Source organism: Cryptomeria japonica, chromosome 3 (assembly GCF_030272615.1).
Source record: "Cryptomeria japonica chromosome 3, Sugi_1.0, whole genome shotgun sequence".
Lineage (NCBI taxonomy): Eukaryota > Viridiplantae > Streptophyta > Pinopsida > Cupressales > Cupressaceae > Cryptomeria > Cryptomeria japonica.
The window spans coordinates 251,838,864-251,983,042 of record NC_081407.1 but is presented as its reverse complement, the minus strand read 5'-3'; the positions used below and the strand labels follow the sequence as shown (position 1 = coordinate 251,983,042).

General features: G+C 34.3%; 3 protein-coding genes and 2 pseudogenes across 3 annotated transcripts; 2 read left to right on the top strand and 3 right to left on the bottom strand.

Moving 5' to 3' along the window:
• Positions 1-44,454: 44,454 nt before the first annotated feature.
• On the bottom strand, positions 44,455-46,221 carry LOC131037445 (cationic peroxidase 1). Its single transcript, XM_057969586.2, has 4 exons — positions 45,934-46,221; positions 45,638-45,829; positions 45,279-45,444; positions 44,455-45,190 (listed from the first exon to the last, which is right to left on the bottom strand). Exons 1-4 carry the CDS (start codon positions 46,141-46,143, stop codon positions 44,805-44,807), a joined length of 954 nt encoding a protein of 317 aa, XP_057825569.1. The 5' UTR covers positions 46,144-46,221; the 3' UTR covers positions 44,455-44,804.
• On the top strand, positions 46,200-93,509 carry LOC131037427 (cationic peroxidase 1-like). Its single transcript, XM_057969570.2, has 6 exons — positions 46,200-46,350; positions 83,000-83,085; positions 83,846-84,011; positions 84,110-84,252; positions 88,437-88,440; positions 93,268-93,509. The coding sequence occupies exons 1-6, from the start codon at positions 46,200-46,202 to the stop codon at positions 93,507-93,509; spliced, it is 792 nt and encodes a 263-aa protein (XP_057825553.2).
• A 9,409-nt stretch (positions 93,510-102,918) lies between these two features.
• Positions 102,919-104,650, top strand: LOC131037440 (cationic peroxidase 1). Its single transcript, XM_057969581.2, has 4 exons — positions 102,919-103,158; positions 103,264-103,455; positions 103,829-103,994; positions 104,094-104,650. The coding sequence occupies exons 1-4, from the start codon at positions 102,952-102,954 to the stop codon at positions 104,477-104,479; spliced, it is 951 nt and encodes a 316-aa protein (XP_057825564.1). The 5' UTR covers positions 102,919-102,951; the 3' UTR covers positions 104,480-104,650.
• Positions 104,651-113,064: 8,414 nt separating this feature from the next.
• Positions 113,065-114,166, bottom strand: LOC131037428 (cationic peroxidase 1-like; annotated as a pseudogene).
• Positions 114,167-142,011: 27,845 nt separating this feature from the next.
• On the bottom strand, positions 142,012-144,037 carry LOC131037429 (peroxidase P7-like; annotated as a pseudogene).
• Positions 144,038-144,179: the final 142 nt, after the last annotated feature.

The window sequence follows — 144,179 nt, the reverse complement described above, 5'->3', positions numbered from 1 at the left end:
CACCTCTCATCAATTTGTGAAATCAAACATGTCTTCTCACCAGAATTCAAATGAAATATATTACCTTTTTCCTGAGTACTGGTTGCAATCTCCAATCCAAATCTATTAATGATTTTGCATTTTCTATCCTTGAATTGTAATTGAAATCCCTTATCCACTAATCATCCTACACTCAAAAGATTATGCCTTAAACCTTCAACATTATAAACATTATCAATATTGTGCTTACCATCTAATGATATAGTTCCTTTTCCCTTGATCATACATGCTTTGTCATCTCCTAATCTAACCAGACCGCCATAAAATTCTTCCAAAGATAGAAACTTCCTTTTATCTCCAGTCATATGATGTGAACATCCACTGTCAATTATGCATTCATCTTTATCTTTAATTTTAGCAGCAAGTGCCTTCTCTTCCAGTGCTGTAACATCTTCCATGATAGAGAGGAACATCCATTCCTTTCCATTTTTAGAACCACTAGAAGAGTCTTCTGTCGGTTCATCATCAGAATCAGTCATACCTTCCTCATCCACAATGTAGCATGATTTATCTTTGTTTTTCATGTACTTATGCTCGTTCTGATATCTAGGGTTAGGCTTAAAAGTTCTTCTAGCTCTTTCTACAAATCTTGAATCCCTTTCAGGTCTTCTAGATACAAAATGACCTATCTTATTACATGCAAAACATTTAAAAGGCTCTTTTCCTTCATACTTACTTCCTCTCGGTCCTTTAGGTAGTCTTCTAGCAAATAGGGCTTCAAGTTGCTAAAATTCTTCATCTTCTCTTTCCATATCATCCAATTCCTTTGCATACAAACCTTTCCAATCTTGCTTTCTAGTTGATGATAAAAATGCATGAAAAGCAGGTTCAGACTTCACAGCTCCAGAAGGTCAAATTTCTTCAAACTCAAAAGCATATAATTTCCCAACCAAGGTATCTTTATGTATAGAAGTATTAGCCATTGTTCTCAATTCATTAATTGCAGTAGCCTTCATCTTGTAAACCGCTGGCAAGGCTCTCAGAACTTAAGAAACTATTTCATCTTCAGTCAGAGTTCCAACACAACTTTGAATTCCCATAACAAGTTCATTTACCCATTCCATGAATGCCGTAATCCTTTCATCTTCTTCCATCTTTAAGTTTTCATATCTCACCCAGTAACCATCAAGTTTAGCAATCTTCATAATTGGGTCTCCTTCATTAAGAGTCTCCAACTTGTCCCATATAGCCTTTCCAGATTATTTGTTAGTTAATCCCATTATTTGTTGATCAGAAATAGCACACAAGAGGGCTTCTCTTTCTCTATAGTCATTCACAAGCTCCTTATCCAAGTTTGATAGAGGAGGATCACCAAATGTTGAATTATAAGGTGTCGTAGACACCTAAAAGTTGCACAATGAATTAAGTGAATTTTATTCATTTAATTATTCTTAAATCTTCTAATTAATTAAATTAATATTTAATTAATATACCATTCTTCTATCTAGGCTATTTAATTAAATTCACATTTAATTAAATCCCCCTTCTAACCCATTTAATTAAATTTACATTTAATTAAAATCCCCCTTCTAGCCCATTTAATTAAATTTACATTTAATGAGAATCCCCCCACATGCAAAAGCCTACAAATGCAAGTTGCAACCAAAATTGAAATAAATTAATTTTATTTTAATTAAATCCTATTATCCCCCATCCACTTGCAAAATCCTACATCTCCCACTTGCCTCTCTAAACCCCTTTCTAGATTCTTCTAATCACTTCTAAATTAGTCTAACCCATCTCCTAAATATTGTCACATCCCTAAGAAAAGGGAACTCACTTCTCAAACCCTCAAAGTCTTTGAAAACCATTAAAGGCTTTATGTCTTCAACAAGTTAACCTTGAAAGTCTTCATAACCATTAATGGTTAACTCAACCCTCTAGCATGATTAGAGAGTCTTTCTCTTAACTCATCCTTCATCTAACCCAAGGGTCTCATCAAGCATTCGTTGCTTTGACCATGGTTATTCCTTTAACCCTTGCACAAGAGTTTATCCTTTGGGTAAAATCTTTATCCAATGGATAACCTTAACCTAACCTTAACCCTTACCTCCTAGGCTAACCATGAGGCCTTCTCAAGCATTTAATGCTTCTTACATCTCCTCTCAAGCAGTCTCTTGTTGACAATTGTCACCATTTCATTGGTGAGAATTGTAAACATGGATTGATTAACTTTCAATCTTGGCCCTTGTTAAGATTATCAAATCTTGACCATCCATTGCCCTATTTTACCTATAAATAGAGCCCATTCCTTCTTTAAAAAAAAGGTCTTTGTGTATCAAACTTATAGTCTCATAATATTAAGCATATTATCTCTCTTTGATAGAATATCATGTTAGATCATTTTTATAGCATTCTAATCTTAGATATATCATGTTAGCTTCATCTTAGTATCATTTTCATACTATTTTAAGCTTCATATCAATATTTTGCATCCTATCATCATCTAGTTTCATATCTAAACCATCACTAGGATCTTGGTTGCATTCCATTTAGATCTTAGAATCATTTTAATCTCATTCTTTAGGTTGTCATCTTAAAGAATCAAGTGCTCTTCCAAGCTGAGAGCCACCTTGAATCTTGAAGATCCTTGGAGATAGAGAAGCATGGAACAATATTAAAGAGTTTAGATTCATTTAACTTGTTTTGATTGATTTCTAACCTCTAATGCAATGTTTCATGTGTGTGTTTGAATTGTTTTCTCCTCTTGCAAGTTGACACCACATTTTCAGCATACATTTCTGGTGCCCACTGTGGGACATGTCCCCAAAAATAACCTTGTTTTTCATGCAGGTAGAAGACAAAAATCATGCCAAGATATCACAATAGCACATCCAAAACTTTTTGTATCGTATATGTGCCAAACTTTAGCGCATCCATGGCACATATTAGAACATAGAAACCATCTTTCAGTGCATCTGATCTTGTTTTTGGCGCATCTCCTTTTCTACTTGCCAAACACATAGGGACACTATTTTAGCGCATTCGGGCCACATAATAGAGCATAGGTGCTTTTTATTAGTGCATAGACACCATTTCTTAGCTCATCTATGCAATACTTTAGCGCATAGATCTGACAGAGGCAAAAATTTGTAGCAGAGTCAAAAATTAGCCTTGTGGGAGGACAAATATATGAAATATAACATTTAAGTATAAGTGAGATTTCCTCTTCTCTTTTCTCTTTCTTATACTTTAAGTTATATTCCATATATATTGTTGGGATGTCTGAGAGGGGTTTCAAACCTCTAGGAGTTATAATGCAAAATCTAACTTTTGGAAGATCCTCCAAATTTCAGACTTAGTCAAATTTCAGGGCATTTCAAGATCAGGATTGTAAAATTTGTAACCAAGATCAAAATTTAGGCTTCTGTAAGCCCACACGAATATTTGATCACTAACTATGTGCAGGTTCTAATCTTTTTTGTGCAGGGGAAGGAGTTAGTTTAGAGGCTTCAAGTTTCTTTTTCTTAATTTCTTTCAACAAAATTTGGTTAAAAGGAACTCACTCTCCTTTTTGTAAAAGTTAAAATAAACCTCATCATTTCATTTGGATGCATGAAATGAACTTCATGCCCTCCTTTTTGGTGTTTTAAAATAAAAATTCATCTTTTCCTTATTGCATGGTAAAAAGAACAACAAAGCAAACCTTTCATTCCTGCAAGTTAGGAAAAAAACATTTCATTTGGGGCTCTAACAAGAACAAGCAAATTTACTTTCTGCAAAGCTTAAAATGAACCTCACCTTCTTTTGGTGTCTAAAAGGATCCATTTTATTTTGCAAAGGTAAAAGAATCTCATCTTTATTTTGTGCAAAGCAAAGAGGGAAATTCTTCCCCTCTCAACTTTAATTTTGTTGACCAAATCATGATTTTCATTTTGTTGACCAACATCACAATTTACTTTGTTGACAAGGCTTATATTTCAAAGTTTTTTGGAAATACACACTTTTCTATGAAGGGTTAAAAGGAACACCATGCTTTATGGAGCAACATCTCCAAGTAGAAGTTAGCAAATCATTGTCTTGAAGGCTAAAAAGAACCTTGTTTGCCTTGTATCAAAAGTGGAAGGTACATGCTCTCCTCTTAACTGGGTGATCAAAAAGCCAAACCACTCTTAAGCTTTCTGTACTTCAAGCATTTACATCGTTTAGCAGGCCTGCCTTCCCGAGGGGTTGAAAAAATCTTAAATCCATTCTTTGGCTGGTGTGAAGGGAACGACCTAAGTGGGAAACGACTTTGAAGCCAAGTGTTCCAACCCACTATAATCAAATGTGGAAAGTGACAAAAGTACTTTTCAATGATTGTGCAAAATGATTAGGCTTCCCCCAGTGTCCTTGAGATACATAAATCTTTTGTTCTAAAGGTTGGGAAGCCTCCTGAGGGAGTTTATCAGTGATGGCTAAACAAGAAGCCTGATTAAGAACCTTAGCATTAGAAACTTTGAACCGAGTCAGTCGCCAAACATTGGCAATATCATAGTGCAAGGGTGGGGAAGAATCCGCCCCCAAGATTACCTACCATATATCTTCCAAGATAACTACTCAATTGTGAAGCAATTCACTTTGAGTTAATTTCTAGCAAAAGGCAAAAAAATGGGCACCCCCTAGGGGGTGACAAGGCTAACAGAGTATCGAGACTAGTGGGCTATGATATTGTCCATGACCTTTGAATAAAGAGTCTATCTAATGTGTCTTTTGTTGTAAATCAAACCAGTGATAACATCAGGGATTTGAACACATCCTCAAAAGAATATACACTCAATGTTTAGCATTAGGATGACCATTGTCTTCATGTGTGCTATGTATTCCTGTCACAAATGTTAAAATATCTTGCAAAGTATCCAACAATCAAACTCAAAATTCAGTTCAAACAAGGAAAAACCATAAAGTGGAGAAGATTTCCATATCCAACAAAACATCTTTTGAGATGGTTATCCACATTTCAACTATCTTTAGGAAATACTTTCATCCAACAAGATTAGGGGAATACCAAACCAAGTGATCAAGACTTTATCTATTCAACTTAGTAAGCTTGAGTATCCAAAAAGAAATCATCCATCAAAATCACAAGTGTTAAAATTTCCAAAAATCACAGAAAAACAACCAAGTCAAAATATATTAGGCCAGTTTAGCACGTGAGAGAAACTTCTTAGAATGTGGGGACCATCTTTTAGCACATTAGACCTTCACCTTAGCGCATTAAGTCTTAACATTAGCGCTTCATAGAAATCCAATTCTAGCAGTTTCAAGTAGCACGTTTTGAAAACAGTTTAGCGCGTTAAAGCATCAGCTTGGCACGTAGAAGCCAAACTTTAGCACGTAGGGTTTAATAGTTAGTGCATTGGCATCCCATATTAGTGCGTGATCTTTTAAACCAAAGCTGAAACAAATTTAACCAGTGAAACCAGTTAGTGCGTATCAGGGGGTAGCGTAGCGCCTGGAGTCTTTTCTCTAGCCTGTTGAGCATTTTTTTTAGCACATCTAGTCTTTGGCTTAGTGCATGGTCAAAACTCAGAAAACCAGAGAGCAAAACAAACCTTTTTGGAATTTTTTTATCAAACTTCTTGAGTATCCTTTTAGGTCCAATATCAAACATGGTCATAAGAAATCAAATCAGCAACACCAAAGAAATCATTTCCAAATCAAACAAGTCAGTTTTAGAACAAAAATTGTCAAATCCAAAACTAGCTAAAGATAACACTTTTTTCTATCAAAATCAGGTTACATCATCACACTGATCAAAAGGTCCACCATCCAATAGATTATATCAAACAAACAACATACCAAGTTTAAACCTTAAGTTGTCAAATCAAGTTTCCATATCAGGAGACTTTATCCATATCATTTGACACACTTTGTCATGACAGGACATCTAAACCTCATTTGATAAAAGTAGACTTAAGTTTCTTAATGAAGTATCTCAATCCAAACATCGAAGAAAACCATTGATCATTCATATATGACCACTCCTCACATTTGGAGAAGAACAAGTCTTCATCACAAAACTAAGTTAAAGAAGAGACAACCTAGTCCTAGGGCCCTTATCAAAGGGAGTAAATTTCTCTACGTCAACCTATCAAAAACATCAACTTTGATCATTCATATGACCATTCACCATCAAACTAAGAAAAAGGAAACTCAGTTAAAAGAAATGATTCCTAGCATAAATCAAGATCAAGATATCATGACTTCCCAATCTTATCCCATCTTGGATCGAGATCCCACATGTCAAGAATCTTATGATGATCCCCTAATCTTTTGGTATTCCATCCATGATGATCCCCTTTCATCTCAAGAGAAGAGTCCCATTCAACATCCACCTCCTAAGCAAGAGCATTATATCTCATCCATCTGCTCCACTAGTCTAATTCCAAATCAAGAGGAAAGCACAAAGTCAAATGTTCCTACTCCAAGTCAAGATAAATATCAAGGAATCTCTTCATCCTCCAAATCTATCTTAGGTCCTTTCATTCCAAAGTCATTCTCTTTATCCTCTAAATCTATCTTAGGTCCTTTCATTCCAAAGTCAAACTTTTCATCCTCTAAATCTATCTGAGGTCCTTTCATTCCAAAGTCAAACTCTCCATCCCTTCCATCCATCTTGGGTCCTCACCTACCTCCATCCCTAATCCATCACTTCAAATGATCCATAAGCAAGATCAACAAAGGAACAAATCTTTGAACTTCTTTCAACCCTCTATCTAAACATCTTTCCAAAACTATTCTTCCATCATTTCCTCTATCTATTTTGGGTCCTTATGTCCCAAAATTTGATTTTCCTCTATCTCTTCATCACTTCTCGAGTTGTGTACCGAATCTCATCCTGAATACATTTCCATCTATCCTCACACAAATCTTCAAACATTCTATCTATTATCCAACACCTCTTTTCTATCCTTCAATCACTATCATTCAATCCTTTGCATAAATCTTTCATCTATAAAACAGGCATTTGTGTCATTGTGTCACATGCTTGGCCATGCTCAAATCTCATGGTCAATCATTTTCCTCAATATCTATTCATGAAATGCTTCAAAATCTGAGGTTGTTCCTCTTTAACATTTTCTTTTGGCTGGGATACACACTCAATCCAGAAAAGAACCACTTATCGTATCTTGGTACTGACATCTTTTGATTACTATATCTCATACACTTAATCGATTTCTCTAAAATTGTGATCTCTTAAATTGAAGACATCGCTAGTGAAAAATCTAAAATCTTGCTTCAGCGTCACTGTAATTATCAGACCCGTGTAAGTTTCATCACTTACAAGCCAATGCAAGAAAAATAAATATCAAAAGATCAAAAGCATGAGCAAGAAAAGAAATATCAAGAAAAAAAAAAGCAATATCAAAATGCTTGGCTATGGGAACATGCAAGTAACTCCATTGGGGCTATGGATGCCTAAATGGCAATGGAGGAATATTTGTGGGATTATAGCGATAGCCTCGTCAGGGCTATGGATGCTCCCTAGCAATGAGGCTCTATCCAGGATGCTTTTGAAGTCAAGATAACTCATGTAGCTAGCCATGTTGGATTCTGAGGATTACAATGATCATATGAGCCAGAATGAACTCACTTGCACACACATGGGTAATCAAAGACTAAGTACCTTGATCTAGTTTGGGTTTCTTCTTCCCTTTTGAGTTTGCTTCCTAGTTGCTAGAAATGTTCAGTTGAATTTTCCTGAGGTTCTAAGTGTGGATTGGGTCTCTATCTTTGAAAAGTTTAAGAACACTTATTCAGATGGTGCTAAATGATTTAACAATCTTACATATCACCTCTTTTCAAATGCAAACATCTATGCTTGGGGGCAAATTTCATCCACTCTATTCTTCCTACCATATCTCCCATTATCCTTCCTCCAATATCAATTACCCTATCTTCTATTATCCAGTTCTTTCTACAATCTTGCTTCACCTTATCCATATCCTCTAATCCATATCCTCTAATCCATATCCCCTATCCTATCTATTCATATCTTCTATCATCCAGTTCTTTCTACAATCTTGCTTCACCTTATCCATATCCTCTAATCCATATCCCTTATCCTATCTATTCATTTCTTCTACCATCGAGTGCTATCTGCAATCTTGCTTCACTTCATCCATATCCTCTAAATCCATACCATCTATCCTATCTATTCATTTCTTCCATCATCCAATGCTATCCATATCCTATCTTCATCCATATCCCCTTTTCCATCCTTGATCTTGATCAAAACTATGGACAAAAAAATCCATTTCCACCTCAATGGTTCATTCATCCATTCATAATGTTCCTTGTCTTTCTGTACATTGGGGCAACCAAATACATCTTTTTCCTAATCCAAAAAATCAAACAAAAAAGTCAAAATATCTAAAAACTCAAAAAAATCAAAATATCCAAAAAACTCAAAAAGAAAAATCAAAATATCGAAAAACTAAAAATTGACAAAATCGACAAAATCAACAAAATAAAAAAAATAAAAGCATTAACACGTGGACCATCCATCAAATCAATTCAACAATAGAAAAAAATCTCAAAGTCTACAATCAAACTGATCACATGTCTTGTTAATCAATTCATTACTCAAAATCAACACCAACATCAAACATGTCTTATATAGGGATAGGTACACTCGAAACCAGACAAATTGGTCTTATACAGGGTACTCACTCTCTAAAACCAGACATTCCTATCAATCATCAAGTCTTGATAATCAATCCATCTATCAACATCGACATCAACATGTCTTATACAAGAATAGGTACACTTGAAACCAGACATATCGGTCTTATACGGGGTACTCACTCTTTGAAACCAGACATTCCTATCAGTCATCGAACAAATCAAAACAATGACATAGATCAGTATGACAACTGGATTTTATTCTAGTTAGCCTTATCTTTATCAATTGATGGTAGTACATATCATATCCACCCATCTGAGACATCACCAAAAATTTGCAAATGCTTTTCAATCCTGGGCATACTTTGCATAGTCACTGTCCTTGATCAATTATCCAAATCATATCCCACCATGGCTTGGTGATTAGTGTACATATCCATATTGAAGTAGTATTAGTAGTAAGAGGCAAAATCCTGACCTCGCTGGGGGCATTTCACCTTCAGGGTTTTTAACATCAGACCAAACACATAGCAAGACAACAAGGATCAGAACAACCAACAAATGACAAACGACAATGCAAGAAGGCTAGACATCATAGACTTGAACTGATTTCAACCAAACAAAGATCTATTTGCAAGATGTTTTATTTGACAAGAATACAGTCCAAATAGCATGCATGCTTACTTATGGTTGTTAATTTTTGCTTATCATATCTCCTGAGCACCTCCAGGATGTCTTACAACTAGAGAAGTAAGGAAGGAATGTGATGTTTTATTTGTCTTCTATCTATGAGTGAAGTCTTTTATCATGCAAATTTGTCCTACGAAGCAATCAAGTGGCATATCGCTGAGGACATTTTGGATTTGTATAGGGCAAAGGTTAACTCTTGTCTATTTACGCAAGCAACACTTAGGTCATCTTGGTTCAACTATACCTCGATGCTTGTGTCGTCTTGCAATATCAAAATCCATGTAAGTTATACTCAGGTCATTATGGTTCAATTATACCATGATGCTTGTATCAACTTTCAACAAATCAAGGCTCGATGATGAAAGCAAAGGAAGCATTGGCACTTTGATCACAATAGATGGCAACATTGAGAACGAGAATGCATATTAAGCTTTGCATTAGCTGCACATCATTATCATATGAATCTTGCATTAGGTTGCATATCATTTTAATCTTGCATTAGTATCATTTCATTATCATTATCATTATCATATATCTCATTTTCAAGATACATCTCACATCTCATAAATCAAAGCAATGCATCATCACATTTTCATTCATCTTATCATGAATCATACATTCGCATCAAAATAGAAATCAAGAGCATTTATCTAAGAATCACATCATCCTCATAAAATATCATATCAAAACATAATGCATATCATTCATCATTGCATCCCTCACATGCATATCTATCGCATCATCATGGAATCTTTCTTCACTTTCATATCTTCATCATTCTTCCAAACTATCTTCTATCATTCTTCCAAACTATCATCTATCATGTCTTATACAGGATGTATCTTTCCTGAAACTAGATGTTTTGATCAGCTCTTATACAGGATGTATCTTTCCTAAAACTAGATGTTTTGATCAGCTCTTATACAGGATATATCGTTCCTGAAATCAAGCATTTTGATTGGTCTTATACAGGATATATCATTTCTAAAACCAAACGCTTGATCATCCATTCCTTATATAGGTGATATCATTCCTGAAACCAGATGCTCGATCATCCATGTCTTATACAGGTAATATCACTCCTGAAACCAGACACTCAATCATCCATGTCTTATATAGGAGGTGTCATACCTAAAACCAAACTTGATCTTAATCTAATCAACCTTAATCTCAATCCAATCAATCTAATCGGTCTTATCAAACCCATGCATATCATCACTATCCCTTCTTCTATCTTTCAAATAGCATTCTTCTTCTTTCGAGAGATCATTCATTCCTTTTGTACACGAATGATCTCCCAAGGGGGCATTATCATATCAAATCTTGGCATCAATTTTATATAAGTTTCATATCAAATCAATTCTTCATATCTGGAGCATCATCAATATCAACCATCAAATCCGGGGTATTATATCGACATTTCAACACACAACATCATATCAAGAAATTCCGATAGCATATCCAGCAAATTTTCTTTGAATCAACATGTAATCACATATTGACTCAAAGAGGGGCAAAATGTAGACACCTAAAAGTTACACAATGAATTAAGTGAATTTTATTCATTTAATTATTCTTAAATCTTCTAATTAATTAAATTAAGATTTAATTAATATACCATTCTTCTATCTAAGCCATTTAATTAAATTCACATTTAATTAAATCCCCCTTCTAACCCATTTAATTAAATTTACATTTAATCAAAATCCCCCTTCTAGCGCATTTAATTAAATTTACATTTAATTAAAATCCCCCCACTTGCAAAATCCTATAAATGGAAGTTGCAACCATAATTGAAATAAATTAATTTCATTTTAATTAAATCCTATTATCCCCCATCCACTTGCAAAATTCTACATCTCCCACTTGCCTCTCTAAACCCCCTTCTAGATTCTTCTAATCACTTCTAAATTAGCCTAACCCATCTCCTAATAATTGTCACATCCCTAAGCAAAGGGAAGTCACTTCTCAAACACTCAAAGTCTTTGAAAACCATTAAAGGCTTTATGTCTTCAACAAGTTAACCTTGAAAGTATTCATAACCATTAATGGTTAACTCAACCCTCTAGCATGATTAGAGACTTTTTCTCTTAACTTGACCTTCATCTAACCCAAGGGTCTCATCAAGCATTCATTGCTTTGAGCATGGTTATTCCTTTAACCCTTGAACAAGAGTTTATCCTTTGGGTAAAATCTTTATCCAATGGATAACCTTAACCTAACCTTAACCCTTACCTATTAGGGTAACCATGAGATCTTCTCAAGCATTTAATGCTTCTTACATCTCCTCTCAAGCAGTCTCTTGTTGACAATTGTCACCATTTCATTGGTGAGAATCATAAACATAGATTTATTAACTTTCAATCTTGGCCCTTGTTAAGATTATCCAATCTTGACCATCCATTGCCCTATTTTACCTATAAATAGAGCCCATTCCTTCTTCCAAAAACTCAAGTCTTTGTGCATCAAACTTATAGTCTCATAATATTAAGCATATTATCTCTCTTTGATAGAATAGCATGTTAGATCATTTTGATAGCATTCTAATCTTAGATATATCATGTTAGCTTCATCTTAGTATCATTTTCATACTAGTTTAAGCTTCATATCAATATTTTGCATCCTATCATCATCTAGTTTCATATCTAAATCATCACTAGGATGTTGGTTACATTCCATTTAGATCTTAGAATCATTTTAATCTCGTTCTTTAGGTTGTCATCTTAAAGAATCAAGTACTCTTCCAAGCTGAGAGCCACCTTGAATCTTGAAGATCCTTGGAGATAGAGGAGCATGGAATGATATTAAAGAGTTTAGATTCATTTAACTTGTTTTGATTGATTTCTAACCTCTAATGAAATATTTCATGTGTGTGTTTGAATTGTTTTCTCCTCTTGCAGGTTGATACCACATTTTCAGCATACATTTCTAAGCATCACATCATCCTCATAAAATCTCATATCGAAACATAATGCATATCATTCATCATTGCATCCCTCACATGCATATCTATCGCATCATCATGGAATCTTTGTTCACTTTCATATCTTCATCATTCTTCCAAACTATCTTCTATCATTCTTCCAAACTATCATCTATCATGTCTTATACAGGATGTATCTTTCCTAAAACCAGATATTTTGATCAGCTCTTATACAGGATGTATATTTCCTACAACCAGATGTTTTGATCAGTTCTTATATAGGATATATCGTTCCTTAAACCAGGCATTTTGATCGGTCTTATACAGGATATATCGTTCCTGAAACCAGACGCTCGATCATCCATGTCTTATATAGGTGGTATCATTCCTGAAACTAGATGCTCGATCATCCATGTCTTATACAGGCAATATCATTCCTGAAACCAGATGCTCAATCATGCATGTCTTATATAGGAGGTGTCATACCTGAAACCAGACTTGATCTTAATCTTATCAATCTTAATCTCAATCCAATCAATCCAATCAATCTTATCAAACCCATGCATGTCATCACTATCGACTCTTCTATCTTTCAAATAGCATTCTTCTTCTTTCGAGATATCATTCATGCCTTTTATGCATGAACGATCTCCCTAGGGGGCATTATCATATCAAATCTCGACATCAATTTCGTATCAGTTTCATATCAAATCAATTCTTCATATCTGGAGCATCATCAATATCAATCATCAAATCTAGGGCATTATATCGATATTTCAACACACAACATCATATCCACAAATTCCGGTAGCATATCCAGGAAATTTTCTTTGAATCAACATGTAATCACATATTGACTCAAAGAGGGGCAAAATATAGACACATAAAAGTTGCACAATGAATTAAGTGAATTTTATTCATTTAATTATTCTTAAATCTTCTAATTAATTAAATTAAGATTTAATTAATATACCATTCTTCTATCTAAGCCATTTAATTAAATTCACGTTTAATTAAATCCCCCTTCTAACCCATTTAATTAAATTTACATTTAATTAAAATCCCCCATTTAGCCCATTTATTTAAATTTACATTTAATCAAAATCCCCCCCACGTGCAAAATCCTACAAATGCAAGTTGCAACCAAATTGAAATAAAGCAATTTATTTTAATTAAATCCTATTATCCTCCATCAACTTGCAAGATCCTACATCTCCCACTTGCCTCTCTAAACCCCCTTCTAGATTCTTCTAATCACTTCTAAATTAGCCTAACCCATCTCCTAAATATTGTCACATCCCTAAGAAAAGGGAAGTCACTTCTCAAACCCTCAAGTCTTTGAAAACCATTAAAGGCTTTATGTCTTCAACAAGCTAACCTTGAAAGTCTTCCACACCATTAATGGTTAACTCAACCCTCTAGCATGATTAGAGACTTTTTCTCTTAACTCAACCTTCATCTAACCGAAGGGTCTCATCAAGCATTCATTGCTTTGACCATGGTTATTCCTTTCACCCTTGCACAAGAGTTTATCCTTTGGGTAAAATCTTTATCCAATGGATAACCTTAACCTAACCTTAACCCTTACCTATTAGGGTAACCATGAGATCTTCTCAAGCATTTAATGCTTCTTACATCTCCTCTCAAGCAGTCTCTTGTTGACAATTGTCACCATTTCATTGGTGAGAATCATAAACATAGATTTATTAACTTTCAATCTTGGCCCTTGTTAAGATTATCCAATCTTGACCATCCATTGCCCTATTTTACCTATAAATAGAGCCCATTCCTTCTTCCAAAAACTCAAGTCTTTGTGCATCAAACTTATAGTCTCATAATATTAAGCATATTATCTCTCTTTGATAGAATAGCATGTTAGATCATTTTGATAGCATTCTAATATTAGATATATCATGTTAGCTTCATCTTAGTATCATTTTCATACTAGTTTAAGCTTCATATCAATATTTTGCATCCTATCATCATCTAGTTTCATATCCAAATCATCACTAGGATCTTGGTTGCATTCCATTTAGATCTTAGAATCATTTTAATCTCGTTCTTTAGGTTGTCATCTTAAAGAATCAAGTGCTCTTCCAAGCTGAGAGCCACCTTGAATCTTAAAGATCCTTGGAGATAGAGGAACATGGAACGATATTAAAGAGTTTCGATTCATTTAACTTGTTTTGATTGATTTCTAACCTCTATTGCAATGTTTCATGCGTGTGTTTGAATTATTTTCTCCTCTTGTAGGTTGACACCACATTCTCAGCATACAGGTGTAACACCATTCTCTATGATTTCCTAAATTTCCTTGCTAATGCATCTCAGATGAGTCTCCATCTGAATCTTCAATACTTTGTAATTTGTTCCATCAAGGCTAGGAATATCTCTTCAAAAGATAGCAGTAGATGAACTTGAACTATTAGTCGCCATAGGATCTTCCTCAAGTGGTTAGCTTCTATAGTGAGGACTAGAGCTTTGATACTACTTGTTAGACAATTCAAATAACCAAAAGACAACTCAAGGGGGGGGGGGGGGGTGAATAAGTTGTCACCAGATTACCAGAACCTTAAGAAATTAAAACTTTAATACCAGAACCCAAAAGATCAATATCGGAATGCATAAAATAATTACCGATATTAAAAAATTAACCCATTTAGGCATAAACAACAATCAGAGAATAAATACCATCCACATGACACCAAGATTTGTACGTGGAAAACCTGGTAAAGGGAAAAACCATGCTGGAAAGCCTACCCATAGTCAGATAATACTTTTGTAGTAAGTATGTGATTACAAATGAGGGGCCTGCACTTGCAGGAAGGCCAACAACCTAGAGCACACTGCTCACCAAAAAAGGAGTCTTACTGAATATATAAAAATTCACACTACAATCCGAAAGAAGGAATGAACTGCAATGGTAGCATCTCCTATGCCTGAATACAGTTCTAGTTAAGCTCAATACTAGAGGACTAAATCCTCTTACATAAACCCAACTCGATCACCAATGATCGACCAAATCCTCTACATGAATGATTATTACATTATTCTCCCCTTACATATCCTTTTCATCCTCACATATATTCCATACCATGATCTAAAATGAGATCTTACATAATATATATACAAACCCTTGACCACAAACAATAAGGTCAATGACCAGATGATTAAAAAAATAATTACAAAACATGTCAGCCTGAGACCAAACAAATAATATCCAACCCATAAGACATCCTGGAAACACATCGAGAAGTCTAATCCACACGTTACATCAAGTCAGTCCATAACCTAGATAAACCAGGACCCAATTTAGGTCCACACAAGCTAAAGCAATGATCCCAGTCAACCATATCTCAAACATGATGACCATCACCATCCTGAATTTCCACTAGAAGTCGCACGAACACCACTTATGCATATCATAAAAGATCTTCAACAATGCTCTGTTGGTGAAACCCTTACCGGAACAACAAACCAAGCTTACTAGCATATAGGATAGCATCCAATCACCAGATCAAAACCAATTGACTAAACATGAATCTGAGTAGCATGAATAAGACAAATCCATAACCCAAACATACTAAAGCATAATGGATCATCATGATCTAATCCAACCAGAAACAAAACAACCTACCAAGACCAAAATGATAGCGGTAAACAACCAAAACAGCTAGTGTTGACATCAATGACAAAACCTCATTGCAACACACAATCAATTCCTCTAAATGGTGAACACAAAAGGTCAAGATATCAAAAGGGAAATTTATTTTTCTAGATTGAACTAAAAAGTGGGCTACAAGCAGAGGAAAACAGTGAACCATAAGAGGAAATTTTTGGTCAAAGGGGCAGAGCTGAATTTGACATGTGACTACAGAGATTTTCAAATCTCTTCTTATTTCTTTGGTAACCTGAAAGTGCAAATCAGAAGATAGAGACAATGGGGCTAAATATGGAAAAAAATTCAGAGCAAGAGGCAAGGGTGAATGTGACAAGTGACCGCTGCAAACTTTTTCTAGATTTTTGAAAAGTCACATTCACAATTAGAGTGCAGATTGAAGACCCATATTGGAGGAAGAAAACACAGATTTGAAATTGAAGATAAAGGAGATAGAGATATCTATCATTCTATGATTCATTATAGGGTTTCAATTAGGTTTTCTCTGTTGTCTATTTATTTCTTGTGTTCCTCATTTTTAAGGGTTCCAACCTTTATTTTTAGCTAAGGCAGACAATTTCATTATAAAAGGATTGTTAAGTGTTCTTAGTTAGGCCAGATATATGAAATTTAGTTCTAGTTGTGAATTCTTATGCTTTGAAATATGTTTCCTGGTTTTACTGTGTTAGATGATTGTCTCCATTTTGGGATGTAAGCTTCTTTGAGTAAAATAATCAAGTATTATTTTCAGCCTTCAAGCACATCTGTTGCTTTGAGTTGTATTTTATGTGTTTTTATCTATCTAAGAGATAGAGTAAATTCTTTCATGAATGAAATGGGATGTTTGTGTTTCAAAGGGATTATTAAGAATGATTATGTGATACTATTTTAGTGATCTTTTTATTACAAGTTAGTAACATTTAGAAGATCTTCAAAGCATATTTGGATGTAACAACATAGGTGGGTTTTCATGTGACTCTGTTGCCCTCTCTTTGGCACTGGTCAATGCTTTGCAAGTTCTAGTTTAGTTGGTCCCCAACCTTCTCAAAACCTTTTATTTTATATTTCATTTATGTTTTAGGAGTAGGAGTAGTGTCGAAAACTAAGTCCCAATGGTTGCATAGATGTTGATAAACTGAGGTTATAGCCAAAACTAGGAGTTTATCAGTCTTTCCTTGGTATATTTTCATTGGGATAATTTGTTGTGTTATGCAATGCCTGAGCATAAAGTTGTTGTAGGTCATTAAGACATTGCAAGGGAGACCCACCTTGGTTTTGTAGAGCCTAAAGTGTAAGAGACCTCAGTCTTATCACTGAGTCTCATTTAGTTGGCCAAATCCTTTCCCAAGTTTTTTGATGAGTTAATGGCAATTCCTCTAGGACTTGGAAACTATTGATATGGGAACTAGCATATTCCATTAGGTAAATTGAACCTACAAGTTGTAATTCTTGTGGGGTTGAAATTTATTTTGAATTGTTGACCTCAATGAAAATCAATGGTCTAAAAGCATGTTTTGGCCCCATGAGTGTTACAAATTGCTAGTACATTTTATCTCACAAAATATAAGGAGGGCTGTTAGATTATTTTAAATTAGCGATAGAAACTAAATAAATTATAGTCTATCCCTTAAACTCATTTAAGATTTTCATCTTCAGGCCTCTACTTTTCTATTAAAAAAAAATTAAATGAAAGGATTTGGAATAGTAATTAGTGCATACTCTTATTATTTTCCAATATTCTCCAATATTTTCTACCCAAAAAAATTGAAATAAAAAAAATTCACCAATAAAATTAATATTTGTTATTAAAAAAAGAAAAAGATTCCCCAATAAAAATTATTATTTTCTTTTACAAAAACTAAATATTCACCATGATTTTATACAAATTTTTGAGAGGGGGTTTCTTAAAGTTTCTAGTGATGATTACCTTTCTCATGGAGGACATGTTGATCAACATCTCCTTTCAAAAGAAAAACTATATTCAAATTTTTTTTTTCTCATCAAGCATGCCCCTCCTATTGTAGTTGTAGGCTCAAGTCCCTATAGGGTTTTTATCTTCCCAATTTAGTGAATCTTTAGATGCCAAAGACAATAACTCACCAATCCCAATTAGTATTATTATCTTCATGTCTAATTACAAAACTCTTTTATACATCAATATATGTTGTCACTATTTTTTATTGTATGGCCAAATTTGTTATTTTTCTTTAAGGTTTTCTATGCAACATCAACATAATTCCTTTTCTATTAAACTCAAGTAATCTTTCTAATGATATCAATATATTTATCATGTTTAATTTACTTCATTTAATTAACAAGAAGACTACATTTATTTCTCAATTTTTCACTAAAGGTGTACCTTTATATTAATATGCAATAGATTTATTCAAGAATAATAAAATTGATACTACTTTCCAATTAATGAGAATTAAACATTAGATTATTATGTCTCTAATATTTATTTATTATTTTGACTAAAAGGATAAAAAATTTATTGAAAATTAGACACAAGCATTACAAAGAGAACTAGAACCCCGAGGCCCTAGGGAAGAACTACCAACCCCACCACAAATCAACTAGCCTCAAAACCATCCATCTCCTCAATGAAAATCTTCTGCAGTTCCTGATAGTAATCCCCAAAGAGATGCTCCCAACCTTCAACTTTCTAATCACTATCATGTTCCGAGGCCCACTTGGCCAAATAGTCAGCCACTCCATTCCATTCTCAAGGAATATGGATGAAGGAAACCTGCTCCAATAAAGAGTTAAGTTGGACAATCTACTGAACAATCCCTACCAATTGCCACTGAATCCCACTCACCTTCTTCTTAGACAACAAGTTAACAACAATTTGTGAATCGGATTCACAAATCACCTTCCTACAACCCAACGCCAAAGCCCACTCAAGTACATAAAGAATCACAAAACCCCCCATAAAATTATTAGACTACCACCCTTTATGCACCGAAAAGAAGAAAACAACCTCTCCCCTACTATTCTTGCCAACACCACCTACTCTAGTAGGGCCTGGGTTACCCCTAGATGAGCCATTAGTGTTAATCTTGATAAACTCATCCTGAGAGGGTATCCACCTTCCCACCCTTTATACCTTCTTCATAGCCCGCCTACCTCTCCTAACACAAGCAGAGGCAAGAGACAACTCATGCAAGCCAAGCCTACTCACAATATCTACCTCATCTCTGCCCACCAGGATATTCACCTCAAATTTAGCTTCCATTGTCTCCTGAATCATAGAAGTGATCCTATTCTAAACTTGTTGAACAAACAGTTTGGTCTCACGAAAGATCCTCTTGTTCCTTTCGAGCCAGATATGCAATAGAATAAAGATGGGCCCAATATACTAGATAGTCTGGAGGAAGGAGGATGGGATAGGGGGTCTGCCCAAACTACTCCAAAACTCCACCAGAGAATCCGCATGGACACAAGGATGCTTCCACACCCCCCACCAATAGTGCTAGATAAGCACAGAGAAGGGGCATCTAAAGAATAGGTGTGAGGAATCTTCCTCTTCGTAACCACACAAAAAAAAATAGAAGGCCCCAAGAATCCCCGCTTGTAGATAATGTCCCAAGTTAGACATCTATTCCAAGCCAAATTCCAAGCAAAGCAATTACGCTTTGGCCAAGAAACATTATTCCACACTTGTTTCCACAAATTCACTTCTCTTCCCTCAAGTCTTCAGCTCAACAATTCCAAGTAACCACTAGCCAGAAAAAAATGCCCTTAGGATTTGGAGACCAAGCAAGCCCATCCCTACCCTTAAGGGAGCTACAGTGTCTATTCACCAAAATGCCTTGCAACTCAGCACACTCTTCCTCCATCCCAACAATCGGCCATTCATTAGGAGTCTTCCATCACTCCAAATCTAGCCGATCGCACCTATAGACAACCTTGAAGTCACTCACCCTTGACCATCTCACTTCTGAAAACCTCTGGTCCAGGTTTCCAAGGTTAGGAAACTTATCAAGGATGGGAGGGTATGCATCCCAAGAGTCATTCCAGAAAAGGACCTCTTCGCCCCTTCTGTAAATCCAAAAAAGCTCTGCCTTACTGAGAGAAGCCCCCCTCTTGAGAGTGTACCAGATCGATGAGCCCTTTTCTTCAAGCGCATATCTAGGGATTTCCTCCATTAGGATCCTCTGCATATATTTGTTGGCCAAAATCCTGGCCTAGCCTCAATCCTACTCAACACACCACCTCTAGTACAATTTAGCTGCAAGTGCTTCCCCAAAAAGAATAGACTGCCTTAAACCAAGCCTCTCCGACTGCTTCGGGATACACACCAGGTCCCAATTGACCAAACTCCATTTGGAAGAGGAGAGATTACCCTCCTATAAGAATTGCCTAGTCAGAGAGTCCAAACCCTTCAAGAACCACTTAGGAGCCACCTGAAGCATACATCAATAGATCGGAAGAGCCTGAACCATTGACTAAATCAGTTGAACCCTCCCTGCAAAGGATAACCATCTATGAGTCCAGTGATCAACCTTCGAGCAAAATTTATCCAAGATCCCTTGACACGACTCCCTAGGAGGGTTGCCAGGAGAAATAGGAATACCCAAATAAGTCAAGGGCAAGGAGCCAACTTGGAATCTCAAGATAAGAGAAATCCTCCTTTGAATAGAATCAGGAGTGTTGAAAAAGAGGATAGAAGATTTATCCTTATTGATCAACTAGCCAGAAGCTGCAAGATAAACATCCAAGGCCTTACACAAATTAGTAGCTTCGTTGATCCAAGCTAGCCCCATAAGGGTTGTATCATCCACAAAATGCAAGTGAGAATTCGGTTGCAAGTCATTAGCCCATCTCCAACCCTGAATAGTACCTAGGCCCACATTATGCTTAATCAGCCTCCCCAGACCCTCAGCAAGAAGAATGAATAAATAAGGGGAGAGGGGATCCCCCCTGACGGAGACCCCTAGAAGCACAAAACAACTCAGTATGGTCCCCATTGATAAGCACAGAGAAAGAGGTGGATGTAACACAACTCATAACCCACTAGATCCACTCATCAGCAAAGCCAAAAGCACTGAGAATCTTCTAAAGGAAGGACCACCGAACTCTATCATACACCTTATCCATATCTAGCTTGATAAACATAGCTTTTTCCTTGGAGGTTTCCATAGAATGAATGGTCTCCATAGCAATGACCACACCATCCAGAATTTGGCACCCTTCCACAAACCCACTCTGCTCCTCAGAAATAACATTCCCCAGGCACTTCTTCAATCTATCTGCTATCAGCTTAGAGATGATCTTATAAATCACATTGTAGAGAGAGATAGGGCGGAACTTGCCTAACCGGTTAGCCCCCTCACACTTGGGGATTAGGGCAATGAAGGTCATATTCAATGCCCTAAGCATTTGCTTATTCCTTTGGGACTCCTAGACCACTTCCAATAAATCCAGCTTAATGATATCCTAGAACTCTTGAAAGAATTCAATCAGGAACCCATCTGGTCCAGGAGTATTTCCTTTCCTCATGTGGAAGATAATCCTCTCAAGTTCTTCCATCAAAATAGGACACAAAAGCTGCTCATTCATCTCCGTCAAGACCAGAGAAGGGATGCAAGCCAGAACCAAATTCTCCTCCACTATTTCCCTTGAGAGTCCTCCCTAAAGAGGGACTAGAAAAACTGAAGAGACTCCCTAGACATCTCTTGCAAGGATAAGCACTTCTCCTTGCTTTCACAGAGTTGAAGAAGGAAGCAATGTTCTTGTCCCCCTCCTTCAATCAATCAATACGAGCTCTCTGCTTCCAATATATTTCTTCCCTAAGATCCCATTCCTCTACCACTTTGACAACCCTGCCCTCCTCTCTAAGAAATTCCTTAGACAACCCATGCTCTCTGATTTCACTGGTGATCTCATTCAGCACAATTTGAGCAACTTTCTTCTCATGAAAGATGTTCCCGAAACCTTGTCAGTTAAACAATTTAAGCTAAAGCTTAACAAATTGTAGCTGCTTGGCAAAAGAGTGCATGGCAGTACCAAAGGTCAGCCTCCCTTTCCTCCACCAGTTTGCAACCAGAACCTACAAAGAAGAGTCCCGAAGCCACATAAGTTGGAATTTGAAGGAAGGCAAACGGGCTACCTGAGCTGAAGATGAAACTAGCTTGATGGGCCAGTGATCCGACCCTCTCTAGTCAAGAATCTCAAAAATTGTGGACCACCCCCCGCCAACCCAAAAGCAAGAAACCATAAAACGATCCAACCGTTCAGCAATCCAATTCTCTCCCACCCTCCTGTTGTTCCAAGTGAACAATCCATTTCTAGGCTTGATGTCAACTAACTGTAGCAAGGATATACTATCCTGGAAAAGGAAAGAAGAAGGTTCCAACCGTATTACACCCCCCTTATTTTCACTCAACTCCAGGATGGCATTGAAGTCTCCTGCCATAATCTAAGGATGAAAAGGGGCCAACCTTCGCATACCAAAAACATGAGACCATAATTTTTGCTTACCCTAAAGATCAGTGGGAGCATAGATATTAAAAAATGAGATGAATTCCCCTATCTCAAGACTAGATAGAACCTCGAATAACGATGATCTAGAGGTAGCCCACCAGATAGGGCGGAACTTTAAAGGGTTCCAAAGACAGGTCACCCCTCCCGAGTAACTAGCTGCCCCAACACACTAACACTCACCTTGTCCCCATAGCTTTGGCACGAGACCCATCATACTCTCCACTGAAAGTTTATTTTCTTGCAAGAAAAGGACATCAGGTGAATGATTCCTAATCAAATCTCGAACAGCTTTTTGTCTAGGGCCGTTGTTCAGGCCCCTTACATTCCATGAGAGCACAATCATTTAGGAGGGTTGGAAAAGTGTGAATCCAAAGTCTTCACTGACCCTGACTCAACCAGATTCTCCCCCATCAATTTGATCTTATCCAGATCCTTTTTTTTGCCAACCTTTGAGCTCTTCTCTGAAGCACTTTTCTTAATATCTTTCTGATGTAGACCTAGGTGAATGGAGGACTTATTACTTTTAACCCCAGCCAGTTCCAATTTCAAAGAAATCGGAGAACCCTCCCCCTCAGCCAGATTCACCTCAATACTAGGAGCCAGGCCCAAATGAACCCCTACTGTCTAGTCCATCTCCATCTGTTGGCTTCCAGCCACTAGCAGGGCCTGGGTAGATTCCTCCATTACACTTTTTGGAACCCCTCGTGATGCACCCTAATCTAGAAGGGTTAACCTTAGATTTACTTCCTGATGGCTTAGGTCATCCAAGGCCTCAAATCTGTTAAAGGTATCTTCCTCATGTCTCTCCTATAAAGGCCTCTTTTTTCCTCTATTCCTATTCTTTGTCTTAACTGAAACAAAACCATCAGCACCCTCTACCATAGCTGACATAGCCGCTTTCCCTTTCTCAGCTCTATCAAGGCTCTGTTCTAACTATTGAGGTTGTCACACCACCGGTTTGTATCTAGGACACTTCCGCTGTAAGTGACCATACTCATGACACAGACGGTAGTGAAATGGTAAAGTCTCATAATCTAACTGTTGAACCCAAGAATAAGAGCCTACACACATATCTATAGCATCTGGTAAGGGTTTACTAAGATCTATTTCAACACAAATATGTGCAAAGGTCATTACCTTTCTCCCCAGAGTTTGCGACGAGGATCCCACTGGCCTCCCAAGCAGAGTGGTGAGCATCTGTAGCACATCCTCCTGACACCATTCCACTGGAAGACGTGGTAACCAAACCCACACTGGAACCCTATTTGGGAGCTCCTTTGAAGGATTAAACCGCACATGCCAAGGTTTGATGAATAATCCCACCTGGTTGTAAAAATATGGGCCTCCTTCAAAGACCCTATTGCGATCCTCCATGCAGTTGAAAATAACCATGAAGTAGTTATTTGCCAAAAGCATAATCTCCATTTCCCCTTTCAGTGCCGAAGTCCACTGTGCCTAGTTTTCCAAAAACTGCAAGGAAACCCTCATTCCCAAAAACTTGTAGTATAGTGAGTGATTTGAAAAATATTCAATGTCTTCAGCTATTATCTCAAGAGGGATGATCAGTTTCGGTCTCTCACTACATGTCTCCAGGCAACCATTAATCTTCACCATGCGAGAGTTACCAGCACTCCCAGATCTTGAATCAGAAGAGAAGAGATTATTGTTAAACATTTTCACATTCTGAAGTGGGGGTTTTAAGCCCACCACAGCACGAAAATCCATGGCTGGAGCAACCTGCGAGGCTTCCCCACCCAAACTCACCATTGAGGCACAAAAACTTAAAAAATAACAAAGACAAAATGGCCAAGGTCCCACACCCCAAAAGGCTCGACACCCAAGGCACCTCACCCCACCAACACCTCGAAAGAAAAGCCCACCGAAAAGCCCTGTCACACGGGATAGCTTCAGTCGCAGCAGGCTAAACCCACACCCCCACGCAGTCTCCCCACCTCCCTGTGACCACCCCCACACCCACAGCCGAGCCCTACCAGCCCCTTCCACCATCGTCTTCCCCCGACACCCTACACTTCCCACCCCCGCGTGAAACCGCACCAGAACCACCTACGAGCTAGGGCCGCAAAACCCTAGCTCGGCCTCCTGCACACCCCTGCACAAATGCCATCCCTCTCTATCATTTACCAATTATTAATTTTCCAACTTGATTGTTTTGTCTCTAGTGTTATTAATTACTAAATTTAACATTATTATTCTTTATTCATATATCTACTTATTTTAGTATTAAACTTTTAATTATTATGTGTCCTTACATCATTTTTTCTTATGCTTATGTCATATTTGTGTGTGGATCTTATATAATCATTACAACTTTTATATTATTTTTTTAATGTATTTGTTTCCCACTTTAGGGTACCTTTCATTTTGATTATTCCATGTTTATCTTCTTTTAATTCTAATATATCTTATCTCCTCTTTTTTAATTTTTAGTAGTCTTATTTCTTTGTTTTCCTTATTTTCTCTGTGATTCTATTTTTCATGTTATCATATTATTTTAATTTTTAGCAGTCTTATTTTAATGTTTTCCTTATTTTCTCTATGATTATACTTACACATAATTGTCATACCTACATTTTCTTCATGTTATCATATTATTTTAATGTTTATAAATTATTTTTCTTACATTTTATATGTTTATGACATTTACATATTTTCAAGAAATTGGCACATTCATAACTTATGATATAATGCTTATATTTACATATTTATCTTATGAACACTTACCTATATCTTACGGTCCCCATTATTATATCTTATAATACTTACACTTACTCCATTCTCATCCTATATTTATAGGTGTGCAATAACCAAGTTATTTTCCTTCATTGAGGGCAACATTTGGGGAGCCTTCCTTCCTATACTATTACAAATATTTTTAATTTTCTTGTACATATGTTCTTGTAGGCTTATCAAATAATCATAAATATGTTCACCATTATCTTCTATATTATGATCATATACTTTTATAAATCGCTTGCATTCTTTGTTTGCAACCAATACTGGGGGACATATTTGTTACTACCATTCCTTTTACAAATTATGTTTTTAAATTTATAGGATCATAACGATACCCATATTGAAAGGTACTTCATCAACCTTTCTTCATCTTCAAATATTGTTTATAGTCATTTTTTTTTCCTTATTTTTCATGTTTTTCCACATTCTATTTAAATGAAAGGTCCTACCCTTCTCTTTTTGAGTTTCACTATTTTTAAAATAATTTTCAAGAAAGTTGTAATTAGTGCTTATTTGAAAATTTGTGATAGATTCTATTCATTACATAATATTTCTATGTTGAAGGTTTGTTGTAGAGTTTATATTGTGGTGAGAGTACAAGAATCGTTGTTTATATATTTATTCTTTAATTTATTAAAAACATATTTTGATTGTCTACAAACTACATTTCTTTGACTTGCATCTTTATACCAGATTACATGTATAAAAAAGTAGCAATAAACAAGATGGAAAATTTTGAATGTACCAATATTTTTTTTTCCTTTTGTTTAGGACCCATTTGATTAGAGTCTTTCCTCTACAATAGAAATTCTACACGTGACACCATCTTGAATGAAATTTTTCTCTTAACATTGATGTTCAGTAGCGCGTCCTTTTGAGTCATTATGTTCGTCGAGTTGTCCAAGAGTATCGAGCCTTCGCAACACTGCAAAATCAAATTAGTATTTGAAAAATGTTTCGACTGAAGTTAAAATAAGCGCAGCCTTAGAGAGTTGAAAATTTTACGTAAAAAAAACAGTCGTGAAAGTGAAGACGGACTAAGGAGCGGCCCATCATTGCTTCGTTGGCGACTGTCGACGATAAATCTGGACACATAAACGTCGGACACATAATTCAAAACTAATAAAACAAATTCAATAAGTATAACCCATAAATTAAATTTCTCAGTCGAAATTGAAGAGCTTGGAGAGGTCTTGGTTTTCTTATAGCTGCCGAGTAGGATGATAGTTCATATTTTCACAAGTCGCCATGGAAAACGATTGATATTAACATGTGGGCTATAGTTCTAATATCACAGAGCATGTTCACAAGTCCAAATGGGGCGGCCCACACGTTTCTGCCACCGCCTAAACATTGTGTTAGACTACAGAATAATGTTAATATATCGCCCATCGTTGTAATATTCGAAATAGAGAGCTTGATGAACACGGCTCTTATTTCCTGATGACTGTAAGCTAGCCCTTCAATTTTGCAGAAAGATAAAAATTTGTTTTTGTTTTCTTGTTGGGTACGTTTGCCATGGAGTGCTGAGCATATCTCCAAAATGTCTTTTCATTTGGAGTCATGTGATCGTTGTTGTGTATTCCCTGATCTTTGTTTCTTAATGAGCAAGTTGTGTCGTCTATATTAACGAATGGCCCGCATGTCAGGGATGTTGTGGAGGAGAAAAAATATTGGTCGTTTAGATCAATATAACCACCGTGGTGGAAATTTTTGAAATATCATGCTCACAACACAGAAAAATATATCGCAATTTATGTTATAAATTGTAAAGATATTATATTTTTAACTAAATTAAATGTAAAGCAGTCATATCATATCAGCTGTTCGAAAGTTTTATGTTCAAAATTTTAATGTCATCCATTTTCATTTCAATTCATTTACGTTTGTACATTCAAAATATCATGATTCATTTATTTTCATTTCAATTCATTTACGTTTGTACATTCAAAACATCATGATATTTTTAGTCAATTTAGAGTTTATTGAATCTAAAGATACAAGATATTAGAGAATCAAATTCTTCCAATCAATAAATAATGTATGATATAGCTTTATCTTGATATCAATATATTATGGATATTTTATTTAACCAATTTAGATATTTTAAATACATCTATCAAAAAAATTATGAGATTAAAATTGTTTCAAGAGTTATTTCATTTTACTTTTAAAGTATTATAATTCTGATATATAAAAACATAAAATTTGAATTACTTAAAAGTTATTTTATTTTTCTTTACATCTATATTATTTACTATATGCATCCATGAACATAACTAGCAATCACACCTTAGTATGCAATGGGTATGCCGAAGAGTTTTGGATGGTTTATTAGAAAAAAAAATTGGTCTATGTTTTTTGTATACAATTGTGTAGTTAATGAGATCAACTAATATACCATTTAGCAAATCATTTTGTTCATGCAATTAATATTTGAATGGAGAAGTAATAGTTTCAAACAAATATGCATCCACTTATAGGGATCTAAACATGACTGAAACAAAACCTCTGAATCTTTTGGTAGAGTATTCATAGTTTTCCTTTCAAAAACATGTCAATGACATGGTTTGCATATAAGAATTCTATGGGTCTAAGCACAATTCTAGTGTTTGGAATATGTTGTTTTAGTTCAAGCTTACCATTTTAGATTTTGGGTTATGCTAAAATATATTAGGTTAGAAAGGGGAAAATATTATGTTTACTACATGGTTGTGGATATAATATATGATTGAGGATTGATTACAAGAATTTTATTAGTTTATATAATTTTGAAAAATTATCCTAAGTAATTGAGATGCATTTATATGTTAAAAAAGTTGAGATTCAAATAAAATTATATCATTATATAATAGTTGTATCATTATATAACAGTTGAATCAATTAGAGTTATCATTTTAGGTTAGTATATGTATACTTTTTATAGTCATACTATTTCCAGTTTACACTATTATTGTAAGTTTATTGCATAGAGAGGGTAAGAAATGATAAAATCCATTGTCTGCCTACTTGTGATGTAAAAGATATGAAAACATAAACAATAGTTGAAGATCATTGTAATATAAAATTCTCAATACAGAAAGTTTAATTAGTATGGATAAACTTTAAAATATATTATCTATATGTGTGTCTTGATGTGTCCAAGTTTATCACAATTATATTTTTATTTTAAGTTGTAAATTTATAATGATATCAATGATGTCAAATACCCTTGGTCAAAATATTAGTTCTTCATTATTTCATAATTATGCATGTATATCCATGTAACTTACTAAGCATCTCACACATTGTAACATTTTTTGTGGAAAGGAGAAATTATAGAAAGGCCTACAAACAATGAAGGTCACAAACCTTGTCACAAGATTTTTATTGCAATTAAATCTAAATTTAATCACTTACATGAGATTCAAGAATGACACGATAGATCATTTTTTGTCTCTATATTTGGTACTATATTGTTGCACACACTAGTGGCGTGTCTCTCAATGCTATGACCTTGAGCACTTTGTCTCTTGGAACCAATATTATCCATTAATTTTCCTTACATACTATCCCACAACTAGTCAACATTGTTTCATTCACCTAAATTTAATGTTAGTAGAATTTGATAAGGAAGTCATATAGACTTAGGGAATGTTAAGGCTATATCTTAACTTTAATAATAAAATTACAAATGAAACCAAAATTTAAAATTAAAAAATAAAGAAACCTATTTTAAAAATAAAAAATCAATACATAATTTATTTATTTAATTAAGTCAACTACTATAAATAATAATTATTAATATCATTATTTCAAATAATAATTATATTTATTAAAACTAATATATATTATAATATAATAATTATTACAATAAACATTATATAAAATTACAAGATCCCTTCTTCCAAATCCCAGGAGATGGGCCATAATAGCTCTAAAAAGAAAAAAAGGTGGGGAAAGCAGTGGAGATGAAAGGCAAAGGGGAAGACGAGATCAAATTGGATATTCCTCTCAAAGTGGATCAGGTGGACCCCAAAGATAACAAAAGTGATGAACTGGATATTGATATGTTTCTGGCTAATTCGACCACCTATTAGGAAAAATACTTTTGTTGGGTGCTTAGTGAAATTATCTTCATCAAATAGGGTATAAAATATATTATCAAGACTTTTCCTGAGAACTCGATGCCTAATAAAATTAATAAGCTCTCGAAAAATGACCCAGTTTTTAATGGAAGATTTGAAGGTCAAGAAAAAAAGGCATGAACCCAGAATAGCCAATTTGTAGATGGGTATGGATGAACTAAAGGGTAAACTTAGTGGTTTGGTGGAGATTAGTAAAGAGGCTATGAAAAAAAGTGTTGAGGCCTCAAAAAAAAGAATGAGAAAATTACAATTCAGAGACCCCATCTGCTCAGTAGTATTCCGCCATCAATTGCCAAGTCTAACAAGAAAAATCTAGATATAAACCCACAGGGAGCAGAAGTGTAGGTGTCTATTGGACCATCCACCAAGACCAAGAGCAGGGACTAGGATAAAAGTGCTATGAGAACCATCATGGAGGATCTTGAAGACATCAATAGGAATATAATTGAGAAATGTTTTGAGCTTATGTAAGCTCTTGGTTATCTTTTTGGTTGTTTTTCTCAAGTTTTTATGTTATATTTTGTTGGGCTCTATGGGGTGCTTCCCCTATTTCTGTCACTATTAGGTTGTTGGTACTTTTCTGGTTTGATACTATTTTGATTATTTTTCTTTTGGATTTGGATTTTGAATCCTGCAAAACCCATTTTATCTTAATAAAAAACAAAAACAAAAAATTTTAAAATTAAACATGTAATTTTTTATCGAGATATTATATTTATTATATATTATAATTATTGAAATCTCTTATCAAATAAGTTTGAATTTGATAAGAAAAAAGTAAATGATTAATATAAAAGGACAAGAATTACTAATCAAAAACTTGGTGTTGGAAAAATTTAACTTTCTTTTGGTCCTGTAAAATCGTCACATTGAACCCTTAATAAAATATTCCTACACTTATCCATACATGAAGTAGAAAAAGCATTATGTGATGTTTACAGTGTGGTAAGTGCACTGAAGCGATGACTTCAGTTTTGAAGAAGCACACGAAACAGGTTATTTTGGGTAACATTTTTCTCATGAGGTAACGAAAAAAGGAAAATAGATCAAAAAGCAATCTTACGGCTATTATTATCACAATCATCTTGCATGTGTTTTTAGCAAATGTTCATCATTGATTTGAGATATCAAGTTGTCCATCTCAAATAAAGGAGATGCCTTCAACATTAATTTTTTAATGTCTTTAAGAGTTAGTTTATTGAAATTTTGATCTACTCTATGTCTTATTATTTTATTTTTTCCTATCTTCTATTTATCCCAATTTTAAATCTATCAAAAATCACTTCAACATTTCTCTTGGAATTCATTAATAGAAGACTTACAATTTAATATTAATCAAAATTTAATATCAAATTTTAATCATGAGTGCATAGGTCCCAATTTTCTAAGTCCAACTAATCAATAATAGAAGACTAAATCAATTCCATTATTGAAAGACAAATGATGAGAAAAAACAACTAGTTAATTTTTTTTTAAATATTATTTTTGATTAAGGAATAAATAGGTTTTGAATAATTTTTTAAAATATTCTTACTAATTAGATGATACATAGTTGAACAACTTGATTTACATGGCCACAACAAGATATTCCTTGGTTTCATTGTAGAATACCTCTTATCAATACATAAAAATAAAATTATTAAAAAAAAATTGAAGGAGAGGAAAGTATGATAACTTTTTATATATAAGTAGAAGAAAATAAGACTCAATCTTAAGCTTAGCATTCACAAATTCAAAAAAACACATATAGATACTCATAATTAATTGTGATTAATTATGGTATTCTTGATTGGTTGGTTGTGTTTGAAGCACTTGGTGTTTTTTTTTTTAAGTGTGAACTTGGAGATAAATCATGGCTTGGTTGTTGGCATGATTACCCTAGTGTTTGTTTAGCTGGTCATGTTTGAAGTACTTGGTGTTTGTTATTTTGAGGTGCAAATTTTTAGCTGAGTTTGAGGAACTTGGCATTTGATGTTTTGAGGTGTGAACTTGGAGATAGATCGTGTTTTAGTTGATGGCGCAGATACTCTAGTGTCTATTGTTTTAAGGTGTGAACATGGAGATAGACCATGGCTTGGTTGTTGGGATGGGTTCTTGCCAAATCATCCTTCATCTCTTAGCCCCACTTTTTTGCCAAAAATCAAGTTCCTCTATTGGAAGTTATCTTTTGTGATGGTATTATCTTGATTTCATTTAAGAATCATTATAAATTGGTTATACATTTATTTTGGAGAAAAGTAAATATCAGTAATGGAGCAATTTTATAATTAGTCATCTTAATGAACAAGATTTATTACCTTATTTGTAAAATGATGTTCCTATTCCTGATACATCTTGCAAGATTAGTATTTGGAAAGGCTATAGAGCTCATGTCTTTAGAGTTATTTTTGATCATGTCAATTATGACATTTTGGAGTCTCTTATTCACTTTGAGTGTCATCATGCTCTTTGGACTCACATTCAGGAGGTATATGGTGATCATGATACTCTACCATCTCTCGATGATCCTCTTTCTAGTTCTCTTCTACTGCTTCATTCTTTAGTTAATAACTCATCCTTGTGATCCTTTAGAGGTATTGGAAACTTTATATGAGATTGCAAATGCTTCAAAGGATCCTAATTCATCCGAGATGGTTGATCAACCTTCGCTTGAGACTTCCATCATTCCTAAGCAGCAAGTATCTATTTGTCTTCCTAACTGAGATCCCTACTTGCTAGGAATTAGTTTTTTGTTTGTGGAGTCTTACATTTTAGATTTGGGAGAGAATTTTGATGGGTTATCTCTTCTATCTAATGATACTTATGGTACAATTTTTATCAGATAATCTTTGTCTTTGTAGCTTGTTCAAGATCAGTTTCCATTGGTTCCTTGTTTGTTACCTTCTCTTATGATTGGGTATGCACTTGATTGGTTCATGGCATCATCTTCCAAGGCCATGGCAATACATGAGCATATTTTAGAGCCACCATTATCATCTAAAATTTGGATCTCACTTCCTAATTCCTATGTAGAATGGGAAGCACTCCTACATTTATACTTGGTGTATCTTCTTCACAAGGGGAGAAATGTTGTTTGTAGGCATTATAGTAAGTTTTCTCTCCAATCACTCACCATTTCCACAAGGAATTCTTCATTACGAGGGAGCTATGTATTCTCCTTTATTCCTTCCTTTGATGGGATCACTAATTATATATACATGATTTATGTAGTTCTTGGGGGATGTGTTTTAGTCATCCATCCATCCATGCACCTTGTTTCTTTTTATTTTTTTTTCTTTCAAAGAGGAGTTTTCTCCCATATGGGTACCTAAATTGGCCTAGTTGTTGGGACCCATCTTGCATCATGCTCATATTAGATGATCATATTCTTCCTAAGTTGCAATTAAGGAGAATTGTTGGAGTAAATTATATTTACTCATAGTTTAAATTTCTCTTAGGCATCACTGCATATACCTAGGTGTTAGGTAAGGTTTATTATATTTTATTACCAACCTACGTTTAGTTAATTGTATACCATTAGTTAGTGGGTGGTTATACCTAACCTCATCTCCTATTGGAGCTCACCTCTTTTGCCTTTACTTTTTAAGAAGGCATATCGTACATTGTTTGACATCTTGATACAATCATTTGTTGGTGAAATATATTTATCTCTTTATGTGAAGGTTTATAATTATTTGTAGGTCTTGGGAGGTTGATCACTCCTACAAATATATAATATATAATTCTAATTAAAAAAATTATAATCTAAAACTAATCTAGTTAGAATGAATCTAGCTATAGACCATTTGGTTGACCAAAATTGACTTCAAATCAAAATAATAAAAAATTATTTGTGCTGATAATATATTAATAGAGCATCTACCACCATACCTCATCTTAGTCATCCTTGTAATCATTGATTGATATCCTCAATCATTAATCTAGAGCCTTTGAGTTACTAGAGGAGAATAAATTCATTCCTAGCAACTTTCCAATGTCAATATCCACTAGCCCCCATTAGACATGAGATTAGTCAGTTGAGATGCATCTAATATAACTAATTCCTTGTCGTTTCAGTTCCATGAGAGTCAGGGTTCAATTCTAAGTGAAAGAATTTTTTTGCATGTGTATAGATCAATAAACCACACATAAAAATCTGTTTTGTATGTGTAGATTTAGCCTAATGTAAAGAAAATTCAATTTCTAGATTTTGAGATATTTGTTTGAAAAAGCTCTTATTTTTTAACCTATTGACAAATAAATTCTGAACATCTCTTAGAATATAATTTTCATTTAAAATATAATTATATATTACATTAATTTATTTAATTTCAATAAATCTATTTTCATAATTATTATTCTAATTCTAGGTTTTAATCTTATATTATTACTACCAAAATATTAATATTAAATATATAGCTTCTTTTTCTTATAATAACTTCCATGCTTTTGTAAAATGCCTTTAATCTAATTTTAAAAAAAAAAAAATACAAAAAAGAGAAATCAATTTTGACATGCAATTAATTCCATTTTAAAATAAGCAAATCTTCTATAAGAAGGAGGAAGCAGCTAAATTTCACACAAAATAACATTTCAAACAGTTTTTAATATCCGCAAAATATAATAGATTTCTGTGAAATTTTCAGAAATGAAATCTTCATATTCTACATTGCCATTACTGTTAAACCATAAAAAATTTATCAAAAAATTATTATATTTTTATAAATCTGAAAGTTTTTAAAATGCCATTTTATGTGAAGATTAACCTGTACCTAAAAGTAACATATCTAAAGTCGAAAACCTTTTACTATTTTAGCAGAAGGTAGCGTTTAATCTTTAAGCATGGTGACATCTCTCATTTCAGTTTGATCGTTTTAACGGTAAAAGATTGTTCTACAGATGATACACCAAACACTGGGTTATGGACTTCACATTTTTTAAACAGTAAAAATGATCAGCCCTTATGAATCAAAATAACTGACGTCGACCGTAGCTAGCACTCAATTTACGCAGATGACAGGACAAAATTGAAACAACCAACTAAAGACAAGAAAAATCGCACAAATATATGTTTTTTAAACGCAAGGCATATTAACAAATTTATAATGAGAAAACAACAAGAATAAAAAATGATAGAATTGCAGTAAATTTAATATGCTTTTTAATATACTAGAGCAATGTATGATAGTATGCGAAATGTAAGGAGGTGGTGTAATCATTTTTCAATAATTCAATTAATGAACATTTAACTGGATGTGGTTAATTATAATAAGTATTAGACATAAAATGTATAGGAATAGAAAATAAACTAATGTAATCATGTATTTAACAATATTATGCGTAGAATCTAAAGTCAAATAGATTGAATATTAGCATTGTGATATGCAAATATATGCATGTCGTATGTCAAGAACCTTTCTTATAATTCAAAGTTTCTATTGAACTGATTGTTTCTATGGAACTACAAAATTATCATATGTCACTACATGTGATCTATCTCAAATTCAATAACGAATCACACCTATTCATAGTGTGCCCTAATAAAACATGTATTAATGAAATAAAAACTAGATAACTCAATGAAGAAACTTTAAATTTTTTTTATGAAACTATCTAAAAATCTGAATCCATGTTAGTCCATAGAGCTCTCAAACTCAATACAATCACTTGTAGATAATAAAAGGAACAATTCTTTTAGTGCAAAAGGGTATATCCAAATATAAGGAATCAAATCCTCTCACTAGTCATATCCCAAAAAAGGATAATATGTAGTCTTCAATTATCAATAAAATAACACTTTGGTCAAGGATGATAAATCTACAATATATCATTAGTTAGTTACTCATATCAATAGTGCCAATTCCAACCGATGATCATGTATAGTTGTTAAAAACTTGACTTATCTATATTTGTAATGTCAAAAATCTTGTAATATGCAATATTAAAATCTCAATCAGATATACTCCTAGTATGTACAAATAATAGCATAGGTAAAATCTAAAGTTTAATAACAATGTCACACAATCTTCAAATCTACATCGCATGCATAATACATCAATTGACTATGTGAAGTCACCTTTCAAATCTAGGCAAGATTCTCCCTAGTAGATAAAGCCAAATAGGGTCCCTCCTACAATGGAGACACATGAATGTAATAACTCCAAAATGGATAAAACCAATCATCTAGGATAACTACATGACCATCATCTAAATAAATCATAAAAGTTTAAAGAATCAAATGAATCTCAAAAACAAAGAAAATTCATAACACTTAAAGCAATATTATTGCCATCACAAATAGGAAATTCGAAAACAATAAATGTGGTCTTATTTATAACATCTAGCTGAATTTTTGTCGAAGGTGTAATGATTGCACTATCTAAAGAGCTATCTATTGTCTCCTAAAGAAATGGTTCAAACAAAAGATTTACAATACAACATAGGTTTGTATGCTTATTTGAAAACAATTATAAGATCACAAATATGTACGTGAAAACAAAATGATAATATATGATCTTGAAGATGACAATAGGAATGCAATTTTATTGAACTGATTCACATTAGTAGAGAAAGATTCAAATTTATATGTATTTATAATCTCTCCAAATAATTTTTTTATGAGCCTTAAATACTTAACATAAGATCTAATAAGATCCTTATAATTGAAACCATAATTTCTTTTGTTTGTTTTCCTGGAACTCCTAAATTCACACAATGGATATTGATTAAAAAATAATCAAAATAGATGGAACACATGTTTGCTTGATTTTAAGAGTAATATTTTTTTTTCTTTATGTAGCGTCCTAAAATTGCGACACTTGCAATTTCGACTGCATTTTAGTCTTCACGATGGCGACGCAACACACAACCTGAATGGAGACCCCGAAACCTGATTACGACATTAAAAACTGCATATTTCAAGCACCCTGGCCTGAACCTCCTTTGCACCCTGCTGTCCCGGGAGGTGGGACCAGAGTGCCCAGCACCCTGGTCCCCCAGGACCATGGCGCCCAGCGCCCTGGTCCCTAGCCCTATTTTGGGCCCGGTCTCCTATGGGACTTCGGGCCTTTTTGTTTGCAATTTGGAAAATTATCTCTCTTGGTCGGCCTAAGGTCGGGAAAATCAGTCTATCAACCCTAATTGACAAGTATATAAACTACATTTTTCTCTTTCATTCGACATGATGGAAAAAGTGTGGAAACTATACTCAAGCATTCAAGCATTCAAGCATTCTTTCAAGCTATTGATCATTCTAAGTCTCCATTGAAGGCTAAGTGTTGCATTCAAGACAAGGATTCAACCATTGAAGAGGAGATCACCTACTACATGCTACATACAACATACAACGATACAACAAACAACAACATCTATACCTTCGCACATAAGGATACAAACATCCTTACAACAAGGTATTAGTACTTGTTTTACATTACAGACATTTACATTTACAGCATTTCTCATTTCTTGGTTAATTCCAAAACCGGGGTTTGACCTAAAGGCAAACCCCTAATCCCTAACCCCCCAATCATCTTCGCTTTTCTGTGTGTAGGTTGCAGGTACGCAGCTGAAATTGAAGATCTGGAATCCTTGTGCAGAGACGAACAGATCCCCCTTCGTTTCGCGGATTTTTCGGAGGACCGTGGCGCCGGGCGCCATCGTCCCGTCAACTTTTTCTCAAATTTGTAGGACAGCGCCGTATCGACATTTTACTGCTAATTCCAGGTCCGCAGCTTCATCCTATATCCCTATCTTAGTTTATAAGTGAATCTTTCTCACTTTCTATGCATTCCTAGCCTAATCATTCTATCTACATTCTTTACAAAAGAGGGTAGCCTTGCTGTCTTAACCCTTGAAACGCATTTAGCATCCAATCTTGCCTTGTGTGGGATTGGATCTTGTGGGTTTCAACCCCTCTTTTGAATGTAAAGTCTCCCCTAAGTGAAAACCATCAACCCTAGCGATCTCCCTTCTCTCTCCTCGGAGTTGGAAGAGGGGAGAGCAACTAGGGTTCGATTGCGATTTTCCACTTTACATTTTGGTGAACCCGACGTGAACATCCTTTCTAATTTTTCATGCTTAGATCTGAAAAATTGATTCCTTGATTACATTTCCATGTTTGATCTTTTGCAAAATTTTAGAGGTTAATTGCATAAAAACCCTAAATTTTCTTTTTGGTAATTGAACTTGTGAAATATTTAATTATTAATGCTTGTTTCAGATTTGCCCTTTTATTACAAATTATCAATTCATATTTGTGCCTTAATTTTGAAAATTAAGTGGTTAAGTGTCAAAACCCTAATTTTTGAAACCCTCTTGATTCAACCTTTGTCCGACAATTTCACTGATCAAAACATCTCCAAATCAGCTGTAACTTTGGAGTCCGCAATAAAATCACAATATCTTTCATCCCTGAAAATTTGGAAAAAATTTGCGAGGACCGTGTGCACTCCGAGCGCCATCGTCCCCGATATTTTTTTCGAAATTTCGGGAGCTAGATCTTACTATATTTTTCTGCTAAAATCCAGAATTTTGGCTGATTTTATCAATTATAACACTTTCAAAATTACAGTCAAAGTTGGTCTTGTGATTGCTTGGATTAAGGCTCCTAATCATTCAAAAATTGTTGAAATTGAAATTTTGTGTCAAAATTGTGTTCTTACTGTCCTAAATCTAAAAAGTGTGTTTGCATTCATTCGAAATTTCAGTGCTTTATTCAAATTCTTACTATTTGTGACTTTTGAAATTAAGTGCTTAATTACAACAACTTTGATTTCCGCTTTCAAAATTGAATTTTGCGTGAAATTGAGTCAACTTTTGAAATTCAAAATTCGCATTGCTTTTGGCATTCCCTCTAAAATCATAAAATTCAAAATTTCAGTTTCCCTCTCTTTTTCAAAATTCAAAATTTTGCATTTTTCGACAATCTTGGTAGTGTTCAATTTTGAGATTGCAACTTTAATTTGGCCTATCTACAGATCATAAAATCACTCAAATTTTTCAGATTAGCTCTAAAATCATCATACCTTTCATCCCCGCAAATTTCAAAAAAAGTTGCAAGGACCGTGTGCACTCCGAGCGCCACGGTCCCGGACATTTTTTCCAAAATTTCGGGAGACTGTCGTGATTGCATTTAACAGCTTAAATCCAGAAGATTGGCTGATTTTACTAAAAATTGCTACCTCTGAATTCAAAATTTTATCTCCCTCTCTAGTGCATGAGTTTTACAACAATAAGCCCTACTTACACTATTCCCGTTAGACGAAGCCGTAGAATTAAGTCTTTCCGAGGTTTAATTGCTGAGGAGATGGAACCTAATTTGAGTAGCCTTTTTAACGAGGACATGGGTAATTCCTCTAATCCTCCTAATGATGAAGAAGCTCTCCATGAGGTTTCTGTAGAACAACTTTCGAAATTGGATAATCAATTTGACAATTTTCGACAATGGATGTCTCAAGAATACCCTGATAGTCAAGCTCTTCCTTTAATTGAGGGTCTAAAACATATGCTTCAAAGTGATAAGAATGGAATTGATATTTTGCATGGTATTGCACACATTGTGGATCCAAATGTGATGCCTATGAAGAGTTGTGCCGAATCTCTAGGTTATACACAACCTCCTACTCAAGTCAATCATTCTATTCCTTTGACAACTTCTATTGCTAGCATACCTACCTTTACATCAAACATAATGGCTACCTCTATACAAGACATTCCGCCTATGATTACCAGTCATGGGGGCAATCCTCCCTCTTCAATTAACCCTATTCCTTCATTCAATCTGACTTCTTCATTCATTCCTTCAATGAGTGTTCCTATTACATCTCCACCAATGAACATGACGCAAGGGGGCAATTCATTTAACCATTCCATTCCTCCTTGTAGTGTTCCTCCTGTCCAATCATCTCCTATGACCAATTATCATAGAGTCCCACCACCTTACTCTCTACCTTCTTTCAATAACATAACACCTCCATCTCAATCTAACACATCTAATATGAACTCTTCGACTGAAGCGACCATTAACAATCTTGCACAAACTGTCTCTTCTTTACAGCAGCAAATTGCCTCTATGAATCAATCTAAGTTTAGTGTGCCCACATCTGATGTTGCGAGCCCACTTTCTCTTGACATTGTTCGAGCTATCCCTCCTAAACATGTTTAAATCCCACATTTGGAGCTTTATAATGGTAAAGGAGATCCTCTAACACATGTTAAGACTTTTCAAACAATTTGTACTGATTTTGCTTATGACCCAAGGTTGCTTGCAAAACTGTTTACTAGAACATTAAGAGACAAAGCCCTACAATGGTATTGCTCGTTGCCTTCTTATTCTATTACTTCTTTCGAACAACTTGCAAATGCTTTCATTCAACAATTTCAAAACAATATAAGTCCTAAAGTTACTTTGATTGATTTAATGCATTGTAAACAAGGTGTTAAAGAAAAAGTGACTGATTTCATTGGTAGATATAAGCATTTGTATGCTCAAATTTCTTTTCCAGTGCCTGACAATGATATTCAAAGAATCTTTATTTCTAATTTACAAAAAGATATTCGAGACAAACTTCTATTTTCTGAGTTTACTTCTTTCCAACAGTTGTGTGCAACTCTTCACAATTATCAACTGACTGTGAGTCAAATGGAACAATCACATCCTATGGCTCCGAGTGATAAGGGTGATAGTAGTTAACAACCATTTGGAAAGTTTAAACCGAACAGAGATTCCATCAAATTCAATGAAAACATCATCAACAACAATGTGAATGCAGCATCAGGTGTGCCTCCTATTTCTAAATTTTTCAAGAAAGAAAGAAAGTATACTCCTTTGAATGAATCATTGAATAGTATTATGAATAAGTTATTGGAACAAAATGTGCTTACTCTTCCTCCTATAAGGCAAATTGATCCCACAAAGATTACTTCACCTTATTTTGATAACAAATCTTTTTGTCACTTTCATCGTCAACCTGGGCATGATACTAAAAAATGTTTTTCTTTAAAGGGTAAAATTCAAGATTTGATTGATAATAATACTATCTCTGTTTTTGGAGTGAATGATAAAGGCAATACATCTGTAGCTCCTCCTAACCAAAATCTTCAGATTTTTACTGATCCATTACCTTCCCATACCTCTAATGCGATTGAGACTAATGATTCCTCTTTCTCATCTGATGGTCTTGTGTCTATGACTCCGAATGTGATTAACTTTGTAGAGCAGCAAGAAAACCCTAAAGAACCTTCCATCACATTTGATTCTAGTGAAACTATCAGGGCACCTGATGGTCCTTTATACATAGTTGCAAAAGTCCAGAATACACCTTGCCGTGGAGTGCTTATTGATCCTCCGTGCATGGTTAATGTTATTACTGAAGAATTTCTTTTTACTTTGCAATTGAATCAAGTGATCTATGACAAAACAGATGTGATTGTGAAATTATTTGATGCATTTTCTTCTCCTGCGATTGGTTCTATTACATTACCTATTGAGGTCCATAACAAATCTCTTGATGTGAACTTTGCTATTATTCCTTCATCCGAACAATTTCGTGTGAATCTTGGCTATCCTTGGCTATCTTCCATGAAAGCTATTGCTTCTCCTATTCATAAGTGTTTGAAATTTCCCCATAATGGTGAAGTTGTTACTGTCAATCATAGTCTCTTTAAACCAGCTGAAAGAACTTCTAGCGTTCCTATTGATTATTTTTGGCCTAAACAATTCCAATCTCTTCCTCGGCGAAGTGATCATCTGTTCAAATCTTATCAAAAATGGAAAACAGATATGATCTTATCTCTAAGTGAACCTAGAACACCCAAACTTGATATTCCTATCGTTCTTGAGAAGGAAGTTCTTCCTTTGAAAGATAAAACTAATGTCTTTCCTCAAGAAGATTCCCAACCCGTCCCTATGGATGTGACTATGTCTATGCCTAATAAACCTTCTAAAAGTAGACCTATACCTCCTCGTCATGATGGACTTGGTCTCCTTCCTAAACCAAAAATTCCTCCTTTATATGGAGCAGTTCCTCCTCCTCCTTTTTATAGAGAGAAGAGACCTTCTTCTTCTCCTATTATCCAACCTAAGAGACCACAACCTAAACACCCAAGTGATAAGGATGAGAACATTCCTCCTCCTCTATCTTCTTCACTTCCTACTAAGACTAGACGAAATCGTTCTGCACGTGAACGCCGATGAAAGCGTCATCTTAGGGCTCAGGCAGCTGCTTCTCAAACTTTGCAATCTCCAAAAACACCTTCAACAAGCATTATTCCATTTTCTCCTCAGCCGGAAATTGAGCCTAAATCTCTTAAACATAAGATGCATGATGGTCTTGATCCTGTGCAAGTTAAAGATCCTATTTTTATAAATCTTGATGATGATATAGATGAAAATGTTATTCATGATGAACATATTACTTCCCTTGCTTCTGATAGTGAATATGAACTTGTTGATATTGATAACCATTTATCTAATGAATTTTCTAAAGCACTTATCCTAGCTCCTAGACAAGAACAACGTGGCTTGGAACATGAACATAGCCCTTGTTTGGATCTTGTGATAGCTCCATCTGCTGTGTTGGATGTTCCTCCTCTAGCGTGTTCCCTGCCTTCTCGAAACATTGATCAGCAAGATCGGGGGGTAGATGACGTGCTAGACTAGTTACATTAGCATAGCAGATTCTCTCCTCCTCTCTTTTGTGACTTCTTCTATATGTTATTCTCATTCTTCTATTTGTTGTCCTTAGTGTTGTCTACTTGAGGACGATGCAAAGCATTGAGATCTCTTTTGGGTCTCTCTCATGTTGACTCAAAAGACACATGTGTTCCCTTCTTCTAGGTGACCTTCCTTGATTGGGGAATGAAGAACAATTATGCATACATACATATGATATATATACATGACTTATCATACAGCATACTGACCCCGAGGAAAGCGAAGTCACCTTGTGCTTTATGTTTTGTGTCTATTATCCTTGGGTTTATCTCACACTTGGGGGCTAAATCTTTGCGATAATGTGCTCCTTTCCTTTCTCATTTTTTTATGTGTATCACTACGTTAAAACAATCACCCCCATTGAGGCGTGTGTGATCGCTTTAACGTAGGGGGGCATACACCCTGTCTATCCCTTCAGGATACTTGAAAATTTCTTAGCGAACTTAGCTTTGCCTTGAAAATTTTTGGTATTTTTCTTGCATGACTCATAGTGAGGGAACCTTACTACTGACAGTCATGGTTCTCCCTCGTGATCTTCCCTTTTACTTTGTCAATCAAAATCGTAAGATCCTTAGTCCATTGGGGGCTTGGTGTATCTTGCCTCTTTGACATGGTGAAAGTCTTCAATGTTGTTTCCTTGTACTTTACCGGAAGTATGAGCATACATACTCCCGCTAAAGTGGGGGCTAAATGTAGCGTCCTAAAATTACAACACTTGCAATTTCAACTGCATTTCGGTCTTCACGATGGCGACGCAACACGCAACCTGAATGGAGACCCCGAAACCTGATTATGACATTAAAAACTGCATTTTTCAAGCACCCTGGCCTGAACCTCCTTTGCACCCTGCTGTCCCGGGAGGTGGGACCAGAGTGCCTAGTGCCCTGGTCCTTCAGGACCAGGGCGCCCAGCGCCCTGGTCCCTGGCCCTATTTTGGGCCCGGTCTCCTATGGGACTTCGGGCCTTTTTGTTTGCAATTCAGAAAATTATCTTTCCTGGTCGGCCTAAGGTCGGGAAAATCAGTCTATCAACCCTAATTGACAAGTATATAAACTAAATTTTTCTCTTTCATTCGACATGATGGAAAAAGTGTGGAAACTATACTCAAGCATTCAAGCATTCAAGCATTCTTTCAAGCTTTCAAGCATTCTTTCAAGCTATTGATCATTCTAAGTTTCCATTCAAGGCTAAGTGTTGCATTCAAGACAAGGATTCAACCATTGAAGAGGAGATCACCTACTACATGCTACATACAACATACAACGATACAACAAACAACAACATCTATACCTTTGCACATAAGGATACAAACATCCTTACAACAAGGTATTAGTACTTGTTTTACATTACAGACATTTACATTTACAGCATTTCTCATTTCTTGGTTAATTCCAAAATCAGGGTTTGACCTAAAGGCAAACCCCTAATCCCTAACCCCCTAATCGTCTTCGCTTTTCTGTGTGTAGGTTGCAGGTACGCAGCTGAAATTGAAGATCTGGAATCCTTGTGCAGAGACAAACAGATCCCCCTTCGTTTCGCGGATTTTTCGGAGGACCGTGGCGCCAGGCGCCATCGTCCAGTCAACTTTTGCTCAAATTTGCAGGATAGCGTCGTATCAACATTTTACTGCTAATTCCAGGTCCGCAGCTTCATCCCATATCCCTATCTCAGTTTATAAGCGAATCTTTCTCACTTTCTATGCATTCCTAGCCTAATCATTCTATCTACATTCTTTACAAAAGAGGGTACTCTTGCTGTCTTAACCCTTGAAACGCATTTAGCATCCAATCTTGCCTTGTGTGGGATTGGATCTTGTGGGTTTCAACCCCTCTTTTGAATGTAAAGTATCCCCTAAGTGAAAACCATCAACCCTAGCGATCTCCCTTCTCTCTCCTCGGAGTTGGAAGAGGGGAGAGCAACTAGGGTTCGATTGCTATTTTCCGCTTTACACTTTATTATGTGGGAATCCTGGAAGAATGTACATTCTACTTAGGATCTTTCTTATATACTACGATATTGAGTATATGATCTTGTGAACAATCCATCTCTTATTGTAGAAAAATATACTAACCACAAAATTGTATAAAGATAAGCTGAAATAGTCTCCAACACTCTACAATTTTACTGGCTTCTTCAAAATTGTTAAATTTAATGCATAATGACAAAATGTCATCTCCATATAAAATAGATCCATGATGTCGACTCAACCAATAATGCTGAAAAAAATCTCAGATAATTATTTTGATGATTTTTTAACTTTAGACCATGATCAAGAAAAATAAGATGTACAGTTCACACCTTATAACTCCTACATTGGCTCTTCACGGAAAAAGTGTATTCAACAATAGATTTTGATACCATTGGGATTATTGGTTTTAACATAAGGAATGGAGACAAGAATGTTTGAGGGACACAAACATTATATTAAAACACTACAGAACAATACATATAAATAATATGGGGTGTTACAACCATCTTCAACCATCCCAATAACCAGCTCTTATTTAATTAGAGATAGAAAATAAACATATATCTAACATTATCAGAGATACAACTCAATATTTTAATGCTTTTGGCAACCACTACGGAATTCTTGAATAGTTGATTTTCTTTACTAAACTATATTGAGAGACTGCTAATTTTACCCTCTATTTTCACCACACCTTCAAAGGTTCGTAACAAAGTAGTGTTTTCCCCCATAAATATAATACTTGATGTCCACTGTCAAGCTTTACGTACAACAAAATTTCCCGAGCTCTATTCAACAATTTAGCTCACTACAGAACAGCGAAAATAATAACTGACTCAAAGATATAGCAATAACATTCAATTGGGCACCCTACAGTTCGTTCGGATTTCTCCACTGGTACCAGTGAGGGGGCTTATATTACCCATATTCACCATGGCGGCTGCAAAATCACTGAAGAAAGTGGTTTGGTCGTTAGCATAGGTGGTAACCTGAGAGTCAGCAGATCCATTATTAAAAAGCTCCTGGTCGGAGTGGAGAAGTCCTTGCTGGTTTATCAGATTTGTGTAGTAGTCGATGTCAAAGGTAGTGGGAGTTTGTACATCTAAGGGTGACAGATTGTCGTCTCCGCCATTAAAAGGGCAGTTAGCCTGCACAGAAGTGGCGTATGTGCTGTTGATATTGGTTTCATTGTAGATGTGGGTTCTGAAAGTGATACACCGCGCTTGACCAATTGTATGAGCACCTGGACATTATAACACACTCAACGTCATTCAGCATATATAAACTTTTAGGGAAGAATATGAAATTTTCCTTGCAATTTTTAGAACTACCTGAAAGGGCAATCATGTCCTGCGTAGAAAGACCCTTGGCACTAAATCCTGAGATAAGATTGCTAAGGCTCGAATTGGAGGGCAGAAGGTCGCTGTTTGCACCGGTTTGGTTCGCAGTTAACGAGTCTCTCCTCCCGAACAGTACTGTCCATGATGGTCCTCCCAACTACAGTTTCAAAAAACATTCTTACCCATTAAATCCTCCCATATTGATGATTTCAATACAAATACAGAGTTCTCTTTTTCTTGTTATCTGTCCCGATGATGGATCAAAGTATTTGATTCGAAAGCTAGACCAAAAAAATTCTACATACTCAAAGAAAGTGAAATATAGCGTTCATTAAGAGAAGTGTGTTTACCGCGACAACAGAATCACGAGCAGCAAGGGCGACAATGTCTGCACAAGACACAACTCCACTGCAGATTCCTTCGACTTGTGATTTGATGGTATCAATCACGTCGTATCCTCTTACAGAATTGTTGTTTGGACGAGCGGTTTTTTCACTGGTTATGTTAGTCGAGTCGTCCAACAGTATCGACCCGTCACAACCCTGCAAAATCAGATTAGCATTAGAAAAAGGTTTCGACTAAAGTAAAATCCAGAGCGACAGACTAATGTAGAAGTGAGCACGCCCTTGGAGAGTTGAAATGTTACGTTAACAAAACAATCGTGAAAGTGAAGTCGGACTAAGGAGGCGCCCATCCTTGCTTCGGTGGCGACTGCAGAATTCACAGCAGTTTGGACTGTCGATGATAGATTTGGACACGTAGTATCATAGAAAGTCGAACTGAGTTGTCCCTCCACTTCACTCAATGCTAAGAAAATCAACGCAATGCGTGCAAGAAGACTACGTGCCCTCATCATTGCTTCCTCTTCACTACAAAAAAATATGCCCAGCAAAGTAAATTTCTCAGTGGATAATGAAGAGCTTGGAGGACTGGTGGCTATTTATAGTCATTGAGGAGGATACTACTTCGTTTTCGCTGAGCTCGTCATTGAAAAGATTGATAACGATTGATAATAACCTGCCAGCTTTTGTTTCGGCTGCGGTGGAGCAATTTGACACGGCAGGTTACAAATTCCACATGTGATGGCCCACAGCTTTCCGCACATTGTGGCTTGGAGGATAATGTTAATTTATCTGTCATTGCTCTAACAATTTATCTACACTCGAGTTGCTTAATACAACACGTCTCTTATTTACTGCTGGCCCTAATGCAGCCATACAATTCTGCGTATAGAGATAAAAATTTGTTTATTTTGCTATAAGTGATGAGCATATTCCCCATCAACATTTTGAATCTTTAGAATGTTCTCAAAATGTCTTTTCGTTTGGAATGATGTGAGATATTGTAGCCTATTTTTATTTAGGCGCAGGTTGTTTTCGGCATGGTGACAAATTGCCCGCCTGCCAACGAAGATGCAGTCGGTAGATAAAAAATAGTTTGTCTGTTTTGATCTTGCCAGCCTTCAAATTCTTGGAGCTTGTGACGCAGTCACTTTCAGAGGCAAGACTTTGGCAACTCCACGGTGTTCGCATATGAAAGTTAATTATTTTTTATCAAGCCTTTTTACGAAGTCAAAAACACGATGTACTGGATGGACAAGCTCTTCCAATTACTAGATTAAACTATTATGGTCTATTTATCCCGATGGCAACATGTTATCAGTACTGTATTTAGAAAGGGAGAAGAATACTCCTGAAAACCTGTCTGTGGGAGACGAATATGACCTTTTCCCATGAGTAAAAGTAGCTAGAGTAGTACCTGGTAGACCAACCATCCCTTGGGGTCGAGTCATCAATGGACTTCCGACTAGTAAGAGAATTATCTTCAGGATTCTCCTCTGGGGCAATTATGTTTAGATCAGCGGGATGGTAAGTGTTTGGCCAATTAATTCTTCAAATTAGTTCTACAAATTATCTAGAAATTGCTTGTGTTTGGCCAATTAGTGCTCCACGAAGGACATGACAAATGCAAGCGTTGAGATCATCCATGAATAGTAGAGTACTTGGGATTCTAAAGAGCTGGACCACAAAGAGTGTGATCCGTAGTCATCTTAAATATCCTCTCTAGAAGAGCAACAATGTCCATGTCAATGTAAATGAGTAGAAGCAGAGTCGAGGAACCCAGACAACATTGTTAGAGGCATTCCCAATTAGTAAGAGAATTATCTTCAGCATTCTCTTTCGAGGGAAACTAAGTGTAGATCAAAGAGATGGCAAGTGGCATATGAAGAAATTTACTTTTGCTTGGCTAGTTAGTGCTCCATCAAGGAGATGACTGACGTGAGGGTTGAGACTGTTCACGAGTAGTAGAGTCTTTGGGGTTTTGAGGAGTTGAACCATGAGGGTGAGATCCACAATCACCATGACTATCTTATTTGGAAGAGCAATTATGTCCACGTTGATGCCCATAAGGATAACTACAGTTCGGAGAAACCTAGAAAATATTGTAGGATGAATTCTCTTATTGATCTAGTAGTTCCTAGTGATGAGCAACTTCAAGTGCAACTTTACTAGCTTGCACTTTCTTTTTCATAAGCACATTAGAACAGATCATAGCTTTAGAATACAAACAAAAGTATTTGTAAGAAAAATTATGATTAAATAAAATATCACATCTATCATTCCATATACTCAATAATATTTATACCTTGAAAAGTGTGTCATATCTGAGTGAACTTGTAAGAAAGGCAAGGCCAATCTCTGATTAAGATCATGTGCCATGAGAGAGGACTATATTTGAAAGGTCTAAAAATCTATGCATCCAAATCTAAGTTTGTGCTTGAGCAACTCAATATATCTACAAAATGTGCAATTCAAAGTGGGGATGCCCATGTGAGTAAGCCATGTCCCAATAGGGAGACATTGATACAAAAGCCACTATGAAAAGTGAGCCAAGTTTTTGTTAGGCATAACTTCATAGATTGTTTGGACTCTTTTTGGTCACATCCCACTAGAGGGCTTAATGGTAAGAGTCATGAGTATCCCTTGGTAGATTTGTAACTTCAAAATGGAGTGTTTGGATACCTTTTCCAATCTTTCTATTAAGGTTTGAGACAATATAATACTAATTTGTATAATGATGACAAAGGAATTGAATCCAAAATCATACAGCGAGTCCCTTGATCTCCATAAGAAAGTTATAATTTCATTTTAAAACCTAGTCAGGATAGGAAATTCATGGTGGCTAAATGGATGAAGCTTTGCAAGTATTTGATTCATTTTTTAAAAGAATTGTAGGTCACTGGTCTAGGGCGAGAGAGCTAGAGTCCTCACTTGAGTGTTAAATAATCGAGACCACTAGATGCAATATTGATTAATGGATAGACCATTACAAAAATCATCTCCATCACAATGTAGCCTGCGTTTGAGAGCTTCCTAGGCTTTCCAATTTTTTCATGAAAAAACTTTCTTGGATCTAAGTCAACTCTTTAATGGTAAGGAGAGTGTCAATGTCCAAGTCCTTCCAAGATGGATGACCATGAGGTAAGACAAATAATATGCAGTGGAATATGAAATCTTTCTAGTGTAAGGTATGAAACCCTAAAAAATATAATACTAAATCAATTAAACAACTCAATAATCACATTAGCATGTAAATAATTATAGTTTTATCAATATATGAGAAATAATTGCATACATGTTACACCTTCACATGAAATAATGTCAACCAAGAATCATGAAGTGCATGAAACATATTTTTAAAAGAATGTGGCATAGGCTCTCTTCCTTATCTCATCATGATAATGCAAATAAAGAATACAATAACTCGAGATGAAACAACGGAAGGAGGATGAGAACCCAAGGCCGAAGAAGAAGTATTAGAAGCAAATATAGTTACATTAGGGTGGGAATCCTTAGGGGTCCATTCAAAAGAAGTATACCATGAGGAAGAGGAGTCATCAGATATGACCTCTTGTCATTGAGGTAGTAGTTCTATTAGTTGTTATATGTATTGGTTTTATACAGTTTTGTCATTGCTATTTTGTGGGCTTTCTCTTCAAGCTATATGGTGCCTTTTTGTCGTCCTATGATAGTTTTTTTATATGGACTTGTAATGGGATGGGCCCTTCCCCACTTAATATAATAAAAAAACAATCATAATGAAAATCATAAAATTCCCTTCGAATGACTAAAAGGTAACACATAAAGAATGAAACCATACAATTTTATTGGCACTAAGACCTCCGTAAATTGAGTCCCTATTTTCTTAAAAATTGAGATGCAATGCAAATAAAATATAAGACAAATGTGGATCCAATGGATTGGCCTGTTTGGACGAAAAGGATCCAAACTCTTGACCCAAGTACTCTTCTAGAACATACTTGCGACTGCACCTTGTTATTTATTCCAAAATGCATGGACACCTTCACCTTGAGTGGCTACCCTAAAGTTAACGTTAATCTGTTGGCATGCATGGGAAGTCTCACGGTGGATGAGTTATCTATACGTTCATAGTTGCAACAACAGACCCGCTCCGATCTGTAGATGCAGCTGCTAAATTCGAGACACACCAAAGCAGTATATGGAAGAACATGCTATGGAAGATAATGGAGATGAACCATTAGGGTTGAATAGAGGGAAAACAATATTATATGTTGTTGATTTTCCATTGCAACTCACCTATATGAGATCATTTCTTGTGTTGGCAAGCAGGAGACAAGGCTACAATTACCTGAATATTCTAAGTTCATATTATTAGTGATGGTGGGGTCACAAAAATTCAAGAAAGTTAAAGCTTGATCATAGGAGATTCATGGGCAATTAAATAAAATAGTAGCTATGACTGAGAATCAAGAATATATGTGCATACGACAATAGCTGAAACCACAAGTCGAAAGAAAAATTCTACGCATAAGTGGAGGCCAATACGACAGATTAAAAATAAGAGTCCACATGCCGCTTAAATTCAGCTTTGTACAGCCAAGAAGACGTTCTACAACATCGTTGTCATAACTTTTTTACAGTTTGCATTCCCTTTCAACTCACAAGATTTTCTTTATTGCTATCTTTAAGCCTTTGATTGCGTTTGATTTCAACATGTATCTCACACCCTCTAGTAACTAGAGTATATATCTTGCTATTTAAAGACCAACAAAAGCATATTCTAATTATTTTTCGGGTAAATATAAGAGTTAGTATGTAACATGACAAATAATTAACAAAATAAATTCAAGGTGAATAAATGTTTAAAGAAATAGTTGATAGCATCATTTAAATTTTGAAGAATGGATTTTATGAATATATTAGATAAATTTATATTAAATTAATTAATATCATATTTGATTATGAACATAGTCTTAATTAATTATATCTATTATAATAGTTTTATTTATGATGATTGTTTGTTTAGATTTTTTTTATCTTTATTATGATAATTTTATTACTATTAAGGTGCTTTTATTATATTGACACTTATGAATTAAATTATGATCTAGAAGAAGACATTGAAAGGACCCAAAAAATTTGGACAACAAGAAAGAGCTACATAACATGAGTCTAGAACCTACAACAAAATAAGCTTTAAAATTGACAGGCCTTGAAGAAACTAACATTAAACTCATAGAAAATGGACAACCTAAAAAATAATGATGAAGTTTATAATTGAAACCTCACCAAATAACTCTAGTTTGGAGTCAAGTTGTAGCCCATAAGGGGAATCTTCTTTTCTATTCTATGAAAGATCTAGGCACAACCAAAGTACAAGACTTAATTTTTGGTTTCCTCCTGTTCTTGATGAGGCAACCTCATTCATTCCCTTTGGGTCCATGCAATTGTAGTGTCCAAATTCATCCCTTTATTCCTCATAGTAAAGTTCTCTTTATTCTCTAAAGAATATTGAACATTCTAAATCTTTTTTCATGAACAAGAGGAGAAAATATCATTCTTCTTTGAACACGGTGCTTTTTGTTGGTAAACTGCAATAAAATTGACAAGAACACAACTTTATGGCAATGAAGTAAAACACATGAGAAGGACTCATATAGGATTCTCTACTCCTGAATCCCACATTTAGTTCACAATTTTATGGCATTGGAAAACACCTTATCAATATCAACACAAACAAAATCTAGTAAAAACTAATCATTTCATAAATTTTGTGCAATCATTTGAAGTTGGACAAGATAATTGAAACTAGCTTGAAATATTTCTTGATTGACTATTCTAATGGGAGTCTCCAAAGCCTAATCTAAATAGAGTTATCATTAAAATATTAATTGTTCATATCAAATCTTGTAGATAATTTTATCAAACAAGCATTAGATATACCAAGGAACTGGGGACCTTCTAGAATGATCCTAGTGCTATCTTCAACTATTTGGAAAGAGAAAAATAAAAATCCATTATGCAAGTTAGCCACCTAAACATTCAGTCATCATTCTTTACAAAACCCAACATTAAATAAAATGTATGTTCAAGTTTCCCTGATACTAACCAGCTGAAATTAAATTTTATCGGATCTTCTAAGAGTAACCTGAGTCAGGCTAGTGGAGGTGGAATCATTAGAGAGATAAAGGGAACGTTAGTGTTGGCCTATGTGGTAAACCTTAGAATCCAAATCTCAAGCTTTGTTGACGTGATGACATCCTTCTACAATATATCTCTTGCTAAAGACAAAGGATTCTGAAAGATAGTCATTGAAGGGTGTTGCAGGAGCACCTTTTCATTTTGTGATGTTTTGTGTTTATTTGTGTTGTCATAGGTTGATTTACGTTTCATAAGGTATTGGGAAAACCATTAAATCTTGTAATGCCATGAAATCAGGCCTTTGGTGCCAATTGGGGTAATGTAGCCTCTCACGACCTACTTGGTCAACATTGGTCAATGACCAACCAAGATGTTTGGATGGGGGTCACTCATGTTTTGATGTTACTCTGATCACGTAAACATCATCTATAGTGTCCTTAGGTTGATAGGTTAATATGGTTTCATATATTCGCAAAGGTTATAAAAATTGTCAAAAGTTGCTTTGCCACTTTGACAACATTTGTTTGTAATGATTCCCAATGGCCAACTAATTTGAATTTCACTTGGTTTTGGTTGGGTACTGGTATATTGTGTTGATATTGTTAGACAGTTCAGATAACCGGAAGACAATTGAGAGGGGGGGGGTGGGTGAATCAGTTGTCTTAGATTACTGGAAGCATTAACAATTTAAAATTTAATACTGGAACCCAAAACAATAATACTGGAATAGCAGTGTATCCAATTAAGAATAAACAATAAACATAGAATAAATACCATCCACACAACACCAAGATTTGTATGTGGAAACCCTAGTAAAAGGAAAAGCCATGGTGGGAAGCCTATCCACAGTCAAATAATACTTCTGCAGTAAGTATGTGAATTTACAATGAAGGGGCCTACACTTGCAGGAAGGCCAACAGCCTAGAGCACACTGCTCATCACAAAAGGAGTCTCACTGACTACATACAAGTCCAGACTACAATCCAAAGAAGTGTTGAACTGCAAAAGATAGCATCTCCTGTGCCTGAGTACATTTTCGGTTAAGCTTAATATCAGAGAAATAAATCCTCTTACAAACAAAATTCGGTCTCCAATGATCGACCAAATCCTCTGCCTGAATGATATTACATTATTTACACATTACATTCCTTGACCATGACCTCTTACAATAACCATGATGATCTACAATGAGATCTTACATCTTATTTATACAAACCCTAGATTATAAACAATCAGGTTAGCCGCTAGATAATAAACCAATTACAAACCATGTTGGCCTTAGACCAAAACAAATAATATCCACACAAGACATCCTAGAAATACAACAATAGGTCATGTCCACATGTTACATTAATATCGGTCCATAACCTAGATCAACCAGGACCAAGTATAGGTCCACATGCTTCAACAATGATCTCCAAGTGCCAAGTCTCGAACATGATCACCAATAGCATCCTAAAAATCCATTAGAAGCTGCACCAGCACTAGTTATGCAATGCATCAAAGATCTCCACCAAAAGCTCTACCGGTGAAACCCTCGCCGAAACCAAAAACCAATATTCTTAGTGAGTAGAATAGCATCCAATCACTGGACCAAAACCATCTGACCAAATATGAGTATAAGTATCATGAACAAGCCAATTTCATCACCAGATTATACTTGAGTCAACTGGATCATGTCGGATCCAATTTAACCAGAGACTACTCAACTAATTGGGACCAAAAGGGTATCGGTAAAGCATCCAAACAACTAGTGTTGACATCAATGACAAAACATCAATGCAACACATAATCAATTCCTCCAAATGGCAAACAATCTTCCCCTTTGGCATTAATGGCAACACTAGATGTGAAAAATATGTAAGTACCAAGAAATGTCAAACAAGTCTCCCCCTATGGAAAACAACCAACAATCTCTTGCATATAGCTTTGAATATCAAAAACTCTCCCCCTTTGAATAATATCTCTATAAAGTTCTGAATTTCTTTTTCACATCACTATCTCTCCCCCTTTGACATCAATGCCAAAAATCTGACAAAAATATCAAAGCAAAAACCATAAGCCTCTGAATCTCAAAGCTGACTACTCCCCCTGAGTAGTAGCATCCCACATCAATGCTGAAATGAATAGTATCTCTGATAATTCATGTCGGACTGATGCCAAACCACATCAATCAAGTCTCTACTGAAGGGGCAGAAACCCCCAATCTATCTCTCAGGTACTCAAATGATTCCTTGGATAAAGGTTTAGTAAAAAATATCTACAATCTATTCTTTAGTGTTCACATAAACCAGTTTAACTTCAGGGTCAGTGCAAGAAGATGAGTCCACTTTTTGGCCAAAAAGTGGAAGTGTTTTCCCTAATTTTCAGGTTTTGTCTCATTTGAGCTTAAATTTTGAAACACTTGGAGATTGAATCTTGGAAAAATACTATAATATAAAAGATATCCCTCTGAGTCTACTTTCCAAATATGTAATTTATTTTAATACCCACATAATAAGAAATAACTTTTTGAATGGAGTTCTAAGAACTATGTTTTAAAAATGGTTGCTTCACGACCATACCATGCATGTGTACGACCCACACTTTTTGACACAATTAAAATTATTTTATCAAACCGTTTTGGGAAATGATTTATAATACATAGAAGATTGATGAGCATATTTTTTTGTAATTTTTTTTTAATTAATTTTTTAATGACCGTAATTATCTTTTTAAAAATTTGACGTGTATGACCCACATAATTTGACATAAAATTAACATTTTTTTCATTTTTATTTTTTTGAAATAAAAAAGAAATTTTTGTAGATTGATGACATACAATTTTTATTTCAAAATTCATTAAAATAAAAAAGTTATTAAATTAATAAAAGTAGTTAATATTTCAAGTTTATGGACCTGATTTAGTATAAATTAAATGAAAAATATCTAAAATAATCAATTTTTCAAAAAAAATAAATATTTAGAATATAGACAATATAATCTGAAAGAGGTTTTAATTTTGTATAAAAATTATCTAATTAGAGGCACATAAACTATTTCAGAAGTTTATATTTGTGCTTTCGCTCATGGAGATTTGAATTTGTAGGTCCATGTCTCAGGTGTGGCTATCCCAGGCCTATCCCGGACCTAATCCTGAGGAAAGTGGTGGGTTGTGGAATCAACTTTCACAAAACGCGCCCACGTTATTTAAATAATGGGCCCCCATTTTCAAAACGAGGGCCCGTTCCTAAAATTACCATTATTGTCCAAAAATGACAAAATGCACCTGAAAAAATGGGTAAAATCGGATTTAAAAATGGGGGTCTGTTTTTCAAAAATGAAAGCCCATTTCATTTTAAAGCGGGCCCTTGTTTTAGAATAAAATGGGGGCTTGTTTAGTTTTGCCTCAGGCCTCCATTTCTTTTTGCCTCGGGTACGCAAAGTAAAAATGGGCCCCCATTTGTTGAAAATGAGCCCCCATTTCTAAGAGCGTGTTTTCCAATGCATGGACTTCCACCAATTTGTGACCCATTACCTTGCACTTACCCTTCATTTGGTCCCACCTTCTCCTTCAAAAAGTTATACTTGATAGATATGTGCTTTGTCTTACAATGAAATACTATATTCTTTGATATATCAATAGCAACAGAGTTATCATAGTGAATAACTACTGGTGCATCACAATCCACCTTTATATCCTTCAAAATTTGCTTCATCCATTAAAATTGTGTACAATTAGTAGTAGTAAAAACACATTTAGCTTCAGCAGTAGATAAAGAAGTGCACGACTATTTCTTGTTGATCCATGAAACCAACTTCTTTCCAAGAAAGAAAGCTCCACCGGAAGTACTTTTTTGGTCATCAATATCTCCAGCCCCATCAGCATCTGTATATGCATATAAAGTAAATTTATCATTCTTAGGGTACCATAAGCCATATTCTTATGTACCTTGTAGGTATCTAAAAATCATTTTCACCTCCATCTCATGATTTTCTCTAGGATCACTTTGAAATCTTGAAACAATATAAACAACATTCATAACATCAGGCCTAGTCTAAGTCAATAAAGTAGACCTCCAATCATAGATTTTTATCTTGTAGGATTTATTGATGTAGAAACATATTTCCTTGTCAATTTATCACTTGTAACCATAGGTGTACTTACTGGTTTAGAATCTCCCATACCGAATTTCTTCAATAATTTTTCTTCACCTCCAAAAATAATGTCATCAACAAATACTTCAACAATCAGTATATCATCATCAATGATTTTATAATATAAATTACTATCAACACTTCCCTTGGTAAAACCAAGCTTCAAAAGATATTTATCCAACCTTGCATACCAAGCTCTAGGTGCTTGTTTCAATCCATATAAAGCTTTCCTTAACCTGCAAACCATATTAGTATCATCTGATAGTCAAAAGCCACCAGGTTGCTCAATATAAACCTCCTCATCAACATCCCCATTCAAGAATGCACATTTAACATCCATCTGATAAACCTTGTGTTTTTATAAGCAACATAGGCAAGAAATAAATTTATAGCTTCAATCCTAGCTACTGGTGCAAAAGTTTCTCCATAATCAATTCCTTCCTTCTAAGAATATCATTTACAAACCAATCTAGCCTTATTCCTTATAACTTTATCATCCTCATCCAATTTATTCCTAAAAACCCATTTAGGTCCATAACATTTTTAGTTTTAGGCTGGGGAACAAAAGTCCATGTGTTATTTTTCTCAATCTGATCTAATTATTCTTCCATAGCTTTTAACCGGAATTCATCTTTACATGCCTCAATTTTTGATACCAATTCAACTTGTAAAATTAAACATACCTCATTAGTTTCCAGTCTTCTTCTTGTCATCACTCCATTACTCTTATCCCCAATGATTTGATCTTTAGAATGATTCAATCTCACATACCTAGGAGTCTTTTGACTCTCTGTTCCTCTTCCCTATTCTTCAGTTACTATGGAATTCTCTGATGTTGCTGGAGTAACTAATTTAACTCTCTATTCTAGTAAAGGTGGTACTAGTTTAGATATAATCATTCCACTACCGGTTCCTTCTCATAAACTCTGATTTGACTTTTTCTCAGCTCATCTACTTTGACATTAGAACTCTCCAAAATTATCTGAAATCTCTTGTTATAACATCTATATGCTTTGCTTTCATTATATTAACTAAGAAATATGCCTTCATCCCTTCTAGGATCAAATTTCACAATAGTATCATCTCTTTTGATATAACATTTACTACCAAAAATTCTGATATACTTAACTGTAGATGTATTGCCAAACCATAATTCATAAGGTGTCTTACCGGTTTCTCCTTTGATATGTACTCTATTTAATGTGTAAACTGTTGTACTCACTGCTTCTCTCTAGTAGATATGAGGTAGACTTGCTTCCATCATCATTGTTCTAGTAGCATCCAAGATAGTTCTATTTTTCCTTTCCACAACTCCATTCAGCTAAGGTGTCCGGGGAGCAGAAAATTGTCCTCTTATACCATGCTTGTCACAAAAGTTATTAAACTCATTGGATGTGAATTCTCCACCATGATCTAATCTCAAACATTTAATCTTCAATCCTGTCTCAGTTTCCACTTTAGCCTTAAAGATTTTAAACTTTTCAAATGCTTCATTTTTAATTCTCAAAAAAGTAATCCTAGCAATAATCCACATCATTCTAGAATAATCATCAATGATTAGCATGAAATATCTATCACCATGAAAACTTTTAACTCTAGCAAGCCCACACCAATCAGTATAAATAAGATTAAGAACATCATTTGATTTATCTCTTATACTCCTAAATGCGGTTCTAACTTGTTTACCCATTTGATATTCTTTACATACCAAATTATAGGGCTTCATTAAATTAGGTATATCTCTAACAACCTTAATTGAACTGATCTTCACAATGCAATCAAAATTCACATGACATAGCCTTTTATGCCATAATCAGCTCTCATCAATCTATGTAATCAAAAATGTTTTCTCACCGGAGTTCAAATGAAATATAGTACCTTTTGTCTGTGTACCGGTTGCAATCTCCAAGCCAAATCTGTTAATGATTTTGCATTTTTCATCCTTGAACTATAATTGAAATCCCTTATCTGCCAATTGTCCTACACTCAAAAGATTATGCTTCAAACCTTCAACATAATAAACATTGTTAGTATTGTTCTTACCATCCAATGATATAGTTCCTTTTCCTTTGATCGTACATGCCTTGTCATCTCCAAATCTAACTAGTGCACCATCAAATTCTTGCAAAGACATAAACTTCCCTTTATCTCTAGTCATATGATGTGAACAACCACTGTCAATTACCCTTTCATCCTTATCCTCAGTTTTAGCAGCAAGTGCCTTCTCCTCAGGCACATTCTCTTCCAGTGTCGGATCATCTTCCTTGATAGCCAAGAATACCCATTCTTTCCCATTGTCAGATCCACTACCAGAGTCTTCTATCGGTTCATCATCTAAATCAGTAATGTCTTCCTCATCCGCTATGTAGCATGATTTATCTCTATTTTTATTGAATATATACTTGTTATGATATCAATGGTTAGGTTTAAATGATCTTTTAACTCTTTCCTCAAATCTTGAATTTCTTTCAGGACATCTAGATGCAAAATGACAAATCTTATTACATGCAAAAAATTTAAAGGGTTCTTTTCCTTTGTACTTACTTCCTATCGGTCCTTTTGATACTCTTGTAGAAAATAGTGCTTGAAGTTGTTCAAACTCATCATCTTCTCTCTTCATATCTTCTAGTTCTTTTGCATATAAATCTCTCTGATCTTGCTTACAGGTTGTAGATGTAGATGCATGAAAAACAGGTTCAGTCTTCACAACTTTAGAAGATACAAATTCCTCAAGCTCAAAAGCAGATAGTTTCCCAACCAAAGTATCTCTATTGACAGATGTATTAGCCATTGTTCTCAAATCATTAATAGTAGTAGCCTTCATTTTGTAAGCCGGTGGTAGGGCTCTTAGGACTTTAGAAACAATCTCATCTTCGCTCAGAGTTCCACCACAACATTGAATTCCCATAACAATCTCATTTACCCTTTCCATGAATGCAATAATACTTTCATCTTCTTCCATCTTCAGGTTTTCATATCTCAGCTGGTAACCATCAAGTTTAGCAATTTTCACTGTAGGGTCACCTTCGTTAAGAGTCTACAACTTATCCCATATAGCCTTTCCAGATGATTTGTTTATTAATCCCATTATTTGTTGATCAGAAAGTACACATAAGAGGGCTTCTCTTGCCCTACAATAATTCTCAAGCTCCTTGTCTAGGTTTGCTAGAGGAGGATTGCCAAATCCTAGATTAAAGGGTGTGACATCATTCTGTGTGATCTCCCAAATCTCCATCTGAATCCTCCATATTGTATAATTTGTTCCTTCAAGACTTAGTATATCCCTTCAAAAAATAGCTCTAGAAGAACTGGATGAACTTGACTTGTTAGTCACCATGGGATCTTCCTCAAGCGGTTAATATTTCTACATAGAGGACCAAAGCTCTGATACCAATTGTTAGAAAGTTTAGATAACCAGAAGACAACTGAGAGGGGGGGGTGAATCAGCTGTCAAAGATTACTGGAAGCATTATCCATTTAAACTTTAATACTGGAACCCAAAACAATAATAATGGAATAGTAGTTTGTCCAATTAAGCATAAATATTAAACACAGAATAAATACCATCCACACAATACCAATATTTATACGTGGAAAACCTAGTAAAGGGAAAAACCATAGTGGGAAGCCTACCCACAGTCAAATAATACTTCTGCAGTAAGTATGTGAATTTACAATGAAGGGGCCTACACTTGCAGGAAGGCCAACAACTTAGAGCACACTGCTCATCACAAAAGGAGTATCACTGACTACATACAACTCCAGGCTACAATTCGGAGAAGTGTTGAACTGCAAAAAATAACATCTCCTATGCCTGATTATAGTTCCGGTTAAGCTCAATCCCGGAGGACTAAATCCTCTTACAAACCCAATCTGATCTCCAATGATCGACCAACTCCTCTACTTGAATGATATTAAATTATTCACACATTATATTCCTTGACCATGACCTCTTACAATAAACATGGTGATCTAAAACGAGATCTTACATCTTATTTATACAAACCCTCGACCATAAACAATCAGGTCGGCCACCAGAAAATGAACCAATTACATAATTACAAACCATGTCAGCCTTAGACCAAAACAAATAATATCCACACATAAGACATCCCAGAAATACAACAATAGGTCCTATCCACACATTACATCAATGTCGGTTCACAACCTAGATCAACCAGGACCAAGTATATGTCCACATGCTTTAGCAATGATCTCCAAATGCCAAGTCTCAAACATGATCACCAACAACATCCTGAAACTCCATTAGAAGATGCACCAACACCAATTATGCAATGCATCGAATATCTCCACCAAAAGCTCTACCGATGAAACCCTCGCTAGAACCAGAAACCAATCTTCTAAGTAAGTAGAATAGCATCCAATCACCAGACCAAAACCATCTGACCAAATATGAGTATAAGAATCATGAACAAGCCAATTCAATTAGCAGATTATACTGAAGTCAATCAAATCATGCCAGATCCAAGTTAACCAAAGACTACTCAACTAAGTGGAACTAGAAGGGTGTCGATAAACCATCCAAATAACTAGTGTTGACATCAATGACAAAACATCAATCCAAGACAATCAATCCCACAAAATGGTCAATAGATATAAGGCTAAGAGAACATGTATTTGGGGTTGGTTGATGAATTGAAGAAGATTTTGGTTGGGCTATTCAGAAATTGTAGTGTTTCCTCTTACATGCATTTGTACGATTAACAACAAATTGCTTAAACTGGTCAATGCATTGTTTTGTGTAACACATTGAATCTACTTGCTATTATGATCAATTATAATCCATTTTGTTTAGTTTGAAAATGTAAAATAATTAATTTTGTGAACACCGGGTTTGAAACCCTTGTTTCCCTGGGGTTTTGGCTCGAAGTGGTGGGTAAGTGCACAAAGATGGTGGTCAAAAAGGGGGGTATAAGTGGACACTTTTTTTCTGAAATTAGGTGAACTTGAAATCAGAGGCAAAATTTGAAAGTCGTCCACTCAATATATGAAGATAATCAAAGAACAAATATTGTAGTACTCTAAATCTAGTTTCCAAACTACTAAACTTTTTCAAAATTGGATAGGATTAAGGGGGTCAAATCCTTCACACATGAAAAACTGACCCTATTTTTTTTTTAAAAACATAACATAGTGTCTGACATGCGCATCAAAAAAGTCATAGTTAGATTTCGTATTTTGACAAATCCTTTGGCAGAAAGATAGTTAAGAGTGAGCACTAGAAGATGTGTATTGTTTTGTTATTTTTTATTGAGTACTTTTTTTTTAATGATTTTTCCAATCGAGCACATCCTGAAAATTTGGTACCTATTTGTGCGCAAAGCATAAGTTGCACTAAACAAATCGAAAATATAATTTATTTTTTTTTAAATTGTAAAGAATCAAGTTCACTACAATAATATATAAAGTTTTTTAAATTTGGATATGTATATCAAAAGTTATTCAAAAAATGGTGCACCTATGTCTATGAGAACTATGGAGACACTAGTAAAAGAAATTCAATAATAATATGTTATTGTTGTTCAAATTGAAAAAAAATTATATGGTTAGAAAGCTCAGAAGATGGGTCAAAATATGGTGGCAATTTTAGAAATACCCACTTTATGAAGTGTAAACGTGATGATGACAAAGCTGATAAAATAAAACACGTCAAAAATGAGAGAAATGGAGGGAAATCAAACTTCCAATCTATAGCTTTGTCATCTAGGCCCCATTAAACAGTGCGTACGCTCTATCTTTACTATAAACAGTGCATACACGCTATTGTATAATATTATATTCTATGTATAATATGTGTATATTCATATAATATATGTAATATATATTATGTGTATATTCATATAATATAATATGTTTATATACATATAATATATTAAACATATATATACACATGTAAGTGTATCGTCTCTCCCTCTCAAATGCATACAAGCTCTCTCTCTCTCTCTCTCTCTCTCTCTCTCTCTCTCTCTCTCTCTCTCTCTCTCTCTCTCTCTCTCCCTTCCTCCATACTCCATCCGTCTTTCTCTTCTTCTCTCCCTTCATACCCCACTGCAACTATGTCTGCACTTCTATAGAAGTAAGTGAATTTATTTCTTATCTATAACTTCCTCTTTCATTTTTATCATGTATTCTCTCCCTCCCTCTACCTCTCCCTTCCCCCCATGTTCTCTCCCTCTCTCCCTCTCTCCCCCTCTCCCCTCCCTCTCTCCCTCTCCCCTCTCCTCTCCCTCTCTCCCTCTCTCTCCCTCTCCCCTCTCCCCTCCCTCTCTCTCCCTCTCCCACCCCCTCCTCTCTCTCTCCCTCTCCCACCCCCTCCTCTCTCTCTCCCTCTCCCACCCCCTCCTCTCTCTCTCCCTCTCTCTCTCTACCTTCCCTCCCCTCTCTTCTCTCCCTCTCTCCCTCCCTCTACCTCTCCCTTCCCCCCATGTTCTCTCCCTCTCTCTCCCTCTCCCCTTTCCTCTCCCTCTCTCTCCCTCTCCCTCTCCCCTCTCCTCTCCCTCTCTCTCCCTCTCCCCTCTCCTCTCCCTCTCTCCCTCTCCTCTCCCTCTCCCTCTCTCTCCCTTTCCCACCCCCCTCCTCTCTCTCTCTCTCTCTCTCTCTCTCTCTCTCTCTCTCTCTCTCTCTCTCTCTCCCTCTCTCTCCCTCTCCCCTCTCCTCTCTCTCTCTCTCCCTCTCCCTCTCCCCTCTTCTCTCCCTCTCTCTCCCTCTCCCTCTCTCTCCCTTTCCCACCCCCCCCCTCTCTCTCTCTCTCTCTCTCTCCCTCACTCTCCCTTCCCCCCTCTTCTCTCCCTCTCTCCCTCTCCCTTCCTCCATACCCCTTCCATAACTTTTTAAAGGCTTAGTAGCATGTACGTGGTACTTATTACTCATAAGCGGTACTATTCCCATTATTTGATACCCTGGGATAACATTTTTAGGCTTAGTAGAACGTATGCACTACTTATCAGCCAAAAATACCATTGGGCTTGCCAACATTTTATGGCCTAGCAGCGCATATACGATTATCAATGTAGCGCGTACGCGGTTATCAATGTAGTGCATATGCAGTTTAGAGACATAGTTTTAGTTGCCCAAAAGCCTCAATAGCCTCAAAAGAAGTTTTTGAGGTCGTTGAAGGCCCCACTTGAACAGTGTCTGCACTTCTATCACTGTTGTATACATAAAAGTAAGTGAATTTTTTGTTTTTTGCATGATTTCAAATGATTGAATTGTTGTTTTTATTAGTTTTTTGTTTTTGCATGGTTTCAAATGATTAAATTGTGATTGTTTAATAGTTTGATTCCAAAAAATAGTGATAAGATGCATACTTATGGTTATTTATTTATTTTTGAACTTTTCTTTACATACATATGTAATATAATTCTATTTAGGTCAACCGATCTCAACCATGGGAAAGAACAAGCGATGAACGATGGAACAATGAGAGGCTCAAAAGGAAAGACAAAGGGAGCGTATGAAGAAATTGCATGACATAAGAACAATGGGAGAATAAGGTATGTCAACCTCAACATCTCAATTCAATTTACCAAACAAATATAATGCACCTAATGCAATTGAAGAAGAAACATTTGATAATTTACTGTTTGAACCTAATGCAATTGAAGAAGAGACATTTGATAATTTACTATTTGAACCTAATGTAATAGAAGAAGATACCACATTGAATAATCAATTAAATTATGAACATATTACACCTTCTCTACTTGATGAATTGAATGTACATAATGCACTGATGTTAACACCTCCTAGAATCATTCATAGGAAACCAAAGTATCTAATTGACATTGATGAGAATATATTGAAATCAATGCCCAATAAAATGAATGAATGAACTTGTAGGAGAATGGTTAAAAGAATATGGCAAAACTATTTTAAAAACTTTAATCAAACCGCAAGATGTCCATTAATTGTTCAAATGATTAAAAATTTAAATTTTAGAGAGACAATGAAAATTCTAGGCCTAAGATCATCTAAAAGTAATAGTGAAAGAACTATTGTCAGAAATATATTTGATGCATATCAATCTATTGGTTCAAAATCACGTAGTAAAGATTCTAATGCTACTTGACGTGTCATTACATCAACCATAATGAGCAAGAAAATTAAAAAAAGATCATTTGATAAGCAAACCAAGTAAGTCATTGAATGTTAGTAGAACAACATTAAGTAAAGCATTAAAGAGGTGAGAACAAATAGAGGAACCTAACAATAATTCTCTTTGGGCATTCTCGAGTAGACTACCACACAAAGACAAGGTTGTTGTAGATGCACTAGAAACATTAATTGAAATTTTTTGGCATGACAACACAAGAGTATCGCCCAACCAAAGAGATGTTGTTAGAAGGTGAATTGGGTCTAAAAATAGTGAGCCACATGCGAAACACTATTTGGATATGACTCAAACTAAATTTTATGAAAGATTCCTTCAAAAGTTTCCTCAAATAAAATTTTCTCAAAGCTTTTTTGAAATGGCAAAACCTTTTTATATTAAGATTAATCATGTACGCACCACATGTTGTTGTAGGATGCATATTGAATTTTCCATGCATTATGATATTTTTCATCATATTTGTTCTACTTTGCACACTAATGATGTTTTGCAGGAATGTAATATCCAAGCACCTCCTAAGTCAGCAAGAGAATTTATTTCAAGTGTGTTATGTAATAGACATGATGGTTGCATTTATTATAAGATGCCTTGTTTGGAAGGTTCTTGTGCTATATGTGGTGGTTTGCAACGTTTACCAAGATGCATACATTTGGAGAGCACACATGAAATTGGTACGAAACTAGTTTCTTTTGGAAAATACAAGATAGTCACATATGGAGTTAAAGATGGAAAAGATTTGAAGAGATGTGAGCTAGTGAAAAATGATATATGTGTAGCTCAATTTATGAAAATGTTTTAAGAGAAACTAGTTTATGAGTACATAATGCATACACATAGAGCTCGATGGTTAGATAGCAATTCAAGTTGTCTAAGGACACATTTCCTCTTGGCACCATTGTCTCTGTCGTTGATTTTGCTGAAAATTATACACTACAACCTCAAAATGAAGTGCAATCCATGTATTACCACTCTACACAAGTTTCTATTTTTGTACACATAGCATTCATGCATGCAGATGATAGCACAGAGGAGGATAGGAAGGTTGTAAGAGAGTATCACTTCTACATAAGTGATGATCGTACTCACTCATCAGAGTTTGTACAAGGATGCTTTAAAGTTTTCTATGATAGTTTAAGGGAAAGGAACATATGATACAACTGCCACTTAATATGGTCAGATAATTGCACCGCACAATTCAAGAATGCAAGGATGTTTTATTGGCTGACAAGGATGCATGTGACAAGCGGTGTACTAAGGCTGGACATGGTAAGGGAGAGCACGATGGTGCAGGAGCATGTGTGAAAAGAGCCCTAGCCAGGGAAGAATTGAAGTACGAAGGTGGTGCTGAGTTGGTAGATGCAGAAACAATTGTGCGATGGTGTAAGTCGACGATGGGTCTAAGTAATCCAGGTACGTCATTGGTTCGTAGATATTTTTGGTTGATTACTAAATCTAACATTGAAAACTATCTAGATTGTTGTACAGTTGCAGGATCGAGTGACATGCACTCATTTATGAGTTCAAATTCAAGTTCACTAGTAATTTATACGAGATAGATGGTATGTTTTTGCTCTTCATGTATGTATTATTTGTGGGAAGAATGTGAATCAGAAGAGTGAGTTGATAAATGGTCTTGCAGACCGTTGGTTCCCATTGATTCATATCAAATTCCCAAAGCACTACAATTGAGCCAGATGGAGACATCAATGGATTTTGACCATGTATCCAACCTATTGGATTCAGGTGATTTTTTGAGCTAATTTTTTTGCTAGTATTCTTTTTAGTTCATTTTGTTGTACATCAAACTTTATTTTTGGTATTAATTAACACTTTATAAAATGTAGGTCATGTGTATGCAGTTGTTGCAGAAGAGAACAATGAAGAAGGAACATATTACTATTTGTGTCATTGTGTTGAGCCTAAAACAAAATTGACAACCACAATCATTGATAGAGAGGGTATTGAGTACCCAATAGGGTCTGTTCTCGTGACAGGAACATGGCTTCATAGATACCCTATCAAGAATTCTGATGTTTTGTTGTCCGAGGACTTTGAAACACATAGACATATTCTTCATTTCTCTAACCTTGTAGTTGCAACAAATATTCATTTGATGAAGTATCGTGGTAGACCTCATAACAAGATTTTATGGAAAGTTCGTGAATCTGACCACGAGGCAATACTTGACACAATACGGGTTAGAGCCGATCCTGAAGGCTCACTTGATTGATTCTATGGTTTAGAGTAGAATGATTTTGAGAATTTTGTATAAATCATCGACGAATTGTTCTATATTTGTTTTTTGTATATATAAATGCCCATGAGCTATTTTTTACATGTTTAGAGGCATAATTTTGTATATTTAAGTAGCAATGAGATGATTTGTACATATGTACATGCCAAATTTTGTATATTAAAATGGTGATGAGCTGAATTGCACATATTGTAATGCCAAATTTTGTATAAAAGCCCATAAGATGATTTGTATATTAAAATGGCGATGAGCTGAATCGCATATATTGTAATGCCAAATTTTGTATAAAAGCCCATGAGATTATTTGTAAGACAATTTTTTGTATAATCAAATAGCCAAGAGCTGATTTGACCATATTTAGAGGCAAATTTTTGAATAATATGTGACAATATTTTGTGACTATTTTGTGTGTCAATGTTTTGTGACAATGTTTTGAGTATATGTGATGTGTCCCTGGTCAATCATGAGCATTCTTGATTCTTGTATAATCATGGATAATTATTTGAGTCATTATCGGGTCATAGGGGTGAAAGGTTGAGACTAGATACAATTTGAGCAAAAATTGTCATTGTTGTCAAAAAAATTGTCAAAAAAGTTGTCAAGCAACTTTTACGTTCCATTGGTAGGGTATGACTCTCAATGTTCTGGTGCTTTGGGATGCATGACAGGGGCATACCTAGCGTAAACATGCCCACCCAAATGCGCTTTCTATGTCAGTTTGTGCACACGAGGAACAGAATCAATTCTAGCCAATCAAGCAACTTTTCCTTGCAAGCAACTGACGATGTTTTGAGCAGGCGAAAAAATGCTACTAATTGAAAATGGCTTCGATTCATCAAAAACCGAGATAGGCCATTGTAGAGGACCCTCACATGACCCCATGGGATCAAATAGGTCGATCGTATGTGTCATGGATTGGAAGAAATAGTCAATCAAATTTTGACAATTTTTTGGACTCAGGGCACTTGAGAGATCTCACCGGTAGGGTATGACTCTCGATGTTTTGGTGCTTTTTGATGCATGAAAAGGGCATGCCTAGCGTAAAAATGCCCACCCAGATGTGCTCATGATGTCGGTTTGTGCACACAAGGAACAAAATCAATTCTAGCCAATCTTGCAACTTTTCCTTGCAAGCAACTGATGGTTTTTTAAGCAGGCGAAAAAATGCTACTAATTGAAAATGGCTGTGAGTCATCAAAAACTGAGATAGGCTATTGTAGAGGACCCTCACATGACCCCATAGGATCAAATAGATTGACCGTATGTGTCGTGGATTGGAAGAAATAGTCCATCAAATTTTGACAATTATTTGGACTTAGGGCACTTGAGAGATCTCACCAGTAGGGTATGACTCTCGACGTTCTGGTGCTTTGGGATGCATGAAAGGGGCATACCTAGTGTAAACATGTCCACCCAAATGCACTCATGATGTCAGTTTGTGCACATGAGGAACATAATCAATTCTAGCCAATCTTGCAACTTTTCCTTGCAAGCAACTGACGAATTTTTGAGCAGGCAAAAAAATGCTACTAATTGAAAATGGCTTCAAGTCATCGAAAACTGAGATAGGTCATTGTAGAGGACCCTCACATGACCCCATGGGATCAAACAAGTCGACCGTATGTGTCATGGATCAGAAGAAACAGTCTGTCAAATTTTGACAATTTTTTGGACTCAAGGCACTTGAGAGATCTCATCGGTAGGGTATGACTCTCGACATTCTGGTGCTTTGGGATGTACGACAAGGGCATGCCTAGCATAAACATGCCCACCTGGACGCGCTCACAATGTCAGTTTGTGCACATGAGGAACAAAATTTGACCATTGCGAGCATGAGGGTGCTCTCGCACCAAACACAATGTTGTTTAAATTCATATTGTCGATTTTTGTTGTTTATATTCATATTGTTAATTACATATGCAAATATTCATTTAAATTTATAAAATGGCCGCCACCAAATACAACGAATACACAATAATAAACTGAATACAAGGAGTTTTGTAGGGTTAATTCAACATTTTAGAAATTTTATCAAATCATATTCCACGATTGCAATGCTTTATATCATATATTTTTGTTGTTTATATTCATATTGTTGATTACATATGCAAATATTCATTTAAATTTATAAAAGGACAACCACAAAATACAACGAATACAAAATAATGAACTCATTACACATTTATCGGATCGAATATCGATATTTATATATATAAAAAAAGGCATGTCTACCAAGTCAATACAAGTATTACAAAAATGTGGCATATGCCATGTCCAAATCGATATACAATAAAAATGTAGAATATATCTACATGTATTGGTCATTCTATGACCAAAACTAACACTATATGATCCTAAACTTCTAGTGGATAATCAAAATCAAGCCTCTTCGGTGCAGTATGCGGCTCTGTAGATGGCTGCAAAACCACAATTCAAAAGCCAAGTTAGAATTCTTTTGTAGAAAATAGTTCACAATTAACATCATAACTATGCATTTAACTTTAATTCATTTGCAATTGAAATGTAGATTACCTCATCAGCTGATCCAGGAGCTAATGTCTTCGCTCCCCTCTCCTTATCACTCTTAGGAGTTTTCTTGAAGACATACTTAAATGGATCCACATTATGGCCATACCACAAACAAGTCTATTGTAGATTAAATATACAATTAATACAATGTACTAACATAAATATATCAAAAACACTTAAAAGCTATAATATAGAGAACAATGACATACCTGTGCCTCAGATGCTTCTCTAATGGACTGAGGATGGCTCACCATCGATGTAGAAATAGTCACTATTACCTATACATAAAATGTACAAAGATTAAATACAATTAATATAATGATAAGTATTGAAGGTTGAAAACAATTAATTTTACATATCAAACAAAAGTGTACCGGATCTTGATATGCTTCTCCAGTGCAGGGAGGAGGGTTAGCCATTGACGAAATAGGTATGGATATTTCCTATATGAAAAAAATATAAGATTATAATATATCACAAGTTCACATGTACACGTGCATATAATCATGAAATCAAGAAAATAAAGTAGAGATACATACGTCCACCCTCTCTTGATTCACGGGTGAATCAGGTGCATTCAACATATCCACAAAGCTCAATGGCCACTGTACATGTAAAATAGACAAAAAACACTAATCAATCTGCAAACCCCAACTAATACTTGATTTCAACATTTTCAAAAAATTGTACAACTAAAAATGTGTTCAATTACCTTCTTCACATGTTTTGGCGTCTTCAGGATATTCTTTTTCTTTGGACGAGCCCTAGACGCGGAGGGGATGCCCTAAAAACATAAAATTAACATGAGATATTAGTATAGATAATAAATTAAACATAATTTTAAAAATCTTAAATGAAATGACTTGCATATTCCATCAAAACAATACATAAAAAGAGTTGTACAAAATATGATACCATATAGCCTTGTGAGGATGTGAGTCTAAAGGAAAATATGCTTTCTTTAATGTTAATCTATGAATATCAAATATATGTACACACTTTTGTACAATCAACATTTCATCTTATTTTGATTAATAAAAGTAAGAGAGGGCTCATACCCTTTACATAACCACAAAGCGACATCTGAGGCACATGAGGGATGTGCAACCAGCCAAAACACCCCTAACTAAAACAAAACAAAAACCCTATAGGGACACCTAAGAACTAGCAAGAGCAAAACCAGAAATGACACTAACAGAAAGCAAAAAACTAGCAAAACCACCCATAAAGGGCACAAAGGGATGGCCAACTACATGGGGAGTGTTTTATCGTGCCAATCCTGGCTTAAACTTAGGACTTTGTTAAGAAAAGACACCCTTTTGGAGGAACCAAACTCAGAGCTAGAAGAACCCAAAATAGATCTGGGATAGCTTTCACGAAGGACTCCGTGAGGCCTGCACCTGCTATCATAGTGTCAATCTACTTGCACTTCTTCTCCCTTTTCCTATTAAGCTTATCTTGTATGGTCTGGATAGCCTATAGAGAAGAGTTATGCATGTTGGTTGCATTGTTTGCAACATTTCATAAGTTAAAATTAAATAATATAAATAGTAAATGCAACTTTAATTTAGATAATTGTGTGGAATGAGATTAAAACATCAGAGAATAGTAACTTTGAGGTAGCAGTAAGTTTTTCTTGTTATTTTAATTTGAAAATGTCTCTTATTTTGGATTATTCATAAAACTATAATTGTCAATTTTATGACTATTATTCACTTTCACAAATATAAGTATGTCATGTAGTCTATAAATCTAATTTAATAAATATAATAATTGTGTCTCTTATTTTTGTGTGATCTTGCTCCTTCTTTATTTTTTATTTTTTCATGGTAAAGGGTGAGCGCATACTAATTATATTATTTATGAAAAATATAATGGTAGAAGAGAAAATTTCATGATAAAACAAACTAACAAAAATGAGTAAACACAAAGAGCCTATCTCCATATGTGAACCCTAATTTCAAAGCTAGTGACCTAAACTTAATAACAACAAAATGGGGGAAACAAAGAGCATGGCTCAATCTATAACCAGACCATACAATAAAGATAAAGAGCATTGCTCAAGCTACCGACCAAGATTATACCATACTAGGACACCACAGATTTGAGAATAGTAGAGAGTCATGCTCAGTCTTGCTCCTTTTTCAATTATTGAGTGGTTTTTTTTTAAATGTCTTGAATAGGTTTTCATATCATTATTATCAAGTTCTCATTGATTTATAACTAGAATATTTTGTTTTTACAACCTTTGCAAATAAATAATAGGAACATGTGAAAATATACTAGGATGTAAGATTTGATATATATAAAGTCTTCTAAGAATTTCAATTGAGATGTTCTTGTACTTAAGATCCTTGTATTCTCTTAAAAATTAAATAATTACCAAATATGTATAGGATATTAATTAAAATTTAAATGAATATATTTAAATAACTAAGAGAAATGTGTATCGATTTGGGTCAGGGTGGGAAAGGTGCATCTTGAATTTGAGGGGTTTTTTGTGGGCATGCGAGTCATCTCACACCCATAAGAATGACCAAAGAAATGAAGTGATAATTATTATGTAAGGAATGAATACTTGAACATAAAGAATCCAATCAATGTCAAATATCTAGGAACAAATGAGATATGTTTAAATATATAAGAATGAACATGATTAGGAAATGAGTTGTAACTTTGTATAAGATTGTAAAATAAGTTAATATGTAATTTCATTAATATATAATTCTAGAATAGATGCAAAAATTAGTGAACATTACCATGAGAATGTAAATTTCACCATTACATTTTAACCACACTTTGAAATGGAAGTTGATCCTAAACTTATTATTTATATGGAAGTTAATGTCCACTCACAAATATGAATTATAATAAATACTCATATATAAAATGAATTTACCAAATTCAAATGATATATAGTAGAGCTTAGAAGAATTTTTTTTGTGCACGTCATTCTTGGTATGCATGTTCAATGGCAACCTACCACATAGAAAAAATATATAATGAATATCTTGTATATTAAAATTTATCTCCTACATAAAATACAAGCTTCATTAACTATCTATGAAATTTAAATAGTAGTAAATGGAAAGGTTTGGGGTTAAAACAAAAAATCTTGTATAAAAAGTGATAGTGATGCTCCATGCTATGTGATGGTCATAGAATGACATGTAAGATTTATATGTAATAGATTTTACATATAAAAATGAGATTGTTGAATAAAGTTAGATCATGCTTGCATACAATAATACATAATTATGGATATGAAAGATGATAGACTTGAAATTGATTTGATATTTAAATATTAAAAACAAACCATCGATAAATGTCAGTGTTCATTATCATCTAGATTATAACTTATATTAACTGAGGCTTGAAATTATAACATGTAATCTAACTAACTCATGTTTTCCTTACATTTCATGAAGTTGAGAGTATATATATTAGGCTTACCATTAGAATGAAAAATTTTCAAATAACCACTAGCCAAATCTTCGAAGAAAGTCATAGAAGTATGTGATAATGAATAAGAACGCTTTACTAAACAATTGAATCTTTATAAAAATGAAGAAACGCTAATTATGCAATATCATGATAGATTAAATTTGACATCATTCTTTCTATACTAAAAAGTCATTTAATGATGAATATTTTTCAGCGTGATATCAAATAGATATGTGTTATTCTAGTTTAGATAGTAATGAGATGAATGTTGATGATATGGATAGGTAGTTAAAATTTGAAAAAGAACGAAGAACATGTGAATGTTGGAAGTGAATGGAATTGGTTGAACTCAAAAGGAACAATGGTGTTCGGCTTATATTACACTTTAATTTTGTAATGTAGACGAAGATAAATTATTCTCTATTATAATCTCCATGCATTTGTGCATTGGGTTTGGAATCTAAAATAAGTGCTACCTTCCATCAATTTCAATTATGAAAAAGCTGGCAATGATAAGAAAAGATAATTAACTAACCAAACTGACATTAAATATAATGACTGAACCATTTGGACATCGCGTTTCCTTCAAAATATATGAAACATTGTATTTGTGATGAGGTATGCTTTGTTAATAAATTGATAGATATGGATGTTGAGGAGTGACATCTTTTTATTAATATTTTTGGGTATATGAATACCAATGGTCCTATGACTGTTTGGTTTCCCCAATCCTTCGTTCATGGCTAAATAAATGTATAAATAAGATGTGTATGGTCATGTAATATCGATATCGGTTAATGTGATAGATCCCTTGTTTGAGAGTGGACGTAGGCAATTGCCGAACCACAATAAATTCATCTTGCATTCTTGTAGATTGAGTTGATAATAGTAAGCATTTTTTATATAGGATAATATGATAAAAAATAATTTTGGAAGCTTCTAGATTGAGTTGATTGCCTAAGAAATGAAACCAAATATCACAATCTATATGCATGGGTAAAAATAAAGAAATGGTAATTTCTTTTGTTCATGTTGTTTCTGAAATAATTTGATGAATTCATGAACTCACAAGTGAATATGTTTCAAATTTATACTTTTGAAATTGAATAAAATTAAGAAATTGATTTGCTGTTTGATTATAAAGATTCTTGGGATTAGAAAATGTGAACAAATCAAAATGGTTTTTCTACAAATATTTAGTCATATGTCCTATTTAATAGAAATAAATGAATGTATAATTATTTCTATGCATTTACAAATATATTGATATCAGTATTCATGTTCTAAACTATCAACCTTATAATTATCTATTAGATTTGAATTCCTAATAGTTGACATTTGTAGTCATGGTTGGAGAAGTTCATGTTTGACAAATCTATAAACAACACTATGCATGTTTGCATGGATTTTCTATTATGCATGGTATTTGGAGTGATGTATTGTACAAGGTTATGCATGATGGAGCATGACAATGTCATGTGTAGCATACAATGCATACGTTCTGTGATGAGAAGTGTAAAAATTCAAAGACTGTCAAGCTAGATGCAATGTTCCAAGTGACTTATTGATTGCAGTTTAAACTACTCTCTATCAAAGATGTGAAGATATATTCAAACATATGAAATTGCAATCTTTTGAATATTTGGAATTTCATGAAACTTGTGATACTTAAATTCAATATGCTCAACTGTTATATGAAAGGCATGATTTATAGAAATTTTAAAAGAGAATTAATAGTTACAAAGAATCATTAACATATCCTTAGCCAAAATCAAATGATTTAATATATCTGAGAAACACATAATTTCAACTTATCTGATATACTCTAGCTCTATCATAATTTATAAAACACTTTTCTACTTTTTTAAAGACCATCAACCATCCAACATTAATGGTTAGCCAAAAGCATACCAACTATTGCAACAATCATATTTCCAATTATCAAAACCAAGCTATGGCAAACATATTTAATCCAATATTCAAGAATTTAATATTTCACTCATTATTGTATTTAAGAAAAAGTGACGTTAATTAGCACTTTCCCAAGGGAAAAGAAAATAATTGAAGTGGATGTGGGAAGAGAAGCATCAGAAACCGCGTCGATCCATAAAATAACAGATGAAGAAACATTTTAATTAAGAGAGTTTTGACGACTTTACTAAATTTAGTGCCCTTCAACTTGTGTGTAGCGGCAACTAGTTATTCGACTATGACGATTTACTAAACAGACATTTAAATTGGCCTTGTGTGTGATTTTCTAAGGAGCATTAAGTCGCAGGCTTAGCGAAAGACAGCACAGTTGTTTGTTTCTTCCCATCTACAAGCTCGTTTGGATTTTATCAACAAACCTAACATGGTGTGATGATTAAGTTGAATACATCTTTTGATATCAAAGTCGTCTGACCTAGACGTAAGAATCGGATTATTAAACATATTTTTATTGAAAGAAAATTATTGCATGAGATAAGATCGCTTGCATGGTTAGAATGGATGAGTGGAATAGACAGCGAAAGTTCATGGACGACGTCAGTAAATTCTGTCTTTCCACTGGTCGTTCTGTCAGATTTTTTAAGGGAAAAATCAACATCTTCATACTCAGTGTCGAAGATTCAGTAAGAGTCGGGAAGAAGCATCCTTGTGGTAAGGGAAGTCATTCTTCTATTGAAAAACATGGATCGTGATTGTGGAAGCCATGCATTAAATCATGGAAGTACCTTTCAATTTGCTAGTCAACTGGGCCGCCATTGTTGAACTTTTGTATAAGCTTAGATTCATTCCACACTCACAATGCAAAGTCAACCATAGGAAAATGATTATAACTTAGTTGTTACCAATTAATGGCTACGAGTAGCAAGCTCTTCCAACATTTTAAAAAGCCTCTTGTCTAAACTTTCAAGACCACCCACAATTGCTTCTGTAGTTAGTACACCTGTGGAGCGACCAGTCATGAGGACCCGTTGTCTGAATGTGGATGCATTACATTAGTGATCTTGTGTTTGAGTCTTGGCAATGACCAGGTGAGCTCGCCATTTTACGATAAAACTTCTCCTAAGGCACTATCAACCTTGAAAGCTGTAGTCGCCAAAGAGAAACGGATGGGCGCATCGTTGGTCGACCTCGACTGTTTCGTCAATGTAAGATTTTTTATTAGATAACCCTTCCTTTTTCCGTTATCTAACGTACTTGTGCGATTCAACAAGTAACTGTAGTTTGAATCTGCAGGGGTGTGATGGATCGATAATGTGGATGATTCCGCCAACATAACAGGAGAGAAAACAGCGCGTACCATGTCCAAGGCAAGTGAGAGAACATGCCCAAGTACATCATATACACACATCATGAAGAAATTAATTCTATGTAGGGATAGCCATCAATCATCATTAATCAAGAATTCAGACTCAATTTCTAGACACTTAGTGCATTATGATCTAATATTACTATGAAAAAATCAGTCAACGATTGATCATGGTACATAAATCACATAAATTCATATTATTTCTTGCATCACACATACAAAGTACATCCCTGTAAGGTTTAATACAAGCATCGATCAAAACATCTCAATTTGCATATCGTGGAAAAGAACAGTCATAACCTTTACTGCAAACGCATGACTCACACAATGTAGTTAATATTTTCCAATCAGAATATATGCACAATCACTTAATCACTAGAGTGCACAAGCATAACCAAGCACTTCAAGGTTCTATTTAAATTTTGCAACTTAAATTCAAGCAAGGGCAATCAAGAAATCATTCATTACACACATATATGCATAAATTCCCAGCACAAAAGTATATGCAATAGATATTCTCCTTAGGGTAATTAATTTCTCTTCTAGAATCTTTAAATCTAGGAGAACCTTCCCTTTCTTATCAAGTGTAACAATAAATAGGAGGATCTCTTCCTTACTGCTCAAGTTGATCCACATTAATTCAACTTTTGACTCAATCTATAAGTACTTACATACACATTTTCTAAGCACTATTTGACTACAAGGTAATCCTATCAAGTGTCACAAGTTAACATAGAGAACTCAAGGCCTTAGTATGGAACCCAGAGCTCTGATACCATATGTAAAGACATCCATATAATTAAATTAACATATAGCACGAAGTACACAAAATTAAGCATAAATTATTGCCATGTGTTCAAATATACAAGATTAGAAACGTGAATTTATATATTCACATAAGTTTGAATACAAAAGCCAAAAAATAAGGCATAACATAAGGAAACATATTCATTTATAATAGACCACAAGGTCAAATATAATGAGTTAACTTTTTCTTTATCTTTTTAATAAGTTCATGAATAACCCAAATGGATAATAACTATAAGCTTAATAAAAAATGTTAACATCTTGAGCTTAGATTTAATACATTATAAATATTTTCATAATTCCGACTTCATTTTAGATCAATCTTAATAGAAGTCTTCCCATTCAACTAGGCCGAGATGCTAATCAAAATGATATTTAATACATAACTATAGTTATCAAAGATGAACACTATACCATGTGTTATACAAAGATAGATGTCAAAGATAAAATAAGCTGTCTCTATGATGTTCATTCCAATATCTTACATAGGTTCTCATTTTGGTAAGAATTAAGTTGTGTAAATTCTTGTATATTTCCCTAAATACTTCAAGAGAAGTTCAACTAATCAAATCTTACAATTATACTAGAACTAGGGGAGAGGAACTAGTAGTCATGAGGGCTAACTTCGTCAACATGTAGCCATCACATGGAATATCGTAAGACCTCCATTTTTTTAGAAACGTAAAATGGATACTTAACTATCTGCAACAAAGGTTTGAAGATGTGACTCATCATGCAACTCATCAAAATAACGTGTCTAGTGCGAAGTGTCCAAAAAATGACTTTTTAAAGATTTGACCAAAACTTAATCTAAAAATCCCTCGTAGTTGAATTAAAAAAAATCATTTGTAATTAGCACAATATTGTATTTTTATGTTAAATATAACTTATATGCAACTTAAATGGATCAAACACCTATTAGTAATCATAAGTGTGTTTTATCTCTAACTTTTATATTCAACACCACAAAAAATTATTTGTTGTTATAAAAACAACATATTATTATATAAATACAACTTATATTGAACACAAAAGGACCAATTATTTGTTGAATACCTAGGTAGCTAATAGGGGGGGAGGGGTGAATCAATTGACACTTAAAATCTTCTTCAAACTTTATTCATAGATCCAGAACAACTAGCAAAGTTAGTTAAGATAGATAAAACATGAAATCATATGCACAAAATAAGTCAGACATAATGAATAGAAGAATTTACATGGAAAACCTCAGAAGGGAAAAACCATGGAGAATGTTAATTCTCAACATAAAAATATTGGTTAAGGTACTTTTTACAAAGGATGGCTCACTACCAAAATGCTCATTGTGGGAGGGCTCACTACCAAGAAAGGCTCACTGTCGGAGGGCTCACTACCAAAGAAAGAAAGATAGAAAAGATAAACCACCACTAAAACTTAGTCTACACTACCAGAACTGCTTCCAATAACTATATGCAACACACTTCGCAATTCAACTAGATTCTTCCTTTCAATCTCGCATATCTTCTACAAAAAAAATTGCCACACAAACTCATCCAAATCATACACATACATATATTGTCTCTAGATAAATATAATCTTCTAAGTCAACCAAGACAGAGATCTAAAATAGGTCACCACTAAACATTCTAGTGGTGGGAAGTAATGAGAAGTAGACCACATCACAACATTCTTTATCAAACACATCAACACATTACATACATTACCAATGCTAGACCCAAAACATTATGCACACACTGTACAAATGTCGTTACACAATCTCAATCTCTAGATCAAACTAGACCCCAAAATAACATTGAGTAACATCAGCAACACATCTTCCGAAGGGCCAAATCTTTCGGGAAATCACCAAACATCCATTGACATCATATACATACCTATCTTCTATTGTTTCTCAATATACGACATCTCAACCTAACTATACTACATGATTTGACATCAATGACAACATACAACATATTGCTAACATTGTTGAACACTAAAACCTATGGAAAATCCTCATATTTCATGAGAAAAAACAAGGTATATATTGTGTTCACCTTTTATATCAATGATAAGAGAAATTATTAATATGAAATACTCCAATGTATATTCATTGCTACCCCAGTAGTAATACACATAAGAATAATATTTTTTCACTACGATAAGAGTACTTGTTTAAGTGAGCATCTTATTTTAGAAATGACACACTTATAGTGAATAGCTATGATATTTTATTGGAAACAAAACATGATTTATTTCACTTGTTAATGAATTCATTTATGCCTTTTACACATAACATTTATAGGTTCTTTTGTATTCAAGTATTGGTCCATTTTGACCAACATTTGGTAATTTTTTTATTTACATGTGGATTATTTATTTACAATATATAGTATAAACATGTAGAAAAACTTGATATTATAAGCACAATTGCTATAATGACTATTGAAACCCATACAACTACTGACCCCTCTCCCCTATGGATTTGACAAATAGTCCTTTTCTCCATAAACATGAGTTCTTATAAGAAACTACAAAATATAATAATATCAATTCTCTACAACTTAATTAAATATCCCTACATACTCCTATACTTCGTCTTTAACTTAATGGAAATAAATAGATTTGATATACCTAAATTTTCATAATTACCAATTTTTCAATTCATTATCTATCATAATTCTAATACTGTAACCTTCTCATTGTTTAACTTAAAGATGCCCAAGTTGAGAAAATAAAGTAGACATGCACTTATTTTATTTAGAACATTGTTATGTGCTTGATCAATTTAGAAGATAAAGCTGCCAGCTGGTAGCAGGAGGACTTACAAGCACTCAATCAAGAGACCCATAACAATTATGCACTCAATAAGTTCTCGAGAGGTTAAGAATTTAAAGAACACTTTAAAAAAAGACCAGCTTCTAAAAATAAATAAAGAGCATCATAAGCTAATTTCTAGTTAATGTTTCTAATCATAACGACAGTAATTATATTTAATATCATATCTACAATCGATTTGATTGCACATACTCGTGTAGATGTCTTATTACTGAGGTCTCGCAATGGCAAACTGGTTCCCCTAAATATCACAACCATGAGTTACTAAACCAAACACATAAGGGGCTTCCTATGCCAGTGGGGTATGCATACGCAGTCATATAAACCTAGAGCCAGAGATTGCATTATCTTCCATACAATTTAATGTACCCATTAAAATATAATATTAATTTTAATTGTTCAAGATTTGTATCTCAATATCATTTAGGTGTTTTCAATATGCTTTGACATTAAAACATAACATGTAACTCCTATCAGTTTGAATATGAGTTAAATGTTTTTAATTAATTTAAATTTTAAATGAGATTTCAAAGTTTTAAATCTCCATCTTATGAAAAGATGTTGAGACTATAATCAATTTTAAATTACAATATTTTTATGAAAAATATTAATTTTTTTTAATCAAAACTGAATAAATATAATACTTCTAAAATGGGTTATGATATAAGGCTCAACTAGAATGATCTCAAAAATATGTTACAAGTATGGACACTAAACTAAGGATAATTTGTATTTTAGGGTATGTTAATTTTTACCTTATAAATATAATCTCAATTGAATATCAAAATACATTAAAATATGAGGGATGTTACAATATGTGATTCATTATGTAGTAGGTATAAGTTTAGGCGTGATTGAAAATATTGTTTCTGATTGACCTAGAAATCTTGACTATCATAATTCAACATTTTCTTATAGCCTTCACTTTCATTCTAGCTCCATTTGAATGAGGCTAAGTATCAAAGGGATTTGACTGCTACCATTGAGGCTCTTTAACTTTAGAATATCTTTAACAAGTTTGGAATTCTTTTTGCATGCCATTAGTTATCATATTCAACAACCAGAGTGACATCTAGAACATAAAGAAATTGGTTGGTGACTAGTGGTCCAAACACACCTAGATCTACATGTTGTACATTAGGGAAAAAATACAGAAGTAAATTTTTTATTTTTTTTATTGCCTTGTGTAAAATCAAGTTGTAGACATATTTATTAAAATACTCATGAAAATTTGTGATCTCTCTTAGAGTCGAAGGAAATTTTTTCAAGAGCATATCTAGCCTTTCTTGATTCATCCCCTCAAGTTTCAAAGATTCTTTCCTATAGATTTGTATCCTTCTCTTATTTTTTGGGGAACATTTTATATATGCATACCTCATCAAGCCTTGTTTCCAAGACCTATTCTTGATATTTTTTTCTACATTTCTCCTCCCTAAGTTTCACATAAGTGGGTTTGCTAGGGTTAATGACGTGTAATACTTAACTAGTTCAACATTTTGGTTATATTCAAACCTCGTTAGTTCAAATTACTTTAGGAAATTTGTACTTTATCTCATTTGTTTCTATTATTGATGCACCCTATATATGCCCTCTCTTTCTTATTTGATAAATCTCTTTTATTCTCTTGGATTTCATCCATTGATAGAAAATAATTTATTCTCTCATATTGGTCTTCCTTGTTCTTTCCACTAGGATACCTTTATCATGGGTAAATGCCTCTGTGCCCAAGTCTTATAATTAAGAATTGGTGATATTTATTAAAACATTGGGAAGGATGTTAGATAAGGGTAAAATTATTCTAGATCAACCTCCTTGAAAGAGCTACTTTATGGTTGCAAAGATGACCAATAAAAAATATAAAGTCTTTCAAGTGACATATATGACGGTTTTATTTCAAATTTTCATTCTTTTAAAGATTCAAATTAATACAATCTTATAGAATGCTTAGGACTTTGAATGATGATCAAGATAATGAATTAATTCCTAAATAAATATCATTAAAAATATAATTACATAGATATGGTCATGGGAAATATGAAACAACTTAACGTATGGTAGAAATAAAATGGTGTGACTTAGTAAATATTTGAATTGAAATTTATTATTTCTTAAGTTAGTTTTTTGGATATGAGATTGATCATACATTGCAAGATTGAAGTAAGATAAGAGAATAATAGTGGTTGTGTGGAGAATGAATGTCTTAATATGAGGAATGTAATAAATGTTAAATGTAGGGACATGCATAAGAGTACATGAGATAAGATCAAATAGATGAGAATATGTGTAATTCAAGATAAATAATGGATAGGGAATGAGCCCAACTTTAATGAAGATTATATTATTTAAAAATGAGCAATTATTAAGATTCTTTCAAAATGGAAAATCATTATGTTCTACAAAGGATCTATATTATCTTCTATCAAAAAATTTAATTGTCTCAACCATGTACATTTTTATCTAAAATGATCTTTTCATATTTGTGATCAACCATCTAAAGTATTTAATTAATAACCAAAAGATTAATCTTAGTTGAAGATAACTTGGTCCATTAATAAAAAAATGTCTAGTATTTTTCTTGACAATATTCAATACATTTGTCTATATTTTGTCACAAAACTTAGTACATCAATAATAACAAAGTGTAATATATTTTTTAAAAATGATCTTCATATAATTGCTCATATACAACATATGTTCCAAATACACCTTCAAGTTATATATATAGATATGATACTCAATCTATAAACATGTAATTAATGATAATTAAATATTTCAATTATCAAAGTCTATAAAAAACCTAGATTGTACTTTCCAACAGATCAATCTTATACTGACAATATATTTAATTCTAGATTGTACTTTCCAACAGATCAATCTTATACTGACAATATATTTAATTCTATAATATTTTTAGAAAAATCATCTTCAACTATATACATCATTTGATTAATAATAAGAAAGCTGATGTAACTTTCGGGCAACTCAATCCATTCATTCAAATTGTGTAGCGGCAACTAGTCATTCGACAACGACGGTTTCCTAAACAGACATTTTATGGGCCTTGTATGTGTTTTTCAACGGTGAATTAACTCAAAAGACAAGACATTATTTTTTTCAATTCTTCTATAAACTCGTTTGGATTTTGTCCACAAACACGACGTGGCGTAATGGTTAAGTTGAGTATATCTTTTGATATCAAAGTCGCTCGACCTGCTCTTAAGAATCTAATTATTATACATATTTATTAAAAGGAGATTCTTGCATGAGATTAGATCGCTTGCATGGCTGGATTTGATGAGGGGACTAGATAGCGAAAGTTCACGGACAACGTCAGTAAACTCTTTATTTTCACTGGACTTCTATCAAAAACTTTCAAGGAAAAACTTATCTTCTTCATACCCAGTGTAGAAGATGCAGGGAAGAAGCAGCCATTCTTCTATTGAATAACATGGATCGTGATTACAGAAGGCATGCATTAAATCACTGTAATACCTTTAAATTTGGCGCTCAACTGGGCTTTCTATGTTGAATTTTTATACAAACTTGGATTCTTTCCACACTAACATTATTTTGATCTAAAGCAAAGTCAACCATAGCAAAATGATTATAGCTTAGTTGTTACCAATTAAAGGCTACGAGCAAGAAGCTCTTCCACCATTATAAAAAGCCACCACTCTCAACTTTCAACACCACACAAAATTGCCTCTGTACTTAGTACACCTGTAAGCCATGAGGACCCGTTGTCTGACTGCAAGCATTGCATTGGTGATCTTGTGTTCGAGTCCTGCTAATGGCCAGCTGAGTTCGACATTTTACGATAAAACGTGTCCGAAGGTACTATCGACGGTGAATCAGTTTGCAGTGGAGTTGTGTCTTGTGCTGACATTCTCGCCATTGCTGCTCGTGATTCTATTGTTGAGGTACTTACTCTTCTTTCCTTGTTACCTTATCATTGTTTCATAATGTTGTTGTTCGTAATTAATTCTGCAATCTGCAGAGTCGGTGAAAGGAAAGAAGCATTTTTCTAATCTCACCGTGCGATTCTTTCCATAGAAATTTTTTATAAAGAAAAAGATTTCAAACTTAATATTTCTGTTCGAAAATTTATTATACTCTTTTTTTCTTTCATTACCATAACATTGTTTCTAGGATTTTTTTCTAATTATCATCAAAATTCAAAATATCATTTGCAACCTCACCCTCCATATCAAAAGCATTTACGATTCATTTTTTAACTTTAATATATCAGTTCTATAATATTTATAATTTCTTTAAATGCTTCCCTCTTGACACAAGCGTTTACCCCTAATATAAATTCAAACTTTTCCAATGAATTAAAATTTGCAAGCTTTATAGAGTGCTTTCCTCTTAGTATAATAATATCTACAGATTTAAACACACTGATTTTCTAAAATATTAGATGCTTAACCATTAATCACGAGTCTTTTTCTAGCTGAGGCTCTAACGTTTAACTTGGAAAGGATTCTCTCGTCTTTGACTTTGTGACAAGCGGATTAAAAAACATTGACTTTCTTGATAAAAAAAATATATTAGCCGGCAACATGCCATATTATAACAATCACCATCTTGAATACCATGTTTAGAACCTTAAAATGCTATGAAAATTATTATAAATATTTGAACTTCTGTTACTGAGGCTTCTTATATTATTACCCCCAGTTGGGAGGACCAACATGGACTGTACAGCTGGGAAGGAGAGATGCAAGGGATGCAAGTCTGAGTGGCGCAAATAGCAGAATCCCTAGTCCAGCATCCAGCCTCAGTGCACTCATCACAGCCTTTAGTAATCAAGGCCTTTCTACCATGGATATGGTAGCCCTTTCAGGTAATGATTGTACACATGCTGAATATCAATTCTATCTAAATTTCTAGATAACTAAAATTATGTTTATGCTTAATGGAGTGAATCCAATCTTTTTTCAGGAGCTCATACAATTGGTCAAGCAAGGTGCACCACATTCATAACTCACGTCTACAATGAAACCAATATCAACAGTGCATTCGCCACTTCTGTGAAAGCTAACTGCCCGAGAACTGGTGGTGACAAACACCTGTCTCCCCTAGATGTTCATGTTGACCCTGATTTGACCTTGATGCCAAAAAGTATACGTAGTGGCTAATTCCTAATCATGGTTAAGTTTTTGACTCCCATCGGGCAATATGGATGGTTGCGTGGCAGTAAAGGATAAATGCACATGTTATTTGACTAAGCACTTATGTCTTGGAAATAATGATCCACGTGGTGGGCAACGTAATGTGGACTTCAAATAAGTTTCTTTTTCATTTGTTACGGATGCTCAGTCTTGGTTAAGCTTGGAAAAGAAGTTTGATTGTTCGCATTTCATCTCTACATTCTTCAAACCCTAGCTATCACTGTATATTATGCGGAAAATGTGGAACGTTTCCTTGAAATCTGCATATGGGTTTTTGATATGTTTACCAGTCCAGTGCAAGCTTTCGATTGATAGTATTTTTGACTCTGTTCGTTGGCATAAAATGAAGATTATGTGGATTCGGCCGTCGCTTTTCTACAGTTTTTTTATGGTCTTCAATGACAGGGATTCTCTATAACTTTATTTTGTACAAGAGCAAATTAATGGACGAAATGGAGAAAACTTGTTACTCTCTGGTGATTTTTCGAATCAGTTATGGTAAATGTTTTGTTCATTCCGGTTTTATTTTGGAAATGAAAAAGAATGAAAGAGTTATTGTTGTTTATCTTCTGTTAGTTGAAGAAGAGTTGTTTATTTAAAATGAAAGGAAAACAGTTGTTGTAACTGTGTACCGTAAAACAGTTTCTTTCTCTCAACCCTAACGTGGGTTTTGCAAACTACTTCGTGAGTTTCTTATGAAGACTTGTCTGTTGTTTTTGGCATATATAAAACGTTTGATTCTCAGAACAGATGAGGTGTAAAAAACAGTGAGATACAGTGAGACAAGTGTGAAGAAAGTGATAACATTTTAAACAGTGCAGTAGATTACCAGTCACAGCCAAGGGGTTTCTTAAGAATCAATACTCTGTTTTTGTTACAGAGTATATGAAACTTTGTTGATGTGAAACCATATTGTTCAGGGTTTTTCGAAACCATATTATTCAGAGCATATGAGGCTTTAATGATTTGAAACTAGATTTTTGTCAGAGATTGGATAGTGTTAATTTTATCCTTGAAGAATATTGTTGCAAAATTATTCATATGTACAGACTGGTAAAATATTCTCGCTTCAATCCCTGATGGTTTTGTGACTGCAAGAATAAAATGCATGCATAAAATCACCAGTGGTTGTAAGCTCGAGTTGAAATATTCATTGATAAGAAGAGGGGTTGGTTCTCCTTGAGGCCTTGTGGTTTCTAAAACATGTGAACTGAGTTGGTGCTCTTTTTGAATCAATATAAGGGATCTTCCGAGTGGTTTTTCTACCCCAAGAGGGTTTTCCACTCATGAAAAATATTGTGTTATGTGCATTGTCGTGTTTCATTTTGTTTTACTAGTGTATGCTCTGATACATCATATTTTTAGTCCTCTTTATCTCATACTCTGTTTAGTTGGATTTATGTAATGCAATATTGAAAGTACTGTTTTAATGTTTCAAGTTTGTGTAATATTTTAATACCATTGTTTTAAAACAAGGTCTGAATCAAATGTTTTAGTTGGTTCAATGATATAGTTCATACTGCATTAATTTGTTTCAACAATGTGTTAAGTCTCAGCCATCTGTGCACACAGTGAATTAAAATTGTCAAGGTCCATAAAAGTATAACTCATTAAAATTTGTCACACTCTGATTCACCCCCCCCTCTCAGAGTGTTTTCCACTTCCAACAAGTGGTATCAGAGCTTAGGGTCCCTCATATAGGTCTGTCCTAGGGATTGTTCTTGGTCATTTGGAAGTTTTTTTATGGCTCAAACTCAGGAAGGTGCTTCACTTTCAAGAGCTCCTCTTTTTGATGGAACTGATTATGTGTTCTGGAAGATTAGAATGGAAACTTATCTCATTTCAGTTGATCTTAATGTGTGGAATATTGTGATTACAAAATACACAGTTCCTTCCATTATTCCTACTGATCCTGATGATAAAACCAAGTATGAGTTAAATGCCAGAGCTAAGCATGCTCTCTTATGTGGTCTCACTAAAGATGTTTTTGTTAAAGTCATGCACTGTTCTTCTGCTTATGATATTTGGAAAAAACTTGAAACCATTTATCAAGGGGATGCTAAGGTTAAGGAGTCTAAAATCCTTACACTAAAAAATCAGTTTGAATCTTTAAGAATGAAAGAAGATGAAACAGTAGCAAGCTATTTTCTTAGAGTTGATGAAATTGTAAATTCGAGAAAGGGTCTTGGTGAAGAGGTTGAAGAAAAGGAAGTTGTCAATAAAGTGATTAGAACCTTGTTACCCAAGTTTGAAACTAAGGTTTCAACCTTAGAAGAAAAGAAAAGTTTTTCTACCATGACACTTGATAACCTTCAAAGCATTCTTACTGCCTATGAGATGAGGATAGGTAATAATCCTTCTTCTTCAAAAGAAACAGCTTTTAAAGTAGAAAAGAAAGAAGAACTTGATAGTGAATCTGAACTTTCAGATGCTATAGAAGCCCTTTTTGTTAGAAAACTAAAAAAGAAATATAAGGGTAAATTACCTTTTAAGTGCTTTAATTGTGGCAAAGCTGGACACTTTGCTGCTCAATGTCCTCTAAGTGATCAAAATAGTGAAGAGGAAAAACCAGAAAAATTCTACAAAAAGAAAATGTGGAATTCTAAAAGGAGATTTAATACCTTCAAGAAAAAGAAGAGTCTTTTTACTAAAGAAGACTCTGGAAATGAATCAGATGATTCACCTTGTGAAGGTGATGAAACTCTATTTATGGCAGAATTAGAAGATGTAACTAGCAAAACAAAAAATGAATTTGAAGATCTAGATCAAGGAGAAATAGATCTTGAAGGAGAATTGTTGTGTGCCTTAAAAGAAATAAAGAGGTTAAAAAAACTTGTAGCCTCATATGAAAATTCAAATCAGATTTTACAAGTTGAGTTAAATGATGCAAATTTAGTGACTTCAAACTTGAAGTCCCTTCTTGAAGAAAGAGAAAAGAAAATTGAAACATTAGAACAACAGTCCACAAAATTTCAAAAACAAATTGAACAGTATGAAAGTACAATACATCTAAATGATATCTTGAGCAAGCAAAAGTTGCATAAAGATTTGGCTAGTTTGGGGTTTGATAAAGCTGAATCATCAAGACAGAACACTAAGTCAGCAACTAGAAAAACATTTCAGACTTATAACAGAACAAAACCTTTTAGGTTTGGCTTCTTTCATGGATACTGTTTTTATTGCAATAGGTTTGGTCATAAGGTTAATACTTGCAGATTTCTGCAACAAAGATCTCCTATGTTTGGTTACAATCAAGGGTATGACTTTCCAAACATGTTAAAGTGTAATAAGTGTAATACTTTTGGGCATACTACTATACAGTGCAAAACAAAGGCAAGTCCTAATAAAATATGGAAACCTAAGTTTGTACCTGGTATTGAGCAATCAATGATAGTGCAAACTGCACTTTTCTCAAATAAGAAATCTTTATGGGTGTTGGACAGTGGTTGTTCACACCATATGACAGGAGATAGAAATAAATTTCTGCATCTTGAAGACTTTAATGGTGGCTTTGTACGCTTTGGGGATAATTCAGGAGCTTATGTACGAGGTAAAGGTACATTATTGCTAAATGATGATACTCCTATTCATGATGTGTACTTTGTTGAAGGGTTAAAGCACAATTTATTGAGTGTCAGTCAAATTTGTGATAGTGGTTACAGTGTATCTTTTAGTTCTCAAGACTGTACTATCAAAAATAAATCTGGTAAAACTGTTGCTGCTGGTTTGAGAACAATTGGCAATGTCTATAGTCTGCTTGATTCCACTGACTATGAGAATAATGAAGGCATTTGTCTTATGGGTCAAATAGAAGAAAATTGGTTATGGCATAAACGCCTAGGACATATAAATTTTGACAATCTGGTTAGAATCAGTAAAAATCAGAATGTTAGAGGTTTGCCAATTTTGAATAAACCATTCAATTCAGTTTGTAAAGCATGTTTGAAAGGAAAGCAAACAAAAGTGTCTTTCAAACCTAAAGAACATTCTTCTACTAGACCATTACAGCTTGTTCACACAGACTTATGTGGTCCTACAAGGACACAGTCTCTAAATGGTGAAAAATATTTTATGCTTTTTGTTGATGACTATACCAGAATGGTATGGGTCACTTTCCTTAAACACAAATCCGAAGCATTTGATAGGTTTAAGATTTTCAGAAAAATGGTTGAACGAGAATCTGATCTAAAATTGAAATGCTTGAGATCAGACAAGGGTGGTGAATTCACTTCACAAGAATTCATTGATTACTGTGAAAGACATGGTATTAAGAGGCAATATGCTGCTACTCGTACACCTCAACAGAATGGAGTAGTTGAGAGAAAAAATAGAACAGTCAAAGAAATGGCTCGCACAATGCTTAATGAAGCATATCTACCAGATAGGTATTGGAAAGAAGCTGTACACATAGCTGTTTACATTTTGAATCGTGTACAAATTAGGGTAAAATCTACCTTTACTCCTTATGAACTTTGGTATGGAAAAGCTGCTTCTATCAAATATTTCAAGATTTTTGGTGCCAAATGTTATCTAAAAAGAGATGAAGAAAATCTAGGAAATTTTGAGGCTAAAACTGATGAGGGTATCTTTCTTGGATACTCTACTCATAGCAAAGCCTATAGATGTTTCAATAATAGACTGAATAAAATTGTTGAAACAATAAATGTAAGGTTTGATGAACAATTTTTGTTAAGTAATGATTTGCAGGATATTGAGGAAGAGGAAATTACTTTAACAAAGGTTGATCAAGTTCCTAAACCTGCAGAAACAGAAAAGAAAAATAATTCATCAAGTTCTGATGAAGAAAATACAGAGAATTCAAATGCAGAGACAGGTACTCTTCATTATACACCCTCAAAAATTATAACAAAGAGACATCCTCAAAGTCAAGTTATTGGCAATATAGATGCAGGTATTTTGACTAGGAGAAGGGCAAAAACAACTGAACAAGCTCAATTGGCTGAACATTTTTGTTTGGTAACTGATTTTGAACCCAAAAATGTTTCTGATGCTTTATCTGATGAATGTTGGTTAAATGCAATGAAAGATGAAATCAGTCAAATAGAGAAAAACCAAACTTGGGAATTAGTACCTAGGCCAGATGATAAGAATGTGATAGGAGGCAAATGGATATTTAGAAATAAGCTTGATGAATCTGGGAAGGTTGTTAGAAATAAAGCTCGTTTTGTGTGTAAAGGTTATGCTCAGCAGGAAGGAATAGATTTTGGAGAAACATTTGCACCAGTAGCTAGATTAGAATCAATCGGAATTTTTCTTGCATACTCTTGCTATAAAAAATTTAAAGTTTATCAGATGGATGTCAAAACTGCCTTTCTGAATGGTTATCTTGATGAAGAAGTTTATATGGAACAGCCGGAAGGTTTTGAAGTTGCAGACAAATCTGATTGTGTATACAGATTAAAGAAAGCACTCTATGGCCTTAAACAGGCTCCAAGAGCTTGGTATTCTAGACTGGATAATCATCTTAAAGCAAATGGATTCACTAGAGGTGCTGTAGATAGCAACTTATATGTTAAACTCGAAGGTAATGATGTCCTAGTGGTTGTGATATATGTAGATGATATCATTTTTGGCTGTAATAATGACTCTTTATCCAAAAAGTTCTCTAAAATCATGGAATCTGAGTTTGAAATGTCTATGTTTGGGGAACTGAATTTCTTTCTTGGTCTTCAAGTGTTACAACTTCAGCAAGGTATCTTCTTTTCACAAACTAAATATGCCAAAGAGATGATTAGAAAATTTAATATGGCAGATTGTAAACCAGTCAGCACTCCAATGGAAACAGGCTGTAAATTGACCAAATCTGATGACTCACCTACAGTAAATCAATCTGAGTACAGGTCAAAGATAGGAAGTCTATTATATTTAACCGCATCTCGACCAGATTTAATGTTTGCAGTTAGTCTAGTCTCTCGCTTTCAATCTGCACCTCAACAATCTCATTTGAATGCTGTAAAACGAGTCTTTAGATATGTTCAAGGCACACTAGATTATGGTCTTTGGTATCCCCGTACTAATGACTTCACTCTTGTTGGCTTCACTGATTTTGATTGGGCCGGTTGTCTAGATGATCGTAAAAGCACCAGTGGAGCTGCCTTCTTTCTTGGTGATTGTCTTGTTGCGTGGCACAGTAAAAAGCAAGATTGTGTCACTCTGTCCACCGCAGAGTCAGAATATATAGCAGCCACTGCATGTTGCACACAACTGATATGGATGTCTCATCAAATTACTGATATGGGCATTTCTACTATTAAGCCCATTTCAATCTATTGTGACAATACTAGTGCAATTGATCTTTCAAAAAATCCTATTATGCACTCTCGTACTAAACATGTTGCCATTAAACTCCATTTTTTACGAGATCAGGTGTTGGCTAATGAGTTTCAATTAGTGTTTGTTCCTTCACAAGCTCAAGTTGCTGATATATTTACAAAAGCTTTATCTAAAGACACATTTGAGAGGCTTCGCGATCGGTTGGGAGTCTTCTCTCAGTCTTCCATTCTTAGTCCCTGCACATATTAAGGGGGAGCATAGCTCTCTTCTGCGCAACAATGTGTTGTCATCTGGTACTCTATATTCTTTGTCCTTGAGACAAAAAGGGGGAGAAAATTGTCATCTGGTACTTTATATCTTGTTTGCTCAGTGGTCTATATCTTGTTTGCTCAGTGTTTGCTCAGCTCAGATTTTCTCAGATTTTGATCAGATTTTTGGTTTTGGGATTCAGGCTACACAGGTTTTGATGTTACAGTTTTGTATTCATGTTACAGTTTTGGGATTAAAGGCTATACAGGTTTTGATCAGATTTTGATCAGATTTTTTGTTTTTGGGATTTAGGCTACACAGGTTTTGATGTTACAGTTTTGTATTCATGTTACAGTTTTGGGATTAAAGGCTATACAGGTTTTGATCATGTTACAGTTTTTGTATTCAGCTCAGATTTTGGACAGTTGTTTGCTCAGCACAGTTTTTGGGCTTGGTGCTATACAGGTTATCATTGCATCACAGATTTTGATATCTAACAGGTCTTATGGGCAGTATATTGTGTCATTTTTTCTTTGACACTTGATCTTTTTAATAATTACAGTTTTCCAGATTGCCTATTCTGTTTAGATCATTGTTGGTATGGTTTTTGTCATCAAGGACAAAGGGGGAGTTTGTTGACCCTGATTTGACCTTGATGCCAAAAAGTATACGTAGTGGCTAGTTCCTAATCATGGTTAATTTTTTGACTCCCATCGGGCAATATGGATGGTTGCGTGGCAGTAAAGGATAAATGCACATGTTATTTGACTAAGCACTTATGTCTTGGAAATAATGATCCACGTGGTGGGCAACGTAATGTGGACTTCAAATAAGTTTCTTTTTCATTTTTTACGGATGCTCAGTCTTGGTTAAGCTTGGAAAAGAAGTTTGATTGTTCGCATTTCATCTCTACATTCTTCAAACCCTAGCTATCACTGTATATTATGCGGAAAATGTGGAACGTTTCCTTGAAATCTGCATATGGGTTTTTGATATGTTTACCAGTCCAGTGCAAGCTTTCGATTGATAGTATTTTTGACTCTGTTCGTTGGCATAAAATGAAGATTATGTGGATTCGGCCGTCGCTTTTCTATAGTTTTTTTATGGTCTTCAATGACAGGTATTCTCTATAACTTTATTTTGTACAAGAGCAAATTAATGGACGAAATGGAGAAAACTTGTTACTCTCTGGTGATTTTTCGAATCAGTTATGGTAAATGTTTTGTTCATTCCAGTTTTATTTTGGAAATGAAAAAGAATGAAAGAGTTATTGTTGTTTATCTTCTGTTAATTGAAGAAGAGTTGTTTATTTAAAATGAAAGGAAAACAGTTGCTGTAACTGTGTACCGTAAAACAGTTTCTTTCTCTCAACCCTAACGTGGGTTTTGCAAACTACTTCGTGAGTTTCTTATGAAGACTTGTCTGTTGTTTTTGGCATATATAAAACGTTTGATTCTCAGAATAGATGAGATGTAAAAAACAGTGAGATACAGTGAGACAAGTGTGAAGAAAGTGATAACATTTTAAACAGTGCAGTAGATTACCAGTCACAGCCAAGGGGTTTCTTAAGAATCAATACTCTGTTTTTGTTACAGAGTATATGAAACTTTGTTGATGTGAAACCATATTGTTCAGGGTTTTTCGAAACCATATTGTTCAGAGCATATGAGGCTTTAATGATTTGAAACTAGATTTTTGTCAGAGATTGGATAGTGTTAATTTTATCCTTGAAGAATATTGTTGCAAAATTATTCATATGTACAGACTGGTAAAATATTCTCGCTTCAATCCCTGATGGTTTTGTGACTGCAAGAATAAAATGCATGCATAAAATCACCAGTGGTTGTAAGCTCGAGTTGAAATATTCATTGATAAGAAGAGGGGTTGGTGCTCCTTGAGGCCTTGTGGTTTCTAAAACATGTGAACTGAGTTGGTGCTCTTTTTGAATCAATATAAGGGATCTTCCGAGTGGTTTTTCTACCCCAAGAGGGTTTTCCACTCATGAAAAATATTGTGTTATGTGCATTGTCGTGTTTCATTCTGTTTTACTAGTGTATGCTCTGATACATCATATTTTTAGTCCTCTTTATCTCATACTCTGTTTAGTTGGATTTATGTAATGCAATATTGAAAGTACTGTTTTAATGTTTCAAGTTTGTGTAGTATTTTAATACCATTGTTTTAAAACAAGGTCTGAATCAAATGTTTTAGTTGGTTCAATGATATACTTCATACTGCATTAATTTGTTTCAACAATGTGTTAAGTCTCAGCCATCTGTGCACACAGTGAATTAAAATTGTCAAGGTCCATAAAAGTATAACTCATTAAAATTTGTCACACTCTGATTCACCCCCCCCTCTCAGAGTGTTTTCCACTTCCAACAGTTCAAACTCCCATTGCCTTTGATAACAACTCCTACAAAAATCTGAGAGTACAGAAAGGACTTCTTCATTCTGACCAGGAACTGTTCAATGGAGGATTCACCAATTCTTTGGTTACTTCGTATGCTACAAATCAAAATACTTTCTTCCGTGATTTTGCTACTGCCATGGTGAATATGGCAAACATCAAACCTCTTACCGTTACCAGTGGTGAAGTGCGCAGAAACTGTAGAAAAACCAATTAATTTAACTGTATTCTTTATATTCCGCAATAGATTGGTATGCAGCAAACTGGTTGGATTGCTTAGAGGTGTTCAAACATTATCAAGATTTAGCAGAATAAACAAGCATTGCACTACAAAGCATGCAGCAGCATTTTGATACGAATCAATTGAAACTTAAAATTATATGCCTTGTTTTACTATATTTCTTGCACAGATATGTTGAGCTTCTCAATTTTGAAAATAATAGGTTAAGTATGATTATGAATTGAAGTAGATATATATTTATTTATTTGTGAGTATATATTTATGAAATGAATTAGAAAACTAATGGACTCTATTGAAGGCATTAGTATTATATTGTTAGTACTAATTCAACAATTAATAATAACTCAAGTATTTTATAAATAATTACAAAATATATCTAGTGTTAAACATTAAAATTAATGATCTAGTTGTGAGAAGTTCTTGGAAATTTTTATTTATAGTGAAAATTATGTGATGTGGAGGAATTTCATTTCGTCTAAAATAATATTATACTATAAAAATAAAAATGATTGAAATAATTCTTTTGGAAATTCAAAAATTTATAACTTGAAACTACATAGAAAATGACACATCTTACTGGCTTGAATCATCTATAAAAAAATAATTTTTATTGTTTCAAATATCCAAAAAATGTTGATTTCAAATGTCCCAATTAGGCCAAATTGTGGGATATACTATTGTACGATCACCTACTCCATATATTAGATTGAATTCCATACAATTTTATTTCTACCATTTTATTAACAAATGAGATTGTCTGTGCAATTTGGTTTTTATTAATTTAGGTGGGGGAAGGGGCCTCAACCCTTATAATGTAGAATCAAAATCCTTCAAAGTGAAAGGTTTGGAGATCAAGCTAGCAAAACAAATACATAATTTTTTTTATTAATGTAGAGTCCAACAAAAATTAAATTTGTAGTAACAAAAAATAGAGCAACTTAAGAAACTTGAAGGCTCTAATAATAGTGTCCTAGTCTTCAACTACCTCGTCCAAGCTACCATCTCAAGCCGTCAAAGATATCATCTTCTTCCCTCTCTTCTTGTCTTCATCCCTATTCTGAGGACTACTTTTCTTCTCTTTTCTCTCAATTTTACTTCCCATAGTGACTATTCAATAATAGCCATGCACATCATATTATTGTTAATCTTGACTAGTTGCTCAAGCATTTTTAAGTTTGAAAACTCTTTTTCCATTCCTTTTACAACCAACGTAAGTCCGTGGTATTTCTAAATTCTCAATTCTGACTCTTAGATATTTTAGCTCTATAGCATGAACGTGCCAATTCCAAGGTGTTTCCTCCTTACTAGTGTCTCAACTCTGACCCCTAGATTTTCCATAGCAAGAACTTGCAAATTCAGAGGTATTTCCACCTTACTAGTGGTCCCTTTTTCTTCAAGCCCCTTGTCTTCCTCCTCATCATAACCTTTTAGAATGTTAATCCCATCTAGGGCTTCATAAGAGTCTATTTTATATGGTGGGGAGTGGGAAAGTGAGTACTTGGGATATGGTTTAATGGCTCATATAGGATTTTCTCATTGTCTTCTTTAGCATCATCATTAGAGCTAGAATCCTATGACTAGGCCTCTTTTTCCTCTCTTGAGGGATATTTTATGGGTGTTAGCAATTTTAGCTTCCATAGTGAGATTTGCAAATCCTACAGTCCTCCTATCACTAAGGAGGTAGTATTATTTGATTTAACACATTCCCCATTAGAAATGCCAATAACAGGAGAGGGGTGGCATGAAATATCTAGGCTATTTTCATGATGATTTTTTGCCACTTTCCCTCTACCAACATGGCTATTTTTAGGGCTCCATGAAATTTGTTACATGAAACTACTTAAATATATTTATAAACATTTTTCAATTAAAGGTGTTGGTTGGTCACTCATGGTAGTGCATGCCCATCACATGATATTGTATCACTAAATAGAATAATTTTGGGTAGTTCAACTAGGGTTGTATCATATAGGAATGTTAACACATTTAAACATCTCCCTTAACATTAAAATGAAATATTTATAAATTATTTAGTATGTTTATAAGCAATAATATGTAATGAAAATAATCCATAGTCATGTGAAACTCCTTAAGATACAATTATTGCCAAAAATTATCAAAATTTGATCCACATCCTAGATGGTTAGGATGGAAAACTAACCTTGAGAAAATCAAGTTTATAGATTATACAAATTAAAATAAGAATTGCATATATCCATGTGTACATGTAAGCATAAAAATGGGTTATAAGACATTACATAATTTCAAAACAATAATATGCATCAAATTTGGGAAATGAAGAAAAATAGGTCAAGTTCATTAAAGAAGGATTTTATTAGTCAAAAAGTATAAGCTCAAATAATATATTTTTCATGATCAGATAAATAAACTATAACTTAAAATCTTGCATGAAAGTACTTGGCACATTAAAAAAAAATTAGAGGTATATATTTAGTGTAGTTTATTTTTTATATTTAAGATTATAAATAGTAGATGTTCATTAATTAAAAAATAAATAGCTCTGTTTGAATAAGGAGATTTTTTTAAGAATTATAAATATCTTCATATTGAAATATTAAAAAAAGTGATCCTAGACTAATATGTGCTTTAACCTAGGATCAATTCCTTCTCTCATACAATATTTGAGGTATGAGTGGGCTTAGTTTTCTATCACACTTGGAAGAGTCATATTGTCATAGAGTTGCATTTTTTATTTCATGTGATTGCAATTGCTTAAGTGTGTGTTTGATTGAATTAGATAAAATGAAAATCTAATATAAGGTAAAAAATATTAAACAATAAATAGAAACAATAATGCAGATCTAGAGTAAAGACATATGTAGAGAAACTTGGTACTAAAATTTGGAGATGACTATGTTAGATATAAGCACTGGGCGACTGTGTCTAAAGGTAAAGAAGGCTTCAAAAGATACCAAAAAATAAATCAGGCAGCTCTACACCCATCTTCAAAAAATATGGGTCAAAGTAGTAGGAAAAGGGCACTAGGTACCCTTTTCCAAGAGTTTTTGTTCATTCAAAGTCTAGCACTATCTCTCATTGTTTTCTATACTAACATATGTAACTATTTTGTTATTAAGTCTACACCTCTAGGACACAAAAAAAAATAGACAAAATGATTATGGTGTAAAGGGAATTGACTGAGTCAGACCTTGTCGGTATCCCTACCTCCACAACAATAATGAGAAGTGATGAAGTCCATGCCCTCATAAGGAAAAAGGTTGAATCGATAATAAATGGTAAAAATGATAATATTACCTTAGGCATGTAACCCGCTCAAGGAGTTCCCCATAAAGGTGGCGATGCAATGCTCTTTTACAAGCCATGCAAATGTTAATGCAATAAAATAATAATAATAATAATAAATGATAAACATGAATCCATAATTGAGTGTAGAATACTTGTAACTTGTTGCTATATAGATTGATCACCCACTCATTTTATGATTTCTCTAGATTGTATTAGAGTTTAGTGATTAGACGTTATGAAGGACAAAAAATATTCTTTATATAGGGAGAACAAGGTTATTTCAAGTATAGTCCAACAAATTAAAATTTAATTCAATGAAAAAGATTGGACCACAAAAGGTAAAGGTCAACACTCATAACGCCCAAAATTTTGATCCCTTTTAGCAACACTAGGGTGTTGGGTGCTTGAGTCCACTCAAAAGGGGCCCTCCAAAATGGAGAGCCAAGTATTAGGGCATTTCACATTTGATGACAATTAAGTTGAACTAGCTTATCAGTAAATTTTAGAATACTATAAAACATATATGTTCTTAAAATGAACTAGGGGAAATCACACTAAGGTAAGTAGAAAAAAGAGCATGAAATTGTTATGGTAAACAATTTACAATGCTAACATATTATATTTTTTAGTTAACAAGAAAAACAGTTATGTGAAATAAGTAATGCATTATGAGAAAAATGTGGCTAAATTGTAATTTCTTAGATTTTAAATTTATTAATAAATAAAATATCCCACAAACAACATGTATTCCCTAAATATCAATGTTAATTTTCTATATCTATTAAATAAAAAGTTTATTTTGTATGTATCTAAGTTATTGTATTGGAAAATATTACTCATAAAAGTAAAGAAAGTATAAGAAACATTGTATTAAAATAAGTTCAAAACTAAAATAATTTTCTAGTCTAAAAAATAATTAAAATCTACATAGAGAATATTATGATTGATTCACTTATATTTTTTTAAAATTAAAAAAGAAAAATTGTTGCTATAACCGAGATAAAATTAATTCTTATTAAAAGTATTGATTTTTGAGACATATTTATATCAAAAAGAGAAAATATTTTCTTATTACCTAAATGAAATCATAGGGAATATTATGATTGATTCACTTTTCTTCTCTTTTCTCTCAATTTTACTTCTCATAGGGACTATTCAATAATAGCCATGCACATCATATTATTGTTAATCTTGACTAGTTGCTCAAGCTTTTTTAAGTTTGAAAACTCTTTTTCCATTCCTTTTACAACCAACATAAGTCCATGGTATTTCTAATTGTTAATCTTGACTAGTTGCTCAAGCTTTTTTAAGTTTGAAAACTCTTTTTCCATTCCTTTTACAACCAACATAAGTCCGTGGTATTTCTAAATTCTCAATTCTGACTCTTAGATATTTTAGCTCTATAGCATGAACGTGCCAATTCCAAGGTGTTTCCTCCTTACTAGTGTCTCAACTCTGACCCCTAGATTTTCCATAGCAAGAACTTGCAAATTCAGAGGTATTTCCACCTTACTAGTGGTCCCTTTTTCTTCAAGCCCCTTGTCTTCCTCCTCATCATAACCTTTTAGAATGTTAATCCCATCTAGGGCTTCATAAGAGTCTATTTTATATGGTGGGGAGTGGGAAAGTGAGTACTTGGGATATGGTTTAATGGCTCATATAGGATTTTCTCATTGTCTTCATTAGCATCATCATTACAGCTAGAATCCTATGACTAGGCCTCTTTTTCCTCTCTCGAGGGATATTTTATGGGTGTTAGCAATTTTAGCTTCCATAGTGAGATTTGCAAATCTTGCAATCCTCCTATCACTAAGGAGGTAGTATTATTTGATTTAACACATTCCCCATTAGAAATGCCAATAAAAGGAGAGGGGTGGCATGAAATATCTAGGCTATTTTCATGATGATTTTTTGCCACTTTCCCTTTACCAACATGACTATTTTTAGGGCTCCATGAAATTTGTTACATGAAACTACTTAAATATATTTATAAACATTTTTCAATTAAAGGTATTGGTTGGTCACTCATGATAGTGCATGCCCATCACATGATATTGTATCACTAAATAGAATAATTTTGGGTAGTTCAATTAGGGGTTGTATCATATAGGAATGTTAACACATTTAAACATCTCCCTTAACATTAAAATGAAATATTTATAAATTATTTAGTATGTTTATAAGCAATAATATGTAATGAAAATAATCCATAGTCATGTGAAACTCCTTAAGATACAATTATTGCCAAAAATTATCAAAATTTGATCCACATCCTAGATGGTTAGGATGGAAAACTAACCTTGAGAAAATCAAGTTTATAGATTATACAAATTAAAATAAGAATTGCATATATCCATGTGTACATGTAAGCATAAAAATGGGTTATAAGACATTACATAATTTCAAAACAATAATATGCATCAAATTTGGGAAATGAAGAAAAATAGGTCAAGTTCATTAAAGAAGGATTTTATTAGTCAAAAAGTATAAACTCAAATAATATATTTTTCATGATCAAATAAATAAACTATAACTCAAAATCTTGCATGAAAGTACTTGGCACATTAAAAATTCTTTAGAAGTATATATTTAGTGTAGTTTATTTTTTATATTTAAGATTATAAATAGTAGATGTTCATTAATTAAAAAATAAATAGCTCTATTTGAATAAGGAGATTTTTTTAAGAATTATAAATATCTTCATATTGAAATATTAAAAAAAGTGATCCTAGACTAATATGTGCTTTAACCTAGGATCAATTCCTTCTCTCATACAATATTTGAGGTATGAGTGGGCTTAGTTTTCTATCACACTTGGAAGAGTCATATTGTCGTAGAGTCGCATTTTTTATTTCATGTGATTGGAATTGCTTAAGTGTGTGTTTGATTGAATTAAATAAAATGAAAATCTAATATAAGGTAAAAAATATTAAACAATAAATAGAAACAATAATGCAGATCTAGAATAAAGACATATGTAGAGAAACTTGGTACTAAAATTTGGAGATGACTATGTTAGATATAAGCACTGGGCGACTATGTCTAAAGGTAAAGAAGGCTTCAAAAGATACCAAAAAATCAATCAGGCAGCTCTACACCCATCTTCAAAAAATATGGGTCAAAGTAGTAGGAAAAGGGCACTAGGTACCCTTTTCCAAGAGTTTTTGTTCATTCAAAGTCTAGCACTATCTCTCATTTTTTTCTATACTAACATATGTAACTATTTTGTTATTAAGTCTACACCTCTAGGACACAAAAAAAAATAGAAAAAATGATTATGGTGTAAAGGGAATTGATTGAGTCAGACTTTGTCGGTATCCCTACCTCCACAACAATATTGAGAAGTGATGAAGTCCATGCCCTCATAAGGAAAAAGGTTGAATCGATAATAAATGCTAAAAATGATAATATTACCTTAGGCATGTAACCCGCTCAAGGAGATCCCCATAAAGGTGGCGATGCAATGCTCTTTTAGAAGCCATACAAATGTTAATGCAATAAAATAATAATAATAATAAATGATAAACATGAATCCATAATTGAGTGTAGAATACTTGTAACTTGTTGCTATATAGATTGATCACCCACTCATTTTATGATTTCTCTAGATTGTATTAGAGTTTAGTGATTAGATGTTATGAAGGACAAAAAATATTCTTTATATAGGGGAACAAGGTTAGTTCAAGTATAGTCCAACAAATTAAAATTTAATTCAATGAAAAAGATTGGATCACAAGAGGTAAAGGTCAACACTCATAACGCCCAAAATTTTGATCCCTTTTAGCAACACTAGGGTGTTGGGTGCTTGAGTCCACTCAAAAGGGGCCCTCCAAAATGGAGAGCCAAGTATTAGGGCATTTCACATTTGATGACAATTAAGTTGAACTAGCTTATCAGTAAATTTTAGGATACTATAAAACATATATGTTCTTAAAATGAACTAGGGGAAATCACACTAAGGTAAGTGAAAAAAAGAGCATGAAATTGTTATGGTAAACAATTTACAATGCTAACATATTATATTTTTTAGTTAACAAGAAAAACAGTTATGTGAAATAAGCAATGCATTATGAGAAAAATGTGGCTAAATTGTAATTTCTTAGATTTAAAATTTATTAATAAATAAAATATCCCACAAACAACATGTATTCCCTAAATATCAATGTTAATTTTCTATGTCTATTAAATAAAAAGTTTATTTTGTATGTATCTAAGTTATTTTATTGGAAAATATTACTCATAAAAAGTAAAGAAAGTATAAGAAACATTGTATTAAAATAAGTTCAAAACTAAAATAATTTTCTACATAAAGAATATTATGATTGATTCACTTATATTTTTTTAAAATTAAAAAAGAAAAATTATTGCTATAACCAAGATAAAATTAATTCTTATTAAAAGTATTGATTTTTGAGACATATTTATATCAAAAAGAGAAAATATTTTCTTATTACCTAAATGAAATCATGATAGAAGGCTCATAACTAAGTAGGGTACAATAGTTATTACAAATAGTGTGTGAAGCAATAAAGATTCTTGGGATTGGAAAATGCAAACAAATCAAAAAGGGTTCTCTACAAATATTTAATGATATGTCTTGTTTAAGGGAAATAAACGTAGATATAATTATTAGAATGCATTTACAAATAAATAATATGTAAGGATTCATGTCCTAAACTACCAACCTTGTAGTTATCAGGTAGTTTTAGATTTCTAATAGTTGACATACAAACTCAAGGGTGGAGAAGTCCATTTTTGACAAATCTATAAACAATTTTAAATTTGTGTTCAAGGATACTTTATCATGCATGCTGGTTGCAGTGAAACATTGTACAAGGTTATGCATGGTGGAGCATAATGATGTCATGTGTTGCACACTATTTATGAAGAAGAGTGTAAAAATTCAAAGATTATCAAGACACATGCAATGTTCCGAATAATTTATTGATTGCATTTTGATTAAAAATACTCTCTATAAAAGAATTTGTGAAAATATATCTATAAATTTTGTCTGCTCTAACATATTGAACTGAAAACCTTTTGAATCTTCTAAATCTCATAATACTTGTGATACATAATTTCAGTATCTTGATCTTTATATGAAAAAACAATTTAAATAAATCTGTAAAAAATTAAAAATCATATCATTTTGATTAAATCAAATGATCTAATATATTTCACAAACAAATAATTTGAGCATATCCAATATCCTCTAACTATATTGTGCTTTATAAAACACTTTCTACTTTAAAGACCATGAGATCACTGCACTCTCGAACAATAACGCCTATCCAAAAGCAGCCTTGTAAAATATAATGAGCTTGTGCTATCTAATTCAGACAATGGCAAAACTATGTACTCCAATCATTCAAGATTTTAATATTCTGTTTTTAGTTGTATTTAGGAAAAAATGATGCTAATTGGCAATTTCGTAAGATCACATTTGCAAAGTTGTCGGAAGAAAGGATCGAAGTTGTGGATGTGGGAAGAGAAGCACGAAAACTGCGTCGATTCAGAAAACGAGTGAATGAAATTATTTAATTAAAAGAGTTTTGACTTCCTTTATTAAATATAATGTCGTATTATTTTTAGCGGCAACTAGTCATTCTGCAATGACTAAATCCTAATCAGGCATTTTAAAATTGGCCTTCTGGGTGATCTCCAACGTTGGATTACGTCACAGGTCATCGAAAAAGAAATAAAATATAAACGCGTTTTGATTTTTTCAACAAACATAACATGGCGTGATGATTAAGTTGAATATATCTTTTGATAACATCGCCTGTATGGCTGGATTTGATGAGGGGACTAGATAGCGAAAGTTTACGGACGACGTCAGTAAACTCCCTGTTTTCACTAGCCGTTCTGTCAGAATTTTTTAAATCAAAAGTCAACATCTTAATACCTTTAAATTTGCTAGTCAACTGGGCCGCCATTGTTGACCTTTTTGTATAAACTTGGATTCATTCCACACGGACACTATTTTGATCGAAAGCAAAGTCAACCATAGCAAAATGATTATAGCTTAGCTGTTAGCAATTAATGGCTACGAGCAGCAAGCTGTTCCGCCATTATAAAAGGCCACTACTCTCAACTTTCAACACCACGCACAATTGCCTCTGTACTTAGTACACCTGCAGAACGATTAGTCATGAGGACCAGTAGTCTGATTGCATGTATTACGTTTGTGATCCTGTGTTCGAGTCCTGCCAGTGGCCAGCTGAGCTCGACATTTTACGATAAAACATGTCCTAAGGCACTATCAACCGTGAAAGCTGCCGTAAAAGCTGCAATCGCCAAGGAAAAACGTATGGGCGCATCATTGGTCCGGCTTCACTTTCACGACTGTTTCGTCAATGTAAGATTTTGGTTCCATTTTTCGTTAGATAATACGTCCCTTTTTTCGTTATCTAACGTTCTTATCCAACTCAACAAGTTCATTAACAGTAGTTTAAATTTGCAGGGGTGTGATGGATCGATACTGTTGGATGATTCCGCCAACATAACGGGAGAGAAAACAGCGGGTCCTAACGCCAACTCTGCGAGAGGATTCAACGTGATAGACACCATCAAGACTCAAGTGGAATCAGTTTGCAGTGGAATTGTATCTTGTGCTGACATTCTCACCATTGCTGCTCGTGATTCTGTTGTTGAGGTAACTATTCTTCTTGCCTTCCTTCCTTATCATTATTATGCCAAGATTGACCATTCTATAAATTTTATTAGATCTAGTTAACACTATGATTTAACAAAATATTACATGCTCAACCATTAATCACCAGTCTTTTTCTAGCCAACACTCTAACGTTTAACCTGAGAAAGATTTTCTGTCCTCCTTGACTTCGTAACAAACAGGGAAAAACATTGACTTTATTGATAAAAATAGATATTAGTGGGCAACATGCCATACTATAATTATCAGGGTCCCGAATACCATGTTTAGAATTAGAACTTTGAATTTGCTATGAAAGTTATTCTTAATATTTTCATTCAGTTACGAAGTCGTCTTCTTATGTGATTATTGCCAGTTGGGAGGACAAACATGGACAGTACAGCTGGGAAGGAGAGATGCAAGGGCGGCAAGTCTGAGTGGCGCAAATAGCAAAATCCCTAGTCCCGCATCCAGCCTCAGTGCACTCATCACAGCTTTTAGTAATCAAGGCCTTTCTACCAAGGATATGGTAGCCCTTTCAGGTATATTTTATGACACATGCTGAATGCCAAATCTATGCCAAACTCAAGATAACCAAAATTCTATTAATGGTTAATCGAGTAAATCTATTGTTTTTTCAGGGGCTCATACGATTGGTCAAACAAGGTGCACCACATTCAGAACTCACATCTACAATGAAACCAATATCAACACTGCATTCGCAACTTCTGTAAAAGCCAAATGCCCGAGAACTGGAGGTGACAACAACCTGTCTCCCCTAGATGTTCAAACTCCCGTTGCCTTTGATAACAACTACTACAAAAATCTTAGAGTCCAGAAAGGACTTCTTCACTCTGACCAGGAACTGTTCAATGGAGGATCCACCAATTCTCTGGTTACTTCCTATGCTACAAATCAAAACACTTTCTTCCGTGGTTTTGCTACTGCCATGGTGAATATGGCAAACATCAAACCTCTTACCGGTACCAGAGGTGAAGTACGCAAAAACTGTAGAAAGCCCAATTAAAGTAACTGTATTCTCTATATTCGGCAGTAGATTGGTGTGCAGAAAAAACTGGCTGGATTGGTTGGGGGTTTTCAAACTTTATCAACCTCCAGTAGAATAAATAAGCATTGCACTACAAAGCATGCAGCAGCATTTTGATATGAATCAATTGAAACTTGAAAGTATATGTCTTTTTTAACTTTATTTCCTACACAGATATATTGAGCTTCTCAAATTTGATAATATTAAGTCAAATATAATTATCAAGTGAACTAGATACATATTTATTTCTTTGTGTGGAAATAATTCTAAAGGTAAATATATGTTTATTTAATTTTTTAAATAAAATAGAAGGAAAAAGAAATGGTTTCAAGTTCACGAAAGAGAAAATTTAAGCCTATGCTAATTTTCTAGAACATTGGTTGAGTTCGGTTATTCAAACAAGGAAAATCTACAAAGACTAGATTATATAATTAGTAAAGTAGAGAATAGAAATAAGAGTGGTAGAGATATCTAGTAATAAAATACTGTATCTAAAATTGGAGTAAAAATTCAGAAATTTCTCTTTGATCCATATGTCTCTACATTTAACAACATAAAGGTAAAAATATTATATATATATATATATATGATAGAAATGTAGAAAAATAAATAAAGCATTTTAAAATAATTATATTGAAAACAATAAGGACAATTAAAAGAGGGAGAAGGAGCAAAAAGGATTTGTCTAGTTGGAATCTTCAAATTCGATACAAGATGATACATGTACAAATGGGTTCTTGATTAGGAGCTTGTGTTCAAGTCAAGGCATTATTTTAGTCATTAAAATTCCATGAGTAGCTGATGAAACAAAGAGATATTGAGATTTGTGTCATAAAACTTATGTGTTTATCATAATTTATAAACAATATAGAAATAAATCTATTGATTATAAGTCATTATTATGCGGGGATAAATAATCTAGTGCATATGTGATTAGACAATATAAGGTGATGGTCATCGAGATATATGTTGGGATAAGTAAAGAGGTAAAATGAATTAAAAAATCTAATATAATACTATCAAAATAATAATGAAAATGTATAATAATTTTATTGAAATGATACTACCAACACTAGGTAGAATTGATTAATGGGTAATTGGAAATGACAATGAAATTTCCACTTAAGTTATGTTGGTTTTAATAAGGTATATTACCTAACTAATTCACCATTTAGTTCCTAACCATACCTTTTAGTGAAATTTTACTTATGACATTATACTTTATCCCATAATTGTTGTTTGCCTTGTTCTCTTATTATTGTATCTTATATATACCCTCATCTTTCTCTAATATGAGAAATATCTTCTACCCTCTTATATTGTATCCTTTGATAGAATACAATGTATTTTCTCATATTAGTCTTTCTTGGGTTTTAGTGGATATTTGTCTAGCTAAATATTTTAGCTAAGAAGTGGTAGCATTTAGAAACACTTTGCGAAGGATTTCAAATAACTAGTATTAAGTTACTTTAGGTCAACCTCAATGGAAGAAGTACTTTACATATAAGGTAAAGGAAAAGGATAGGGCTCAACTAGATTTATTCCCAAAATATGCTACAAGAATGGATACTTAAATAAAGATAGTTTGTAGTGTCAAAATTTTAAGGTATGTAAATTTTTACCTTACGTACATTGAACTTCAATTGAATATCAAAATATATTATATAAAATAAGGGTGTTACTCTATGAGATTCATTACAAAGAAGGTACACATTTAGACATTATTAAATACACTGATTCTTATTAGACAAACAATCTTAATTTAACATTTTATTATAGCCTCAACTTTTGGTTATGGCAACATTTGTGAGCAGATCAAGGAGATACATGTTGTTAGGACATCTTTAAATGAGGCTAAGTATTAGGGAGATTTTACTGCTACCATTCAAGCTCTTCAGGTTTAGATATCTTTAATGATTTTGACATTTCTTTTTAGAGGCCACTAGTCATCATTTGCAATAACTAGACTTCCATATGAACATTAAAGAAAGTGACTCATGATTAATGGAACAAACACACCAAGATCCATGTATAATACATTAGGGAGAAAATATAGGATTAAATCTTTAATTTTTAACATTATTCTCATATATTGGTCTTCCTTATGCTTTCCATTGGGATGTTTGAGCATGATTGGCTACCTCCATAACCATATCTTGTAAATAAAAATAATTGATATTTATAAATACATAAGGAAATATGTAAGATCATTAGTTTCAAGTTCTCTTAGGTCAATCCCCTTGAAAGAGCTACTTTACAGTTGCAAAGTAATCGGAAAATAATATACAAGCTTTTAAGTGATCTATTTGATGCTTTTGATTCACATGTTGATTCTTTTACACATTTAAATTAAAATATTCCTCTAATATGCCTAGGATTTTGAACGATGATCAAGAAAATGAATTAATGCCTACATAAATATCTTAAAGGAATATCATTATATAGTTATAATCATGTGAAATATAATAATTGGGCGAGAGTTAGTAAACATTTTAGTGTTCTTTTTTAATTTCTATAAGTTAGTTTTTGGATATAGATGGATCTAAAATATTGAAATAATAGTGTCTATGTTGATGGATAGGAGATGAGCCCAACTTTATTCACTATTAAATCATATATCATTGTGTAATTATTAAGAAGTTCTCTTAAAATAACAAATTACTATTTGTTTTCTAAATAATCTATATAATATTCTATCAAAAATATTAGTTGTCTCAACCATATACATTTGACTCTTCAATGATCTTGTTAAAATTATCTTTAAACATATGAAATATCTAATCAATAATCAAAAGATTAATATTACTTAAAAATAACTCAATCCATTAACTAAAGTATCTAATATTTTTTTTATTAAATATTGAATATATTTAATATTTTTTCTAAAAAATAATCTCTCCATAAAATATCTCATATTTAACCTATGATTCAAACGTTTCATACGCCTATAAATTATATAGAGATAAACTTCATCTCTACGTTTGTATAATATAATAACTGATGGCGACTAGATGTTTCAATTATGAATAAAAAAATTCTACAATATCCTCTCCAAAAGATCAATCTTGGACTTTGTATCTCTATAATATATTTATTAAATAATATTTAATTAATAATCAAAAGCTAATCTTACTTGTAGCCTACCAATCCATCATTAAAGAGATGAAGCTGGTCAACGTCCATGTGAATTTTCTGCTGAACCTTATCTCACCCATGACAGCAAAAATTGATGTCTAGTTGATGAGCTATCCATTTTTGATAATTTATAATTGATAATGATGGATGACGAGTGTAGACTCCAAACCCAGTCGCGGTGTAATTATTCATTCCCATTTCTTCCGACTTCGACCACGCTACCGACTTACACTTCTTCGACTTTCCGGCAAAGCACATTAACTAAGAGACATCTCATTAGTATTTTAAGATTATGTTGGAGAAAAAATCATATTATTGCTATGTATAAATATTGTAATTGAATTTTACCATTTGAAATTTTAAATATTTTTCGTGTGTGGGGGAATAGATGAGTTCAATTTTAAATGCAAATGGTTAACAATTATGTTTTCGTTTTTTTTATAAATTTCATTCATTAATATATCTATAAGATATGTTGTAATTTAATAGAATAAAAACATATCTATTTATTTTGATTATGCACCATTAGACATCATGTATGGTTCATTATGAATCCATATAAAATGATATATTATAGAATAAAACGAAACAAATAGGGGTAGCAAGTATTCGTGCAACAAATGTCTTAATCCTTATGTCATGGCAACATGAACAACTTATTCAAGCATAGGTTCTTATGGTTTCTTTTAACTGCAACTTCTTTGTAATCTCTATAATCCTTATTATCTCAATACAAAAACAAATGATATACTTTGGTACCTACACAATACCATTTACATCTTACCTTGACTTGAACTAATACATCTATATTTAATACATTTATCTAAATAATAATCAAGAGATACAAGTGTAATTTTTTTTTATTTAAAAATTATTTTATTATGTGAGAAACATAACTACAATGACATAAATGTGTTAACAAAAATGTTTAAAGAGTTGGTGTAAATTTAAAGTAATTAAAACTCTTCAATAAATAAAATAAAGAATTTTTCAATAATATTGAAATAAATTAAAATAATTTTAATTAAATGAAATAAAATAATATAGATTTTTAATAAATAATATCTCTTAAATAAATAAAAACATGTTTAAAATAAAAATAAAGAATTATTAGAAAATAATTCAAAAGTAAAATAAAAATAGGCAATTTGGAGAGTAACTTAGCTACCTATAAATTGACACAAAGGAAATTTTTCATAGCCTTAATGTCTCTCCCAAAAATAGTAGCTCCATTAGAAGCATAAGTAGCCTCTTCTATTGTACCAAATATTTCAAGTCAATAACATTTCCATGACTTGGGGTTCCTAATTTTTGCAACATAATGACCCATGGGTGTTGTCTAACACCTCCATATCTCCTTATGTTTGTAGAATTTATGAAATTTATAGCATTGATGGATATGATTATCACTCACATTTTTAGTTTACTCCAATCCTTGACTCTTCGATTTCAATAAATTATTGAGATTAGCATTAATTACATCCAATTTGGAGGTACACTACAAATTAGATGAGAAAAATTAGGTTCCTTGGAGAGGAACATGCATGCATCTAAATTGATATATGGGAAAATGATCATTTCTTTGATTACTTATATGGATATGGAAACCATATCATAATCCTATGAACCATATTTAGTTCTACCAAAGCTCTACAACCATTGATATTCATTATAATTGTGGTCACCAATTTCTACAATGTAATAACTATTGTAAAGAAATATTGTTCATTGTAACAAAGTCTTTCAAATTGTCTATATCAAGTATCTTAGAAGTAGTTTCTTATAGATTTTACTCGAGAAGAGAATTGAGGTCAATATAAGAATTGGAAAAATAATGATTAATTGATATTTCACTAATCAAAATGGTGCAAAATCATGCAATCCAAATATTTGGATTCAAATACCCCAATGAGATCTTTTTCAATTTTTAATCCTTCATCAAGTTCAACAAAGTGGAACTTCATGATCTCATGTATAAAAGTTATTCTCCAATATTTATCTTGAAAAATGAATAATGGAGAAGAAGCATTACATTGGGAGGACTCTTGGAATGGATACTCACCCCTATCATAGCTTGAAGAACTTAATCAAGTCAAATATTACATTAAATCTATTTTGGGTGACCAAGGCGAAAGATTATCAAAAAGATGAAAATGGTATCTCTCAATGTAGGGCTTGGAGAGATTTACATAATACTTGAGCTCTCACCACAACAAAAGCTACTCCTTCAAAATCAGTTAAATGAAAGACCACTTCTTTACTTAGGAAAGTGACAAGTTAATCTTGGCTCCCTAAAAAAAAGGCAGCCATTCAATCAAACAAGGATATAAGTATTTTTTTTTATCTCAAGGGGATAAAATTGAAAGACAAAGAGAATTATCCTTCTTCTACAATGATTTTATTTTACCTAAAGTAGGTTGCTTTGCATGGATAGCATTGAAAAATAAAATCTTGGGTAGTACAATACTTTCAAAACTTGGTATTTTAGGGCCCTTTCCACATCTTCTATGTGCAAAAGGAGTAGAAGATGCTGACCAACTTTTACTCAGATGTAAATTTTCCCAATTTTTTTGGCATTATGTTATTAACAAGTTGAATTGGCTCACCTCTCTAGCCAAAACCCTTTGGGGAACTTTTTCTAGTTGGCCATTTCTTCCCAAATCATGTCTTTCTTCTTGTATGAAGAAGATTGCCCCCTTAGTCATCATGTGGAATATTTGGAGGGAAAGAAATATAATGATTTTTAGTAAAGAGTTTTTAGAAGTAATTCAAACAATAATCAAAATTGATAAGTCAATTTCAGAGAGATAATAAATGTGCATATGTCTTGAAGTCAAAAGTATTGGATTCCACCTTCTTAGACAGGGATTGTTTTGTGCTGAAGGAATGAAAAATCATCTCATTATTCTTCCAAGGTAGTATCTTCTAGAAGATAAAGTCAAAAAATTGATAGGAGAGAAGTAATATGGGTTCCTTGACTAGAAGGTAGAGAAAAAATAAATTTTGATGGGGCAACTTGAGGTAATCCAAGGAATTTAGGGGGTGGATGTGTAACTTGGCATCATTGAGCTAAAATAAACCCTTTAGTAGGCACTAATAACATCTTTAAAGCTCAATATTTTCTATATAGATTAAGAATGACTAACAATCTAATATTGAATAACTTCTAAATTGAAGACAATGTAGACTCAGGTTCCCTCTAAACTAGAAAATTTAATAGGTCTTGAGCCAAGTGTGACAATTATGAGACACATTTGGTAGCTATGATATCTACTACTATTACAAATAAGGAACAATTTTGTCAACTGGCTTGCAAATTTTGGATGTCAATAGACTCCTTCCCATATCCATAATGAGACATGACGGGTCATGCATAAGGAGATCAAGTTTGGGAGGATAAAAGGTGTCTATTTGGTGTTCTGGATAGTCACCACAAGCTTTAGAGCATTTAGAATGTGTAAAGACTAAGTGGTATTGGGTTTGGTTCCCATGAGAAGTCACTTGAAGAGTTATCAATTATTTTATTATGTCTATTGGCTATTTTTTCTAAGGCATGGGTTTTTTTCAAGTGGGTTTAGCCCCTTGTTTTGAGAAAATAGTAGTGGTTTTTTCCCTCCCATTTGGCTTTATAAGTGTGCCAAGGAATATTTTTTTAATCATTAGTTGGTGATTATTTTCAAGTAATTATAGGATCATTTGGAGAAGTGTATTGTTGTGGTGTTCTCTCTTTTGAAGAATAACAATATACTTGCCCTCATTCTTTGGTGGGGTTTTTTTCCCGAAAGGGTTTCTCTATGTTAATTTGGTGTGTCTTTTGGTATGGTTGTTTAATACTTATGCTCAATGGTGTAATCATATAGTCATTTCATATTAAGTTTCAGATTTGGTAATATTTTTAGATTTGTAATCACATAATAAAATTAATATTGCAATCTTCTTCACCTTATTTCTCAACAAGTCAAGGGTATTGATGGTGTTAAAAAAGTTTTAAGGGCATTTATGAATAATTTTAATATTTTATAAGGTGTGACAAGCCTTTGTATGAAACATAAAAAATTTGGTGTGTTGTTGGAGTCTAGATATGAGAGGAACATTAGAAAATTGTGTTTAAGAGGTTAAAAGAATTTTATGACATAAAACTCATACTAAGTTGAGAATTCAATAGTCATTAACTTATGCTTTTTAATATTTCTTCAATTGAAGTTAGTATATTTGATTCAAGTATATACACTAATAATTATATTATATCAATATTTTCATCTTGTCATTTAACAAATTAGATGTAAGATTAATTGTGTCATATATGGGACTAATCAAAGTAGTCATATATGGAAACCTAAGATCATAATAAGTATTTTTCCACCTTTTACTTTGGGAGTGGGAGGGCATAGGGGAGTAGGCGTGGGGGGGTTGATGGAGGAAGGAACTTGTTGATCATTTGATCCAATATTTGAAATTTATATAAGAATTTTTAATACTATATTTTAATTGTTGTAAGTCAATTGTTTTAGTGAGAATAGGGTACAAATAATAAATGAAGATTTAGTAGTAGATTATTCCAAAAAGAAAATAAAATGTTATTTTTCAATTTTGTTTCACAAAATGGGTATAATTATATGATAGGAATAGTGATGGGGATTCTATTGGATATGTTGGTGGCATCAAAAGAAGTACATGAACAATTGAGTTTAAGGAAGGTTTCCAACATTGAACTAAGTGTAGAATAATCAATTTATCAATTATGTTAATTAATAGTAGATTTATGCATTATGCAATTCATGTTTAGGTGGTAGAAATTTTTTAAGACTAGGTTCACAACTACATGGGTTGTATTTCAACAAAGGCATTATAATAGCAGTGTTGGTGCTACTAGTGGTGAGATCGTTTGTAAGAGGGATATGAATGTTAAAATTATTAGAGGCACCTATAACAAAGTCATTATTATTGTCTATTACATCCATTATAGACTACATGGAATTAGTCATGACCATTTCAAAAAACTTGTGGATTTTAACTTCTAACCCAATAAGCTACCTACAGAGAAAATTTGATGGCTCTAAATTCTTGTACACTTAAACTATTATACGCTATTTTCAACTTATGAAATATTTAATATTTAAATTTAATCTGATTTGATTTTAATCTTTAAAATATTAAATTTATAGCTTACAATTATAACAAGAGACACATTGTGTCAAGTTCATGTCAATAGATTGTTTTTTTATGTTAGCCTAAATATTTAATAAGTGTTGCTAGATAATTTGGTTAAGACCATACAGAAGGATTTGCTTACTAATTTGTTAGAAATCGCTACTTTTTAAAAATGGTCTAAAGAATAGGATTTTTTTTTTTTTTTAAGTTTTTAAATTTTGAGGATCAAAATCCTAAAAGATGATACAACAACCAAACTATACACATATGAAAACAAATTATAGTACAAATATAACCAAGTTATCGTCACCACCAGTGATTGGACACTTAGCCTTCAAAGAAGTGGCAAAAGCACTGTTTATATTCGTTTCATTGTAGATGTGGATTTTGAAACTGGTGCACCGTGCTTGCCCAATTGTATGAGCACCTGAAATGAATCAAAACAGCCATTCCTTTACTTAATACAGACGCCATTTTAACTGGCATACAACCAACATAAAATTGCTATTCAAAATATATAACATAAAATGATCTGAAAGGACTATCATATCCTTTGTAGAAAGACCCTTATTACTAAAAGATGAGATAAGTGCGCTGAGGTTGGATGTAGGTGCAGGAATTTGGCTGTTTGCACCGCTCAAGCTTGCATTTCTCGAATCTCTTCTCCCCAGCTGTACTCTCCATGTTGGCCCTCCCAACTGGCAACGCCAAACAACATAATTTTCTGATCAACATTAATATTGTGTCCGATGCATCAATTCTAACAGCAATTATCAAATTTCCCATAATAATAATAACAGTACTACCATTTTTATTCAATCGCAGTAATACTAGCGACTTATATAATAGACGCAAAAAATAAACAGAATGGAGAAGGAAATTAGCTACTTCAACAACTGAATCACGAGCAGCAATGGCTAAAATGTCGGCACAAGAAACAATTCCGGTGCAAGCTGCTTCTAATTGAGCCTTGATGGTGTCTATCACGCCGTATCCTCTCACAGAGCTGTTATTAGGACGCGCTGTTTTTTCCCCAGTAAAGTTTGTAGTGTCATCCAACAGTATCGACCCATCACACCCCTGCAAATTCAGATCACAATTTAAGAGGAAAAACTTGCGTTGATGTATCAAGCTAAGATAGCATATAACGTAAAAGTAAAAGAAGAATCCTACGTTAACGAAACAGTCGTGAAAGTGAAGGCGGACTAACGATGCACCCATTCGTTTTTCCTTGGCGACTGCTTGTTTCACCGCAGCTTTGACAATCGACAGGGCCTTAGGACACGTCTTGACGTAAAATGTCGAACTGAGCTGCCCATTGGCAGGACTTGAACACAAGACTGCCAAAGCAATACATGCAATCAGACTATCAGTCCTCATGACCGATTATTATGCAGCTCAGTATAAGAATCTCACTGACGTTTCTATCCTTGGAAGAAAATTGTTGCTTAAAGGTTTGGGAGTAGTGGCGTTTTATAAAGATTGAAGAGCTTCTGTAGAATAATAGTAATTATAATAATTGATGACAAGTGTATTCTTTGGATGTTACTCTTGGGAACTTTTCGTCCACACAAAATAGGGCCGGTGAGGAATGAATTCAGAGTTTTCAGAACTGCAAGGATGCGGCCCCGCAGTAGTAAAGTTCAGATAAAGATTTCATAAATGCAATAGCTATTGAAGTAGGGCTCCTTAATAGGGCTCCTTTCTCTCTCGCAAGTAATGTGTAGTCAATGTTGTCCAGCAATGAATCTTTCGTTTGAAAGATATTAAATAAGCAATCACATTTAAGGTGCAATGCCTATTTTAATAGGCAATTATAATCAATATAATTCTTGATTGATTGATAATTATATAGAAATCGTGTTTATTTTTATAATAAAAAGTTATTATATATAGTATATAATGTAAGGTGTTGATTGAATTGTCTAATAATTTATTACGGTTGATATTATATTTAGATCTTATTTTTCTAATTAGAGATGTATTATTGTATATACATGTATATAATTAAAAGTAAAAGATTATTCAAAGATATGTAAACATATTAAACATTGTATCTATGTAATCACAGTAAATGTGAGACACTAATAATCAATGTTTCCAATGTCAATCGATGCTCTTTCAAGTGTTAGACCTAGCGATCTATTGATTGCCAAAGCCCATATCATTTTGAGTAAGAATTGATGACAACTACCACATGTACCAAAATGATAAACACAATGTGTGGGTCATGTAGATCCCAAGGTTGACCCACATCACATTCAAAATTAGTGACAACAAAGATAAGAAGGATAGGAAGTTTGCTATCACTTTTGTACATGAGTGATAACTTTCTTTAAGTGCTCTATTGACAAGAAATATAACCATTAAATATATCTATTGAGCTCATTTATTATGCACCCATGTACTTCCAAACGAAGAATGACATGAATAAAGAGAATGTAATGATGAACTAGAAGTAGGTAGGTGAGAGGATCTCATGACATTGGCAGATGTTCAATGAGAAAGGGAAAAAATCAAAAAATTTAGTGTTAAACTAGATTAGTGCAAATATTGAAGTAGATATAATTAAATAAATATTACATGGCATAGCATTTCTAAAGGGACTTATAAAGTAAATTCTTTTAAGAATTTTGTGTTTTTTTATTGGATACCAGTGCTATATTATTCAACAAAATGATTTTTAAATTAACATCTATATAAATTGAAATCTATTTTTTTCCTAGAAATATAAATGTTTATTTTATTTAAAATTTTCTCTTTTAAGTGTACTAATAATATAAGATTCATATATATAAGTTATAACACTTGAAATTCTTTTTATACATTTATCTTTCATTTCTTTCTTAAATTTATAATTTATTTTTTCAAAAAGAAGGTAGATCCAATTTGGTTACAGCCTAATGATTAAATGAATCAAATTTATTGAAAGTAACTCTATTTAATTAAATTGTTGACCCTCTTTAATATACTACATAAGCATAACTATTTTATTATATATATATATATATAATAATTTCTATTGGCTCTATGAAGCAATACTGAAAGTATATATTGCAAGGACATTTATGTAGTGGGAAGAAGAAGTGGGTCTTAAGGCCTTAAACTCCCCACAAATCTAGGTAAATTGGAAGGAGTAAGGTGTCATTCAAATGAATGAAGGAATTGAAACATGGAGAATCCAATCATTATGAAGAGGATCCTATTGAAACCATTAAGAGCAAGAGTGAGCCCATGAAACGGAGTTTGTTCAGCACCATATGTAAGGCAAAGGTAAATATTGCAAGGTCGTATTTTATAGTGGCACTAGGGATAATCTAGTTTCCTTTAAAATTGTAGAAAACTTGGGGCTAAGCAGAGTAGCTTATCGAGATACCTATATAGTATGTTAGTTGTAAGAAGCCATCAACTGCTGTGAGTCAACAATGCTTAGTGATCTTTTGGACATGAAGATAAAGTGTGGTATAATGTTATGTTGATAGACGTGGGCCATATGCTCTTAGAAATGCCATGCAAATATGAGCAGAGTTTTCTATGATGGTCAAAGAAATATTTATGCTTTGGCCAAAAAAAAAGAAGCCATATCCTAACTTCATGACAATTACATTTGTAGGTAAGGTGTACTTGGGAGCATCCAAACATGAAACTTTCTTTGTTGAGGAGATTATATTTAAATAAATTGAATTTACTGTGTATATGCATATGCTAATTGTAGAGACTTTGTGGTGTTAAAAGTGAAACTAGAAAGTGAACAGGTTAATGTAGGAGAGAGGTTGTAAATAGGGAGCATATATAATGACAATGGGAAAGTGCTGCAAGAAGACCTGATAGGCGAAAGCAGCAAGTAACCTAATGTGAGAAATTTAATAGGAAAAGTGGACAATCAAGCGTACATGAGGAGGCACAAATTGAGCAATAGTTTCTTAGCCTAAAAGACGAATAAATGGTGGAAAAGTAGAGTCAATGGATAGGTTGGTAGAGTTCATAATGCATTCAAAATTGAGTCTCTGAAATAACTTTGCATACAATTATCAAAAGATATGATGCATGACACTGAATGAAGGTGCAAAGAAGAAATGAACATGAGACAGTGATAAGTGGAGTTAAACGAAAAGAAAATTGTCCTTGGAAATCCATCGCGAGGTCAAGATTAATGTTAAAAATATCACTGTAACAGTAGTAGGTGAACTGTTACATGATTGCAAGGGAGAGATGAGTGAATGTTTACAGGATATCGACATGCTTATAGTTATTAGCTTGTCATAGAAAGAGAATTTTTGACTGAAAACCATGCTTGTGGAATGTGGGCTAGCCATGCATTTAGGGTAGGAGATGGGACCATTTTTGGCGCTTACGGGATTTGAGTGGGATTTTTGTAGGGGTTCGAGGAATGAAAAGGAAAATGAGGTTTTTATCTTTACAATAATTCACTGCTTTTCTACTAATAAAGCTTTTGCATTAAATTTTTTGAATGACTCCTATCTCTTCCTAGACAAGCATTAAATTTTTCCAGCGACTCTATCTCATCATAAACAAGCACTAAATTATTTTGATAGCTATGAGATATGTCCATCATCTATTTAAGTATAAATATCTTTACGTTCTTGAATTTACAAATAACAGTTTATTTATATTCCACTTCCGAGTCTTCAATCTATCCGTAAACCATTTTTAGCGTGGTGCATACATTAGAGGTTACTAGCAGCGCTGAGCATTGTCTTTCTCCTTCGTCTTTCAAATTCCATTGTTTTCACTTTATACATTCTCTGCACTCTGTTCTAGGATTTTTCATTCATTCACGTCGGAAACACAATTTATTCTTTCTTCCCTTTTATTAATTAGAAAAATTAAACCTATCATGTAATACTTACAATTATTATTTCTAAATTTGTTTTCAATTTTTATCTTTAGTCTAGATTTATGCCCTATCAGTATTGGAATTTCTATTATGTAGTAGTATTTTTTTCTATGAATTCATATTAAGGAGTTTAGAATGTTGGTTGTGATCAAGAACTCTAATGTTGTTATTGAAAGTAGGTTTTTTCTGACTAGGATTCGATAAGTAGTTCTCAATATATGTTATATCCTTCACATTTAGTTACAAATTCTATAATAATTAAGATTTTAAATTTTAAAATATTTTATAATGTCTTTTGTAGGATTTGTTGTCCTTTCCAATGCTAGTTCACTCCTTTCTTTCATATCCTCTCATTCATCCTCTATTGAGTCTTTATTTATTTTTATGATGCATGTGATATGACACTACAACTTATAACTCTACTTCCCTACCTCCTTAACATCCTTGCTTCCTCTTTTTATGGTTTATTTCTTCGCTTTTTTCCTCTTCCTTCAATTTTTCTTTCTTTAGTGTTTCCCTATGCCCTCTATCTCATTTCCATTTCTTCTACATTTTTCAATATTTGAGTCTACATCAAGGTACCTTAATGGTTCCCCCTATTATTTGTCCTTTTATTCTAGAAAAATAAAGGAAATTTTTTAATTTTGACTATCATTTGATTCACAAATCTATTTGTGCTATCATTGGTGAGGAAACTCTTAAAATCTCTCTAAACTCCTTGCCTCTGGATATATGCTAAATATTCATTTCAAATGCTATGGATATATTATAGTGTCAACTTATTCTTCAAGCTCTCTAGAAAAAAATATTCATGAAGAACTTGTCATTGATGCTCTCCTTCCACACGCTTTCTCAAAGTGTGCTCTACACAATGGCCAATTCCTTGTGGGAGGTATAGTTTAATTATTTTTCTAAAAATTTACAGGTTGGAGACGTATGCTTAATGCCATGAAGATTAGTGTCAAAAATGACTATTTGATGGATTTGAAGAATGTTTTCCTTTCTCACAAAGGACATGTTCATCAACATCTCCTTTCAAAAGAAACACTATGTTCAAAGGATTGCATGTTCTCATCAAGCATGCCCCTTATTCTAGATGCAGGCTAAAGGCTTTATAGGTTTTTTTATCTTCCCAAAATGAAGCTTCAAGTACCAAAGATAGTAACTCACCAACCCCACTTGTTTGGTTGCAAAACTCTTTTATATATCAATATATTTTGTCACTATTTTTTCAAAATATTTTATTGTATTGTCAAATTTATTATTTTTCTTTATCTTTTCTATACTACATCAACATAATTATTTTTCTATCAAACTTAAGTACTATTTCTAATGCTATCAATATATTTAACAATGTTTAATCCACTCAATTTAATTAAGAAGAAAATTAAATTTATTGCTCGTTTCTTCACTAAGATTTTACCTTTGTATTAATATGTGATAGATTTACTCAAGGACAATGAAATTGATGCTACTTTCCTATTAATGAGAATTAAACATTAGATCATGATTTATCTAGTGTTGTTTTGACTAGTAAAAGTGGGATAGGCTCATATCGATACATAACAACAAAGCACACCAAGAGTGAATGAGGGATGCACAACCAACAAAAATAAAGAACCCCCTACCAAACACAACAAAAACATAATAGTGCGAATAGAGAGCCATAACCTAAACTAAAAAACCAACATACAGATTTATAAAAAAAAAAAGGTCCACCAAAACTAAAAAAAATTTCCCAGCACAAACACAAAGTGATGATCTACTGCTTGGGGGTCTCCTTTCCATCTCATCATGGATAGCCTATAGAGAGGCATTATTCTTGCTAGCCACATCCCTGCAAGTGTAGTAAACCTCATCAATTTTCCTTTTGAAGGCCTCGTAGTTTTTCTTGACCTCTTCCAACTCATGCTTTCTACTCGCATTCTTGATCCTAGAGTCCATGTCTAAAATCTTACTGTAGTCACACAAATCTGTCCAGCTTAATTAAATAAATATATGTTTTTTTTTTTGATAAAAAATCCACTAGCCATCAGTTAATTAAATAAACATTTAATTAATTCATCTCCAAACATTCTTCTATTAATTAAATAAACTATTCAATTTATTTTAATTAATTCATTAAACCAAATACAAATCAATTAAATAAATAAAATCTATTTATTTAATTAAACCCCCTATTCCTCTTTTAAATAAATTAAATAAAACATTTATTTAAATCATTATCCCCACCCCACTTGCATTTTCCTACAAATGCAACTTGCACACATTTATTGAAATAAATGAATTTTTATTTTAAATAAAATCCTATTTTCCCTCACCCACCAAATCCACTTGCAAAATCTAATCCTCTTCTAGATTCTTCTAATCCCTTCCTAATTAGCCTAATCCATCCCCTAATTATTGTCACATTCCTAAGCAAAATGGAGTCACTTCTCAAAGACTCCAAAGTCTTTGAAAAGCATTTAATGCTTTGTGTGTTCAACAAATTAACCCCCAAAGTCTTCCAAGACCACTAATGGCTCTTACATGACCATTTATGGCTCTTACATAACTATTTATGGTTATTTCAAACTTATCCCCCCAAACATTTATTGTTTTGACCATATTCTTCCATTTCACATTTGCAAAAGAGTTTATCCATTGGATAAAAGCTCTATTCTTTGAATAAAGAGTTTATTCATTCAACCAACCTTGACTCTAAAATCCCAAAGTCATATCAGGCATTTAATGCTTATTCCCTCTCCTCTCAACCTATCTCACATTGACACTTGTCATCCTGGGATTGGGTTGAAAGCCATCACATGGATTTGAAATCATTCAATCCTGACCCTTGTTGAGATTGCTCAATCTCAACCATCCATTGCTCCATTTTTCCTATAAATAGAGCCCATTTCTTCATAATCTAGATCCTGAAAACTTGTATGCATTTAAGCTATAGGCATTTTAAGAGAGAGCATTTTTAGCATAATTAACTAATATCTTGTCTTTTTGGATAAAATCAATCATTTTAGCATCAATAGCATAGTATTAGCTTTTCATTTCACATTTGGAACACAATACTACAATCTCAATCCTCCATAAGTATCCATAGTGCAAAAAGCTACTGAGAGCTACACTATTTTGGAACCTGGAGAGGAGAGAAACAAGGGAGAAGAATCCAAGAGCATGTTAGGAGGCATTTGGAGATGCCTCATCATATTTACCTTCCTAGTTAGATATTCTATCATGCTTTTGGTATCTCTTTTGATATGCTTGTGTAGGAAAGTATTTGGTTTATGATTTCTAACACTAACAACTTGGCTTTTCTTCTTGTTTGTGTTTTGTTATCATTGACTAACCTTCCTTCTTTTTTGCAGAGCATCATTTGGTGAACTTGACATGAATCCAACACCAAAAAAAATACCATTTTTTTTGTAAACTAACATGTCCGATTGTTGAATTTGTCACACAGGTTGTGCTTCGGCGCTATTGAACACGTTCTAGTGCTACCGACACTTTCTATTTTAGCGCTATTGTTACTACAATAGCACCATTGTTAAACTTCTAGCACTTTTGGATTTGTTTTGGCGCTTTTGCTGTTATTTTGGCACTATCAAAACTCTTTCAGCGCTTTTGCCTCTCAGGCTTTACCCTTCTTTCAGCGCTTCTATGTGAAATAGCGCTTCTGTTTAAACGCAGAATAGCACTATTGCAACAAAATGTTGTAAAACTCACCTTGTAATTGAAAAATTGAAAATCTTAGGCTTGTGGAAGCCCCCCTTGGACATAGATTTTACTAACAAAATTGTGGTTTGTGCAGGTTTAAAACTCACCACTAAAAATCACATATTTTCCTTTGGTGCTTTTAAAAACTTGAAAACAAATATTTACTTCCATTGCAAGTTAGGATTCATCTTCATTTTGGTGCTTAAAATCAACAAACAAATTTGCTTTCCTTGCATCAAACTAAAAAAAAATCACAATCCACACTTCAATTTTGGGCAAGTAAAAAGAACAATCCATTTGTTTTGATTTTTGCAAACAAATTTTACTTCAAGCAAACGTGTATTTCATTAAGTTGACTAGGATTTCCAAATTTTAGATTAAAAAACACATTGCCTTTGAAAGTTAAAAAGAACACCATGGCTATTGGAGCAACATCTCCAAATAGTTAGACCACATTTTGAAATGATGGATTAAAAAAAGAACAAGTGTCTTTCATGTTTGGCACGCTTGTGCAAAAGGTCAGTTGAGTGGTCCCACTTCTAACACACACTATCCTCTCCCTTGGCTTTCGTGGTCCTAGGTGCAAGAGAAAAGTGTTAGTAACACTCAAATTTTATCTTTTTAAGAGAGGCCTACCAAGGGATCGATACTCTTGGGAATGACCTCGAGCGGTAAATCCTTCGAGCCGCTATAGAAATCAGGTGAGAGCGAAAGTTGTAGCCTTGGGTATAGCTGTTCCTATAGTGTAACTGGTCGAAAGGACAAATGGGCCCCACCACCAGTTACAAGGCTCTTAAGTGAGTCACTGCAGAATGAACTTATGTCCAAAAACATCGAACATGACTAAACACCTTTAAGTAGTAGCCCACCCATTCTATTGATTGAGGATATTTGCGATATAATTTAGTGCAAGAGCATAGATGGTTTTGCTCCCAAGATACTCACCATACATATTTCCTTGAGTAGAAACATGGCTTTTTGAAAAGTCACTTGTGGCTTGATAAAAGTGGTGACTCCCCCATCATAGGGATCATCTATTTGTTATGCTCGTGCAAGACTTACTATATCACATCCTTACCTGCCAAGGCGGGATTCATAAAGTATGTAGTACCAAAGTCGAAGAAATATCAAGATGTGGGCTAAATTTATCACAACTGGCCATTTGACCTTAGGGATAAAAAGTGTCTGAAGTGTGTTCGTTTTAAAGACCAAGTGCAAATTGAGCCGACTTCAGGCTTTGGAAATACACGTTAAAATACATCTAAAGGAAGGGTTATATAAAAGTCCAAGGATTGGGTTGATCTAGACCCATACTCATTTGTGCCTTTGTGGCAACATTCTTGTGTTTGTGTGCTTGCTTCGTTTTCTTGTCAAAGAAAAATTAGAAAATCACTTCCCAAAAACAAAGTATTCATCCAACCAAACATCTATCAAAACAACCAAAAACATCAAAAACAAGGTACAAACAACAAAGAGTCAAATTTTATGACCATTCTTCACATCTTGCGAAAGAAGAAGCGTCATCAGAATATCAACTTGAAAAGAAGACCATTGAGCTCAAAGGCTTTGATCAAAAGGAGGAAATTCTTCTATATAAATAGACAAATCTTTGTCTCACATAGATTCTTTTTGCGTCACATGCGTATCTACCTTCAAGGAAAAACAAACGAATTTGATTCCAAATCATTGAACCGCAGAGCTTTTATGCAATATAGAGCTCTGAGTTATTACAAAAACCAAGGAGGAAATATTAATCCCAACTTCTTCCCAAACGTCTGTATCACATACAACACAGCTCGAGAAATACCACCAACACCCGAAAGGGAAGAGATAGAGTTTGTCCCATTTATAACACAAAGTTTTTATTGAAGTTGAAAACATTTTCATCCATCATCTCACTCATACATCATCACTTCATCATCAATCTGCCCCAACTCTCAAAAAATTAAGAGGTTCTTATCCTAAGTTCTCTTTTTAGATATTGCTTGAATCAAAAACCTCACATCACTTTTTAGATTGTTTCTACATCTAGGATCAGCTCATCCTAAGAAACACATCTACGCAGGTTAAAACTAGTTCATGAGTGAATCCTCTCATTACTAGGTAGTTAAATCTGTAACACATCTCAGATTTTTCTACACCTTATCACATCAAAATCTTATCAAACAAGCAAGCAATTCAAAGAAGGAATTTCGGTTACATCTACCTTAAAAGTGCTAAAGAGATCTACATGCAACACCATTCACCAACCATCAATCTTTCATTTCATCAACAACTCATCATCATTTTCACTCAACTTCAGCAAAAACTCATAAACAAAATGGCTCAAACCTGATCACGGTCAAGGCAATGAGAAATAGAAATAGAAGAAGAAGAAGAGGAAAATCTCAATGAATTCCAAGAAGCACTTGGAGGAAATGCGAATGACGAAAACCCAAGTACTCCTACTCCTGCAACAATCGAAAGGGCTCAACATAACCCTCTCTTTAACAGATTGTTTGATGAAATACTCAGGAGCAATGTGGATGCTCACTTTTTAAAGCTCGCTCAAGAAGGAGCAAAACTCCCCTCTGACTTTGATCTTGCCCAATTAAGACAAGCATCAGAAAGACAAAGTCGCCATGAAGAGGAAAGAGGTAGAGATCCCATTAGATATAACGTTCCTCGAGGTAACCCACCACCTCCTCCTCCAAATGAAATGGAGATGTTGCGGCAACAAGTCGAGAATCTCGCCCAACAACTTCATAGTGGTGTCAAGACTAACCAATTCTCACTCAATGACATCTATCCCTATCCTTTTGATAGGAATATTTATATGCCACCCTTTCCACGAGGATTCGAAACACCCAAATTTGAAAAATATAGAGGAAAGGGAGATCCCCGTGATCATGTCAGAGAATTTCATTCCGCTTGTCTTGAAGTGGCATATGAAGACACATACCTAATGTGCCTTTTTCCCCAAAGCTTGGGAGGAACAACCACATCATGGTTTTCCCGACTATCAAGTGGCATTAGAACATTTGAGGAACTCATCCAGAAGTTCCTAGCTCAATACTCTCATAACATTGAACGCGACATCACCATGGCTGATCTATGCAACACCAAACAAAAACCAGGTGAACTATTCTCAGTATTCCTGCAACGATGGTGCCAAATGTCTAGTAGACGTTCTCTTTAGTTACCTGAACGAGAACTAGTGGAAATATTCATTTCCAACTTAAACGAAGAAATGGAATTTCACCTGGATGTCAAAGACACAAACTCTTTTAATGATATGATCACCAAGGGTTTGAAATGTGAAAGGGCACTCATCAAGAAAGGACTCATCAAAATCTATAATGAACCAAAGGATGGTCCTTGCCCACACTTCAATAGTGATAAACCAAGCTTCTGGAATAAAAACAAGAATATCGTCAATGATGGGGTTGTGGATGCCCAGACTATAAAAAGTGCACAACCTGTGGTTCGGTTTACAGGACAAAATCCTCCACCTCAGAACAACACAAATGTCCCTTCGAATCAAAGTCGCATCACATCTCATGATGAACCTAGACCTCATCAGCAAAAACAGAAATGCACATACACTCCCTTAGGGGAACCCATTGAAACAGTATTGCGACAACTCATTTCTCAAAATTTGGTCACTCTACCTAAACTATCAAACTATGAGCCTCAGGTCAAACCGGCATGGTGGAGAGATACTGAACACTGTGAATTCCATCAAGGAAGAGGACACAAGACAAGTAATTGTCACCGCTTGAAAGATCTTATTTAGGATCTTATTGACCGACGAGAAATTGAAATTGAAGGACATGACCCGAAAACAACAAATAATGATCATCTGATGTTCAAAAATCCACTTCCATCACAAGATCAAAGGGGTCCTTCCACTTCTAGGCGAGGTACTGATACCACTGATTATACACAGGCTGCGTATAATTACACTGTCAATCATCTGTATGATGCCAATGAACAAGTTGCAACTATAACCTTTAAAAATACCAACTCACATTGCAATGTTGTTACACGTCGCGGCAAGGTTACCATAAAGGCAGCTCCACAAGGCACCACCTCTATCCCAAAGTAGTACAATCTTGTGGAACAATTAGATAAGACGCCCGTGCTTATATCCATTTTAGAGCTATTGTGCCTATCGCCATCTCATAAAACTATATTGGATCAAGCCCTCCAAGAGGCGTCAGTCCCTACAAATCTGAATACAGACCAATTTCAAGCCATGGTTGGAAGTCTAAAGTCATCACCTTGTCTCACTTTTTCCGAAAGTGACAACTCTTCCTTCCAGCAACCTCATAATGCCTCACTCCACATCGAAGGATTTATTAACCAGCATAGGATCAAAGCGAGTCTTGATCGATAATGGAGCAGGCCTGAATATTTGTACATTATAGTTGGTCATAGCATTGGGGTATGCAGTAGAATCAGTGGATCCTCATAAGAAGATCACAATCAAAGCCTATGACGATGCAGAGCGTTCATCCAAAGGAGCTGTGGTACTCCCAATTCGAGTGGGCCCTGTGGTAAAGCACATCATCTGTCAGGTTCTGGACCTTCCTCTACCATATAATCTATTGTTAGGAAGACCTTGGATACATGCCATGCAAGCCGTTCCATCTACCTACCATCAATGTATCAAGTTCCCACATAACAGTGTAGAGATCACAATCTTGGGCGATGCAAATCCCTTTGCGTTTTGCCATAATATCAGCCATCAACTAGAGATTACTATTCCTAATAATAGAGAAGCCATTTCCTCCACCTCATATATAAGTCCAGCCTCTCTTGCCAGTTCAAACACCACTATACCGAAGCAAGAAAAGCTTAAAATGAAACTAGCAGAGGAAGGTCCTGGGGAATACAACTTGAGTCAACTCTTTTGTGTGGGACAAATGCCCACTTCTCCTCGAACACATGGTAAACCACAGTAGTTACTCCAACAACCACTGCTCATGCTTGCATGTGCTTTGTCGCCTTTCATCCTTGGAAAGAGTCAAGAAGAAGAAACCCAAGATGAGGACTTGGCGGAATGGATCTATAAAGATCCCATCACCACTGATCTACCCCAAGTTAAACTTCCTACGGATCAGTATGGCAAAGGCCTCCTCATTATGCAAAGGATGGGATATGATGGTCAGAGTGCTTTGGGACATTGCAAACAAGGACGACATGAACCACTGCTCTTAGAATTAAAGCCCAAAGGTAACACAAGCCTAGGCTTTGAAAAAGAGATCTTTCCTAAGCTCAGATTCAAAGGAAAACCCAACAAACCATTATGTCAGCCTACTACAAAGAGGACACCTTTCATAATCAAAGCACCATCAAGCACCATCCCAACTGCCCCATCGAGGCTCAAAACCCCAACATGACTATCACCAATGCCGCTCATCCCACCAAGCGAACCAGTAATCCCATCAATAGTACCATTAGCAGTAGTAACTGTGTTAGAAGCCACAACAACATCTATAGCACCAACAGTTCTAGTAGAAGCAACGGAGTCAATATTACCGATACTCCCTATACCAGATTCCTTAATCCCCATCAATCTTCCTGCAACACCGATCACTACAAAGGTACATCAGCTAATCATGCCTGCAGTATTTAACTCAAAAGACATCCCAGTATGGTATAGTAATCGGATGCTGGAAAGTGACTCAGAGGCCGACTCGCATGAATGGGAATTTGATTTTGTACAGCTTAATACTTTAGATGAGGAAGACACATCACCACCTCCACCACATAAAGACATCCCTGTATACAGAGAAGCACAGATAAAGACCACTTGGGTTCCTGAACTGGAAATATCTTCCACAGACCCTACGTCTCATCCTATGCCTGATTCTGACAGCGAGAGTACCATCAACGACCTTCACCATAATGTCTTAAACCTCACTGATACCTCTAATGAACTTAACCTAATCGATGAAGTAATGCCCATTATCCACCCTGAACTCATCGAATGGAACCAACCAAATTCCCCATGTCTTGACCTCTTCCAAAATGATGAGGCCATCATTGACTTTTTGGAATTAAGGGATAACCTACCAAGCGGAGATCACAAAGTTGGATTCGCCATCGAACTTAATAGCGTAGCATACTTCAGGGCAGATGCCAAACCTTTCAGCTACAAAAATATAACATTAAAACATGGATCTTCTAGTGAAAACCACACTGTGACACTATTTGATCCAAAAAAAGTAAAAAGAAAGAGCGTATCCAATGGTGAAAACCTCTCTGAGGTGCCTGAGGATGAAGGGTTTGACATTCTCCTTGATAGTACATAACAGGAATGATCAACGATTCTCATTGAGGAAACCAAAGAATACAATGTGGGGACTCTTGAAAATCCTCATCTCATACATCTAGCATCTCTTCTCACTCCAAAGGAACAACCTAAGTTTATAGAGTTCTTCCAGAAGCGTCAGATCAACTTTGCATGGTCATATGCAGACATGCCTGGGCTTGATCCTGATTTAGTCATGCATCACCTTACCATAGCAGAAGGAGCCAAACCTGTCAAGTAGAAGCTTCGTAAGATGCATCCTCAAATTGCAGTGCTAGTCAAAACAGAACTCAAGAAACTCCTAGATGTTGGTTTCATTAGACCAATTGATTATGCAGAATGGATCTTCAATATTGTGCCTATCGGCAAACCAAAAGGGGGCATCTGCATTTGTACTGACTTCAGAGATCTGAATAAGGCTTGTCCTAAGGATGACTTCCCCCTTCCAAATATCGACATCATAGTGGACTTGACAGTAGGACACGCCATGCTTTCACTCATGGATGGCTTTTCAGGATACAATTAGATAAAGATCGCACCAGAAGATCAACATAAGACAACCTTCACATGTCCATGGGGCACATATTGTTGGAATGTGATGCCTTTCGGTCTCAAGAATGCAGGAGCAACCTATCAAAGAGCAATGACTACCATCTTCCATGACATGATGCATACTATGATGGAAGATTATGTTGATGACTTACTAGCAAAATCACTCACCAGAGAAGGACACCTCCACATCTTAGATAAAATCTTTGATAGACTGGAACAATACCATGTTCGACTGAACCCAAAGAAATGTGTCTTTGGAGTAACCTCCGAGAAACTTCTAGGATACATTGTCTCAAGCAAAGGTATTGAGGTCGACCCAACCAAGGTAACAGCAATCATGGACATGCCACCACCAAAGAATATCAGTCAGCTAAGGACATTACAAGGACGACTTCAATCCATCCGAAGATTTATTGCACAATTGGTTGATAAATGTCACCCATTCACACACCTGCTACATAAGAACATCCGCTTTCAGTGGGATGCCAGATGCCAACAAGCATTTCAGATGCTTAAAGACTATCTCATGAATCCACCATTACTGATGCCACCAGATCCAAGTAGACCATTGTTATTATATATCTCAGTGACAAGTACAACATTGGGTGTACTACTCGCACAACATAATGTAGAAGGAAAAGAGTGTGTTGTTTACTACATCTCTCGCACACTAGTGGGCTATGAACTCAATTACACACCTATTGAGCGAGCTTGCCTAGCAGTAATCTTAGCAGCCACAAAATTGAGGCACTATTTGTTGACACACAAGGTACAACTCATTGCAAAGATTGATCCACTCAAGTATTTACTTAGCAAAGTAGCATTGACAGGCCGTTTGCCCAAATGGGTGATGATTCTAAATGAATTTGACATCGAGTACGTGGACTGTAAAGCTATCAAAGGTCAAGTTATTGTAGATCAGTTGGCCGATGCACCACTCATAAGCGATCATCCTCTCATTTCCAATTTTCCAGATGAAGAGATATTCATGATCACAACAGCACAACCATAGAAATTATACTTTGATGGTTCATACACTAGGCATGGCTCAGGGGCACACATTCTGTTTATCACACCTCAAGGTGATAGCATCCCGAAGTCTTACAGGCTCACATTTCCATGCACCAACAACATAGAAGAGTATGAGGCCTTGATCATAGGACTCAGGTTAGCCGTACAATGGAAATTACAAGAACTACAAGTATATGGCAACTCACAACTGGTAATTCGACAAGCAACTGATGAATATCAGACAAAGGATGATAAACTCATGCCATATAAGCAAATGGTGGACACTCTAAAGATATCATTTACCACTATCACTTTTGAGCAGATACCAAGAGATCAGAATCAAGCTGCAGACGCTATGGCCACCATCGCATCTCTCCTAGATCTTTCACAAAATTCAACATGCTATGAGTTCTTGGTAGAACAGCTTTGGATTCCCGCTTATGATATCCCTGAATCTGAAACGATATGTTGCCTTGTCGGTTCTGAATCCCCATGGTACGGTGAATTTTATACCTATCTTCGCAATCACACCCTTCCTCCCAACCAATCAAATAACCAACGAAAAACCTTCATTCGCCAAACTGCTTGATATACCATTATTGCTGAAACCCTATACCGACGTAGTCTTGATGGTACTCTCCTTCGATGTCTGGAACAAGGTGAGATAACAAAGGCTTTGGAAGAAGTCCATGAAGGAATTTACGGGACGCATTCAAGTGGTCCATCACTAGCTAAGAAACTCATGTGCAATGGATACTATTGGCCCTCTATGGAAAAAGATTCCTACTACTTTGTCAGAAAATGCAAGAAATGCCAAGTTCATGGTGACCTGATACATGCACCAGCCCAGGAACTACAACCAATCATGACACCATGGCCTTTTTGTCAATGGGGTCTTGACCTGGTGGGTAAAATCCATCCGTCTTCATCCAATGGCCACAAATTCATTATTACCACCACCGAATATTTCACAAAGTGGATCGAAGCTATTCCACTTACCCAAGTCACCGACAAGAAGATCGCCTCATTCATCCTCAACTACATCATCTACCGGTATGGTGTGCCCATGTCCATCATCACAGATAATGGTCTTCCTTTCAAAAATCAGGATGTTCGTGAACTTTGTGAAAAATTTCATATCCAACACCACTTTTCTACTCCCTACTACCCACAAGGCAATGGTCAGGCTGAAGCATCCAATAAAAACATATTGAGGATCCTAAAGAAGATAGTCAATGATGCTGGCCGTGATTGGCATGTTCAACTGAATCCAGTGCTATGGGCATTTCGAACTAGCATTCGAACCCCTACAGGAGCAACTCCTTATTCGTTAGTCTATTGTGCAGAAGCTATCTTACCTATTGAGGTCGAGATACCATCATTACAGGTTTCCTTGCATAATCTGATAGATGATGAAGCATATAGAGTATCCCATCTTCAGGACTTAGAGTTACTTGATGAGAAGTGACAAGCTGCATACAATCACCTCAAAGCCTATCAGCAGTGCATGAGCAGAAGCTACAATCACCGAGTTAGACCTCGTACATTTGAGGTAGGTGATCTTGTTCTCTGAGAGAATCCTCGTAATCAACCAAACAAAGAACATCAGGGCAAGTTTGAATCAAACTAGTTGGGCCCATATGTTGTCACTGTTGTGTTCGGGTCTGGGGCATATCAGTTGGCTACATCAGAAGGAGAAACACTTGCAGATCCAATCAATAGTATGCACCTAAAACGATTTTATACCTAAGGTGTATAGAGCGTCAGGCTCCCCTACATACTAGAAAATACCAAAAACATTCAGAAAAATATCTTGAAGAAAATACAAAAACATTCAAAAAAGTAAAGAAAAATCATGCATCTAAACGGTGAACAACCACTCCGGTGGCACCTTGGGTAAGTGTGATGGTGAAAACCTAGCAAATAGGCACCACTCGTAAAGGCAATGGCTCCAGTATCTTTCAGGCTCATTGCGATCACATTCATACACATCCATCCATTCGAAACCATGGCTTGTTATTCATCTACCATTAAGAAAATACTCCATGCGTTTGGCAATCCCGCTTTTTCATAGTCATGTCTAAACTGGGGCAATGCCCTTAACCTATTGATGGAAGTGGATTCTATATTGTCTTATGATTCATTAATTTCTTCATTCAAGCAATTATCAAAAATCCAAAAACATTCAAAAATATCTCATAAAAATCCAAAAATATTCAAAAATGTTTCACAAAAACCAAAAACATTCAAAACAATTCAAAAATCCAAAAACATCGACAAAACCATTAAAAAATCAAACAAAAATATGGCAACACATTGTACATACTCATCCGCACAGATACCAAACAAACATTGTGATATACTCCACAAAATGACCACTTATCAATTGACCACACAATCAACATCAACACTCAAAAACTGTCTTCAAGAAGGATGCATCCTTCCTTACCCAAAACAAAGACAAAAGTGACGTTTTCTTTGACAAGAAAATTGTGTTAAGCTATCAAATTCTTGGTTGATTTATGAGTAATTCATTTTGATTATCTATATCAGGATCCTTTAGCATTATTTGGTATCAGTTGTGCATTATTTCCGATGAAGTTCTGGGGCATGTACTAATGGTGTCTACGTGGGAAGTTCATTGAGCTACGTGATCATAGGCAAAAATACAGTCATAGATCATTATAGCTTGCTGACTATAGCATATACCTCGACCATATGGGCATGAACCATTACCAAGGATCCCTATTCTTTATTCTTTATGTATATACTGTTTGTTTGCAGGTACAAATGCTCTTTCTTTGGTTCCTCCTACCTCATCCAAACTGGATAAAGGTTTTATCTCTTATTACGGTATGCACTTGTCTCAGGATATGGTCAGCCTAAGATCAAGGAGGATGATCCAAGTCATGCATGAACGGTGATAATCCTTGTCTATTCCACAAGCAATACTCTGGTGGACTTGACCCTTATATCAAGTCGTTTGTATTAACTTACTATATAAAATCCATGAAAGGAATACTCAGGTCATCTTGAATCATTATGTCAAGATGCTTGTATTCTCTTCCAATATTTTAAAGCTCAATGATGAAAATAGAGCACTATGGATCATCACTTCATCTCATCTGTTTATATATTGCATTCCATTGCATATCACCCATCCATTCACTCATTCATATATAGGATTTATATGTAAAATGTGAAAATTAAGCTGGTCTTGGATACAATCACGACCGAGTACTCTAATACATCATCAGTGCATCATGCAAAGTCTTAAAAATACCTTGCATTCCTCATGGTCATATCATCATTACATTTAGTTGCATCTTGCATTAAGAAACATTCATGTCATTTTTAACTTAACATTGCATATAGTTCATTTTGGACATTAATTTTCATTAAATCATTTGCATCATTACGTCAATCATAAATAATTAGATTCATTCGTGGGATTAAATTGTCTCTGATTATATTAAGTCCTTTACTAGGCATTCATATAGCGTCAATTATCCATCATCATTTTATCATCCTTTATCATTTATTATTATACACTCATTTATTCATTTAGTGAGAAAGTGCATTCATTCATCCATTAACTAAGTATCTTATTATGTTCATTTTAGGATTCATTCACATTGCATTCATTATCCTTTTTTTAATTGCATTAAGGTGTAGTTATTAAAACATTAGTTATAGTAACATCACATTATCATTTGTACTTAAATCATATTTATGCATTTAGAATCATAAATCTATTTGTTTTCAAACAATGGTTCATACCATTTAATATATATCCATTTTACATACGCATTCATTTAGGCATTATCATATAAACATTTGTACTTTACATTTTGTTTATCCATATTGCATTTATTTAAAACATCTAGATGCATATTCATCCATGAACATCATTCATTCAACCATTGCATTAACATCATCACCTAAATCATATCATCATTATATTTGAAATAGGAAACACCAAAATCCTGTTCATAAGTTATCATAAGCATACATCATCATCATGGCATTACATCCATAAAGGATTGCATCAACAAATCAAAACAAATCATATAGAAACCTACATTCATATGTCAGTATCCAACATCGTACATCATCATAAACACATGCATACAAAGAAACATCTCATCAATGCATACATATACACATATCCATCTAAACAATCAACTCATCATCCTGCATAAACATCCATACATAATCAACTGCATATCATCAAAATATGGGATCTCCTCATATATCTCATCTCATATATCAGAGTACAATGAAGTCTACAAAATCGGCTACCAAGAGCCATCCAAGATACAGTCTAAAAAATAAACAATGATACAAATACATATATGCATGAATGCTCTCTCAAATGCCACTCTAACCCGATGCTGTCCCAACACCTCCACTTGCTCCACCACTAGTGCCTGCACCCCCTGCTCCATCTCTCCGTGGAGGCCTCATCGAACCACCACTCCCTCCTGCATCCCCTGATCTCTCCCACCTCAAAGGACCCATCACTCCCCCACTGCTCTGCATCCTCTGCGATCACTTTGATCTAGTCTGCCACATCTGAGAATAACTGAGAGCTCGCTGACTAACTGGCACCACCTACTCATATAAACCCCACCAGTACTCTATCTTAGCCTGTGCTTGTCCAAACTACCTCATAACCTCCCCTATAGGCTCCTGTGCTCCTACTCCAACCCGGAGACTCTCCTACAGCTCTGCCAATCTCTCTACTGTAGTATCTCTCTCTCGCAGCACCACCGTCAGCTCTAACTCTTGTGCAAATAGTTGCACATCCCTAGTTGCCACCTTCGCCTCCAAATCCTCTATCTGGGTCTGCAAGCGTACTATCATGTGATCCAAAAGATCTCCAGTAGCTCCCCCCTCGGTATCCATAGCTGCCTCCCCTGCACCACCCTCTCCAGTAGTCCCCTCTCCTCTGTCTATCGGGATCTCTCTCTCCATCCCCCTCCCACTCAGCTGAACTCCTCTTGGTATCAATGGCCCCTGTGATATCTATAGAGGCAGTCCACCTCTCCCTCTCCACTGACTCCGTATCCCCAATCCTCCACCTCCACCTCCTCCACCTCCTCCATCTCCTCCACCACCTCCTCCACCACCTCCTCCATCTCCTCCATCTCCACCTCCTCCATCTCCTCCACCCCCTCCTCCTTGACATCCTGCTCTCCTCCGGCCTCATCCCCTCTCATCCTCAAATGCTGGGATCGGCTCTGCTGGATCCGATATCCGTGGGATCGGGTGTGCTACCCGGTACTGCGTATACTCATTTGTCACCCCTGCATCAATGACCCTCGGTCATATGTCCCATGGCCTTGCCTGCAGTGTCCGAAACTCTGCCAGTGCCTGATCATACGGTAGCACTAGACCCCATGCATACCACTCCCAAATAACTCGAGCATACTCTCCTAATCCATTGGATAGTCCCTGCTGCCATCCAAACTGTCTCATCACTCGCCCAGGCACCTATCTCTCTACATGATATGCAGTCCTCCCAATGAGGAATCGAGTCATAAACACATAAGGTAGTGCCTCTATGTCATCATCCCATGGCTCACACTCCAAGTATGGCTGCCATATCACTGCATCCAGGTCATCTAATGCCCGCTGCCACCACTCTAACTTCCCCAAGTGGGGCTAACTCATCATACCACAGTACATAAACATGTATAGCTGATCCACTGCATGAAATCTAAGACTCACTGGTCAAGTCACTGGTAGGTGCTCCCAAGCCCAAATATGTAGCAGCATCATGCCTACTGCTAAGGAACCCCTCCCCCGGTACACTACCTCATGGAGCTCCTGATACATGTGCGCTAGCACGCACGACCCCCATGCAAATTGGGTCCCCTCGGTCATCATCATCTCGATAACCTGTCCCCATCCCATCGCCAAACCATGTGAACGCCTGTCTGGACACAGCAGACCTCCTACAATCCCTAACAAAACTGCTGGAAGAGGCTCATATAGTGTCGCTATATCCTCCCACGCGATCGAGCCATCATCAATGAAAACATCCTCATCAAAAATCCTCTGCACCGAAAGAGTCCCCTAGGATCTATCGTATGTGACAAGCTCCCCTCGAATTGGAATCCGTAGGATGCGCCACACATCCTCCAAGGTCACTGTCATCTCTCCCTGTGCCAAGTGGAAGGTGCACATCTCACTATGCCACCGCTCTGCTATTGCTGTGATCAGACCGTGATTCATATGAATCACGGGCATGTGCATCACCTCATATAGTCCTATCGCGGCAATGCAGTCTATCTCTGCCTGTGTCAATCGGTCCCACAACCCCTATGTCGTAGGATGGCACTCGCGTAACTGCAACACGCACAGCTCCTCCTGCACATGGACATTCATCACTCACCATCAGTTGTTTTGTTTTCAAACTTTCTTAAGTTTAAACCTAGACTATCAACAGATACTTTGATCAAGTATCTTCGGGTCTCAACAGGTAAGCAATCATGGCCACCTAGACTTCAACGGGCATTTATCTTAATGACCTAAGTCTCATCAGGCTGCTATGGTTCAAAACAACTCCCACTTCACCTCGCTATCCATCAATCATTAGCATCGGGAGATTTTCTTCATCCAAACTGGGGCATCTCTTTATCCTAAGACAAAAGTGCTATTATACCAACAAAAGCGTTAGTTTTCAAACAATAGTGCTACAACCCTAACAAAAGCGCTTAATCAACTATACAACAGTGCTACAACTACAAATACACTAAAAACTTTATACAATAGCGCTACTTTAACTCAATAGTGCTTAATTAAGCCCTCAATAGCGCTTGTTAACCAGATGCATTAAAACTTGCATACAATAGCGCTACTACTGAGCAAAAGCGCTCAAACAATGGCTCAATAGCGCCATTGCGATGCAATAGTGCTAGTTCATGGAGCAAAAGCGCCAAAACCGTAGTTCCAGTGCTCTTGCTCCGACTTGACTTAGAATCAGCTAAAAACCTAGCAAAAATGCATAAAACTTAAAATTTCAAATTTGCATACTGCTGGTCCATAGTCATCTGGGCACTGGAACCGTCGCACTCGCTCTAATCTATGCTCGGTGATCGGAATCGGCATCCTGGTTGCTACTCCCTCCGCCAAATATCCCTATTAGAGCTCGGATTTTCAACTGGTCGCGGTCACAAATGATCCTGTTTTCACCTCTTTTGCCCCATTTATACCCTTCGTCGTCACTGTAACTTCTCCCCGCTCACCGCTGTGGTCCCCGTGAACTTCCCGAGGCCCCCATTTCTCCATTTTTCCCCCGTTCTTTTCTATTTTTCACTCGTATGGCTAACTTCTTCTCTTCTACCCCCTCGCCAATTTTCATTCTTTTTCGAGAGATCGCCTGATTTTTCAAAATTTTTCGGCTGATCTCTCTAGGGGGCATACCACCCATTAAATGTACATTTTATGGGGCATTTCTTCACTCCAGTTTTTTTTTTCTTTCTTTCTTTGAAACGACGCAATAAACTGCACCGTCTCAAAGAGGGGCAAATATAGTCACACAAATCTGTCCAGCTTAATTAAATAAATATTTGTTATTTATTTGATTAAAAATCCACTAGCCATCAGTTAATTAAATAAACATTTAATTAATTCATCTCCAAACATTCTTCTATTAATTAAATAAATGATTCAATTTATTTTAATTAATTCATTAAACCAAATACAAATCAATTAAATAAATAAAATCTATTTATTTAATTAAACCCCCTATTCCTCTTTTAAATAAATTAAATAAAACATTTATTTAAATCATTATCCCCATCCCACTTGCATTTTCCTACAAATGCAACTTGCACACATTTATTGAAATAAATGAATTTTTTTTTTAAATAAAATCCTATTTTCCCTCACCCACCAAATCCACTTGCAAAATCTAATCCCCTTCTAGATTCTTCTAATCCCTTCCTAATTAGCCTAATCCATCCCCTAATTATTGTCACATTCCTAAGCAAAATGGAGTCACTTCTCAAAGACTCCAAAGTCTTTGAAAAACATTTAATGCTTTGTGTGTTCAACAAATTAACCCCCAAAGTCTTCCAAGACCACTAATGGCTCTTACATGACCATTTATGGCTCTTACATAACTATTTATGGTTATTTCAAACTTGTCCCCCCAAACATTTGTTTTTTTGACCATATTCCTCCATTTCACATTTGCACAAGAGTTTATCCATTGGATAAAAGCTTTATTCTTTGAATAAAGAGTTTATTCATTCAACCAACCTTGACTCTAAAATTCCAAAGTCATATTAGGCATTTAATGCTTATTCCCTCTCCTCTCAACCTATTTCACATTGACACTTGTCATCCTGGGATTGGGTTGAAAGCCATCACATAGATTTGAAATCATTCAATCCTGACCCTTGTTGAGATTGCTCAATCTCAACCATCCATTGCTCCATTTTTCCTATAAATAGAGCCCATTTCTTCATAATCCATATCTTGAAAACTTGTATGCATTTAAGCTATAGGCATTTTAAGAGAGAGCATTTTTAGCATAATTAACTAATATCTTGTCTTTTTGGATAAAATTAATCATTTTAGCATCAATAACATAGTATTAGCTTTTCATTTCACATTTGGAACACAATACTACAATCTCAATCCTCCATAAGCATCCATAGTGCAAAAAGTTGCTGAGAGCTAGACTATTTTGGAACTTGGAGAGGAGAGAAACAAGGGAGAAGAATCCAAGAGCATGTTAGGAGGCATTTGGAGATGCCTCATCATATTTACCTTCTTAGTTAGATATTCTATCATGCTTTTGGTATCTCTTTTGATATGCTTGTGTAGGAAAGTATTTGGTTTATGATTTCTAACACTAACAACTTGGCTTTTCTTCTTGTTTGTGTTTTGTTATCATTGACTAACCTTCCTTCTTTTTTGCAGAGCATCACTTACCATCCATCTTTCCCCACTATCCCATAATGCACACAAGGTCATTGGCCATTTTCAAAACTCTATCCTCATCCTGTTCATCAACCCAAGTATTAGCCCTGGCTTCAGTCTCAACTACTGCTTCCGACTAATTGATCTTTTTGATGGACACATTCATTTGGGTGAAGAACCACTTAATCAACTCTTCTCATCTTTGAGTATCTTCATGCCAATCCTTCACAATTTTTGCCAGAGTTGGAGTGGTTCTCTAAGGGTTGGAAATGCCAAGGAAGAGGAGATTCAAAGGGGGAGGGCTAGGGTTTCCTTTGGTTTTAGCAAGGGACCAATCCAACCCTAAGGTATCCAAGGAGTTTGATACCTCCGAGGAAGGAGAATTAGAGCCAAAATCAACAATCTCATTAACCACATCTTGTTGTAACTTAGAGTAGACACCCACATCTCGATCCCTTCCGGTAGTATCGATGGCCCTAAATTTGGCAATTCTAGTAAGGTGTTTATCTAGTGTTGTTAATTGATACCTTTAACATTATTATTATTATTATTTAGTCATATATCTACTTATTTTAGTATTTAAATTATTATATGTTATTATATTATTTTTAATTATATTTATGTAATATTTGTGTGTATATCTTGTATAATCATTATAGTTAGTATATTATATATTTAATGCATTTGTTTCCAACTTTAGGGCACCTTTGGTTTTGATTATTCCATGTTTATCTCTTTTGAATTCCAATATGTCTTATTTCATTCTATTTTCCATGTTTAACATTTTTGTTTCTTTATTTTTCTTATTTTCTATATAATTCTATTTTACATGTTCATAATGTTTTTGTGCATCATATCCTTCATGTTTATAATGCCTTTAGATATAATGCTATCTACATACATTTATTATTATAATTTTCCTAATACTTTTACATACTTGTCATACCTAAATTTTATTCGTGTTGTCATATCATTTTAATATTTACACATTATTTTTCTTACATTTTATATGTTTATGATATTCACATATTTTCAAGAAATTGGTACATTCATATCCTTTGATATCATGCTTATGTTTACACATTTATCTTATGAACACTTGCCTATATCTTACAATCCTTTTTCATTATTATATCGTATGATACTTATACTTACTCCTTTCTCATCTTATATTTATAGCTCTGTAATAACCTTGTTACTTTCCTTCATTGAGGGAAACATTTGGGGACCTTCCTTCCCACTATTACAAATGTTATTAATTGTGTTGTACATATGTTCTTGCATGCTTATCAAATAATGGTAAATTTGATCACCATTACATATGATATGATGATCATATACTTTTCTCAATTGCTTGCATTCTTTGTATGCAACCAATTATTGGAAAATATTTGTTACTATCACTCCTTTTACAAGTTATGTTTTCTATTATAGGATCAAAACCATACTCATGTTAAAAGTTATTTCATCAAAATTTGTACACATTCAAAATATTGTTCCTTGTCATATTATTTTCCTTCTTTTTCATGTTTTGCTTCATTCTATTTAGATCAAATGTTTTACCTTCTGCTATTGAGTTTCACTATTTTTGAAGATAGTTTTCAAGAAAGTTGTAATTAGTGCTTATTTAAATTTTTTTGATAGATTCTATTCATTACATAATATTTATATTTTTAACGTTTACAATAGATTTTTTTATTTCTACAAGAGTAAAATAATTGTTGTTTATATATTTATCCTTTAATTTATTAAAAAGAATATTTTTGTTGTCTATAAATTAAGTTTCTTTGATTTGCATCTTTATAGTAGATTGCATGCATAAAAAGGTAGCAATAAACATTGGAAAATTTTGCATTACCAATATCTTTTTTCCTTTTGTTTAAGATCCATTGAATTAGAGTTTTTCCTCAACAAGAGAAATTCTACAAGTGGCACTTTCTTGCATGAAATTTGGCTCTTGAGATTATCCTAAACTATACCCATCATTACTCATCCCTAATTGGTTTTGATTTTTGGATCTTAAATTCACCATATTAGATCATACTTGTGGGTACATAATTGAAATAGTTCATTTCAAGAGCTTCATGGTTAGGAAACCTAAATATTTAATTTGTAAAATTTAAATTAAGCCTTGTCAATTTCTTCTTACTTATTATTGATCTCTACATCTTTTCATGTTAATTTATGTATCGTGATGCTATATTTAAGATTATGCCCTACTTCATGTGTATGCCATAGAGGAATCATAAGAAAATCACAAACACACTCAAATACATATACACACATATATACATACATACAATATGCATACATATACATGTAGATATACATATTTATACACAGATTCATGTATACAATGTACATATAGATGTATATATATACACAAATCTATGCTAATATATGTATATGGATGTGTGTATATAGATACATGTATATTCATATATAGACATACACAAATATATGAATACACATATATAAAAATATACACATGTACATACATATCTATTCATACACGCACAAATATATATATATATATATATATATATATATATATATATATATATATATATATATATATATATATATATATATATATATATATATATATAGACACACACACAGACACACACACATGCATATGCATATACATATACATATAGGTGTAGATATATATGCAAATACATATGTATAGCAACATATATCATCTCAGACATTTTTGATTTCTACGTACCATCTTCTATCATTGATCAAAGCCTATAAATCATTTGGCCTAGGGGCTTGACTAGAGGAGAATAAATCCTTAACTAGCAAGACAAAAGTATAGTGGGTTGAGGCATATCACTTATAGCCAATTTCTCATTAGTTTAGTTCTTTTAGATAAGATTCAATTCTACATATAGGATAAATTTTTCAATTAAGGTATTTGTTTGAACAAGACATTAATTTTTTTACATATTGACAAATCAATTCCTATAATCTTTTACAATATATTCCTTCATCTAAAATTTAACTAAATATTATATTAAATTTAGTTCTTTAATTTTTATTTTAATATCAACTTTCTATCTTGAAATATAGTATTATCTAATAACTTACTGTAGAATATTTTTAATATAAAATACTTTTATACCGTCTTACAATAACAACTATAAATCAACACAATTTTTTATTTATTAATGTTTCTTATTCTCACAAATCCTTATCTAAATAATAATTAAAATCAAAATTCAAAAATTTAAAAGGAATGAAAATCAATTTTTAATTTCCAATACTGTCAAATTATGACCATTTTAGGGTGAGCAATGCTCCTTTAAGGATAACTAGTGTAAACTTGAAACCTTTTAGCATTTTAGCAGGTAATCATTTAATCTTTAAGAAAGGCAATTCTCATTTCCATTTTGATAGTGATTAATGGTAAATGATCGCTCATCAAATTATACGTCTAATAGTGGGTTAGCTTGCTTCATCGTTTCTAAACAGAAAACAAGTTCGGGCAGAGTTTAACCGAGTAAGAATGAAATCAACTGAGAAGAGCGATCGAATAAATATAAATTATCATAGATGCAGCGTAATATTTTATTGCTGTTTGCAGCTATTCGGAAATTCTTGAAGAATTCCCTTACTTGACTAAACTATATTGAGACGTTGTTACTAACACCCTCTCTATTTAGAATTTCAGCAATACTTCCCATCATATCTTTAAAGATACCCAGAAAAGTAGAGTAGTTTCCCCCATATCTATAATACTTGGTGTCTACTATCAAGCTTACGCTCACCAAATACTCTCCAGCCTCATTTTATAATTTAGTTTACTACAGACCAACGAACACAATAACTGAAGCAAATATATCGATACAACATTCAATTGGGCATCCTACAATACTTTCGGACTTCTCCATTGGTGCCAGTGAGAGGGCTTATGTTACCCATATTCACCATGGCTGCTGCAAAATCAGTGAAGAAAGTGCTTTGGTCATTGCCATAGGTAGTAACCTGAAAGTCAGCAGATCCAACATTAAGAAGCTCCTGGTCGGAGTGGAGAAGTCCTTGCTGGCTCATTAGATTTGTATAATAGTCGATGTCGAAGTTAGTGGGAGTTTGTACATCTAAGAGCGATAGATTATCGTCTCCGCCATTCCCAGCCGAAGGGCAGTTAGCCTGGAGAGAAGTGGCGAATGTGCTATTGATGTTGGTGTCAGTGTAGATGCGCGCTCTGAAAGAGGTACACCGCGCTTGACCAATTGTATGAGCACCTAAATATCATTAAACACAACCCCATTCATAATAAATAAACACTTGGCGAAGAATCTGAATTCTTCCTTTCAATATTTAGAACTACCTGAAAGAGCAATCATGTCCTGCATAGAAGGAACCCTTGGTGCTAAATGCTGATATGAGTTGACTGAGGGTTGAATTAGGGCTAGGAAGGTCGCTGCTTAAACCATCTCGTTTCGTAGTTAAGGAGTCTCTCCTCCCCAGCTGCATTGTCCATGTTGGCCCTCCCAACTGCCAGTTGCAAACAATATTCGTTTCCACTATTTCCTCCCATAATGATATTTTCAAAGAGAAATAGCTGTTATTGTAGTTCATAGAAGAAAAATTCAAAGTGATTTAATACAAAGTTACAAACAGGCTACCTCCGGCACATAGAAGGAATCAAAAAATCAAAGTACATAAGACCTACACACAAAGACACAATTAACCCAAATCATTTTGAAAAACATAAGAAATTATAAAGAATTGGCTAACGACAAAGATCTCCAAATTCTAACATTCAAATTGCAATCAAACCGAAACAGTCAGTAACAACATTCTACTCTCTAGAAACATGACCGAAACAGTCAGTAACAACATTCTACTCTCTAGAAACATGACCGAAACAGTCAGTAAAAACATTCTACTCTCTAGAAACATGAACAAAAGAGATCGATTAAAACTTATCGACAGAAGAAAGGATTTGTCCCATGTATAAAACTAATATTCGAGAAAACTACGAAATTTTCTCATTATTTAAAAGGAAAATCAAAACCAGAAATTCTATCCCTAGAACAGTTCAAAGTTCAATTTGATTATCAGTAGAAACGACCTGATCCAACACTGCTGATAATTGCACTACAACAGATACTTAAAAGAGGAGAATAATTACCGCGACCTCAGAAACACGAGCAGCAATGGCGACAATGTCTGCACAAGACACAACACCACTGCAGATTGCTTCAACTGGCGACAATGGTATCGATCACGTCCTCTCACAGAATTGTTGTTCGGACGCGCGGTCTTTTCACTGATTATGTTCGTCGAGTCTTCCAAAAGTATCGACCCATCGCAACCCTGCAAAATCAACTTAGTATTTAAGAAAAGCTTCAACTGAAATTAATGAGAGCGACCAAATGACGTAAAAATAGGCGCAGCCTTGGAGAGTTGAAAATATTACGTTAACAAAACAGTCGTGAAAGTGAAGACGGACTAAAGAGGCGCCCATCCTTGCTTCATTGGCAACTTCAGAATTCACTACAGTTTGTACAGTCGATAAGAGATTTGGAGACGCATTGTCATAGAAAGTCGAACTGAGTTGTCCCTTCACTTTACTCAATGCTAACAAAATTAACGCAGTACATGGAATCAGACTACGTGCCATTGCTTCCTCCGCAATTCAATAAGTATATACCACAAATTAAATTTCGCAGTCGATATTGAAGAGCTTGGAGAGCTCTTGGTTTTCTTATATTTGCTAAGGAGAATAATAGTTCATTTTTGCTGACCTCGTCATTAAAAAGGATTAATATTAACCTGTGAGATATAGCTTCCGCTCCGTCGGTCTCATTTCACAGATCATGTTCAAAAGTCCACATGAGGCGGCCCATAGGTTTTTACCGCGGCTACACATTGTCTTGGACTACAGATATTGATATTTGCCCTGCGAGAAAGTTTCTATATGAATTGTTTAAAAATGTCTGGAACAAAAAGTTAGGGTTCCGAATTTCCTTCTGTCGTATGATTCAGAAGGGTCTTTTATTGTTTTATTCAAG

Bases quoted from the DNA above. Each gene is read 5' to 3' on its own strand.
- LOC131037427 (XM_057969570.2), top strand. From the start codon at position 46,200: ATGAAGAGCTTGGAGGACTGGTGGCTATTTATAGTCATTGAGGAGGAT. The intron at 46,351-82,999 runs GTTACAAATTCC...ACGTGTCCGAAG, and splicing joins GGAGCAATTTGACACGGCAG to GTACTATCGACGGTGAATCA. The intron at 83,086-83,845 runs GTACTTACTCTT...TATTACCCCCAG, and splicing joins CTCGTGATTCTATTGTTGAG to TTGGGAGGACCAACATGGAC.
- LOC131037445 (XM_057969586.2), bottom strand. From the start codon at position 46,143: ATGATGAGGGCACGTAGTCTTCTTGCACGCATTGCGTTGATTTTCTTA. The intron at 45,830-45,933 runs GTAACATTTCAA...CTGATTTTGCAG, and splicing joins TTCACGATTGTTTTGTTAAC to GGTTGTGACGGGTCGATACT. The intron at 45,445-45,637 runs GTAAACACACTT...TTGAAACTGTAG, and splicing joins CTCGTGATTCTGTTGTCGCG to TTGGGAGGACCATCATGGAC.
- LOC131037440 (XM_057969581.2), top strand. From the start codon at position 102,952: ATGAGGACCAGTAGTCTGATTGCATGTATTACGTTTGTGATCCTGTGT. The intron at 103,159-103,263 runs GTAAGATTTTGG...TTAAATTTGCAG, and splicing joins TTCACGACTGTTTCGTCAAT to GGGTGTGATGGATCGATACT. The intron at 103,456-103,828 runs GTAACTATTCTT...GATTATTGCCAG, and splicing joins CTCGTGATTCTGTTGTTGAG to TTGGGAGGACAAACATGGAC.